Source organism: Ursus arctos, unplaced genomic scaffold (genome assembly GCF_023065955.2).
Source record: "Ursus arctos isolate Adak ecotype North America unplaced genomic scaffold, UrsArc2.0 scaffold_13, whole genome shotgun sequence".
Lineage (NCBI taxonomy): Eukaryota > Metazoa > Chordata > Mammalia > Carnivora > Ursidae > Ursus > Ursus arctos.
The window spans coordinates 32217469-32361647 of record NW_026622797.1 but is presented as its reverse complement, the minus strand read 5'-3'; the positions used below and the strand labels follow the sequence as shown (position 1 = coordinate 32361647).

Sequence of the window (144179 nt, the reverse complement as noted above, 5' to 3'; positions counted from 1 at the left end):
GAAAGAATACGCATAAATAAGTAAACACATAGAAGAAGACATTTTGAATAACAGTGTTACCAAAAAAAAAAAAAAAAAAAAGAAAGGGATTCTGGCAGACAATGGCAGGGAAATGAGGACTCCGGCTTATCCACGTTTGTGAGGCAGGCAAGTAACAGGAAGCAATAACAGGAAGGAGCTGGCCCCCGGAAAGATCTGGAAAGCTCCAGGCTCCAGGCTGAGCTTCCGGGAAGGGCTTAGAGAGTAACGTCCAGGGCTGGCCCACCAAGAGAGAGCCTGTCGGCCCGGGGCAGGAAGCTGAGGTGTAAGGACACAGGAGACACTTTGTGAGGAGGCAAATACGGGGAAAATGCGGTTGGGACGGTGTTCCTTCCGCTGGGGGGCACGCTTAGCGCTGGCGGCTCAGGGGGCCTCTCTTTCATGGCTGGAGTCAGGCGCTGCGGGGGGAAGGGAGCCCCTCTCAGGGGCCACAGCACATTGTCAGGGAGCACTCGCTGGGGTAGTGCCTGGGGTACCTGAGGGATTCTGCCAGGGGGTACCGGGGCGCTGAGGCGTTTGTAGTCTCCTCTCAAGTCACAGAGGCGGGGAACAGCGGCCTGCTCCCCAGCCCTTCCTCCCCTGACATTCCGGGGAGCTCAGGGTTGCTTCCGGGCTCCTCTTCCCCCACGAGTGAAGGAGCACGTGCTCATGTCTCCGCTTGAACCTCCAACAACTTCGCTGTCCTGGTGAGTTGGGTTGGGATATGTGGAAAGACAGTTTAAAGCCCTCTTTTTTGCTCTCTTCCTTACAATTTCGAACCCGAGGCCTCTGCTCTCTGATTGCTCTTCTCTGAGCGCACCAAGCTTGGCCAGGCTTCTTCAGTGACAAAGGTTTCTCCGGAGTAGGAGCCACCGCTCCTTCCAAAGTGTACCCCCATGTCTACCACTCCTTTCCAAGAGATGAGAGAATACAAGACAGAGGGGAAGAGGACACGGGAACAGACCTTTGTCATGTTAGATGCTGTGTACTTTACATGTATTATCTCCCTTCATCTTCTTTTTTTTATGATTTTATTTATTTATTTGACAGAGAGAGAGCACAAGTAGGGGAAACAGCAGCAGAGGGAGAGGGAGAAGCAGGTTCCCCGCCGAGCAGGGAGCACCATGCAGGGCTCAGGGCTCAGTCCCAGGACCCTGGGATCATGACCTGAGCCGAAGGCAGTCGCTTAACCATCTGAGCCACCCAGGCGCCCCTATCTCCCTTAATCTTGACTACTTACAAGATAAGTAGTATCCCCATTTTTTTTCAGATGAAGAAACTGAGGCTCAGCAGGTTTTAATAACTAGCACAAAGTCATGAAACTACTGAGTACAGAACCAAGATTTGAACTGAGTTCTTACCAAATTCTGGGCTATTACAACCACAGAAAATACTATGTGCTTGACATTATATGATCCCACTAATTCTTTTTTTTTTTTTTAAGATTTTATTTATTTATTAGAGAGAGAGAGAGGCAGAGAGAGGGCATGAGCAGGGTGAAGGGGCAGAGCAAGAGGCAGAAGGAGAAACAGACTCCTCACTGAGCAGGGAGCCCCACCCAGGGCTTGATCCCAGGACCCCAAAATTATGACCTGAGTGGAAGGCAGACACTTAACCGACCAAACCACCGAGGCACCCCCCGCCCCACTAATTCTTTTAAGATTTTATTTATTTATTAGAGAGAGAGGCAGAGAGAGAGCATGAGCAGGGGGAAGGGGCAGAGGAAGAGGCAGAAGGAGAAGCAGACTCCTCACTGAGCAGGGAGCCCTGCTCGGGGCTCGATCCCAGGACCCCGAAATTATGACCTGAGTGGAAGGCAGACGCTTAACTGCCGAACCACCCAGGCACCCCCCGCCCCACTAATTCTTTTAAAAACCATGAGGCTTGATGAAGATTAGTAATTTCCCCTGAGGTCCAATAGTTGGGCAGAAAGTTGTCTCCTGCCTGTGTTACACACACACAAGTGCACACACACACGCACACACACTCACAAACATACCACACACTGTAATAATAATTTTAAAAATTCATCTGCTGCTACTTGTATTGTTGTTTTGCTAATAGTCTCACAAATATATATTGTCTGCAACTTGATTTTGGATTCTTTGTTTATGACCTTAGATAAAAAGAGTAGGTAACCATGAAATTCTCATTAGATAAATGACTAACAAAATTTTAATCGGTTTGCAAATACTAAATAGAAGATAGACTTCAAATAATGGTTCTTTTCCTATATAAATAAGGCTGTTAAATTTGCACGTAATAAGTTGTAAGTATATTTTAATTTGGTTGTGAATTTAGTTTTATTGGATGATTTGATTTAGAGGAAAATATTTCATGCCTTTGACAGAGAATAAACCTTCTACACAATAGACAATTTGAAGCCTCACTAACCTTATGAGATGCGTCATAAAAGCATAGAAATGATTGAGATGCTTCCCTGGTAGCATTTTTCGTTTGAAGGCAGCAAGTGTAGCAGTTAAGAATGGCCTCAAAAGTCATAACGTCTAGGTTTGATTCTTGGCTCCTTCATTTATGATATAATGTACATTTGGTTCTGTACCATGAAGTAAATTATTTAATATCTCTGTGCCCCAGTTTTTCATCTGTAAAATTGTACCAATTTGATAGGATTGTTGTGATTAACCAAGATGATGGTGTAGAAAAAAGCCACAGGACTGTGCTTGGCACTATGTGAGACCTCAGTAAGTAGTTGCTGTTTTTACTCCCATACCGTTTTCTAGGGGAAGGTGGATATGAAGAATGTTAGCATATACGCTTGGAAGGCAGCGTTATGACTGAAATGCTCTGACATGCTCAAGGGCTATGTGAATTCCCATTCAGGGTAAGTGTCTGTGGAAGTTCCCAAATCCATTTGAATTTGGAATGGTTCGGGTGCGTGCCTTTGAATGCCTCTAGGAAAATGTTCCACAGAATACCAGGAATTCCAGCCTAAAACATAGTCATTTTCCATAGAAACTAAGATTGTGTGGAAGGTGCTAGATTAACTTGAAGAGTAGTTAAAAAGGGTTTCTGTTGCCAAAGAATGAGTAGAAAATACACACCACGATCAGAAATGTCTAGAAATTTTTAGGACTCTTAGCATGGAAAGAGACAGTAATGCTATTTTGATAATAACATCTCTATATTTCACCATCAGATCCAATTCATAGTGTTCAAACCTCCCACTTTTTTTCAGTGTACCATGTGTTCTAAGTATAGATGAGAGAATGTGTGCTCTCTCACAACTTCTCTGTGATAACATCTTAGTTCAGACTTATGCTGGACTTGAAGAGAGGAACTCGTGTTCTATTTAGATCAGAGGTCACTGTCACCTGCCAGGAGGAAGGGCACCACTACACCATCGGTGGCCACAACACAGGAGGTGGAGGCTCTTGATGAATATAAGCTTCTCAGCCTTCTTTCGGAGCAGAGCCATGACTAGGCCTCAGGGAATATAATGAACCTCTTGAAATGTGTGTAAAACTGTACATAACTGAGTAAGGCAGGAATTATATAAGGTGACAAATGAAGTGAATGCCTCAAATTTAGGCCAGCTTCTCCCATGTCTAGAGTCTAGAGGTGGAGTTCAAAGTTGTCCCGAAACAGTTTTTTCTATTTGGTGGCAAATCCCTTGAGTGGGATCCCTTAGTGACTTGAATCCAGGACAAGGCAGGAGGGTGGTAAAGGTGTAATAGGCACATTAAGAACTCTCAGATCTGACACTTACTGAGATTTTGTTCATACAAAGCTAGTCTCAGGGAAGCATGGGTTGATCCACAGATGGAGCTCATCACTCACCAACAGCTATTTCCCAAGTATCAGGAAAGGTTCTCAGTTGCAAGCAACTGAAGCCAATTTGAGTAGACTAAGCAGAAAAAGAAGTTAATAAAAAAACATTCGGTAGCTCATAGAACCACTGAGAATCTTGGAGAACCATGATCAAGTCTAAGCTTCTAGAAAATGCATAAGAAATCATGACACACATACACACACACACACACACTATATATATATATGGTTTTATTTATTTAGTTATTTGAGAGAGAGAGAGAGAGAGAGAGCATGAGTGGGGGAGGGACAGAAGGAGAGGGAGAGAGAATCTCAAGCAGACTCCCCTGACCCTAACATGAGTTTGGATCCCAGGACCCTGGGATCATGACCTGAGCCAAAGACAGACACTTAACAGACTGAGCTGCCCAGGCACCCCAAAAATATTTTTTAAGTATATATATACATATATATATATACACACTATATTTTATAGATTTAACTTTGAAACCATGTGAATATGTTATATAATTATAAAACAAAATAAGAAAATTTAAAATCCATCCTTAAGAACTGAAAATAAAATGAAACAAAGGAACAAAACAGTATGTCAAGTTGGTTGTATAACCACACAGAAGTGGAATTATTTCAGATGGCTTTAATACACCTTAATTTGACTATACAGTACATCACTGGGGGGTATACTCTAAGAACAAAAACAGTCAAACCATGCATAAACTGTTTTCAGTAATTATATCTTTGGTGGTAGTGTTGGTATTTTCTTTAAAAGACTGTTAGGTGTATATTAAACGGGTAATTATACTGATGTTGGAAAATAGGATTTCAGATGTGGGGATAAAAGATAAAAACACAAGATTGGAAAGGTTAAGTAAAATCCCTCTACTTATAAATTTGAATGTGAAATTCCATGATGAGCTCACAATTTATTCTATTCATACATAATTTTGACCACTGAAAAGGCCTAGAAACATTGGGCACTCCTAGAGCCCAGAGTATTACCTCTAAAAACTATTTCCAAAGGAACGTGTTCTCCTTGAGGAAATGGCTGACTTCCAGCCTAGGGCACGAAGGGAATAAAATGAGCCCGAGTCATCCTGTCATATCAGAAACTGAAGAGCTATTAAAAATGATTGTTGTCATATCAAAAGGACTCAGGAGTCAACCTGGAAATGCTCCCGGTGAACAAAGATGAGACAATTTGGGCATTAGTATGAATAATACTTAGAGTGGATTGGAACACATCAAGTATGTTGAAAACCAAACGTTCTTAATGACAAAAGAACCCCTGTGGGGCCAGTCACCTTTGGAAGACGCTCAGGGAACAGCCCATTATTTTGAAAACTGGTAGATAAGAGGACAGCCACAACAAAGTCAGGTATGTATCCTATCTTTCTTGTGTGACATGCACCTCAGGATGAGTTTCTTTTTATAGAAGTATTTGGTAGTACATGAAGAATAACTTCTGGCTCTTGAGCAGTTCTATGTCTCTACCCATGTGTGGGCCATTGTATCCAACCCAGTATGAGCGGGTACATCACAGTTGTCCATCTCTGCATGCATCTGTACAGTTCTGCTTGTATCTTGTTTCTTTTATGTTTGTTCTTGCTATAGCATTTGACTCACCAATATCTTCATAATATTCATAATATCTTTGGCGTGAAGTACGTCCTGCAGTATTATCAACTGCCCTTCATTGTGTCGTGTAGTATTTTTGGCAATATTTCGACCTTGCTGATGTTAAGAGTCCTAGATAGGCTTTCATTTTATTAGCATTCATTTGGTATACGTTTGATTACCCTGTTATTTTGAACTTCTGTGAATCTTCTATGAATTTTATTTTAGCTGTCTTTTGTGATGCAATGTGCAGATTTTGATTTGTTTGCTTTTTTGCCTTTTTTAGCAAAAAGTCACAGTATTTTAGACATTTATTCAAACACTGTAGCAATGGTCCCTGCAAGTGACCACCTAATGTCCAGATCAAAGTTGTACTGCAGAGAGCTCTGTCCCCTCCAGTTCTTCCCTTCAGCATCCTAATCTCGTCTTTTGTAATATCTCACTCATAGCTCTGGTAGTTACAAAATGCGTGGAAACAAAGTCAACGTAGAGTGGTTGGCGTCCACTTTGTTAACAAGGAAAAATGTCTGGTGTCCAAGGAACACACAGGAAGAGCACTGCTTGTCACCAGGGGATGCCAGTCTGCTCACTGCTTCTTTCTGTCCCACCCTCAGCCTTCCATCACCTGGGGCCTGGTAGAGACTTGGTAGAGAGAAAAAGGCCAGGAAGAGACTCCAGGCACAGCAGTGTCCGGCAGTGAAGACTAAGGCTGACCCAACCAATGGACAGAACTCTGCAGTAACAAGCCAGCCTCTCCTTGGGGACGACAGGTAAGGGAGAGAAGGGTTTAGAGAAAGGACCTGGGCTCCATTAAAAGCAGTCCAGCTAAGATGCCTTCTAGAAGCCTTAGCAATGAATCCTGCTCTTAGTCCTGGAGCAACAGGAAATTTTAAATGATTAGGTGGCTATCAGTATAAATTTTGATTAAAACCAGCCCTCAAGGGCAAAAATATCATCTATGTCTGGCTCACAGAGCATCTGACATAGGGTTCAATACCAAAGTTTAAAAACAAGATTGTATTGGGGACTTCTGAAAAGATAAACAAAATAAACATCATTTGGGAGCTAATTGTTCAGATATCTGTCCTTCCGGACCTCCTTTCCTTTCCTGGAAAACTTGGTAATGCAACTTGGACTGGGACCAGATGCGTGCCCTACAGCCATAAGTGTGGGCCATGCTTGTTATCAGAGGCCCCAGGAAAGGAAATAAAAGGGCGAGGGCCTAATCAGTGTGATTTGGACCCGAGGCCCTGAATTTAGCTCCTCCTTGCCTTCACGATGCTAATATAGCTTACTCTAATTGCCCAAAGAATCTCTCTTCCAAAGCCATTTGTCTTCCTCTGATAAAAGCAGATTTTTAAAAATAATTTCGTTTTAATTTTTTCTCGAATACATCTGAACCTCATATTTGAGAAGGAATGGTGTCTGCGGACCTTGAGGAGAGAGGCAATGGTGTGTTCACTCTAATTTATCTACATTTGGCAGCTATGAGCATCCTGAGCGAGGGCTGGAGTCTTGCCACCCCAGCATCTGTACTTTTAGTGACTTGTATACATGTACGCACAGCACACACTTGGACTCTAAGGTATATGTTTTTATCCAGTTATACAGAGTGAAAGAACAAAAGTGAGAAACCAGCAGAAGAGACATGCTGACCAGGCACAGTAATATGATAAGTTCAAAAGATACTTGACATAGTCTATATTAGTTTCAAAAAATTTATCGGTCTGGACCCATCTTATAAGCACATGGGCTGTGGGACATGGAGAACCATTGATTTAAAGGTGCCCAGGAGGACCAGTTTCAGGAAGTCCTTTATCAAAGAAGCAATCCCAGAGAAGTTATGCTTCTGAGTAGAACTTTATTTTTTATTTATTTTATTGTAGAAAGACAGCCAGCGAGAGAGGGAACACAAGCAGGGGGAGTGGGAGAAGAAGAAGCAGGCTCCCAGCAGAGAAGCCTGATGTGGGGTTCGATCCCAGAATGCTGGAATCATACCCTGAGCCGAAGGCAGACACTTAATGACTGCGCCACCCAGGCGCCCCTATTTTATTGTATTTTAAGTAGGCTCCATGCCATACGTGGGACTTGAACTCACGACCCTGAGATCAAGAGTCAGATGCTCTACTGACTAAGCCAGCCAGGTGCCCCTGAGTAGACCTTTATATACTGCTGAAGGTTATCAGGTAGGGGGAACCGTCTTTGGTCACCCCATGTTCAAAATAGTTTCACTGAGACCCATAAACTCTGAAAAGAAGTCCAGATACAAGCTCTGTGGTCACAGTGTAAAGGAGGGCTTCTTTTTTTTTTTTTTTAAGGGACTTAGCAGATGTCATTAAGGTTACTCATCATCTGCCTTAATTTTTATTTTTTATTTTTTAATTTATTTGACAGAGTGAGATAACGAGAGAGGGAACACAAGCAAGGGGAGTGTGAGAGGGAGAAGCAGGCTTCCTGCTGAGCAGGGAGCCCGATACGGGGCTTGATCTCAGAACCCTGGGATCATGACCTGAGCTGAAGGCAGGCGCTTACTGGCTGAGCCACCCAGGCGCCCCAAGGAGGGCTTCTGACTTACATTACTCAACCTTGGCCAAACATGGGGCTCGATACTAAACAACATGGCGGTCCCAGGAATGAAGTAATGGGCAATAGGTGGGGATGGAGAGACACCTGAGCCTTCAGACTGCTCTACCACATGTATGTACAACTAGGTGTGCGGATTAGAATCACCAGCACCACAGTGAGACAGGTTTAGCTAAGATTTGAAACCAAAGCGGTATAAGCTTAGCATATTTAATAAAAGTATTTACAGAGACTGCTTTTGGATATAGCAACATAACCCATTTGACATCTTTCAAAGCTTTCCCCCTCCTGCTCTAAGCTCTCAACAGAGTCTACCAAGTGCTTTTACCCTTGGTCCAGTGCAGAACGACTGGGAGGAGAGGGGGTGAGGAAAGGCTGTAGAAGCAGTTATACCCACAAAATAAAAGCCTCCCCCCTTTCACGTCTTTACTGAGACTGAGTTCATGTAACATGAAATTCACCCATTTAAGTGTATAGTACAGTGGTTTGGGGTATACTCACAGAGTTGTGCTACCATAACCACAATTAAATTTTAGATTTATATCACCCCCAAAACAAACTGCACACATATTAGCAGTCACTCCCCATTGCCCAGCCCCAGACAACCACTAATCTACCTTCTATCACTGGATTGGCCTCTTCTGGACATTTTGTATAAATGGAATCATACATAGTGTGGTCTTCCGTGTTTTACTTCTTTCACTTAGAATGTTACCATGGTTCATCCATATTGTAGCATGGATCCGTACTTCATTCTTTCCCATGATTGCATAATACTCCAGTGTATTAATATACCTTATTTTGTTTCTCCCCACTTATCACACTGGCATAAGTTATATTGCCTGTTTTCCTCAGACAATGGAGAGAGTCCCATTAATCCCTCTTTCCTCCACTGTCTCCAGAGACAGATTCCTTCCAGAAAATATGGCTGCCTGTGTGAATTTGCCGTTTCCCTCTGCCTCCTCTGCTCCTCACAACTAAAAACAGTTCAGGGGTCTCCTGTCAACAGCTATTGCACGTTATTGAGTGTCTTTCATATTCGGGAGTATTCCTCTCTGGCCCTTCCTACCGGAAGCTACTGAGTTTCCTTGCCCCGAGGTTATCTTTTTGTGATACCTTCTCTCCACTTCTTTCCTTGTGATTCTTGATCTCCCTGTCCAGTCTCAGCTATTTTCAGTAGCTCTCGCCTCTACTTTAAAGCCTGGAAAATTTAGGTTCGCCCGGTTTCATTAAAAAAAATTATTAAATAAAATTAAAAAAACAGGCCAATGTGGATTGAAGCTCTACAGTGATTTCTAGGAGCCAAAGGGTAGAATTGTGAATTCATGCCACCACGTGCACCCTACCCTGTTAGTAATAGTCATGGGCTAATAAAGCTGTTTATTTTTATTTATTTATTTATAATTTTTGTTATTCAAAATTTTTTTAAATAATAATTTTTTATTATATTATGTTAGTCACCATACAGTACATCCCTAGTTTTTGATGTAATGTTCCATGATTCATTACTTGCGTATAACACCCAGTGCACCATGCAGTACGTGCCCTCCTTAATACCCATCACCGACCTATCCCATTCCTCCACCCCCCTCCCCTCTGAAGCCCTCAGTTTGTTTCCCAGAGTCCATAGTCTCTCATGGTTCATTCCCCCTTCTGTTTACCCCCCTTCATTCTTCCCTTTCTTCTACCAATCTTCCTATTTCTTATGTTCCATAAATGAGTGAACCCATATGATAATTGTCTTTCTCTGCTTGACTTATTTCACTTAGCATAATCTCCTCCAGTCCCGTCCATGTTGCTGCAAATGTTGTGAAATCATTCTTTTTGATGGCTGTTTAATGTAATAAATAGTGTTATTTATTGAGTGTGTTCTATGAATCAAGCACCACACAAGACTCGTAGATCTTTTATTACTAAAAAGGCTGTGATTTATACATCATTTATTCTTTTTACGTATGAGCAAACTAAGGACCAGAATGGCTAGCCTCAGCTTACAGAGCTAGTATATGGCCCAGAGCCAGGATTCTAACAAATTCTGTGAGATACCATAGCTGTGCTCACCAATTCTGCTATGTTCTCTCTCACCCCCTCCTCAAATCTGTACAGTGAGATTGAGCAGACATCACCAGTCATCCACCCAACTGTTACTTAACCTCCTCAACTCTGTTCTTTGATACCCTGCGTTTTCCTCTGACTAGGAAGGCTGACGATATCAGATACATGCGGACTTGCTCATCCTCCTCTCATAAAGGCTGTGCACGTAACTCTAGTCAAGGGGACTGAGTAGGAATCCGCCGGGGATTGTCTGGGAAAGGTTTTCTTCTTCAACAACCAAAACCATGCAGAGTAGGAAGTACTTCCATTTTCTCAGCCACATTCGTGTCTCCATGTTCGGGACCGTAGCAGCCGCGTGGCAACCACGAGGGGAAGCGTAAGCATGAAGCAGATAAGCTGCCGATGGCATCCAGGAAAGATGCGGAGGGTTTGGACCCTTGATTCGGCTGATGAGCTGCTTGATTAACCGTGGCGCTGCAGGCTGCTTGCTCTTCAGCGCAATCAGGAATGCGATCCTTGCACCAGCTTCTCTTCTATAGCTAGGAGTTATAACATTGTAACATAGAAGAATTTATTTAAATTGTTAGATGTCCTGTGTATCAGATTCCAAGGCAATCATTTTTAATTGCACTTCAGAAAACTGTTAAGACCAGTGATGACTCTGCACTAAATCTTCGCTATTCGCTGTCGTGTAAAACTGAAAGACCGTTTTTGCTTATGCATATCGTTATCATTTTTTACACCACTTTTTGGAGGCATGACTGACATACAAAAAGCTGTGCATATTTCATTTGTGCAGCTTGATGAGTTTGGAGAGAACTGTCCGTCTGTGAGACCATCGCCACAACCAAGCCCATAGACTTACCCATCACCTCCAAAAGTTTCCTTCTGTCCTATGTATGTATGTATGTGTGTATGTATGTATGTGTGTATGTATGTGTGTATGTGTGTATGTATGTATGTGTGTATGTATGTGTGTATGTATGTATGTGTATGTGTGTATGTATGTATGTGTGTATGTGTGTATGTATGTGTGTGTGTATGTGTGTATGTATGTGTGTGTGTATGTGTGTATGTATGTATGTGTGTATTGACAGTATTGTTTTTTCTTTTGCTGTAAGGGCACTTAATGTAAGATCTCCTCTCTTAGTGAATTTTAAGTATCCAATATGGTATTGTTAACTATAGTCTCACTGCATAATCCCAAGTATATGAGGAATTTAAAAGAGTCAAACTGAGGGACACTTGGCTGGCTTAGTCAGTAGAGCATATGACTGGATCTTGGGATCACAAGTTCAAACCCCATGTTGGGGTCACAAGTTCAAACCCCATGTTGGGGGCGCAGCTTACTTTAAGAAAATAAAAAATAAAAGAGTCAAACTAACCAAAACAGGGACTGGAATAATAGTTCCCAGAGCTGGAAGGATAGGAAAATGGGGAGCCATCAGCCAAAGGAGGCAGAGTTTCAGTTATGCAAGATGAATCCGTTCCAGAGATCTGCACACCATTATTTTTTGTAGAATCTTTTTTTTTTTTTTTTTTTTTGGCTGTTATAATTCTCCTTAAAATCTTACTCAGTGATCCCTCTGGTTTTTACTGCTTCGTGCCATTCCATTTGTAAACTAGGAGAGTCTTTGTCTCCTGACTGGTCTGTTGATGACTGCATGTTTGGTCTATATGCACTCCTCTTCCAGTGTTCCTGGAAACAGATGTTGTTGCCTATGCTTTCCGAGATGTAATCAATGAAACAGGATTGGAATAAAAAATAAAACATTTCTGGTTTCAAATTTATTTTAAACATCCAACCCAGATGTTCCAGCTGATCCAAATGTCATTAAATGGACGAGTTCACTTTTCTATCATTCAGTAAGATGCTTAGCTTAGCTTTATGAAATGGTGTAAAACAAAGGTATTTTACAAGTACTCAAATCATTATTTGGCTAGCTCACTTTTTTTTTTTTTTTTTGAGATAGCTGCTCTGTAAATAATTCTCTAAAACTTTTTTCTTTGTCCTAGTGTACAAAGTCCCATGGCTGCCCTGGCCTGATCTAAAGTACTTTGAGAATAATAGAGAAATTGGGTTAATATAAATAGTTGACATTCGTTTCATCTATTTTACAAATAAATTAAAAGAATATTTTAACTGCTGACAGATTAAGAAAAACTGTAAAATAGGTGTTAATTCTTCAGTCTACCTCTAGTTGGATCAAACTTTCTAGTAACCATTCAAACCTAGTTTACTCAAAATGTTACAGGATTATTGAGCTTTTAATTTATAAAATCCTACTTTTACTGTATTCTTATTGAAGTTATACACAGGGCAAAATGTATACATTTTAAGTGTACAGCTTGATGGATTTTAAGATAAATATACACACCCAGCAACCCAGCATTCACATCAAGATGTAGAACAAGTCCTGCTGTCCAGGACATTGCCTCGTGCCCCTTACCGCTGCTACCTCCGAGCGCACCGTTATTCGGACACGTGTATCACAGAGTAAGTAGTTTTACTTCTTCCTGAACCTCACGGAAATGGAATCATACAATCTACACACTTATTTCTGTGAGGTTCACCTCTGTTGCTTGTAGAAATGCACGTTATTGCATGTTCATGTTCATACGTGTTACTGCACTGTAGTACTTTGTTTTTATTCTTGTTAGGCATTGAATATATACACAGCCATTTATTGTTTTCATTGGGCTTTTTTCATGGACATGTGGGGATTCTAGTTTTTGCCCATTACGAATAAAGCTGTTTGGAACATTCTTGTATATGTCTTTTGATCTCCTTTGATATAAATATAGTCATCCCAGCTCCCTTATTTTTGTTATTTTCATGGTATATTCTTTTCTACCCTTTTACTTTTCATCTCTTTCTCCCTAAATATTTAAAGTTCCCCTCCATTCCCAACTCTCAGAGTTTTTCTTACGAATGTGTGTTTCATGTTGTCAAACACTTTTTGGTGTCAATTGATATAATCCTGTGATTTTTCTTCTCTGGCCTTTTGATGTGGTAAGTTACATTGATTGACTTTCAAATGTTGAACCCAGGCTTGCATATCTGGAGTAACTTCTGCTTGGTCATGGCATATAATTCTTTTTATATATTGTTGGATTCAATAGGTTAATATTTTGTTGGCGAACTTTACATCTAAGTTTATAAGAGATATTGGCCTATAGATTTCTTTTATTATACTGTCTTTGTCTGGTTTTGGTATCAGAAATACTGGCCTCATAAAATGAGTTTGGAAGTTTTCCTCTTCTATTTTCTGGAAGACATTGTGTAAAATAGGTGTTAATTCTTCAAATGTTCGCTGGAATTCTCTAGTGAAACCCTCTGGGGCTGAAGATTCCTTTCCTGAGAGCTTTTAAAAAATATTACTTCATTTTTTATGATTCTAGGACTTTTCAGGTTATATATTTCATGTTGGTTGAGTTTTAGACTTTGTGTTTTTTAGAACTTTGTCCATTTCTCTTTGAGATGTTGAATTTGTGAGCATTTGTTTGTGGTATTGCCTTGGCACGTTTTAATGGCTGAGGATCGGTGGTAATATCCTTGGTTTCAATCCTGATATTGGTGACTTGTGTCTTCTTTCGTTTTAGATTGTCATCTTGATAAAAGTTTATCAATTTATTGACTTTTTTTTTTTAAAGAACCAGCGTTTTGTTTATTTTCTTTATTGCTGTCCTGTTTTCAATGTAAATAATGTCTGCGCTTAACTTTATTACATCCTTCCTTTTCTTTGCTTTGGATTTATTTTGCTCTTTTTCTTCTTTACTGAGGTGGGAACTCTTACTGTTTGAGACCTTCCCTCCATTCTTTTAGAAGCAACTAGTGCTATAAGCTTTCCTTTTGGTGGTGTTTGAGCTGCACCTCATGTATTTCCGAATTTCCATTGTGATTGCTTCTTTCACTAATGGGCTGTTTACTACTGTGTTGCTTAATTATCAAGATTTGGACACTTTCTAGTTATCTTTCTGTCCTCAAGTTTCATTTTAATTTCATCATCGTCCAGAAATATACTCTGCATGATTCCAACCTATTGAAATCATAATTGTAGAATTTTTAAGGTTGTGAAAAATACTTTAAAATAATTTTGTGCAACCCGTCATCTTAAAATTGAGGGACCCCACTTTTGTAATTAAAACAACAGAGATAATAACATAGAGGCTAGAATAGAGGTTAAGTCAGTTTTTGAAAGGCTCACTGAATGGATCAAGTTGGAATCAGATCCAGAAAGCAAATTTCCTGAATCTTTGGCTAAAACACTTTCCATAACCCCATGCTTCATCTTCTCACTGGTTGAACTCACTCATTGGCTCCTTTGCTAATTCTAGTCTCTTGACCAAGCTGTATGTGATTAATTCAGCCTTTTCTACCATACCTTTTCTTTCATATCCTATTGTAGATTTTGTAATTACCATGCAGGTTAACTCTTAGTTATTATTATTTTTTTTATTTTTAAACTTAATCATATGTATCCTGTGTTTTTTTTGAGAAGGACTGGCCTCAGGTGTTTTAAGTCTTTTGTTTCTCCTTTAGTATTGAGTTTAGTGCTGGGCAGATAGCACTCCATATGTATGTATGTATTAATTAAATCCTCATGCTATTTTTTTCATTTTTCAAATCAAACAACTTTTAAGTTTAATTCACAGCTAAGAATTTACAGGTAAGATTTTTGTTAAAATTTTGGATCAGAAGTAACTCTTAAAAGTTCTTAAGTTGAGGGGCACCTGGGTGGCTCAGTCGGTTAAGCATCTGACTCTTGATTTCGGCTCAGGTCATGATCTCAGGGTCACGAGACTGAGCATCCCCATGGGGCTCTGTGCTCAGTGGGGAATCTGCTTGAGATTCTCTCCCTCTCTCTCTCTCCCTGCTCCTTCCCCACCCTACCCACACATGCTCCCTCTAACAACAACAACAAAAATTTCTTAACTTGAATGTAGATGAACATAATTTGCTTATTTTCCCAGTTATTCTGTAAGTTATCAGTAGGAAGGGATGCAGTAAAAGAAAGTAAATATAGTAATATAAATACTAATGTATCAAAAGAAATTTATTCTGAACATAAGACACTAAGTAACATCTTAAATTGATCATACAAATATAATAAAAAGTATTATATACTACTACTATTAGTACTACTAGCTAACATTTATTGACTGTTTTCAATGTGTCAGTAATTATTTTAAAATTCGAACAACCCTAGTAAGAATATCATAAGATATTACAACAGTTTTATAATTTGGGTATCGCTATATGTATTCTGTGTTTAATGAGGATTTCACTTTGAGCACAGGCTGTCTATAATCCTATCTGGAATATACGACAAACTGGTTATATGGGCCAACACAATTCTATTTTAACAGAGGTTGAAATGTATTCTGAGAGAAAGAATTTTCTTTTTTTTTTTTTTGTCAGAGAGAGAGAGAGAGAGCACAAGCAGGGGGAGCAGCAGGCAGAGGGAGAAGCAGGCTCCCCGCTGAGCAAAGATACCTATGCTATGCGGGACTCAATCCCAGGACCCTGGGATCATGACCTGAGCTGAAGGCTGACGCTTAACCAACTGAGACACCCCCGCGTCCCTGAGAAGAATTGTCTAAGGGAAGGAGAAGCCAGGCATACAGAGATGAACCTGTAGTAGATACAGTTGACCTTTAAACAACATAGGTTTGAACCGAGCAGGTTCACTTATAACAGATTTTTTTTTTTTAGTAAAAATAGGTACAGTCCTACAAATGTATTTCCTCTTCCTTATGATTTCCTAATGATATTTTCTTTTCTGTAGCCTACTTTATTATAAGAACACAGTATATACTACATAAAATATACAAAATATGTATTAATTGAAGCTTCTGGTCAACAGTAGGCTATTAGTAGTTAAGTTTTTAGGGAGTCAAAAATTATATGTGGATTTTTTGACCACACGGGGTTAGCACCATAACTCTATCCTCCGTATTCTTCAAGGGTCAACTATAGTTAGTTAGAAGAGGAAAAGGAATTCTGAATATAATATGAGATTCATCACTTAACACTAACTTCTAATACAGCCTCTGTTGAAGCCTTAGTCTTACAGAGAGCAGGGGTCTGTAAATTAGAAAGAGAACGGGGGGAGAGGGGAACAAGGAAGGAAAAGGGAGAAAGGAAAGAAAGAGAGAAAGAAAGAGCTCTGTTACTGGCACACAAAAGCACCATGTTTGGAGGAACTCTCAGAGTACTGCCCCAGAGGATACATCACCACAGATCACCAAGCAACTTTGAGCCCCTGAGTACGGTTGTCTGGGATGGCACCTTGGGGGAGCAGCGGAGGTATCTGCTGGGACCAGAGATTGAGTGGTAGCAGGGACAGTAAGCACGAGGGACTTACTAACCCGGGTAGGTTCACAATGTGGCTGAGGTGCCCAGTGTAGACAGAAGCAAGACTGGCACCCAGAGGAGCAGTAGGGCACCTTGGAGAGCCTCAGTGTCCATGGAGCAAGGCAGTATCCAGAAGGAGCAACTTGGTATGTGAATCCCTTAAGGATTTCTGGAAACACTTAGAGAGAGGTGTATAGGATACTGAGGTTATAAAATTTGCAGGTAGGGAAAAAGCCAGTGAAATTTGAGTGATTCTTAATGAAATTTCATTTGTGCCCAAAATGGCATAGAAAAAAAAGTTGGTGAAGCCGACTTCTATCCATAGAAGAGAAAACTGACTTGCTCTAAATCATCACAGTCAGTGAGTAGAAGAGCCAGAATTGGGATCCAGTCTGTCTCACTCTGAAGACCAGGCTCCTTCCACTTGGTCCAGTCTCCTCAAACAATTAATTTAGTGTTTATTGAGCACCTGTTAAGAGCAGAATAACATATTAAACTCTGTAAGAAAAGTCCTAGTCTTTGAGAAACGAATGATCTGCCCTGTGGTTTTGAAGATTTATTTGCGGTCCTAAATGGGAACACATGGACAGAGTAGAATGGGTTACTTCTAATAGTGCCTTCAGAGCATAGGTTTCTATATTTACAGATATCTTGGTGATCCAGAGATTCAACTTTATCACTGCGATTCATAGAAAAAAATTTTTTTAATAGCCATAGCAATCTGGACAGTATGCAAAAAACAGTTGTTATTTTGTTCAGAATAACCTGTAATTGTGATCAACAAGTCTCTGTTTATTAAAACAACTCTTCTTCAAAGTGTTAATATCATTTCATAGCAAAATGCAAATCATTCCATGACTTATAAATGTGGTACTGCCTTTAAAGTTAAATTAAAACTAAAGTTTAAATTTAACTAAAGTTAAATTAAATATATAGCCTTTAAGATATGTTAACTCTCTATTTAATATGCAAATGAGCACCAAATATTACTGATTCCATAAATTTTTCTTGGACCTCCAATTCTACATCTGTAAAGCCTGGATGTGGAGTTGGATATTTTAATGGTTCCCATGAAACTATGAGTCAAACATACAGATTAGTTCCAGATTTCATGATGTTTTCTGGGACTTTTTCTGGCCTGAAGCAATCTCCTCTTTCTGTTTCAACCTCAGCATTTCTTCCAAGGATTTTAAGTAAGAGGCTTAAATAAGCAAGAATTTGCCTTTGTAGTTACACCTAAACCAAGATGTGATCACTTGCAAAATGTAAACCATGGATAGTCTAAAAATCATTTTTTTCAGAAAGTCCCTCCCCCAAATATTTTCCTGTGGCCCTCATTTGATCTTGTAAATACATTAATATGCAGACTTATCTTATTCACTTTAATAGCTACATATCATTCCATTGTATGAATAAATAATAATTTATTTAACTAGCCTTTTACTAATGGATTTTAAGACATTCTCAGTGTTGTTGGTGTTTTTTTAATAAATAATACTGCAAGAAATATGCATGTACATATTCCTTAAAACATCTGTATGAATATATCTGTTGAAAATTCCTAGAAGTGGATTTGCTGGGTCAATGATCATGAGCATGTTAAGTATGGCTAGATACTACCAAATTTTGTTCCTGTCAGTAGTAGACAAGAATTCCTGTTCCTGGGGCGCCTGGGTGGCACAGCGGTTAAGCGTCTGCCTTCCGCTCAGGGCGTGATCCCGGTGTTGTGGGATCGAGCCCCATGTCAGGCTCCTCCGCTGTGAGCCTGCTTCTTCCTCTCCCACTCCCCCTGCTTGTGTTCCCTCTCTCGCTGGCTGTCTCTAACTCTGTCAAATAAATAAATAAAATCTTAAAAAAAAAAAAAAAAGAATTCCTGTTCCCCCTCAACCTCACTAATGCTGTAAACTATCTATTTGATGCTTACAAATTTGATTGGGTTAAAATGGTTTCTCATTTTAATGACCATTTTTAAGATTATGAATGAGCATCTTTTCTTATGTTTTAAGACTTTTTTTTATGTTCTTTCTTCCAGTTTGTATTGAATTCTTTTATGACTTGGTTTGTTAAAGATTTTCATATATTTAGAAAATAAACTTTAGTCTGTCATATATTGCAAATGTTCTTTCAGTTTCTGTCATTTGTGTTTGATTTTGTTTATGTTTTTTTTCCCCCTGAGCAGAATTTAAAAATTTTACATGGACACACTCATCTATCCTTTTCTTCATGGTTTATTGAGTTTTGTATTTGTCCTTTAAAAGTCCTATTTTTTCCCAAAATTATAAATAATTCTCTTGTTATGCTTAAAGCTTTGATCCCCCTGTAATTTATTTTTGTGAAAAGAGTGAGGGAAAGGCACAGTTATATTTATTTTCCAGATGGCTGACCATTATCCCATTTTTGTTCATTAAATCATCTATCTTTTCTCTATTTTGAAATGCCATTTTTATCATATACTTATACTCAGGTCTATTTATCAGTATTTTATTTAATGGATTAAATTTGGGGGTATCTAAAATCAACTACTTTTCTGAGATTCTCTTCGAATCAGGGATCAGAGTGAAATAGCCACTCCCTAAAATGATACACTTATTTATCCACTTATTATTTTAAATTATTTCACATCTAAGTCGTAATTTTACAGTGTCCCGGAGCAGCCGAAAGAAAAAGAAAGAAAGAAAAAGAAAAGAAACTCTAATACTTCTGATTTTTATAAATAATAAGGAAGAACTAGAGAGCCAGGAATATGTTCCCTTAAACTACCAGGATGATTAACTGGCTGGCCAGTGAAGAGATAGTAAATCTTCAGCTGATAATTAAATATTGTGCTTTGTGAAGAAGTAAACTAATTCATCCAAGGGGGCTTTAGTTTTTATTGTTTTTGTTGGTAGTACAGCATTGGATCTCAACTTTTAACTATGGCTCATTCATTTATAGTAGATTTAGAGCACCAGGTAGAATTCGTAGGAAAAATGTAATAGACTGGTAGCATATTAGCATCCTCGTGCTCAGCTACCGTACCTACTTGGAATTTTTTTTCTTAAAATTATTTCAATTCTTTCTACATACAGGTAGGAAGAAAAACAGAGTAAACCCCCATTCACCCATCACCCAAATTTAACAATTATCAATTTTCTTTACGTTTTTTTCTTTTTACTGAAGTATTTTAGAGCATTTGACTCCTACATACTTCAACATGCATTTCTAAAATAATGGGTATTAGCTAGCATAACCAGTAAGCCATTATCCCACCTAACGAAATGAATGAGAATTCTCAAACCCATTTCAGAATCAAAGAATCCAATTGTCTCAGAAAAGTTTTGTGCTTTTTTTTTACAATTCATTTGTTCTAATCAGGAGCCACACAAGTACCACTCACTGCATTTGATTGCAGGGTCTCTTGAGATTCTCAAGTTCAGTTTCTCACCGCTCCCACCCAGTTTTGTTTTTTTTTTTCCCTTCATACCATTAACTTGTTGGATAAATCAAGTTAGTGTCTGTTTGGACTCTTGCTTCTCAAAATATAGTCTACTGATCAGTATCCTGGCATCACCTATGAGCTTATCTGAAATGTAGAATTTGAGGTCCCACCCCAGACCTGCTGAATCAGAAGCTGTATTTTAACAAGCTCCCCAGGTGAGCTGTAGACCTACTAAAGGTGAGAAGCACTGCCCAAGAATGGCTTTCGTTCTGTATTTGTCCTTTTCATCCTTGTGGAGGTCATTTACTGTTTCTCTGTTCCCATACTTCCGGTAACTGGAAGATATCTCTGTACCACTCTTATCTCTATTATCAGTGCTTTGGCTGGATGCTTGGTTCCTGGACCTGTTCGGAACTATAGTTGTATTAGTTGCATTATTACCTCCATGTTCTGTTTTGTTCCTTACCCAATTATGTTTTATGCGTCTCTTAACATCATGCTTGCTCAATCATTAAGTTTGTCTTCTTTACCCCTTCTCCCTGTTTACCCACTGATTGTAGAAACCTAATGGGGACCGGAGGGTAATATCTATCTCAACATATCGAATCTGATGGTACCAGGACCCAAATAGTGCCTGCTTGTCCAGAAGAATGCTTACATTGTTTCAAGGTTTCAAGAAACCGCTTACCCTCCTGTGAGGTATATAAGCTTCCCCTAGACTCAACAGGGCCAGACAGCTTTGGGAATGATCCTTTGCCTTCTCGTTGGGCTGCCCTTCTGATAATAAGGCTTCAAAACCGGTGTCTTGGACGTTGGCTTACTGTGCGTCAGGTGCACGGACAAGTTTGAGTTTGGTCACAGCAGTTCTCACCATTGACTGCAAAGGCTCGCTTGCTGGTTTCCTGTGTTTCTTCCATAGGCCCGGGCCCCATCATCTGCATGTTATATTGTGCTGATATAATGTTAAGCCAGGTTTAAAAGGCAATACAAAGATATTATACCTTCTTACCCTGTCAGCTCTGGGTTTTAAAATCTTGACGAAAATACTCAGATAAAACCCTGAGAGTTCAGAAATCCGTCTGTCTCAATACATGGTAAGGTTGTATCACACTGGACCTTAGAAAAACAACAATAAAACGTATTTGGTTTATAAGAACAATCCCTCATTATATAATTTAACTACAGTACACAGAGTGTAATTATATATAGCAATGTATTCATGTAAATTTGAGCTTATTTATTACTTTAGTAATCCCTCTCCTCACCGATATGATGGGGAAAATCATTAGTTAGCTTGTATGAGCAGGAAATTGTCTATTTGGTCCTGATATAGATTTTTTCTTTTACTGATCTTCAAATGTTGCCCTTTCTCTTCTCTGCTTATCTTTTTTTTAAAAATTCTTTTATTTTAGGTTCCACTCCAATATGGTTGCATTCTTATTTTAGAGCTTTTTCTCTCCCTCACTCTCTGCTTACAACCTTGCTCAAAATTCCTTTAAGTATTGTAGTAGGCTGACTACTAACCTCCCAAAGATGTCTACATCTTAGTTCCCAGAGCCTGAAACTATGTGACCTGACGTGGTACAAGGGATTTTGAGATGCGATTTAGAATTTTAAGATGGGAAGATTATCCTGGATTATCTGGGTGGGATCAATATAATCACAAGGGTCCTTAGAAGAACAAAGCAGAAGGATCAGAATCAGAGAGAGGACAGAAGCAGAGGTTGTGCTATGTGATTTGAAGGTGGACTAAGGGGCCACAGACCAAGGAATATAGGTGGCCTCTAGAAGTTGGAAAAGGTGAGAAAACAGACTCCCCCTAGAGCTTCCAGAAGGAATTCAGGCCTGCTGACACCTTGATTTTAGCCCACTGAAACTGTTTGCAGAATTCTGACCTTCAGAATACTAAAATAACAAATTCATGTTAGTTTAAGCCACTGACTTGATAGCAAGAGTGAGAAACTAATACAAGTATAAAGCTTTCATCGGTTTACTAGTTTAAGCTCCTAAGGTTTCTCTCAAAAAATAAATAAAAAGTATAGTTAAATAGTAAGTAAAATAGTGAGAAGGAATGTCTCATAACAGATATTAAATGTTTCATAAAGATATAATAATGAAAAAATTATGTTGTTTAAACAAGTCTGGACAGATGTAAATGAAATAGCATAGAATAAGAAACTGTGTGTATACATATTAACTTTATGATAAAGACAATGTCCGTTAACCCTAAATGACCCGCCATGTTCTTCTCTGAATAGGCCATCTTGTTCCTTGGTCTGTGGTATACCCTCTACTTGTTCTTCTTGTTCTATTTATTCTACTTGTTGCCTGTCTAACCTCTGTTCATCGTTAGGAATAACTTGGTTATTACCCCTTTCAAAAACCTTTTAATGAATGTCCCCGATACAGATTGGGTCTTCCTTCTTAATTCTGCTGTGGCATAAGTTTGTTTTGTAACATGGTAACAAGCAATCCCTAAATATTAGCAGGTTAACACAATACAAGAATGTTTCTGTTCACACAAAATTCACTGCAGCGCCTGGCCAACTCTTCAAAGCTGTTGCCCTCCGTACTGTGAATGAGTGATGTACTCAGCTTCAGTCTCTTGGCCCTGCCACCTCAGTTCAAGATCTTCCTCCATAAGTGGCACAAGGAGGGTGAAATAGGACAATCACGCTTTTCACTGCTTCAGCCCAAAAGCGCTGGGTTACTTTCATTCACATTTCATCTGCTTGAACTCTTCACATAGCCCCACCCAGCAACAAGGGACTGATGTGTACACTTCTCTGTGTGCCCAGAAAGGAAGGAGGGCTGGATGTTGGTGCACCACAGTGATGCCCACTACACATACTGAGCTTAGCATCACTGATTAGAGAGAAGGTGGGAAAATACCGACATGATTACATTTTTTTTGCAATTCTGTTGAATATTCTGCCTTGTTAGGATCAACCTAGCACAGGAGTTGGAGAATGAGCCTAGGAGTCCAGTTAGATCTGATTTCATTCCGAGCCCCACCACTTAACTTGCTGTATGACCATGAAAAGTTACCTCATGATTCTGAGTCTCGGTCCTGCATCACTCAATGAGCTTAACAATACCTCTCTAACAGTATTGTTGTAAAGATTACATTACTTAATGTATGTAAAGTTTCTAGCATTCTACTTGGCATACGGTAAGCAGTAAATAAAAAATACCCTTTATTATTATGTGAGTCTTTGAACCAACATCCCTCAAGAACCCTATTTTATTCTCCCGTTCCTTCCTAAATTTAAATCTCTTTCTCCTTTTTTGACTCATCTTTAATTGGGAATCAAAATTATCTCCCCTAAGTTAAAAATAAAACCAAACCAATCAAAGCAAACTAGAACGTCTGACCCTCAAGCTCATTGGCCCTTTAAACTATTTTTGCATTTCTCTCTTTCTTGTCACCAGACTCCACAAATGTTCTGTTTTTTGAGGTAGTGTTTTTCTTCCATGGCTTCTACTTTCCAATTTCCCATTTACTACTCAACCCCCCACCATCTTCCTTTTCTCTTCCTATTTCCTGAAGCCATTCTCTTGCAGATGATAGGCAGCCTCATCAGGACCAAGTTATGAAACTTCACCAGCATTTTGCATTGCAGGTCTTCCCTCTGGCTTGGCATTCGCATTTCCTTGGCCTCTTGATGACAGTGCACAACCTCACACCTCTTTCCCTTCTCATCATTCCCAAACCTCCCTTCCCGACGCTCCTCTTTCTGTCCCTTGTAGGGGCATCTTCCAGAAGGTTCACATCTTGATTCTCTTCTGCTCTTTCACATGCTTCTCCTTGGCACCCATACTTCATCTCAAAGCTTCAAAATATCACTTCTAGATGGGCAACTTCCAAATCTAGCCTTGAACTCCAACCTCTCTTCTGACTCTGTTCCAGCTTCCCAGTTGCCTAATCACATTTTCACATGAATTTTTTTCCTGCACCTCAAATTTACTGTGTCCTAACTTGGATTCTGTACCCATTTGGCAATTGTTCATGCCCCTATTTTGACGCATACCACACAGTGTTCTATACTGTAGGTATCTGGAACATGAGATTGCAGATTGCAAACTCCTTGGGACAGTAATTGTAATCGTATCGCCTTTATCTTCTTGCCTCATCTTTGACTTCTTTCCTTATTATTCTATAAAGATTCCATAATCATTAAAGAGCTACATTAAAGAGTTATTTCTCCCTAGTCAAAGCAGTGTAATGCATTATTGACATATCATTCTGTTTTCTCACGCTTTTTATTGTGGATTATATTTAAGAATGAATTTTTAGTGATGCTGATGAATCCAAGAGACTCCATAAGAAAGTAACATTAAGTAGGAAGCATGTCTGCCTGTTCTATGAACCAGCGAAAATGGACATCTCTGAAAGTTTCACCGTGACTAACCACAACATCCCATAACTGACAATATCAAACTTTCATCCTTGTTCTCACCATTTCTCTAATTATGTCTGCATCTTCCTGGCCTAGATTTCTTTGCACCATAACCAAACTTGGATACTGGCCTCTAAGCCAGTTTCGGCCACCCTCATGAATCTGACTCTCTTGAACTTCAGACCCTCTGCCCAGATCCCCTGATTGTTCCTTCGGCTTTTGGGTCATGGTATCAATTATCACTGCCTGGCACCCTTTCTCTGCGTTTCCCCGCTCTCCCAACACCCTGACATCCCTGGCCCCAGGGGCCCCCTCTGTAGCACAGAGTCAGACATACGGATTAGTGAAAGGATCTGCTGCCTCCCTGCACTGTTCTTCATACTGACATTCTATAGAGGAAATCGCGCCATGTCACTCTTCTGCCAGGAACCTTCAAAAGCTTTCAGTTGTCTTTAGGACAAAATCTAAGCCTCTTGGCATGGAATTAAAGTGGACTTCTGTCATCCAATCCTACGCGTTGACCATTTGTCCGTGTTCCGTTTATGCTCCTGTTGAATGGATCTTCTGAAAGATCTCCAAATGATTTATGTTACCTTATGCCTGGAACAGGCTTACTGTGCCTCGCTAGCAGACTCCCCTTCTTCCTTCAAGACACAGTTCCTCAGCAAAGTCTTCCCTGACTGAGGCCATATTTACACACTTAACACATTCACACAAACCATACTTGTACACACACACACACACACACACACACACACACACACACACACAGGCTTGACCTTCATTTTTGCCTTCAAGGTGGCTTCTATAACCAGGGAAATGGCCTTGTTTTCTAGCCTTACTGAGATTATAGCAGTCTTAAAGAGATATAACAAGTGAAGAACAGAGGGAAGCAGAAATTCTACTACTACCAACGCTTAGTAAGTGGCTATATGTTACTAAAAAACTTTGTTGAATGCGTAGTTGAGCATATAAGGAAGAGCAGTCTGCCCTGGTGGCAGAGGGACATCCAATTTATGCCCTGAAAAGCTCATTCTCTTTATGTTTTTTTAATTTAAAATCAATTAATTAACATATAGTGTATTATTAGTTTTAGAGGTAGAGTTTAGTGATTCATCAGTGGCATATAACTCTCAGAGCTCATTACATCATGTGTCCTCCTTCATACCCATCACCCAGTTACCCCATCTCCCCCATCCACTTCCCCTACTCTCTTTAAAAATCTCCATCTTCCCCCACCTTTTGCCTACTTCCAGAATTATTTGTGGTTGCCTCACTTCACATCTATCTTTGTAGTTGACTCTAATTTTTTCCTTCCATCCCGCAAATGAGCTCTTGGAGTATGTCTTTCACTGCAATGATCTTGATCTAAGTTTTATCCCCTCCTAGAAATCTTCTGAAGAATCCCTACCCTTTTGATGCTTTGTCTCCATACCTCCTTGCTTATAACTATCATGTGATTATATTATATTATATTATATTATATTATATTATATACCTTGTTTAAGGAGTAGTTTTCATATTTTTATATTTTTGATAGTCCCCAAGTGCCTAGAATTTTTGCATCCAGAAGACTCTCCAGTCATCTACTTCTTCATTCATTGAACAAATATATGAATGACAAGCACAAAAAGGAGAAAAACAGAATAAACAACTATCAAAAGTATGAAGCAGAAAAGAGAATAAGGTGGTAATTTGAGGATGCTGTGGAAATTCATATTCTATTATTTTGACCTGGTACATAGTGCTTATTTAAAAGTAAACAAAATATAGAATGTGTAAGGGAGAGAAGTAGAAGATACATTGTGGAAGATAATCTGTTTTTACTCAAAGTCTACTGATTTAAATGCTAATCACTTCTAAAAAAATCACATTCACAGCAACATAAAGACTGGTATTTGACCCCATACTGGGTGCCATAAAGTAGCCAAGCCTACCTATAAAATTCACCATCACAGGATGGAAGCCAAAGAACCAAGTAAAAGTTTGTCTCTGGAAGAAAGAAGCGTCAGCTCCTCCATTTTAGATGGGAAATGATGATGGGTAACCGTGTGGGTGGTCAGAGAATTCCTTTTTTTTTTTTTAAAGATTTTATTTATTTATGTGACACAAAGACAGCCAGCGAGAGAGGGAACACAAGCAAGGGGAGTGGGAGAGGAAGAAGCAGGCTCCTAGCGGAGGAGCCTGATGTGGGGCTGGATCCCAGAACACCAGGATCACGCCCTGAGCTGAAGGCAGATGCTTAACGACTGCGCTACCCAGGTGCCTCAGGGAATTCCTATCAGATGGTTTCTATTTCTCTGTGAAGTAGAATGAGATCTTCTGGGATGGAAGGAAAGGACTGAAGGTTGGAAGAGAGTAGATAAGGTTTGCAAAAGTCACTGAAGTGAGTGGGAGGGTGAGTTGCCAAGGGAAGTAGAATCAAATTACTAGGGTGCTTGGGTGGCTCAGTGGGTTAAACGTTTGCCTTCAGTTCAGGTCATGATCTCAGAATCCTGGGATTGAGCCCCACATGGGGCTCACTGCTCAGTGGGGTGTCTGTTTCTCCCTCTTCCTCTACGCCTCCCCCTTGTTCGTGCTGTCTCGCACTCTCTCTCAAATAAATAAAATTTTTAAAAAAAGAATCAAATTGCTGAGCAGAGCTAATCACAATCTTATGAGTAGTACAATCTCTTCAATAAACACTCATTGCATAGCCATTTCACTTTGCTTCAAATGACATCTTTATAAGTGTTTACACAGTACGGCTCTTTACTTTCTGCTGGAAAACAGCACTCTTCAGTTAAGCACTATGTACTCTACTTATTCCATCTATTAGATCCAACTAGTGTCAACTGTGGTCCGCTTGTTTGACTATCTTACTATTGTTTGCCTTTCACTGTACGCATATAATAAATACTAAAATTTGGAGTGGTGCATAGGTGACATGGTGTAGCAGCTTAAAGAGGAGGGTACAACTGCTGGGACTAATTTAAATGTTAGAAACACTTTTTGGCTTTTAGCATAGACCCCCTGCTCTGTGACTCAATATTAATACATTCCTTTTGCCATCTTCCAAAGGATCTTATATACTGGGCACTAGGCACTCTATATGTATTTGAGTAAGTGAATGAAGACGTTGGTTTTCTTGATTCTATTTTCTACATTTTTGCCTATTTTGCATACCATGCCCCAGAAAGTGGCTAAGGGCAGAATTTATCTAAAGTTTTTGATTCAGTGTTCTCTTCTTCCTTCTTGTTAGAATTATCTGATAAATGTACTTGTGCATTTGAGAGGTGGTGTGAGGTGGAGGAAATATTTTTAGACCATGGAGTCAGAAGACCTAGGTAGGTGGTGGCAAAGTCAAATCCCTACAGAAATATAACACATCTGCTAGAGCCAAACATAACACATCTGTTGGCAGATCTTGTCATCTTTGGCTCACATTTTAGTTCAGGCTTTATTCTTTACTGGTGCTATGATTTAGATAAATAATCTGCTCTCCATTGGCTTATTTTCTTTATCTCTAACATGTTAATAATAACTTGTTTCACCTAGGACATAAGGTTATAGTGAAAATTAGATTAATAAATGCTATATAAGGCAACCTTCAGATTATAGTAATCTACATGAATTTATTAGGATTCGCCATAGAAACAGAAATATATAGAGAGAAATTTCTATAAGAGAAATTGAGAGAAAGAGATTTATTTTAAGGAATTGGTTCATGCAAGTATGAAGGCTGTCAAGTCTAAAATCTGTGGAGCAGGCTAGCAGTCTGGAAATTCAAGGAAGGGTTGATGCTGGTTTTGAGTCCCATACCTACAGGCTGGAAACTCATGCAGGGTTTTTATGTTGTAGTCTTGAGGTAGACTTCCTTTTTCTTGGGGAAACGTTCAGTCTTTGCTCTTGGGGAAACCTCAGTCTTTGCCTTCAATGGATTGGATAAGGTCCACCCATAATCCACATTACAGGGAAGAGTTTGCTTTACTTGAAGTCTACTGATTTCAGTGTTAGGTCGCATGTAAAAATTACCTTCACAGCAACATCTACACTGGTGTTTTAACTAGTAACTGGGCACAACAGCGTGGCCAAAGGGGCACATGAAATTAACTATCACAATACAGCATTCTGATTAATACATGACTCTTGAGTCAGGCTGCCTAGATTCACTTCTAGCTCTGCCTTTTGGGATCTCCCTTGAGCCTCTCTGTATCCTATGTATCTGTCCTGTGATTCAGTCTCCTCAGCTAGTAAGACAACTTACGGAGTTGTTCTGAGATTGGATGATACATGTAATGTGTTCAGAATAGAGTAGGACTTCCTGCAGAAAGTTATGGCAATTAATATTAAATGTACATTATGATTATCACTGTAACATTAAAGAATGTAAAATCTGAAAATGTAACAATATACAAGTTTTAAATGGAAAATAAATTTTTATGTTTATTAGTCCTGTTGTTTTCCTTCCCCTCAGGGTTCAGGCAGTCACCAATCACCCTGGATTTTCTACGACAGTCACATTTCAACGTTCTGCCCTAACATCTCCTTTAGCACACTCTGTTTTTCAGAACGTTCCTTCTGATATTTGATTTACACAATATTCATGCCATTAGTATGGAAAGCAATGGGCCTTGTTAAGATGGTTGTTAAGCCTTACGACCCAGGCTCGTGGTTTATTCCACAGTTTAATAGAGAACCAGCAAATTCATTAGCTGTCTGTCCACTGAGAAGTTTCACTGCTTTGTAGGCAGTGTCTTGGTCACGGATCCTTAATCTCATGCAAAGTTATTCATTAATTTGGTGCCATGATCTCAGAGGGTTATAGTTCACTTCCCTGCATCTGTACATACCAGCACCATCTAAAACAATTTGTTGACATGTGATTTTATCTGTTAATATCCATGTAATTTCCCATTTCCAGCCCTTATTGGTTTTCCAGAATTATTTTATTACTGTGGGCTTTCCTTTAGTCACATAAGTGTATATTTAATGTGTTCTCAATCCCATTAAAATAAATATATGTGCGCAGATCTATGGGTTCTTAATGTGTCTCTGTAACAGTTCTGTTTAGATGAAAAGTAATTTAGTTTAGGAAAAGAAAATAGAAATTAAGAAAAGAATTAAAAATTTTAAAAGGTCGTTAGGTGACCTTTATTATTAAAGGTTTATAATTAAAACACGTTAAGTTTTTGAGACGAAACTTTAAAATGAATTTACTAAATTATGAATAGGATGTTATTTTTTGCTGCATTTACAGAGATGAGATGAAGGACTGGCCAGCAAGGGGGGATCTCACAGGTTGGTGGTGTGTTGGTAGGGCCGCTCTGACTCAGGGCCTATGTCTTGGCTTTTACCGTTTCAGACCTCATTTTCAGGGTGCCTGGGTGGCTCCGTCTGTTAAGTGTCTGCCTTCAGCTCAGGTCATGATCCCAGGGTCCTGCGATTGAGTCCCACATTGGGTTCTTGGTTTCTTGGTTTCTCCCTCTGCCTGCTGCTCCCCCTGCTTGTGCTCCCTCAATCTTTCTCCCTCTCTCTGACAAATCAATAAATAAAATCTTTAAAAATAATAAATAAAACCTCATTTTCATCAGGTCCTGATTCAACTCCATTCTCAGAAATGACTCTTAAGAATCAAACTCATAAATGATGGCTGAGTAATTCAGAATGTCTGTTTATTCATTTACACTGCAGACTGTTTCTACCCAAGGATTCATCTAGAGTACTGCCCTCTCCTGGTATCGAATTCTGGGAAAACCTGAGTTAGTATTTAAAATTATGTGTAGAGTCCACAGTTAGGGCAAAAGGACGGGGACTGTTGCATCTATGCTAGAGGAACCGTTTGGTGTTGTGTTATGTCCCCACTCTATTCGCCTGACGTGCCAGGTTGAAGAGTATTTTGAGACGACATTTGAGGCCAGTGAGAAGGAATGCTCTGTGATTGAATACGGCATCTTACATCCTCCCAAGATTTCTGCTGTGAGCTCAGCATCTCGTGTTTCTGTCATTTTTGGTCGAAGCTATTGAGAAAAAGCTCACGATTATCCTTGGCCCAGAACACATTGCAGCACTCTAGTCATTAGGGTACAGATGTCTCTCAGACACATTCCCATTCCCTTAGACAAAGACTGAAAAAAATCTTATCCAAACAATCATTCTCTTTCACAGATATGGCCATGTTTTCCTGGCAGGTGACAATATTCCTAAGTGGGATATAGTTTTCTTAGTCATGTTATGGACTTAAGAACGAACTCAGAATTGTGGTGTCTTCATAAACATTTTTAAAAAGATCATTCTCTAAGGATAAAGGATTAATATGTGATATTGACATACTATTAATTCAGTGAGGACTATTTTATCGTCAGAAGTGAGTTTGCTGTATCGTCAAGTTCAGGAGCACTCTCTGTCAACTTCCAATGAAAATTTGTTCTCAGTGCTTCATGCTACAGAAGATTTCAGAATTTGTCTCTTAAGCCTCTGAACTTTTCCAGGTAAAAACTGACTTTGATTTTCATAAGTCTTAGGCTAGATGGGCAAGGAGAGAAACTCACAGCCTGGGCTCTGCATGAAAGTTTATAGCCCTGGGAGCCAACCTTGATTTAACTTCAAGATCTACCAGAAGAGGGCAGACAACCTTTTGCGTAACCTTAATTTAGGCGATCCTTCATGTTCTGTAAGGAACACAGATTTTACTCCCAAGACATTTCTTTTTTCCCCTTCCTTCCTTCCTTCCTTCCTTCCTTCCTTCCTTCCTTCCTTCCTTCCTTCTTTTCTCTTTCCCTCCCTCCCTCCTTCCCTCCCTTCCTTCCTTCCTTTTAGATTTATTTATTTGGGAGGGAGAGAGAGAGGGGAAGAAAGAGAGAGGGAACACAGTGCGGGGAGGGGCAGAGGGAGAGAGAGACTCTTAAGCCGACTCCCTTCCAAGCGTGAAGCCAGAAGCAGGGCTGGACCTTGCCATCTCTCCATCTCGTGACCCTGAGATCATGACCTGAGCTGAAATCAAGTCTGACGCTCAACTGCCCGAGCCACACAGGCGCCCCCTCCCAAGACATTTCTTTGGGAGTGTCAGCAGACGTTGATGGATATGGATGTGCAGAGCTGGTAAGCAGGTGTAAGCAATTCATTTTTAAATTGTAGTTTTATATATATATTTTAAGGAAACTGATTACTTAATTAGCCTAAGGATGTCATATAATATACATATTAGACTCCAAAAGGCTTTAAGCATTCTACACAACTCTGAAAATCACTTCAGAGAGTTTTGAATAAGCTTTTCTTTAGGGTATTTCAGACTAATCTAAGAAAATCTTTGCCTGAACAGTTACTGTGTGTACTTTTTTAGAAAGAATTTTACTCCGTCTCCAGCTATTAACATTTATCTTATTTGTGAAGCTCTTTGAGCACTTCAGAAAGAAGGATTAATGATTAAGTACCAAGGTAAAATGTTACTATTCCTTTTTCATTCTTTCATTGCGTTCAACGGAAGAACATATTAATCATTATTACTACATATTTATTAAGATTTCTAATTCCAAGCATTTATTTTTAGTTTTCCAATGGTTTATTTTTCAATATGACTGTTAGCATGGTCTCAAAATTATATAACTCCCTGACTTTTGGTTCTGCAGAAATCTACACAGCGTTGAGTACACTGAATGTCCCAAATGTCCCCAAGTCCTTTATCTAGAATCAATTTTTTCTTCAATATCCAATTAGACTACAGTCTAATCATTCATCTTAAATTTCTGTAGGTAGTTCATCTCATTCTTAGATTTCTTCCCTTTCATATTTTTGAGCTCCAGGAATGTTTAATTTTCCCATAAATCCTTCTGATGATTGTGTACCAACATTTGTATCAGTTAAAATGTTTTCAGCTTCAACTAGCAAATCTGACCCAAAAAGAGCTTTTAAAAAAAGGAATGTATTGACTCAATAAGGAATGTAGCTCCGAGGGTAGGGTATGGTTCAGAGTTGGTTGTTGATGAGAAGGACTGGGTTCTTTCCCTCTTTTTCCACTCCATCCACTGGATCAGCTTTATCTCACATTTCCCTTATGGCCACAAGATGGTGGTTCCATAGCAACTGGAACTACAGCGTTCCATTTTCAAGTCTAGGGAGAAGGAGGTTGACTTGTTATAGCTTTCTCTTAAGAGTCAAGACTCCAGCAAAACTCTCGTCACTTCTCATTGGCACAAACTGGCTTAGGTATGTACACCAACAACAAGCAAGGGAGGTGGCACTAATGAACTGGCTCATATTAACCGGTGATTCTTGCCCTTTCCTCCTAGCCGCTGCCTCAGCATAGAAAAGGGATATTGGCTAGTTAATTATTTCATAGTAAGCTGCTATGAAATGATGTTCTGTGCTCTTCTGTGGGTTACCCCTTATTGCATTATACCTAATTCTCCAGGCTGCAGCTAAATTTGTTCCCCCACTTGGTGGTCACTGTGAACATAACAGCAAGCTTAACTCCCTCTCCCTGCCCTGGCACAGGCAAGTCGGTGAAGACATTAGAAGACTACAACCTGGGAAAAATAACTTAATACTGACTATCATATATCACTGCTCCTGGAGCTGATCAACTGAGTACTTTGCCTGGGACACTGTACTTGACATTGCTATTTTCCGTACTTTCCCTGCCTCCCGCATCTGGGATAGCATGTCTTCTCCAAGTAGGGGTCCTTTTTGTCTTTATTCCCCAAAGGCAAAGGTCACAACCTTTTCTGTTTCAGGTGACAGCCCAAATGAGTACCCTCCTACCATATATGGCCAATGACCTCCAAATTCATCTTTTAACCTTGACATCTCTATTGAGATCTGAGCTAAAGCAGACAATGTCTATTTTAATGGAGCCAGTATTTCCATGTAAATATCTAATAGGCACCTCAAACTTAACATGGCCCAAAGGGAGCTCTTGGTTTCTCAACGCTAAACTTTTCCTCCCTCAGGCATCTTCATAAATAGAAATAGATGTATATATTTATAGAACCCTGTGGATCCAGTTGATTGAGATCAAAATTAAATTAGAATTAAATTTGGAATCTAATTAGAATTTTTTTTCTTTTTCTTTGAAACACAATTTGTCAGCAAGTTCTATTGACCATACATGGAAAAATCCACCCTGAATCTGTCTATATCTCTTTTCTCCACTGCTACTACCCCAGTCCAAATTTCCATTATTCACACCTAACTGGCCTCTTAACTGCTCCCCCACTTTCCACTTTTGCTCCTATACAGTTTATTGAACAAACAATGGCCTGGTGAGCTTTTAAAACCATAAGTAAAATCATGTCACTTGTCTCCTGAATACATTCTATATTTTAATTCTTATTATTTATATGTGCTGCAAGTATATTCTCCCAGTCTGGTTTTTCATCTTTTAAAAATGTTTTGATTAACTTAAGGCTTTAAATCTAAAGCAGTTGACTATACCGATCTTTTTCTTTAAAGTGTGTCATCTGTTTTCCTTTAATAAATTCTAACAAGTGTCTAAATGCATTTTCCCAGAATATTTTAATGTTTTTTTCTTTAAAAACTTGATTTTTTTAAACCTGGGATTGATTTTTGTGTATCATGTGAGGTACATGTCAATTTTCTTTTTTTCCCATGTGGTTAAATAATTGTTCGTCAGCATTCTTGAATACTCCCTCATTTCCCCTCTTATCTGAAATGCCAAATCTGTTCATAAATCAAGTTTCTGAAAATGTGTGGGTTAGCTGTGGGGGCTCTATCTTTAGTTCCCTGACCAAATTCTCCATCTCTATGCCAATATCACATTTATATCTTAATTAGTAGAGCTTTATAACTGTTTACTAAGGTTGAAGCAAATCTCCCCAATTTATTATTTTGCTTTAGAAGAATTTTCGCCCTTCTCCTGACTTTTTGATCTGTGGTATATAAAATCACCTTGCCAAGTTCCGCACAAAAAAATCACGAACTTCTAATTAGAATTCTATTGAAACTTTAAGCTAATGAGATTAAACTTGATATATATTTTTGATTATATTGAATCTTTCCAAAAATATGGATATGGATCTGTTTGCTTAGCTATTTAAAAATATCTTTCAATAACATTTTATAATTTATCTACAAAGTACTTGTACATTTTATGATTTTTTTGGTTGCTACCATGAATAATAAAACTGCCTTTTCTGTTTGTTGCCATTGTAAAGAAATGAAATTGATTTATTCACATTGGTTTTGTTTCCAGCAACTCTGCTAACCTCTTTAATCCTAATACATTCTTGATAGATTCTTTGGGTTTTCTGTCTAGATCATCTGTGTCATCTAAGCAATTACAGTATTAATTCTTAATTTTCAATATTCTATCCTCTCACTTATTTTTTTCTTGCCTTATTTCCCTGGCTATAATCTCCAAAAAAAATGTTAAATAGATGTTGCGATAGTGAAATCATTGGGTTTTTTCATGATTCTAAAGAGAATGTTTATAGCATTTTGACATTAAGAAAAGTGATATCTAGAAGTCATTGTAGATTTTCTTTATCAGGTTATAGAATCCCCTTCAGTTCCTAGTTATGTAAGAATTTTAATCATAAATGGATACTAAATTCTGTTAAATGTTTCCCCTGTGTCTATAAAGAATATCATATGGCTTTTCACCTGTCAAATATTATTGGTGGGAAATGTGTTGATTGATCTGCCAAGATTCAAATAACCTTGAAATCTTGGAATAAACACAACTTGGCAATCGCATAGTATCTCTTTTAATACATTGCTAAACTAATATTTTGTTCAGGATTTTGCACTTAGGCAAATATATTCAATTCTTTCTCAAAGTATTCTCAGATGGTTTAAGTACTGCATTAAGTCAGTATCCAAGCAGGAAAAAAATAAGACCATTCTAGATATTGCAAGAAGAGGACACTTAATATAGAGAATGAAATTAATTACAAAGTTATTGGATGAGTTGGAGGGGCACACAAGGAATAGTTACTTGATGAAGGTAATGAGGGCTAGAGAAACAAAAAGTTATCTGGTCCTTATGACTGCCATGACTCTGAGGCCACTTGCCGTTGGAGGAGCTGACCAAGCAGTTAACCTGATAGCCAGCTGCTGCAGCCCAGCTAAAGCTGCCGTCCCGGAAGGAGCTGCCAGAAGTGAGAAACAAATCATTTCAACGTTAGTCTCATTTTCCAGACTCTCGTCAGTGCCTCACGTTAGCAGAAACTAACAGGAAGCCAGATGGCAAAAAGGCTACAAGATACAGTTTGCAGGCTTCTAAGCCCAGAGGTATAGAAAAATGTATAGAGGACAAATGCAGAGTAGAGGGAAAATGTTATTCATCACAGGTATCAAGATTCATGCTAACCTCAAAAAAGTGAGCCAGGGAATGTTCTTTCTTTTTCTATTCTCTGGAAGATTTCATGAACGTGAAACTGTTTGCTTAATTGAATATTTGGTAGACACAGCTGATAAACCATCTGGGCCTGGTGTTTTCTGGTAAAGATTCTGAGTTACTGATTAAAGTTTTAACTGTTGAGCTTCCATTTCTACTGTGTAACGAAGGGTATGATTGAGCTATGTTTCTGACTATTTCATTCTTTGTTGAATTATATTAATCCTTTTTCCCTTATATTTTCTGTGTTTCTGAGCATACTTTCATGGATCTCAAATATTCTGTAATATTTATTAATTCAGAAAGCTTAACCTTTATGTACGCTATGTGCATAGCGTGGGAAAGGAAGAATTTGCCCGATGCGAGACCATGTAGAAGCCGGATGCAGCTGTGAGCAGGGCTGCCTTCACGCACATGAGACTTACACTTAGCTAGTTGCTCGGGGCTTCCGCACTGAGAAGGACTTGATCTTGTTTTATTGCTCGGCTTTCACTGTCTAGAAATTCTCCATAGTTTTTGAAAAGGGGACCCCACCTTTTCTTTTTGCATTGGGCCCTTCAAAGTACGTAGCTAGCTAGCTCTGTTGTGAGTATTGGATTGGCTTGGAGTTAAGCTTTCTTTTTCTTTTTTTCTCCTTCTTTTTTTGGTAATTGCTAAAAAGTATTCATTAACTCTGAAAATGAGTATTTTTCTAAGGTCTTATTAAAACTATAATTCAAATATTCTTTATGGGAGGAATTACAGCTTTGATTTAGGAAACCCAGGTTCGCAATGTAACAAAGGAGAAATGGGTTTAATATTGAGTTAGATTGTTCCACAAACTGTGGGAGAAACAGAGAATTTGCTGTGGAAAATTGAGTAACAGTGATACTCAGTGCACTTTTATAGGATTTTACTACGGAATTAACTTAAGTCAATTGGCTGTTAGTGATTATGTCCACAAGTGAGAGTAAGTTTTTAAACAGCTTTGCTTACAAAAAATAGCATGCCAATTACTATTTAATTTGATCATTCTAATCATTTCTTTATATGAGTAGATAGATGCTAGCCTGAAAAAGCTTAGCATCTGTCAAATATGAGATAATTGTTTTAAAACTAAACATTTACGTAAAGTCAGTTTCTACATTGCCAGTGAAGACCTTGTACTTTTATAATGTCTTTGACATTGATCTAAGGAGCTGAGCGTGAAGCAGAAGAAAGGTTCCATCTCAGATGTAGCCCAAGGGCATCCCATCCAGTATTTAAATTTAAGTTTTTAGAGAACATATACAATTTGATGGGATTATATAGGATACATTCCTGGGAGTCTTTTCTCATAGTCTGTTCTCTATTTGGCCTCTCTGATCAAACAGGGTTGTGTTTTGCTTTTACTTTATTTGTTTGGGTATGCTTGGTTTAGCTCACTGCTAATCTTGATCAAACCTAGAATGGAGTACACGACCAAGGCCTCTCTCAGAAGGTTAAAATGAAGTCCCAGGAGATACTTAGATGTTTATAAATCCCGGAGAGGTCAAGAGGCCCTCGTTCCATCTCAACCTCCTTGATTTGGCAAGTTCAAACATCCCTGCTACTTTCTTTCTTTGTTTGTAGGAAAGGTCCAGGAGAGAAACCTCAGACCAACCCCAGGGGCTTTGACCAACCTGGAGAGATTCCCAAACCCTAATTTGGATGGCGTCTCATCAGACCTTATGAAAGCTATCAGTGGAATAAATTCTGGGACTCGTGGGTAGGTCCTAGAATACAAGATTAAGCCTCTGGAACAAGGGAATGATAAAAATCTACCCCAAATCAAAGCAAAAATTCCTTTTCTGAGACACGAAGTTACTCTGACATAGAAGCAAACCAAGGTGTTAAAAATGCTTCCTAGACGCTGAGTCACAACTGCCTCTTGACCGAGCTCCAAGTGCAGATGCCCCGAGATGCTCAGGAGGGGACTTCAGAGGCCACTTTCCAGGTGAAAAATAACAAATATTAATATTAGGACAGCCAACATTTACTGAGAGACTATGAGTACACACCGTTCTTTATATAATTCTTAATAACTCCTGAAGCATACAATTATTATCTTTATTTCAGTGGTAAAGAATCCTAGGCTCAGAAAATTTAAATAACTTCACAAAGTTAGTGAGTAGCAAAATGAAGACTTGTACTCTTATCTTTGGTGTTAACACTTGGCTTCCTTAGCAGCCTGACCATGTAATTTTGACCTCTGTGGGAAGAGAGCCTTCTCCAAGGTCACGAAGGAGATCCAGAGTATTTCGAGCGTTGTGTTCCAAATGGGAAAATGTATGTAGCATACTTGATTTCATGTTGTAAACTGTCAGAAAATAGGATTTTTTATGACACTGAAAACTAGACGGTAAGGGACAAGAGCCTGGCTGTTAGATTCTAAATTCCAGTTTGTAACCCAGCTCTAGCTTGTTGTGTGATTTTTAGAAAGTTTCCTTTTCCCTGCTTGAAAGATGGGGATCCTCTTCTTCCCCACTTTGTAGAGTTGTTGGGGTCATCAGATAAGATGATGCTATACTTAGCTCTCTGCCTGGCATGCAGAAAGTGCTCAAGAAATGGTAGCCATTGGTTTTGAACGTATTCGTGTCATGGTCGTCACGTGTCATGTGGAGCCACAAAGTCGATGTTGGTGCTTTGAAAATCCTTGACGTCAGAGGCCACGGTGTCAATGAATCAGATGGAGAGGTACAGGTATGGTCCTCTGGCCTAGCAGAGCCCAAGTGTGCACGACCACCAAGCACTGGAGATGAAAAAGAGCAGGAAGAAGCAGAAAAGTCACTGAGAAGTGAGAAGTGTGAGCCTCCTGGCATCCTGCCGGAAGAAGGAAGGAGACCCGAGAGACTCTGGGCACCATTATTGTGCTGAGCGTGGGGAGTCAGAATCCAGATCATTCACTGCCATCCACTGGATTAACCAAACTCCTTGACTGTCCTCCTCCAAGCTCCTGGGCTGCTGGGAAGTCAAAGCTCCATCCCTTACTCCTCTTAATTGTATTCTTCAGCCTTCCCAGTGTTCTCCTGTCAGCTCAGAAAGCAATCACCTAATAATATCATATGAAGGGAAAAAAAATCTTTCTCCAATTTACAAAATTGCAGGTAATTCTGTTATTCAATTAAGATAATACTCTTTTCTGAGCATAACCTCCTGTCCTAAACTGAAACCCTAAATGGGCCACAGACACTTAAAAAAATGACAGAAGAATAGGGTACCCATGATTTCTCTATTCTTATATGAGAGAATGATATTCTCCCAGAATTTTCTGGCACACCTATCCATTTGAGTCACAGAATCCGGTTCAGTGTATTTCAGTTGCTTCAAAGAACGTAAAACATCATTACCATAATGGCCTCCATATCTTTATAAATACTGCAATATTGGTAGGGTAAACGTAATCTTAGTAAAACCTAGATTGTCTTTTGAGAAGATTTCATTTCATATCTAGAGCTTTAGAATGCTTCGTGGGTAGAATTTGTATTAATAGAAATACTTCATATATTTTATTTCTTCATTGACCAAAGAAATGAGTTGTTTTCCAAGGTTAATTATCTCTGTCTTCTAAAAATAATTTTTTGTTGGGCATCTGGGTGGCTCAGTCGGTTAAGTGTCTGACTTTTGATTTTGGCTTAGGTCAAGATCTCAGGGTCCTGAGATCGAGTTCCATATCAGGCTCCCTACTCACTGGGGAGTCTGCTTGTCTCTCTCTCCCTCTGCCCCTACCCTTGTGCTCATGCATGCACTCTCTCTCTCTCTCAAATAAATAAATAAATCTTTTAAAGAAATAAAAATACTTTTTGGTTAACAAAAATATTTAAATTATTTTTCTTTAAAAAGCAAGACACAACATACCACGTTATAATAAAATTTCAATACACTGTGCATATATACAGTTCTGGTTATGAGCTAGGGAACACAGTTTCCCTGAATGTTATAGTTTTTCTATTCTATTTTAGTGCTCTTATTTTTCCTGGCAATAAATAATGTACTTCTATTGAATTCAAAATTACAGTAAATGTGCTCCGTGCAGATAATTTAACACCTGTAAATTCCCTAGCCCTACGATTATAGATTGCATATTTTAGAGACTTAAGGATCTGAATTATATTGCAAAAATAATGAGTTGAAGACTGATTGCAAATGTGTATCTATTAACATAGCCATGAATTTTTTCTACTGCACTGAATAGATAGATCGGAGTGTGAGGCAGTCAATAATCCTAGCAAAATGTTGGGTTGAGCAGGTTTAGATCTTTAAAAAATAACTACAATCATAGCTAATATTCTTCCCCTGGGGATTGAGAAGGGCAAGTCCATCAGCGGTAAATGCAATGCTGGGTATTAGCAAAGCGGACCTTTGGATAGATGATCCCACACTGAGCAGTTCTGGAGGAGTAAACATGACTGAAATAGATCCAGGGGGCCCTGAGAAAGAGTCACAGTGCTGCGCACCATCTCACTTCCCCCACCAAATCATGGAGCTACAGAGAGGAGGAACTATATTTAAAAAGGAAACTGATAAAGTGAGCAAACAGCATCGACCTCCTACCCACTCTTGCACTTTCCATACTTTCAGAAGTGGTGTTAGAATTATTGGAATTGAACCTTTTATTAGTATGGAGTTTTCTCTACTGTGAATGTCAATTTTAGTCATCCCGCTCCCAAAATAATGTTCTATTTATGTGGCCAGATTTACAACATGGTAGTGCTGGAAGATTATTTAGATATCATTGAAACTGTATTAAAGATGCATTTTTGAGAGGTGAGGGCACGGGGGCCTAGTGAAACTATGTGCCCAGCTGGAGGCCGAGGCCAGAGAAGGCCCCAGCCCACTATCCTGCCCTGGACACGGCTACAGCCACTCGCCGGGTATGACGTGCCCACAGAGCAGTAGCTGAGCCTTCCTAAAAAACCCAAAAAACTGATGGGGAGAGTCTTTCAGGGGCTGCTGATGCTACATTTTTTTTTTAATTGGCTGATATTTACAACAAGGGGGACACCTGAAGGGTTAAAAACAAAATTTGTAAAGATGTCCACGGATCGACTGCTTTCTCTTAGTCTCTTTTTTCTGATTCATCTTTTTAGGTTCTGGTCTGGAAACATCCTATTGAAAGGGATCAAATCTTCATCAAAGAAAATGCTCTGCTGAATACAATTTTCTTATCCTAAATTCTGGGTTTGGTCATGGATTGGCTGGACTAACTCAGTTTTATGGGGCATCCAACCTTAGGTCCTTCCCCCGCCCCCCAATCATGACTGAGTTTTTATGAGTGAACTACTGCCTCTTTAGCCAAGGAAAATGGGGGGAGTTATGACTCAGAGTTGGAGGTGGGGATTGTTTCATTTAGTTGGGGAGGGGCTGGCTTACCATATACATCCTTGCTTGAACTTCCCACCTTCCTCTGTATGTGTCATGGTACAAGTAGGATTTATCCTGTGTTCATTTTCAACCGAGACATTGATATGATAGATGTCAGACGGGGAAATCCTGACGTGTGGAATTAGCCAAGGAAGTGCTTGAGACCGATTCCACATTTTTAAACTTCTTTGCCAACTTCAAATGTAAAAGAATTGAGAGCCTGAAGAAAGACAGGCATCTATGAGAAGTTTCTAAAGAGAGAGCTATTATACTGTGAGTCCCCCAGTCTTACCCAAACACACAGGGACACACAGAGGGGAAGTTGGCCTCCAACCCCACCCTTAGTGAGCAAGGAGACTCCTCAGAGAGCTTGGTCTGGTGCCTGAGTCAACCTGAGAAAGTTTACGAGGTCTGTGAGTGGAATGGACCTGAATACTTTGAGACGGTCCAGCACACTCGGGTTTATCAGGTCAAAGGATATGTAAGGGTTTTCTGTGGCCAGATGACAGCCATGTTGGAGAAGGACATGGCAGAAGAGCCCAAGTGAGCCAGAGAAGTTTAAAGTCCTCTCCTAGAGGAACTTCCAAAGGATAGGACCTCTCTTTGGACAACTGGAAAACCAGGAACCAAGAGTAGTGTGGTAACTGCAGAAACAGATTTCACCCCCATTAGGAGAGGGTCTTCTGATGGACACGGGAAAGTGCCCAAGGAGGAAGGAGCCCACTTAAAACCTCCATCGAGCCCAGGGAGTGTTCCTTCCCCTCATTTCTCCTCACTTCCCAGACCTGAAGGGCCACAACCGCTGTGAGCAAGGGTGGCAGCAGCAGAGCCAGAGAGAGAGATCACAGCCGAACAACCTCTCTTTCTAATGAGTGTCTGGGGCGGATCCAGTCCTTAGAAGACAATGAAGTAATTTTACTTTGTATGCTCCGGGTTCTAAGGTCAAGTTATTCTTGATGCAATTTGGGTCGTAATTTTGAGCACTTAGTTTTGATTCTGTGCCTTGTTTTTAAAACCCACCTTATTTTGTCAGCGATATTAATTACAGGACTTCAGGGTGTGTATAGGGCTTCATATGTATCATGTTTGTTTTGATCCCTAATTTTCTTAATAATCTGGTGGTTTCTTTGGTTGTTGGTTTTTAAAAAAAGATTTATTTGTTTAGAGTGAGCCAGAAAGTGTAAGAGCAAGCAAGCAGGGGTGGGGAAGGGGAGGGAGAGGGAGAGAGGGTCTCAAGCAGATTCCATGCTAAGTACAGAGTGCAACGGGGGACTCGATCCCATGACCCTGAGATCACGACCTAAGCGAAAACAAGAGTCAAACGCCCAACCTACTGTGCCAACCAAGGGCCCCGGTTGGTTCTTTATTAAGGGTAAGACACGAAGAAGCTGATGGCAATCCCATGGGGCAGGAGCTGGGCTTGCATGTGATGAGAAAATTGAGGCTCTGACAAACTTTTCACCTTGGAGAGTCACCAGCACTCAACTCCTCTAGGACTTTTCCCTCGGGTTGCAGTTTTCTTAGAATGGCTCAGCAGTAGTTCTCACATTATAGCTGTGTCAGAATCATTTGGAAGGCCTGCTAAAACAGAGGGCTGAGCCTCATCGCCCACCCAAGTTCGTGATTCAATAGGTCGGGAGAGAGACTGAGGAGCATTTGTGTTTTTATCAAGTTCTCAGGTGTTGCAGGTGCTGTTGGTCTGGGGACCACACCGAAAATCACCACCCAAAGGGCAGAGTTTCTCAGCCCCGGCACTCTTGACATTTTGTGCCAGATGCTTCTCTGTGGCGCAAGGCTGTTCTGCGTATTTGTAGGATCCCTGGCTTCTACCCCCCAGATGCCAGCATCAGACATGTCTCAAAACATTGCCAAACCACTGATGACCCTAAGGAGTCCTTCTGTCTCCTGCCTGAAAAATCAAAGCCTCGCTGTAAGCAATCTGGGAGGCCATGGGGCTCTTGGGAGCAATGGGGCCCTCGAGAGTCTGACCATTCCGTGGGGAGAGTCTATTTAACGCCCTTATTTTCAGCATTGCCTCTCACCAGTCTGACCCCACTCCACATCTGCACCTGTAAATCTCTCTAAAGATCGATCTCTTCAACAGGGAAGAAGCGGGCCAGGGTCCTGGGGACGGAACCTGGGGGTCTGACCGACCTTCGCATGAACTTCCGACCTACCGTCCAGGGTGCAGCTTTGCGCTGAAGTTCTGCCTTCAGAAATGGCCTCTGTCCCTAGAATTGGAGGCTTTCTGAGGTTTGGCAGAGCTAAGCAGCTTCCTCTCCTTCAAGCCCATGGGTCCATTTTCTCGGGTCTGCTGAATAGGTTGCTATTCACCCGTCTGCTTTCCCGAGGCCAAGGTTTTGTTGACATCCCGAGGCCAAGGTTTCGTTGACGTCTTTCATCTGCTGTTATCTCTTCTCCCGTTCTCTTTGTTCTCCTGGCTCTGTGCCCTTTCATACATTTATTTCCAATCTGGAGTATTACAGAGCCGCCACGACAGCATGTGTGTTTAATTTGCTGTGTATCGCCAGAATTCCCAGCGGTGTTTTGGAAGTTAGGTTTCGGTAAATGGGAGAATAGAAAGGGCATAAGAGTAAGTGAGTTGGGGAGGTGTTATTAATGATTTTGGCTAAAAATGAAGAAAAGAAATGTGAAGGTGTAAGATACATTCTATTCATATTTCAATTTTTTTTTGCCTAAAACCCTGATTGTTACACTTTGTTATCACCCATCCAATGAAAACAACATTAGTAGTAGAAAATATGGCCCTTAAGAGACTCTGAAATATTAAGCAAGAAAATATTTATTAAAACCTTTTATAAATGTCACATATGTACCTATGTTAGGTTATGACTCTTCACTTAAAAATACAAAGATTATAGGCCTTCATTTTACCCATAAAATCAAAGCAATATATTCTTAAGTAGACTGGATCTCCATTTTGAAATAACACTGGCACTAAACCAAATAGCTTAGAAGTGAGAATTAAACCCCTTGAAGCATTTAGAGGTGGGTTTTGTTGTTATTGTTTATTGTTGTTATTAATATTCTAGTCAGTGGAACCACTTGGCTGCTTCCCCACGTACTATCAATCTGAAATCGGAACGCAATCCGAAGGTGTGATTTAGGTATTAGGGAGACTTGCTCATGTGTAACTTTTCTTATTCTTGAGAGGGAGCCCAGTTCGTGCCTTTTGGGGATCAGGTGGGATTTAGCCATAAGTAACCAAAGGGGATATTGAATTTAAATTCAGTAATTAACAAAATGACAAGTGAAAATTCTTCACAAATAAATATCTGGCTCTGGGAAAATTCCCAGATCCCTCAGGAGTAAAGCTCTCTCAGTAGGGGAATTGTAAAAATATCACAGTTGAAATGGACTGCATGTCCTACGAATCAAACTTTTACTTGGCATTTGACTTCTTTTTGAGCTTTCTATGGGTATCGCCATATGTGACAAAACGCCCTCCAGCTGCTTCTAGAAATGATCAGTGTTTTTTGAATACTAGCACTTTGAAAAATTTGGGTTAGCACATGTTCATTAAATATAAACTCATATTTCCATTGCATTATGACTGACTTGAATCCCAGTATATAGACAGACCACAAGATTTCTGCTAAAATTGTGTGGTATCTGATGTTTCAAGCTAACAAGCTCTGAGAAACAATACGGTGTTGTTGCCCTTGATTTTCACACCTGTTGACTTACAATGGCGTATTGTGCAACCTGAACGCGCTAAGATGGAAGTCAATGGGAAATGTGGGAGGAGGAAGAAGAGCTCATAGACATACTGAAGTATGTCAAAAGTATATATCCAGGTCTAGATCTTGATATATTAGGCTATATAGAATCTATATTCTCCATAAATATAAATATAAATACAATATATGTAAGAATAATACATGCATATATATATCAAAAAGGAATCAAAACAAATATGGTTTAGAGTGTCCATGAAAACTTGGAAACGAAGAAGGTATACATGAGAATAATTTGTCATAAGAGCCAGTGAAGTATGGTGGCCTGATCACTAGATTAGACATTTGGAGATGCAGTTATGTGACCTCAAATGTAAATCATCTGGCTTCTCTAAAATTACATTTTTTTCATCTGTAAAGTGAAGATAACATCTGTCTTAGCTCTCAAGAGGTTTATGAGAATTGATTGAGATAATATACGTGAAATCACTTAGAAGTTAGATGTATTATGAGTGTAAGTTGCTAACAAAAACAGAATCATAGAAAAATAGACCTAACGATGTGCACAGGGGTTGTTTGGTTTGTTTGCCTGCTACGCCTCTCGGGAGGGTAACTTACCTGCATGTGCCTTTGACATATTTTATGGTATTTCAATTTTCCCCAAACGTTTAAAAATTAAATCTATTAAAATAAGGCATAGCATTTTTTTAGTATGAAATAATTTTGAAAATAATTTAAAATTATTTCCAAGTAACCATCTATCACATAAATGGGATTCTTTTTACACAGATGATATTACTTAATTCCGTAGAGATGAACTCCCCGAAGTAGGGTCCCCTGATAGACTTTGGGGGGACTTCGTGGCTTCGCTGAAAGTACACGTGAAAGTGTGTGTCTATGTGCTAAGGGGCGATTTTCCAGGAGGAATATACATCCCGGAAGAGTGTGCTGTAGGTAGTCTGTGCCCCTCCACAAGGAAGGAGGAGATGTCTTGTTTTGGGGGGGCGGCGGGGAAGAAGTTAAAATTTGGAAATTATAATTTACGTTCACTGAGGGCTCAGTACATCCAGGCACGGTGATAACAGTTTTGGTTCATGCCCACGACCACCTCGTGAGAGAGGAGAAGATGCATGGCACCTTTCAGGAAATGCTTGAGTCCAAGTATATGTCATATTAAGGTGCGTACGTTGGGGCCAGAGTTTTTACGTTTTTAGGAAGGTAAGTTGATGCCTTTACCATACATTAAACAACACATCCAAGTGGTTCTGAGAGATTGCCTCATAATCGTAGAGGCATAAATAAAAGTGTTAAAAAGATTCCCATTAGTTTATTCCATACAAGTCAGATTTTGATGCCAAACAAGCTATGAAAAAGCATTTTCTTTTCCTGGCTTTTAGCATTTGGGAATCGCAGATAAAGGATTGTAAACCTGTAGTATTAGCATCCTCATTTCATAAATGAGAGAATGGCTTCAGGATGTTAGCAATAGCCGCGGTTTGCCCAGCCAGCAGGTGACCAACCTGACTGAAATGCCAGTCTTCTGAGTCCTGGTCTATGATATTTTAAGAATTCCAGGCAGATGGACGATGAGAAATCCTAAGAGACACAATTTGGTCTTGGTTCACAGCTACTACCAACCATCCTCCTTATTGTTCTTACTGTTTCTGTGAGTTGTCATTTTCCCTAGCAACCGTAAGCAACTAGGTGACAAGAGAGTGGGAGAAGGAAGAGAGTGGCAGAGTCCAACCCATTCCTAGAATCCTGAGATGCTGTTGGGAAAGCTGACTGTCCAGATTTAGATGAGTTGGCGGCCAGTCCATGAGATCTTCCCAAGAAGAATTAGAAGTTCACAGAACATTCATAAAAGTATTTCTTGAAGACCTACTATGTGTTAGGTACTATTCCAGGCACTGGTGATGCAATGACGTGTATGAAAGTCTCTGCTATGATAATATACAAGTAACCACATACCTACAGTACACTTGACACCTTCACATAGAATTTGGAAAGAAGTCCAGACTGCAAAATGGGGTCTCCTTAGCAAATAATAGTCTCATAGATGTGTGGATCTCAATTCAAGGAGAGGGGCTTTCACAGGAAAACAGAAGGATGAGAAATTCCTTAAGCTACTGTGTTCCATTTTTCCTATGATCAGGCAATCAAGGTATTAATTCGTCATGCTCTCAAAATATTTGGAAAGGAGAAATAAGGAGGGAAGAGTACTTCTTTGGTCAAGAGGGGCCACAAGGGCACAATGAGGCCCACTGACAAGAACTCATCAGTGAGGATTCCACTGAATCATCAGCAAGGCAAAGCCGGGGGGGGGGGGGGGGGAGTCCAAGTGGGCCAGGCAAGGGTAGAAGTGGAGGAGATACACAGCTGGGGACAGGGGACAGAGGCCGGGCCCTTCTGAAGCTTGAGTCACAGCATCGGCAATCAAGAGCAGACTGAGAGAAAGAGACTGACCCCCAATGGGGTTCCTTTCCTGCCCAAGGCCAGACTACAGGTTGAGACAGCATGGCTGGAGTGGAAGACTGGGAGCCAGGCATTTGCTCATGGACTTTCAGAACAGTAAAAGCGGAAAGAACATATAACATGATACAAGAAGATTCCACAAAACCGTGAGGACAGATGGGTCAGCTGAACTGGAAAGTGTCCAGAGTACATTATGGGATAAATGATTTTGTGAACGAGCTGAAAACTTAACAACTACTCATAATATCATTTCTATATTAAAATGAGTTGTGCATTCCGAGCCACCAATGTAAAAACAGAAATTTTAAAGAATTCTGGGCTGGAGACACTTGAATTACAATTTCGGTCCGTCGTGGAGGCTGCTGCCGAGACCCACTAGGTGGCAGTGTGGTAGTGATTTGCTGGTAAACACAGACCAGAATAGAGCTGAATAGCAAGCTCTTAGTTTTTTCTGACACTTAGAAGTTCACAATAGAACATATTCGTGGAATAAAGGATGGGAAGTCAAACAATGACTACCATGTGAGCAGCCATTCACATATAAAATAGAACTGTTTTACGAGTAGTTAACAATGGAGCATTTTATAAAAAGTCAAAATAGCAGTGTCGTCTGCTATGTTCTTAAATGATTCTTCTGATAAGTGAATGTTAGACATACATAAAATACAGAAAGGTGATAGAAGAAGACAATGGATGCCTCTCTCCCAGCCGTTACAAAAGCCAGGCTCCCTAGCCGGACCTAGCAAGCTTCAAGGGTTTTCTGTCCCAGACTTTACTTCCTCTTTACCAATCCAAGCTCCCTGCTGCCTTTGGAGATGCCGTTGGAGACCAATCCCTGACAAGTCACCTCATATGACCATCTTACTTCATTCTTTTCATTCGTATTTCCCCCAAATTATGTACAAAGCACACTAACATTTTGCATTGTAAAATTTTCCCGTTCTTTCTTGTTTCTTGGATCATCACTTAATAGCTGTGTGATGTATGACACATCACGTAACCCCTCTGGGCTTCATTTTCTTTATCGGTAAAAGGGAATGATGATAGTATTCACCTCTTAAAGTTATTGCAGGACTGACATGAGTTAATATAAGAAGTGCTTAGACTGATGGGTCACACAGAAGAAGTTTGCTCCCAACCAGAAAGTAAGGTGAGAAGGAAAAAAAAACTGCATTCTGGTTCCCTATTATTGGTGCCTTTTAAGTGCTGGATATATAGCATATAAGCTCAATAAATATTTAAATCAATGAATAAATATTTAAATCAACGAATACATAAATGAATGGCTAAAATACGACTGTGCACCGAGATGCACAGGCATGACTTAATAAATACAATCCAGCCCTTAACATTTAGAATATTACTTTTCTTAAAGATTTCATTTTTAAGTCATCTCTACATCCAGCCTGGGGCTCAAACTCACAACCCAGAGATCAAGAGTCGTCACACGCTCCACCCACTGAGCCAGCCCAGCGCCCCTGGAACATTTAAAGAACATATTTGTGCCTGACTAAAGATAGAACACTTCATAAATAAGCCTTTAAACTAGTTCTTTACATTTTAGATCAAATGTTATTAAATCTCAGGATAATAGTTAAGAAAGATTAGGCAAATCCCAAACTATTGATTTTTTGAAAGAGTTTATTAATTTGAGAAAGAGAGTGAGCACACAAGCAGGGGGAGTGGCAGGCAGAGGGAGAAGCGGGCTCCCCACTAAGCAAGACACCTGAAGTGGGACTTGATCCCACCCGGGATCATGACCTGAGCCGACGGCAGACACTTAACTGACTGAGCCACCCAGGTGTACCCCCCTCCACATATTGATTTAAAATAGTAGACATTTTCAGTTAAAAGTTACCTTTGAGATAAATAGGTTAACCCTCTTATTTTTGGTCTCGAAACCAGGCCTTTAAATTCAGTGCTTTTTTTTTTTTTTTAATATTTTGCTTCCCCAGTTTGGCAAAAGCCATTAGTATGAGCACATTAAGTGTGGTTGATTTTGCTGTTAAAAATGTATGTGAGGAATATTCTTGACAGTCTATGTTTTTGTATGGTTGTATCCATTTATATAATACTGAAACATAAATTTTGGAACTGGCTTCTTTACCATCAAAATATTAAAAAGTGTTCTTAGATCTGTACTTAGCCTTTTTTGAATTATGAAGCACTTACTTAGCTGTTTGCACCAATTTGCTGCGTGCTTTCTTCCCCTTTGACACTGTTTCTCTTTCCTTGAAAAAGTAGATTAAAACTCTACTTATCAGAAGAATTAGGCTTAGAGTAGAACAAGTCATCTCTTAAATATATCAAGTAAAATTTTAAACTCAAAAGATCTGAACATTATTCTTGAAAATAGCTGCAACGAAAATAACATATATTACATTTTGGAGAAAATTCTTTGGAACAGGAAAATGTTAATTCATGCACAAAACTCGCCCAGACGCAATCACCTAGTAGGGTCTACGTGCAGCCTGCCCACAAAAACGAATCTGGGAACTTCCCATGCAAGCTTGCCAAGGAGTCAGGGGGTCCTGTTGGTTTGTTCTTGTTTTAAATGATAATCTTGCCATTTTAAAATTAAATATATCTTTATTGCCATAAATACCAGTGTAACCTTAAGCGAGATCGCAGGTACCATTCAGCCACAGAGAACTGTATGCATTCAAAAACAAGCCTTGTGCAAGGCTTTTGTTTGGCAGAAATCGCATTGCTGTTCAAGTTAGTGCAAGTGTTCTTTGCACTTTTGGCGCAGTCCAGTACTGAGATTATTCTTTAAATATCACGGTTTGAGTGGGTTTGACAACATGAGGGACATTTGTGATCTTGGCATGAGTAGATTGAGTGAAGATTTGGAGCCAAGTGTGCTGCAAAGAAACTGGGGGATAAGAAAACGTAGGCTGGGAGGACGGACGTGTTTTTATAAAGAAGTTTTGCTGGGAAAGGGAAGGAGAATTAGCTGAGGGGCGCCTGAGGTCATGGGAGGCTGTCCATGGTTGTTGTAGGTGGAGAGAGGTACTACAGCAAGGTTGCAAACTGGTACAAGGGAAACATCTTGGTGTCTCCCGGGGAGAGGCTGCAGACACAGAGGGACTGCTACAATTTTCCCACCGTAACAAGAGAGAGAAGAAAGTCAAGGTCAGATACAAGCAGCTGGTGGATTTAGTGATTGGTATATAATCATCGTGTTTATTTCCTTGATAAAGTCCAAGACAGCCGCAGTTGATGTATTAGGTTTATAACCTGGATCTTGCTAGAGGTTTTCAGCATTTAAACGTATTTTAATGTATCTTTGATACATGCAAAAGCGTGTTTGTCACGCACGTGTAAGTGATGAAGTATACATAATAAAGGAAAGTCTTGGGCTCCTCCCACCCACTTAAAAGCTACACTTTAGAACTTGACCATCACAACCACTCGCATGCCTCGGTACTCCTTCCTGATCCTGTTGCTCCCTTTCATTCCCAGAAGTAACCAAGATTTTGAAATGTGGGTCTTAACGTGAGTAGCAACTTGCCATCTAGTGCATGCTAGTGCCTTCCTGCATGACTGTCTCGTGAGTGACAACTAGCAGTTATATTGTTAAATAGACTTGGATCAATTAGCAATTCTAATGGATGCTGCATCTGATTTAATACAGAATTTTGAGTAGCTCATATTTAATTCCTTTAAAATTACACCATGAAAAAGGGGCTTACAAGAGATGATAAACAAAAGGAAGATGGGTTTGAATAAAGCTTCCATACGCACTTGACTCGTGTTTGAGTCACATCCATGCTTTAGAGCAGGTGTGACTCAGTCTATAAACGCTGCTGGCAGGAAATACCACATTTATTTATTATTTTAAATCCATATAAAATCTGCTTGAAGCTCCCATGCTGTCAGACAGGTGAGAAATTCAGTCTTAGTCATTAAGGCTGCAGAAGAATCGAGAAAGTGCTGCTGAAATTGGGGGAAGACTGTTGCATCTGTGGTTCATCATGGTCATCTCATCCCCATGCTTTACACCCGTGCCCTCTGCTGCGATGCCACATGGAGGCTGGGCGCCTATGCTCGAGACCCAGCTTTGGTGGGGCTAGAGGACAGCCAGACCCCTGTGCAGAATTGCCGTTTTTCTGGGGCTCTGCCCTGGAGCCATGCTCAGAATCCTGCACATAGAACTCCATTCTTTTCCTTCTCGGGTGCCATCTTTCCATCTCCCTCTGTTGACCTCAAAGGCACTACCTCTTCTCGCCTCTACCCCTGCTGCACTTATCCAAGTAACATCAAGGAGTTAGGCTTTCACAAAAAAAAACAGGAAAATTCTGTTATTTCACGTGGCTTCTGCTTTTCATTCTGCCACGATTATCCTCTGAGTTGAAGGAGCACTGCCCTGAGCCCCGCTTGAAATTGGCAATGGGAAGAGAGGGGAGAGGGGAAGAGGGAAACACAGTTAAACAAATTACTATCTCAGCGAATAATCCTGTAGCATTTCTATATAATGCATGGGCTTTTTATTAAAGAAATTAAAAAGAAAACAGAAAAAAAGGAAAAACTGTGGCCTACGTGGTATTGAATTTTGACCTTGTGTGACTATTGAGAAAATGGGGATACCCTAGCTATCTCCCTCATTTTATGGCTAAGGCGACTGAGTTCCAGAGACAACACGGTACAGTAGAGACATAAAGGCTTTGCAATTAGCAGAATGAATTAGCTCCCCAATTCTGTGCCTTATTAATTCAGTGATCTTGGGCAAGTTCTATAGTCTCTCTGAGAGTCAGCGTCTTCATGACACCTACCTTACAGGGTTGTCAGGAGATTGAAAGCGCTGACGTGCATACGTGGGATCTTACACAGAACTGGTCCATCGAAGGCCTTCAACACCACTAGTCTCATCACCCTGGCTCAGAGCCATTTGTGCGGGATGCGCAGATCCAGGAGGAAATCCCTGGTTCTCCTACTTCCCGTGCACTCCCTTTCATCTTGCGCTCTCTGTGGTCCTCTGAGAAAGGCAGTGAGACCTGGAGAACCAGGCCCTATTAACAGGAGACCAACCTGTCACCAGCAGACGGGTGGTGTGCACGCTCAGTGGGAAAAGGACACGGCATTTATCAATCACTCCTTTTCATTTAAAAGGTTCATAATATTTGCAAAAACACTTGGCAGCACCAATCGCCTTTGTCTCTGAGCTGCAGGGGACGGGCCAAGGCCTGAAAGTAGCAAAGAGTGAGGCGCCCAGCTGCTCGTTTTCTCAAGCTGACCTTCCCATTCCCAAAGCCAAGCCAAGCGGTCAGCAGGCAGTCAATTAGCCGCATTTGTCATGCTCCAGGGTAAATGGAAGCGAGGCCAAGGTTGCGAATTCTCTCCCCTTATGAGTGGGTGCGCTCCAGAAAGGGAAAACAATGTGCCAAGACTGAGGAGTCCAGCCCTGACCCGGACCAAGCAACTCTCTGCCATGTATGACCTGTCACGGGGACGAGGACATCGGGGAACGTGACGGCTCAGCTTAAGCTGGTCACCACCGAGGAGATAATCCCATTAGTGAATCTTCCTGTCCGAGGACCACCTGTCTCCTGCTAAGTGAAGAACAATGTACTAACTTACTATGTGTTTTAGACTTAAGCAAATTGGATCTGTAATTATTAATTCATTTATTCACTCAACCAACCTTATCAAACCTGAGGTTTTCTTTTTTTTTCTCCTAATATTTTATTTATTTATTTTAGAGAGAGAGAGTGTGAGTGGGGGGAAGGGTAGAGGGAGAGACTCTCAAGGAGACTCCATGCTGAGCACGGAGCCTGACGCAGGACTCGATCCCACGATCCTGAGATCTAAACCAAGAGTTGGACCCTTAAACGACTGAGCCACTCAGGCGCCCCAAACCTGAGGTTTTCTAAATCAACATTCTCAAACACGTACTCTGTGTCAGTGGATTCCTATGCATTAGCTATTCAAATGAAAGTTAACATTTATTAAAACAATGCATTAAGCACTTTACATGAGCTATCTTTTTCATTATCAAAAAACACTTATGAGATCTGTTCTGGCATCCTGCTTTACAAACAAGGAAAATGAGGTTCAGGGTGCTAGGCACATACAGTGGTAGAGCTGGGATTTGAATCCTGATTTGCTTGTGTTTAATCATTGTATGACAGTGCATTCTAGGGTCCAACCTAGTGCATGCCACTATCTCTGGGAAATTTTCCTTCCAAGAAAGGAAGAAGGAATACTAATGACGATTATAGAGGATAGACCTGGTAAGTGGAAGCAACATGTGTGATAACGGATTCTGTTTGTGTGTTTACCACAAGTAAAATGGGCGTCTCATAGTGATTTCTATTCAGAAATATTCAGAGAAAAACTCACCATATTTTCACATTATGAGGTAGCAGTCTTAAGCGAGCACTTTCTATAATAGAGTCATTCCCTGCCTGGAAATGAAGGAATCAATCTTGCTATAGTAGGTAGTGTTCTGTAAGTGCTCTAAAATGCAGGTGTATGGACTCCTAAGCTGGAAATCTCATTATCTAAAATGCTGGTCATAGCACCTAAAACTCCAGCTATTCACATTAATATCGGGGGAGCACCTGCCATCACTCTTCACATCTGTAGATGGGCCCCAAACGCCTGACAAAGTCTTTGACGATTCTCTGGTTCCCTGTGCCAAGAGGAAAAGTTAACTGCTGTAAGTTGTGACCCTTTGAGGGGGAGTAGCACTTCCTTGTACGTGTCAGAATCTGGATATGTAATATGCCCTTTCCCAAATCTCCATCCCTCCACGCAAGATGTGTAATTGGCACCCTACTACCCAATCTGGTGATGAACTTTGCACAGGACTGGTTTCTAGCCACTTCGTAAGTGCCCCCCAGGCAGTGTTTGTACTCACGAGGGTTTATATAAAGTGTTATGACTCAGCTATGAAGCACTGAATGTGTTAGCATCAGACCTTCACTAGACCATCAGATGCTCACCCGGCGGAGAGGGTAAGTCCAGCCTGAAGCAGACACAAGTTGGGGAGTGTTAGTTTTCAGTGTTACCAGCATTCACCATCTGCTGCTTGCACTGAAGACACTTAGGCTCCTTAATCCACAATCACACTTTCTCCTTTCCAAACTCTTCTTTCAAAAAGTAGGACTTCTAAGAATTAATTTCCACTGTTACTTCTGTAACAGGTGGTTGGGTGTAGAAGAAAGAACATCGGTAGTCCGGACATGAGTTCTGAGTCAACGTAAGATGTTGGTCTTTCCAATTCAATTATCTTATATAAATTTCTAAGTCGATTTCTCTCAGTTTATATGATCAAGTTTGTCCTCCTCATGTAGACCCTCAAAAGTCAGAGGATTCTTAAGATTGTGAAAATTTGCCCATAGGGCTCAATACATGATATGCAGAGGAGATATTTCATACATATAGTCTTATCCTCCACTACACTCTCTAGGGACCATGACTTCTACTTCAATATATACCCAATCTATAATGTAGAGGCGGCTACATGATATTTGTTTTCTATTGCTGCTATATTGGTGGTTTAAACAATACAAATTTATTCTTAAAATTCTGGAGTTCAGGGGGCATTTGGGTGGCTCAGTCAGTTGAGTGTCTGACTCTTGATTTCAGCTCAGGTCTTGATCTCAGGGCTGTGAGTTTGAACCCTGTGTTGGGCTCCATGCTGAGCTGAGCGTGGAGTCCACTTAAAAAAAAAAGGAAGTCGGAAGTCCAAAGTGTGTCCCCCTGGACTGAAGTCAAGGTGTTGTCAGGGCTGGTTCCTTCTGGAGGCTCTAAAGGAAAATCACTATCCTTGCTTTTTCCGACATATCTTGGCTTTGTTGCCCCTTTCCTCCATCTTCAAAACCAGCAGCATAGCATCTTCAAATTTCTCCCTGACTCTGACTCTCCTGCCTTTCTCTTTCACTTATAAGGACTCTGGTGACCATATTATGCCCACCTGGATGGTCCAGGGTAATCGCCCCACATCAAAGTCAGCCGATTAGCAACCTTAATTCCTCGTTGTTAAGTAATACAATATATTCACCTTCCTTGATGTTTGGGCATGGACATCTTTGGGGGGCTATTACTCTGCCTTCCACAAACACTAATCAATTAAATAAACGCAAAAAGGGTTAAAGTAAAATCAGAATGGATTCTCAAAAATCTTGTCTTTTAATTCCACAAAACTTTTCTGGATTCTAAAGGAAGAAAATACTGGATCTAATCCAAGATCCAATTTGATATTCTGATCATTCTTATATTTATATCATTTTGAGATTTATTTTTATTTTTATTTTTGCAAACGCCTTAGGGTAAGGTTTTCTGCTATTGTAGTCAGCCATCTGGCATGCTTTATGATAAAGTTCAAGGTTAACACTTCTTCAAATTGTGTCTCTTCTTGAACCTTTTTTCCCCCTGATGATGTTTAATTTCCCTGATGCAGTCAGACCGCCAGACAAGGTGTGTCATCTTTGAGTGAAATCTGTCTGGAAGCAAAATATGATGTTAGAAGCATTAAAATGTTTCCTATACATTTGGGCCATATAAGGTTTTTAGGTGCCTCTAATAGTTGAGCCTTATTGATGTTAGATTCCACAAACTCTCAGCATTAATGTTCGTTTATTGTTTGACAATTTGCTGTCAAGAAAGCAAGCAAGCAAGGAAGCTACATAATAATAACCAATATGGACTATCATTTTATCTTCCTTTAACACAGCACATGACATCAGAATTTTTCAGCTAATTGACAAGTGAGACCATTCTATGGACAATATAAAATGGTCAAACATTAATGAATTTTAAGTAAGTAAAGATACAGTAGGAAGACCTAGTTTTACTTTTTTTTTTTAAGAGATAGTGGGGGAGGGGCGGAGGGAGGAGAGAGAATCTCAAGCAGACTCCCCCACTGAACACGGAGCCTGACACAGGGCTCTATCTCACAACCCTGAGACCATGACCTGAGTGGAAACCAAGAGTTGGACGCTCAACTGACGGAGCCACCCACGTGCCCCTACTTTTTGTTTTTAAATCAGGTTTCAGTGGTTTGTTTGTTGTTTTCTCTCGCTTGAGAACATGCAGAGATTTGTTGAATGAGAAATGGAATAGAATCAGGCTTAACTTCTCTCCAAATTAAATGAAGCCCACACTGGTTGGGGGAAGCCCACTCTGACTAAACACTCCAATAACATTTCAGTTACACACAGGTGGATGAGGATATGTCAGGGCGACAAATTCCATGGCACACATGCTAGAGGTGTATTATAGTGACAACCTGGTGTCCATGCAGACGGACTTTTAACTGTTCGTGAGCAAAGCCCTGGAGGGCATTTTGGGATGGGCGCACTACAAGTGGTGTTCATGGCAGCCCTTGTGAGTGGGACGTTTGTTATGGTAGCCGGTTGTTAGACACATGGAAACATGCTCTTTGAAAGCCTTCTGGGAAATAAATGGCCAAAGAATGACATTTCACTCTATCTTCTCTACTTTCTCTAACCCTGATAACTGGATGACCCAAACACATTCGCAAATTCAGTTCAATAAATTTCAGATATTCATAAACAATTCCTGTTAACCTACCAATAGACTAAACTTGGCAGGGAAATTAAGAGTTCCTACAAACCCAAACCACAGACATGTCTCTTGACTTAACGTGAAACATTGACCTGGTCTTTGGACAGGGATTGTTAACCTCAGGCTTATGAATAATTGGAGGGTCCAAAAGGATATCAGGCCAATAATGAATTCTCTACAAGCATAGGGAAATTTTGTGGATATGATGGCATTAGGCTTTTTCTGGGATGAGGAACCATAGCTTTCACCAGATTCTCAAATGACCTTGTATCTAAAATATAATAATAAAGAAAACAAAATGGCTCAGGACCAGAAATTTAGAATCTTCCCCTCTCCAGATGTTGCTTACAAACCTCAGAAAAAAAATGTTTCAAGTTCATGATGAGATGTTTTTTGGCTACCATGAATAAACTGAGCAGCGGCTTTGGAAAATTAATGTGAAAACATAAAAATATAATTGCTAAGCAACCTGTGCATTAAGCATCATTTTCAATTAATTTTAGCCAAGAATTGGGCTATTAATTTTAATATCTTACAATCACATTTATAATTAAAGTTAATCACTTTAGAACTCACTTTAGAGGCTCTCCAAACCATGGCATGTTTTTGTTTATTCAAGGATTTCTCTCCTTTTAAAATTATGAGACACCATATTGTCTTGACAGACTTCCAGAATACTGGAAATGTACAAATCCTTTTCTTTAATGATAGCTTAAAAGGTGAGACCCTTTTGTTAAAAGAAACAAAAAAAAAAAAAGAAAATTATTTAACCCCATATTCAATATATAGTAAGTTTCATATGAAATGCAACATTTTAATTCATTTTACCTATTTTGGATCTCTGGTAAGAAGCTAAATCGCTTCCTTGAAAGATAGCAGTAACAAATATCCTTAAAATTTCATAAAATTATCAAAGGCTTTATCTATAGTGTATAAAAGAAAATGTTGACCATGTTTTGATATGTAAGCACGTGGCTGGTGAACCTAGAAAATTCAGACCATTCTGGGGGGCCTTGATTCAAAACTATTAGGAACAAAACTTGACTTTTCTAGAATGGAGTTAAGTCAGTAATTTTGGGAAACTTCTGGAAAAAAACTTAACTTTTTGGAGATGATGATGAAATTTGATTACTTCTGTGATTATTGTTATTGATTTTTTAATGTACTTTGGGTTTTGGGGGTAATTTTATATTGAATCTGGTATAGAATGCAATTTCAGGGATGCATTATCAATAGCTCTCAGAATTCTTTTTCAAATAGCCTTTTTAACTTAGAAAAGATTTCATTTCACTGAAAGCTCAGGCCTTATCCCTGAGGTCCCTTAGGTCAGCCCGACATCTCCGCAACTTGGGATCCAAAGTGAACTACTGATATGGTAAGTCATCACCAAGAGAATGGAAAGGATGTTTTATAGTCACACAGAACTTTGTCTGAAACTTCTGGTCAGCACAAAAATAACATTCCGATGGATGGGTAAAGAAACAATTAAATAATAAAAAGCATGTCTCTATGGTACTGCGGCAAAATGAAATGTATCCCACAGCTCCAATTCTTACATTGCTCGCCTTTTCCTCTCCTCAGGGTCAGACAATGAGTACTTAGTCCCAAGAGCAGAGGACAGGGGGTGCAGTGTAAGCTGGGCAGGTTAGAGGCTAGGAGTACTGAGAAGTGGCTGTAAACTGGAAATGACAGGACAGAACGTGCTGGTGGAGGAGGAATCACTGGCGCAGAGACAAGGGCAGCTCTTCTACCCCAGTGGATGCCCTGAGAGAGCAGGGATGGCCATGGACCCCCAAGGCAGCAGGCAGCCCTCAGGGAGGAAAATCTTTCTGGGTTTGTTTTCTTCCTCTTATTAACAATTTATTTTTCTTATTGTAGAATACCAAATACTGTAGAAAATTTGGTAGTACCTAAAAAAGAAAATTCACCCCGAACCAGCCCAACCAGTAAGGACAACTGCTGACATTTGGTTATTTTCTTCCTAGTACTTCTCCTACACGTGCATCTCTAGCCACCTGTTTGTTTGCACACCATCCAAATCCTGGAATCTAATTCGTAATCCAACCTTATCCTCTTTATGTTTTATACTCTAACACTTTTTCCAGAGACGCTGGTTTCTCACCTTCCTGGGCCTTGATGGGCAATCCCTCCCTCCTGATGCCAACCCGTCCCTATTATACATATTCTCCAAAGACGGGAGGAGGGAAGGAAGAAGGAAGAAAAGAAAGATTTACTTGGGCCTGGGACATTTTCCTCTGCTATTTCAGGACACTGGCCCCCACTACACCTAACTCACCCCCTCCAACTCCCCTATCAAAAGTTCTGCATGATTTGTTTATACCCAGATCACAGAATAGTATACAAATGGAGGAAGAAAAGATGCTGCATTGATCTACACCTGGGTGGTGAATAATTTTCCATCAAATTAATCCGTCAGTTTGCTCTAAAATTCCTTAAGAGGGGAGGAGATGATCAAGTGGCCCAATAGTTAACAAGTACTTAATAAATAAACGCCTGAGTTGAATTTTATGGGTTTTTTTGTGTGGGGTAGGGGAAAGAAGCCTGAAGAGAACAGGAAGGCATCAGAGGCCTGCATGGAGCTGGAGGCAGTGGGCCAGGGGGCCCCACTCGAGGGAGAGAAGTGTTGGGATAGAGGCCTAGGCATGAAAAAGGCAAATCTCAAAATCTCACAATCTGTTTTTTCTTCAATCCAACAGAAACGAGCAGACACCTCCATCCAGTGAGACATTTCCTGTGAGACAGCTGTGGAAACAACTCCTCACCTTCTCCTGCCTGGGAAGATGCTCCTCACGCTGAAAGGACTGTTTTGGATAAAACAGGTAAAGCTGGGTTAGTCTAGATAGAACTGTATTTGTGTGGGCGGATAAGAATTCCCTAGGCCAGGACAGCCATATACCAAACTATGAATGAGATTGGTTTGGGGGAGGTGGGGATAGGGAGAGCATGTCCGTGTCCTGAAAGCCCCTCAGAGATGGGGCCATTCGGGATGCTCGTGCATCCTCTGTGTCTTGGCACGTGTTCACTGAAGGAGTAAACAGAAACTGACCTTCTAAGTCCCTCCTTACAGGGAGGAAATAAGAATTTGCCAGCTGTCCTCGTAGTACAAAAGAGGGCAGCCTGCCTGATTTTCACATATGCACATAGGCAGCATAAGAAGGAAAGACAGGGAACAGATTCTCCTAACGGGAACTCAAAAATTCTCAGTATCTATCATGAGTCATGGATTTTGTCCTATTCCCAAGTTGAATGTTAGGACATTCAGATAAAGCAGTTCTATTAGTGCTATAAGAGGGGTTATCCATAAGTCTAGAAGGGTCAAAACCAAACTAGGTTGTTAGGACAAGCTGAATATTTTTCATTTATCTTGCTGCGATAAGCAGCCATTGAAGTTTTTAGGCAAGAAAATGACTTCATTAAAAATTAATATGATGGTTTTATGAAAAAAAGAGGGGGATCAGTTCCTGTCAAGGAGCTATTTTTTTTAAGGAGCTATATTAATGAATAAAGATATTAAGGCTTTATGAATAAAAGCCCATTAAAATTATTTTGGCAGATGGTTTTACGTATCGTATCTTAAAACTCAAGTGTGACTCACAGCTTAAGGGGTTTTGAATTGAAACCTCTTCACTTTATGACTTTTCTTACTATAAATAAAACCACCTCTGCCAATAGTAACCACCAATTCTCGTGTTTAGGACGGCAAATTCTCTCCAGTCAAAGGGCCCTAAAGACCCATTCTATCAACACCAATGTTAATGCCAAGTGAATAGGACGATCTAGCTAACTTAGGCTGAAAGTCCTTGAAGACTATGAAATTTTCTCTTTCTCAAAACTTATCATTCCAGTGGGGTCTTCATGCTCGCCAAGCTAGAAATTAAACATTTTGAGAAGTCGATCCTTATTTTGAATGGAATTCACGGTTGCTGTAAGCAGCAAAGAAAGCCTATGCTACTGGAGGGAGATTTACTTGTAACAGACATGTCTTCATTCTGAGAGTTTTAGAAGCTTTTTTTTTTTTTTTTTTTTTTTTAATTAATGAGCCTCAGCAAAGAGGATTAGGATGCTATAGCTTATCCTAGTTTTGGTTTATAATTCCTTAAAAACTACAAAGTTAGAGGAAGTTGGAACATTTTTCATTTTCTCGTGTTTCTTTTTTGTTTGCTTTTATCAAGATATAATTGACATAGAACATTATATCAGTTTCAGGTGGACAACGTAATGATTCGATATTTGTATATATCACAGAATGATCACCACAGTAAGTTAACACCCACCACCACACATAGTTACAAGTTTGTTTTTTCTTGTGATGAGAACTTTTAAGATCTACTCTTTTGGTAACTTTGAAATATGTGATACAGTATTACGAACTACTGTTGCCATGCTGTACATTACATCCCATGACTTATTTACTCTATAACTGGAAGTTTGTATCTTTTGACCCCCTGTACCCATTTCTTCCAACTGCCCTCCCCCACCTCTGCAACCACCAGTCTGTTCTCTGTATCCATGCACTTGTTTCTCTGTTTTTCCTAGCTTCTACCTACAAGTGAGCTCAAGCGTATTCCCATTTCCTACTGTTTCTGTGGGCAAAGAGCAAACAGGAAAGTGTTAGAGTACATACTTCTTGCTTCTCTCCTAACTCCCTTTGGGATCTCTGTGTTAAAGTTTCCTCTGGTCCACATCCCTTCATCTTTGAAATTTTCGACTCCTGCTCAGTTAAAAAGGCCAATGCTGTGCTCTAGCTTAACAGCCTGATACAGAGGGCCCAGTGATGAAGAGAGCAGGAATAGAAGGATTTGGACCATAGCAGTGTTTCCAAATCAGCTTTAAATTGACAGCTCTTCATTTCGGAGTTTTTAAATGTATTTGCATAGCCATTGTTAAGCTGTTAGTCTGTTCTCTTCTCGGCTACCCATTTTTTCTGTGTAGGTACAATTGCTCAAACCCAGAGTGGAGGACAAAAGCCTTCTAGAACCTAAGCACCTACACATATGTTTTTGTTTTAATAGGCTATGAATTTTGGCATTTTAATAGTTTGAAATGGGCGTCCAGAAATAAAATCTCAATTTCTTTTCTTTTAACATTTATTTTTTTATATTTTTTAAAGATTTCATTTATTTATTTGACAGAGAGAGAGACAGCCAGTGAGAGAGGGAACACAAGCAGGGGGAGTGGGAGAGGAAGACGCAGGCTCATAGCAGAGGAGCCTGATGTGGGGCTCGATCCCATAACACGGGGATCATGCCCTGCACCAAAGGCAGATGCTTAACGACTGAGCCATCCAGGCGCCCCTTTAACTTTTATTTTTTTTAATTTATTTTTTAGTAGGCTTCACACCCAACGTGGAGCTTGAACTCATGACTCCGAGATCAAGAGTCACATGTTCCACCAACTGAGCCAGCCAAGTGCCCCTAAAAAAATCTCACATTCTATCATTGCACTTGTTAGAGTAAATAAAGGTACAATTTAAAATAATGTGATTTGCTGTTGAAGCTGGAGTCCTACAAGGCCCTGGATGCTTGGCCCAAGACGCCTCTCTCTCATCTCTCACCATTCACCCGCTCCTTCATCTTCCTGGCCATCCTGGCCTTCTAGTTTGTCCCCAAACATGCCCAGAACATTCCACCTCAGAGTTTTGTTTTGTTTTGTTTGCATTTGCTGTTCCCTCAACCTGGTCTGTCCCTGCTGCAGATGTTTTTGAAGCTGTGTCTTATCCCATTTAGATATTCCCTTCAAACATCCAGCCCTAGAGAAGACTTCACTGATGCCTGTATGTAAAACTAGTCACTCCTGCTCCAGGATCACTCTCTAGAATCTTCCCCTGTTTTATGTCTTCATAGCACTCATCACTTCCTTTTGCTATACTTTGTATGTAATGATTTTCTGCCCCTCTGGGATCCGAGTCATTAATAGTAGAGACGGTCAGGCCAGAACAAGGCGTGGTACACAGTAGTGGGAGCTTATGAGAAATATGTTGAATAAAAAACCAAACCTTTGTTATCACAAGATTATACTTTCTGACCTTGTCATAGATGGCACCAGAGACCCTAACAGCCTTCTTTTTCTTTTTTCCTGAGGGTTGAGTTCATCAAAATGTGCTCTGCTGTCAGTCCTTCGCCCTCTCTGGATCTAGTAGGTTCCCTTCCCTGTAGAGCTGTAGGGAAGAAATAAGAGGACCCTCAAATACTTAACTGGTTTGCAGTAATTAATTATATTTCGTATGCTCTCAAACCTGAGCGGCTCATCTTAATGTTGCTTTGCTTCTAATTTTGCAAGGGACTCACAAACAATTTCACCAAAATACTCCTTTTGCCGAGGAAAGTGGATTTTTACCTTTATATCTACTGCGCCATGAACTAGGAGCATATGTCAAATCATTAGATGGGAATTCAGAACTAGCTTGTTATATTGTGTTTTGCCTTTAAAAGTCCCTGTGATTTTAAAAATTTTCTCGTAATAAGTCATCTTTATATTTCAATAAAAAATCTTTCCTCCATCATCCAGCAAAACTGTGGATCCAGTAAGCGGGCCCTCATTAATCTCTTGATTTGCAAAAGCCCCTGGCAAACCACCTGCATTCTCACCGTAACCATTTACCAGAAGATAGTATTTTCACATAGGAAGGTACTGAGCAACAAGACAGGAGACCTGTATCCTTGTCCTAGCCCTGATATTTGTTAGTTGTCAGGTTCTGGGCAAGTTAAACTCTTTGAGCTCCAACATTCCAATGTGTACCTTTTCTTTCAAGGTTAAAAAAGTAATTTCAAATCCTCTATTGGGTAATTGATCAATCTGTGAAGGAAAATCTACTGGCACACTATACACTTCACAAGACATTGTAAGAGAGCATCGTTCATGAGTATATTTGGGTAAACATTGTAAAAGCATCGCTCTCGGATTTTTTTGGTTGGCACATATTAACTTTTGTTTAACTCATTAATGAGGAAGCTGACAAGAAAATAAAAGAGCTGATTTGACATGCATTTGAGGAATGAGGATTTATTTTGTCAGGAGGAAAAGGAACGCTATGTGAGACATCAGGCTAGTTAATAGGGTTAATTTCTCTAATAGCAATAATGTGTCACTTTGTTTTTTAAATCATTTAAAAGTTGCTAATCAAATACACTATGGCAAAAAGTTGCGTTCTGTTATAAGGCAGAAGAGTATAATTAGATAATATTCTTGCTAGCAAGATGTCAAAAAATCAAGCAACCATTACCTTGCCTTTTGGAGTACATTATTCTTTGATACATTGAAAAGATGGAAATGCAATGAAGCTGCAGATTGATTGCATTTGGCTGAAGGTCCCATAGAAGTTCCTTTCAGGAAGGTTTTAATTCAGATTGCACTTCTCCAGTAAGGAGTCCAAAAATTCTGTATTTTAGTTGATGAATTATAAGGTGAAATCTGGTATTTAAATTTGTTGTTGTGTGTGTATATGCCAGGTTTGAAGAGAAGTCTGAAAATATGAACACGAACTTCCTGAATCTGTCATTTATCAGTAAGATCCATCTGTTGTTAGGTCCACAGTTATAGAGAACAGAAAAGTCTTAATGATTGCTATTTTAAAAATATTATTATGAAATTAATACAAAGTCATTATAAAAAATTAAAGGAACAGAATTGTATAAAATAAAAATTAGAATGAATTTAGTTTCATTCTCCACTGGTAGTCTCTGTTAATATTCTGGTATGTATCCTTCCATGCCTTACACTTTTATACACACACACACACACACGCACACACACACACACACACTCACACACACACACACTTTAACAAAGATGGGATCCCACCATAAAAGGTGTTCTACAACTTCTTCTCTCACTTAACAGTATCTCTTTGACATCTACCCATGTCAGTGGATATGGATCTTTTCTGTTTAGGGCTACAGGTATTCCATTGTGTCAACATATCATAACTTGACTAGTTTCCTCCTGATGAGCACCGACGTGCTTCTCCGTTTTCCCTGAAAGACAGTCAACAGTCCTTGAGAACCCAACTGCATGGCTCATAAGCCCAGTTCCTCTAGGTACTTGTGGAAGTCACTTAACCTCTGTAGTTCTCAGTTATTTCAGCTGTAAAATGGGGCAAAAATTAGTACTTACTCTAGAAGATTTTTGTGAAGAGTGAATAGATGTAAAATGCTTAGAATTGTGCCTATCTCATAGTAAGTACGATATGAAGGTTTGCTATGATATTTTTGCTACGATGGACAATACTGCAATCCATTGCTTTTATATATATCTGAATTTTAACTCTTGAATAAATTGGATGTTTTTGAGGACACAGAATTTAGACCATGGTGAAAACAGCCAATGAACTCTTCATCTTCATTTCTTATTTAGCAGAAGAATGAATGGAAGAGGCAGTGCATGGCTCTGCTCATTGAACACCAGTGCTGGACAGTGTAAATAAAATATGTACTTTCTGAATTTCTCCAACTCATCATTATTCCCAGTGTCCTGGTTCAGTCCATCATCTTCCCTTACCTGGGCTATTATAAAAATCTCTAACATTTTTGCCAGCCTGCTTCTGAGTTTCTCACCCTTCCACAAAACTTCTACCACTTCTGTCAAAAGGACATGCTAATGTTCCCTGATGTCTCCAGGATAAAACCTGAACTCTTTAACCTGGAGTGCAAAGCCCTCTGTGAACTGGTCCTGGTCTATCTCTCCAGATTCCTTTTATAGCTCTGGCTTCCTTGCACACTCCTGCCATACTGGCTTTATCTACACTCTCCTGAATGTACCACACTGTTTTCTCCTCCGGAAATCGCACACAGTTCTGTCTCTTTTAATTCTGTCCCCCCCGTTCACCCTTTGAAGCTTCTTCATCTTTAAGACCAAGATCTTACATCCCCATGTCTTTGAAACCTCCTTTGAACTATAACTCCCCAAAGGATTTCTGAGAACCCCTACTTTATATCATCATTTTGTACCCCTATCAAGGCACTTTTTGTATTGCGATTGTATGCTTATAAAAGTGCCAAAACACACCAGACCACAATAAATATGAGGAAAAGGATTCTGGCTCACTCATTTTTATATGGCCCTAACTGAATACAATGTCCAATACGTTACAGGAATGCTTTCTGAATTAATGAATGAACAATCTAAAACTTAATTTCTACACATATTTTATTTTAAGCCTCTTCCCTTAGGTGGGAGGTGTCGTAAGCCTGGGGAAATGTATCTACTTCCAGGGTTAGACTAAAATCTCTCAGATAATCACCTGGGGATTTTAAAGCAGCCTAACATGAATCATGTAAGTGAATGTTGAATAAGCCCTGAACTTATGAATACAAAGACCCAGGTTCTAGTTATGTCCCTGCTTAAAAGAAGATGTGGCCTGCTTAAGTTCATTATGGCTCATTCCCTTATAGAAACAGGTGTTTCCAGATCAGCAGTGCCATAGTGGCCAATGATCCCAAGTGTCAAAACTCATTGAATGACTATTGTAATAGAACAGATGATCAGGTTTGACATTTCTTTTGAAAAATGAATGTGTCAACATTTCCTCATGTTTTGAAATAAGTGTGTGAAAGGGTGTTCCCAGGGCTCTTAAATAGCACAATTTAAACTGCATTCTATTTTGCCAACACTGTGGCTTCCTTAGAGACTATACGTAAGTGTAAATGGTTACTATTTACAAAGTCAGCTGTACATTGTACAGATTTTTGTTGGTAGTAGAATTAAGGCATCTAGATATTTATAAACATTTTAGAATTCAAAATACCAAGTCATCTTGCTCTCATTTAATAAAAACAGATCTCATATAATTGTCAAAAAAGAACTTATCCTTCTTTACTCTAGATCATAATTATGGGTGGAGAAACAATACTGAAAGAAGATTTGGTGGGTATTAAAATCTTATTTTATTAACTAATTTAATGTGCATGTACTGTGATTTGATTGAACAGAATTTATTTATTTATTTATTTATTTATTTATTAGAGAGAGGGGGAAGGGACAGAGGGAGAGAGAGAGAGAGAGAATCTTAAGCAGATGCATGACCAGTGTGGAGCCTGATGCGGGGCTCGAACTCATGACCCTGAGATCATGACCTGAGCTGAAATCAAGAGTTCGATGCTTAACTGACTGAGCCATCCAGGCACCCCAACTGAGCATAAATTAAAGACTAAATTGTTTTACAGTTAATTTTCACCATGCCCAAGAGTGTGATGCCGAGAGGGCACCCCTCTTTGGTAAAAGGTGTAGCACTCACAAGAAGATTGAGACACTTGTTGAACATCTGCTATATGTCAGACTAAGTGCTTTACAAATAGTATTCTATTATCATTGAATCCTTGACACTTTATGGATGAGGACAATGGAGTTCAAAGTGGTCAGTACAAGTTGAGATTTTAACCCAGTTGTTTAATTCAAAAGCTATGCTCTCTGTATAACACCACTGCCATCACAAAATAAGTCAAGCAGAGAAAGACAATTATCATATGGTTTCTCTCATCTATGGAACATAAGAACTAGGAAGATCGGTAGGAGAAGAAAGGGATAAAGAAAGGGGGGGTAAACAGAAGGGGGAATGAAGCATGAGAGACTATGGACTATGAGAAACAAACTGAGGACTTCAGAGGGGAGGGGGGTGGGGGAATGGGATAGGCCGGTGATGGGTGGTGGGGAGGGCACGTATTGCGTGGTGCACTGGGTGTTATACGCAACTAATGAATCATCGAACTTTACATCAAAAACCAGGGATGTACTGTATGGTGACTAACATAATATAATAAAAAATATTTTAAAAATAATAATTAAATTAAAAAAAAACACAGCTAAAAATGCAGCATTTGGGCTGTGCCTCGAGAAAGGATTGAAATGAGGGGTGATATAAGCAAAGCCCCAGGATAGTCACAAGGTAATGTAAACTGGGTCCTAGTGCAGCACTGCTCAAATTTTAACAAGCTGATGAATCACGGGAGGATGTTGTTAATTGTGGAGTATGATCCAGTCGGTTTGGGCTGAAGCCTGAGATCCTGCTATTCTAACAACTGCCAGTGATGCCCACATTTCCGATCCTCAGACCACACTTTGAGTGGCCAGGCGCTGATGCACAACTGGTTCAGTACTATGGACAGTGGAACAGGTGGGTTACCACCTTCCCACTATTTCAGTCAAATCTCTAATATCTTCTGTAGGTAGATTCTTGTAACGAAACACACAGTCAGAAACTTTCTGAGAAAGTAAATCCTGGATTGCCAGCAGCCATGAAGTGATCCTTCCTCACACATAGGTACAAATCTGTTCAGAGGAAAGAATTGGGGCTTTTGGAGAAAGACAGGGTACCCCCTCACTTTGTATATTTAAAAGGTATACTGCTAGTGCTTCTCAGGTAATAGTAAGCTCATCAGGTTTATTATCAAATAAGGAGGTTAATACGGAATTTATAAAATATATAAGTAATAATATCAGCTGCAAAGTTATAAAGTACTCTCACTTGCATGTTTAATGAAGAGAAATTAGCAACATCTTTCTGCTGCTAAATATACTGAACTATTAATCAATTATACAGAATGAGAAAGAAAAATTAAAGATGTGGCAGAGTGCTATTCAAAATCACAGTGAAATAAAATGACCTTAAAAATGTCTTTGTAAATGCATTTCTATTACCTTCCCCCCCCCGTATTCCTTCTACCTAGTTCCAAATTTTAAAGGTAAAATCAGATAGATCATTTTCTTTAATTGACTTTGTCCTTTTTTTATCCCTTATTTTGAAGCATCAGCTAAGGCTTCCAGCAGAGATAACTTGGGGGCCTTAAAACTATCATCTATTTCACAGCTGGAGCAAAACAATTCAGATAAGAATCTAGCAAACAATTGCACTTGTTTTCCATTGAAGATATTTTTTATTTTTTGGTTGAAGACCTCTTCTCAGGTCTGGAGATGCTATGGGCTACATTTATGGCGGCAAAAAATGGGTATAATCACACATAAACTTTCTGACAGGCCTTCCCTTAGCCTTGTTACATGATCTACTTAATGATACTTCTTCTTTTTATTACAATGCGTATTTTCAAAATGAATTTACTAAACATATGTTGCCACCCATTGGGCTTACATTTATAGTATACCAAGAGTGAAAATTTCAGTCTTCATATTTCAAAATTTTTCTCAATTTAATTCTTGATTCCAAAGGAAGAGTTTTCTTTTTAACATTAGAACAAGTTTGGGGTACGTGTGTGTATGTGTATGTTTCACTATGTATTGACAATCTATGTCACAGGTAGGAAGAGTCTTGTATGTGTTGTTTCATTCAATTTGCACAGAAATACTTTGAAATAGGTACTTTATTCCTGCTTGAGGAATGGGAGAAATGAGGTTCAAAGTCCCTCTGTCAGTGGTGTTTGTAGGTAGTTGAGCTTGAATTACAGAGATGAGTGCTCTCTTCCCACTATGCACTCTTATAAGCTGGGCTTGTTCTAGTGGAAATTTACAAATCTCATAAGGACAGGGGAAAAAATATTATGTGTGAAGTGCAGTACAGCCTGATGGTGAGAGGTCCCATCCATTACTTCAAGAGCAGATATGGAGCTAAATTCAAAATCCATTACCTGTGGTGTTATCTTCACTGGGCTTTTTTTCAGATGGGCAGATCCTGGCCATTAGCAAAGGTTAAATAATTTACCTGGGCTTGCCTTGAGCACTCAATGCCAGGAAAGAATTTGTAACGAATATCTTGGGAACTGCTTGGTCTACAGAATTATAGATAATCCCCTACTTATAAAACATCTTACCTTAGTCACTTCTGAGACAAATAGTAATTATTTTTAAAAGAAATGTAAATAATTCCCTTTTGGTGCTCATTTTAGTCCATCTCTGCTGCTGCTGCTTTTTTGGTTGAATCACTGAACTCTAACTTCAGAAATAGGGGATCATCAACATCTGTGGCCCTAAGAATGGGATTATTTTTTCTTTCATAGCCCTCATCACTTCCTCTTTGAGGAAGGCTCAGTTATTCAATGTGTAAGAGGGTTAGATGGCCATTTTAAATGTTTCACCACTTGTATTAGAGGCAATGTCATGTTTGATGATCTCTAGGGACCCTATGAACCTGTTATTCATTCTCTGGGAACCTAATAAACATGACCAGGCAATGTCTACTCTCAAGAGTTTTATAGAAAAATGTGGCTTTACATTTACAAAACTGTGGCCCAGTGGTTACTCCTTTGGTGGGATGCCTTGACAAGTGCGTAAGAAAACCAAGAGAGTTAAGCAAGTGGCCATGGGCTAAAGAGTACTAGGTGCAGGTGGGGTAAAATAAAACTACAGATGGTTTATTGGAATGACTTATTTCGTCACCTCCCTCCCTACTCCTTTATTTTTTTTTTAACATTTTGATTGTGAAATTTTTACTAACAATGCCAAATCTTCAAATTCTTCTAGTCAAGACAGGAAGACTGGACCACGAAAAACCCATTTCCACAGTCTCTTCTCATTGCCATATCTGAATTCCAAAATGTGGGGTTTTGCATGGATTCCCTCCCCCCCACCCCCAGTCCCCCCTTCCCTGTCTTAAATACACTAATACACTTCACCGGAATGATACTTGCTTTCTAGTCCATCACCTAAAATATATTCAGGAGACACACAGGGGTACCCCACTCCCAAGTGGTGGCACTGATGTGCTCCGCACACGCCAGTATCATGGCTGGAATAGTAATCCAGAGTTTTACATGAAACCTTATCTACTGAATTGACCTGCATATAATAAAATCACCACTCTGTCTCTGCCGAATTGAAGGTAATTATCATATCGTTTTGCGCTTTGAATAGGGCAGTCTCCACTCAGCGGATGTTTGGGAGCAAGGAGGAGTAACCTATACCCCTCATTGACTTTGATATTTGAAGTTCAACGGCAGCACCGTTCATCGAAGCTCTCAGCGGTCCTGTTCGCCCTTATTCCTCCTGCCCATAACCCTCACCCCAAGCCATCTCTCGCAGCTCTTCCCGGGGCGACCCGCGACTAATCGGTTGGGCACTTCTAGGGCGGTGTAGACAGAGGGGGCGTTCGCAGTGTCGGCTCGGAGCCGACTTAGGCTCCCCTCGCGCAGCGCCCGAGCAGCCCGCCAGGGGGACCTCGACCCGCCCAGGCGGAGTCTGATAAGAAAGAGTCTGAGGGGCGTGGGGCCGAGGCGCCTGCTCCAGGAAAACCGGGAATCCGCGGGGGCTCCCCTATTGCTCCAGAGGACTGGCGGGGCTCAGACTTCGGCTCTGGGACCTGGGTTCCACCAAGAGAGAGGCGCGCCCCACGGGTGGGTGTGTCCGTTTCCACCCGCTGGCCTTCCAGCCCGGAGAAGAGCTCCTGATAGCGGGTATTTTGTCCCCAAAGATAGGTTTTGTCCGCGGTAATCCCGGATCCAGAAGTGCAACTTTGCGGCCGGGTCACCCGTAGGGGAATTGGGGGGCCCGGGAAGGGGAGGAGCGGATCCTGTCGGCATCCTCCAGGAGGAGACGGGCTGCGAGGGCCGGGCGAGTTCCCACGGGTGGTGGGCGGCGGCGAGATTGGCTCGGACCCGGGTCCCGACCATGCGGTGACGCTCCTGGAAGCCCGCCCCCTGCCCCCAGCCCCCAGCCCGCCTCTTCCGTGCTTAGGGCGTGAGGTTTGGTTGGGATCTGTCTGGAGCACAGCAGAAAACTTTTCCCCTCCCGGCCCCTGGGTCTCTTTTGTCTTTCTTGGAGGCGGCGACGACTCCCGAGCTGCGAGTCCCTGTCTCCCGGCCGGCGCGCCGCGCCCGCTGACCTCCGAGGGCAGGAGCGCTCGGGCTCCGTGCGCTCGATGGCGGCGGCCGGCGGCCCCGCTACCCCCGGCGGGCACAGGCAGCAGCGCGTCCCCCGCCCCGAGGCCGCCGCCGCCCCTCCGGCGCGGGGTTAGGGGCGCCCCCCACCCTCCTCAGCGCGTCCTCCGCCCTCACCGCCCGCCCCCTCGCCTGACTCATCCGCCCGCGGTGGACGCGCCGCGTCCGCCGCCCGAGCCCCGCCGGGATGGGGAGGGAGCCCGCGGCTGCCAGAGGCTGCCGAGATTCCCTCTGACGCCCCCGAGCCCGCCGCCCCCTTCGCTCGTCTGCGGAGGCGCCCGACGTCCCAACTGCTCCTGCAGTGAGAGTCCGGAGAGGCCACTGGACCCCTGAGGCCCCGCGCTCAGGACAGGTGAGGGGGAAGGGAAGGGTGCTGCTGGGGGCGGGGAGGTGGGTGGGCAGCCGCGGCAGCCACAGTGGGGCGCTTCTTCATCCCCACTCCCCCCTTCCGCCACCAGAGTTAGGGTAAACGCTGTCTCCCGAAGTTTGGGAAATAAACCAAGTCCGCCATCAGTTTCGGACTCCCCAGTCCTCGGAGCTCAAGAGAAGCTTTGCGGGGCAGCCTCCGGGAGCCCGGAGCCTTGGAGCGCCTGGCGAGGCTTCTCCGAGCTACACCCTCCTTTGTCTCGGTTCCAGAGAGTCAGCATTCTCTGTAAAGACGTCCACAGCGTGAATTTATAGTAGTCCTTAGCAGGAGCAAAGTGTAGTCAGGGTTTTCTACAGCAGTATCTGGTAGTATCTACATGGGCAAAATGGAGAGGCGAAGCAATTATTTGCCAAATTCAGCATTACTTTTCTCCCTATATAGTCATATAGTCTGTCCTTCATAAAAAGAGCTGAGGGTTTGCAAGGTTTGCTTCATTAATCATTCTTTTGCTATAATTAATTGTCCACGCCAGCATTTCACATTGTGTAGGTGTAAGCTCTTTGTATCTATTTACTGCCTTTAGATTTAGATGGAGAAGTGTATGTGTGTGATATATGTAATCAAAATAATTCATTATTCAGTATGAGGCATGGGTAATGCCGGAAAGTCAGATGCCTCAAGTATATGTAATTTACTAATTGGAGTCAATCCCAGGACACCTGAGTCTGGTGTATTTCAGAGCCACATATGTTGCCTTAAAGTGTCTCTTAACCTTGTTTTTTTTCTTCTGAAGACCTTCAGAAGTAGTTGTGGACAACTGCATGCATAGAAAACATTTAAAGAATTGACAACTATTGTTATTTGTCAGTAAGAATTTTGAACTCTTTGGTTTTGCAGTCAAACCAAGTTGTGAGGTGCACTTTCTGAAGTGCTTTATGCATAAATATTACCAGCTCCTGTAAAAGCTATTCACTTTGATGGTTTGTCATGTCTTGCATTATAGAAATACTCATTATCAAATGACCTTCAGTTTGTTATTTGGCTGCTGATATGGGGGTATATTACCATTTTGTGAAAAACAGGCTAAATTTTGGAACTTTTTAAACCCTTGTTTTTCTGCTACTGTTTATCCATAGAGAAGCATCTGCTTATAGTTTCATGCTTTTCAAACAGCTTAAGTGAAGAATAGGAGTCCCTCTAAACAGAAAATAATGTTTTCATTAAGTGGAAACTATAGTTAGATGTCTTAGTAATTTAATGTTATGAGATTTTTTTTTTTTTTTTTTTTTTACTCTTAAAAATATATACTGAGGTGTCAGGAATGATTTTTGCTAACCAAGTCCTACTAGAGTACTCGTAATTATGGGATGATTTAGTTATAATTTGTAACCCTGGTTATAATTAGTTTTGTATCCTAGGCTGGGAAAGCCTTCTGTGAAAGAGGGAGTTGTTGCGTGGGAAGGCTCTGTGTGTGGTTTCCAGGCGGTCGGCACTGAAAGGCTTTACCTGTTGCTTCTGAGTTGGGTCTAGGTAAATGCCATGTGGTATCCCAAAGGCACCCATCATCAGAAGGAATTCTTCAGGAAGGATCATCATAGGGAAGGATGGCTGCACTTGTTAGTTTAACTTGGAAGAATTTTTAGGGAAGCTTTTGAATGCTCCAAGAGCTGGATTGCTATAGTCAGACTTGTGTGGTTTCCGAATTTTGACAACAGCTCTCTGGGCAGAGGAAGATAACCACTGACACATGGGGGAGTGAATCTGAACTCGTCGCTTAAATTTGTTCATTCCCTTGAAGATTCTCAGCATAAGGGAAAAGAAATTCATAGTTAGCTCAGGAAAATAGATAAGAACAAGGATAAAGCAGATGTCACCTGTTCCATTTCTTAAGCAAAATTAGTAGGAGATAAGCTAATAAGTCCTCATAATAATGCACTTATTAAACAGAATGTGGAGTCTAAAGGAAAGGCAGTTTTAAAATAAATTTCATTTATTATTACTCTCTCTAAATAGGGGACAGCATGGGAAGTCTTCCTCAAGCAAAATGCATTTTGAAAAAAACACAAAAACAAAAACAAAACTCGTGTAGAGACCAAAAAACAAGTCTGCAGTGAGATGGACCCTTCATTTTATTAAGGGATAGATGATTTGCAGTTTTGGTAAGTGTACCTGTTTCAGGACTTAAGATAGGTTTGTCTGCTCACGTCTGATATGTGCCCAAGCACTCAGAGAACACAGATGAACACATGTTGGGGTGCCTGCTAGCCAATGGACTGCAAGGTAGCCTGTCCTATGGGAACTTAAAGGCTGGTGGGGAGAGGGCTGGAAAGTGTGGACAGATCACTGAGCACCTGGGATGGTCCTTGAGCGTCAGGGGACTGGTACACAACGGGGAGCAGAGGACTCTGGATGGGGGCTTAGAAAACCCAAGCTGTCATCCTGACCATTCCACTGAATGAGTGTCCCTGGATGTGTTCCTTGGCCTTAATGGGCTTCTGTGCCCCCATCCCTTCATCCCCTCATTGACAGGTTGAGGGCTTTGGACCATGATCTTTCTGTCCTCCTTTTAAAGTGCTGTATGATGAGTTCTGATGGAATCAAGAGGGAGAAGTCAGAGTGTAGTTTGGGAAGGATGCAGTTAATAGAGTTTGGGTCAAGGGAAGACAGGCTGGAGGCCACCCTGGGCACAGGGAAAGGGTAATAATGATACTAATATGAGGTAAGGGAGATCCGGCCCATCATTGATTATCTGAGCTTAAAATCCATAGTAAAATAATAAATACCAACTTTCACTTAGTCCTGGATGGTTTTTGATGAATTTTCACAAATGATGGCAATTGATTTTTCACAACATCCCAAGAGGTGATGAGAGTGGTAAGGAGACGAAGTCGGAACTGGCACTACGAATTGCACGCGCACCAGAATGCCCTGTTGTCTTTCTGCAGACTTGTAGAGCTAGAAGCTAGAACGTGCTTTGGAAACCCTGTGCTCATGGGACAGAGAGGTCAGGTGGGTGTCTGATTTTAGTGGAGGTTCAAATTTCTGAGTAAAAATTTAGGTTACATTCTGGAAGATAAGTCTCCAATTATGAGATCGAGACTCCCTGAAATGTCTTGATTCTTATCGCTGATGTTTGGTCTGATTATTTCTGTGTGCTTCCTCCCCACCTCACCTCCCTCCCCTTCCCCAGTGGGAATTCTGGGGATTTGACTATTTACAGAGTCATTGATAAGACTCTTCTAAGAGCTTTGAGTGCAGCTGGGAAAAGGAAACTCTCATGTAAAGGTGGGGATTTGGGGACCATTTTACTACTAATGGGATATGTTCTAGGAGCAAGTTGTGCTTTGGAAACTTTTGTCACTGGGGGTAGAATCACACAGGAGTCATAGGAATGTGAACAAGGTGTGAAGATGCAGATCTCTACATTCCCTCCTACTGCGCCTTCACCGCTGCCCAAAGCATTAACGGTCTATCAAGGGTGGACAGTGCCCCTCCCCCTCATCCTGTGTCCCTGGCCAAGAGAGTTGGAACCTCTATTTAACTATGTTATGCAAAAGAGGACTTATTGGCTCACGTGACTGGAAAATCCAAAGATGGACCTTGCTTCAGTCATGGCGAGAACCCAGAGACTCACGTGGGCTTTGTCAGGGTTCTTTCTCTCTCTCCCTATTTTTCAGCTCCTTTCTCTCTGGGTCAGCTGCATTCTGAGGCCCCTCTCTATGTGCCGAGAAAGCTGACTATCAAGTAGTTCCCAGCCTGCATTCTGGGGCCTTTGAGCCATAGAAAAGAGAGATCTTGTCTCTTCCAGGTCCCATTCATAGAAATTTCCTGCAGGGGCTCTGACTGGCCCTGCATTGGTGGTCATGGACTCAGTGCACAGCCATCAGAGACTGCAGTATGATGAGTGCAGTCTTGAACCAGATTGTGTACCCCACGCTGTGCCCACGGTGCTGGGGTGGGGTGAGGAGGTGGAGGCTGGTAGGGACACCATGATGGACAGTTGTGTCAAGATCACACAGAGGTGTGTTTCTCTGAAGTTACTGATGCTGCCAGTCAAAAACAACATGTCTGTTATCGAGGGGAGTTGTCCCCTCCTTTTTCAGGACAGACCCCCGAAACAATGAGGTAGAGTTTGCACATGGAGGCGCTCAGGTGCCCAAGACTGTGCAAATTCCGAAAGTGGGACCCTCCTCCCAACCAAGGCCAAGCCCACTGATGAAGTGACACCCTTCATGTCTAGACTTTGCTGAAAGAGGTGTGGTCGCCAGCGTATTTCTGACTAGGAGCCCACCATTTATCTATACCCACGCACTTGTAGTAAGTATCCCTGTGCTTTATTTCCAGCCTAGTGATTTCATGATCAGAAGCCCTGGTCATCTAAAGACCATGAGTTTGGAGACCCCCAACGTTAGGCACTCCCGATCTAGCGAACGATTGACCAGGAATGTGAAGCGATGAACACAGCAGGAAGCTCCCTGAGTTTGTGGGAGATGGGCAAAGGGGAGGCAGCAGGCATAGATCAGTCATCACTTAGGACATGAGGTGCCAAAATAGAATATTGGCACGTGTAAGTGACATTATGGTTCTGGTAAGGGCGTACGTCAGGATGAAGGAGCATCTGTGTTGACATGCGAGGGATGAAATGGATCCGGAGGATCCAGGAAGATGAGCGGGGACTAGTAGGTGACATGGCTGTGTGCTGTGGGTAAGTACATCGCAACTGGCTGTGTAGAAAGGAGGCCAGTGGTCACTGTGAGTCCCAAAGGCACAACTTTAATGCATGTAGCAGTGACATTTATTGAGGACCTACCTAGTATGCGAGGTCCTGTGTTCCCTGCTTTAAATTCAACATATTATTTAAATCTCATAATAGCCCTCTGTGCTGAGAACACTGGAAGTTGGGGAGGTCATAACTTGCTCAAGGTTGTGGGGTCATGAAGTGGCAGTGCTGGGATTCAAACCCTGGTAGTCCAGAACAAATACCCCTGCTTTAATACACTGTGCAGCACTATCTCTCAAGGCCACGGTCGGAATCCTATAGATAAGCTAAAACTGAAGATCGGGCCTTCTAATAGGCAACCAAAGTGACAGAAGAAGGGACGGAATAGAGGTTATCTGGGCAAAGGTGCCGAGCACCCATGCTGTGGGGCAGACGGACAGCGCTGCCAAAGCAAGAGTAGGGCAGACACGGATTCTTGGTTTGGGGTTTGGGGTGTAGCGAGGGAGGTGAAGGGACTGGTATCAGGAAGCTGAACAGGTGGGCAGATCAGTGTAACGACTGGGGCTTGATTGTTGATCTGAGAACAGGAACTCGACCATCTGCCCTGCTTTAAATACCCTTCCTGGGGTAAGGCAGGAAGAACATGTATCGGGCAGCTCCTCGAGGGAAAAGGATCCTGTTAGTTGTCGGGCACCACTAGGAAAGAAAGAGCTAACATTTGTAGAGCATCTGGCATGTGCTTCAGATACATAACCTCCACCAAATCTTTATTACAGTCCTGGGAGGGTAAATATTATGGCTTGCCTTTTTTTTTTTTTTTTTTTTTTTTTTTTTTTTCTTTTGAGCCAGGAACTAGAGGCTTAGAAAGGTTAAATGATCCGCCTGGGCTCCCGGAGCCAGCCTGGAAATGAAGGCGCTGCCATGGAAACCTGGTTCTGTCTGACTCTAGACTTGATTCTGGATCTTCAGGGAGTCATCCCGGCCCTGGCAGGCAAGGTCAATGTCAAGTCTGGGGAATAGAAATGGGGAAGTCAGCAGGGCACATGGCTGTGCAGGGAGACTGGGAACCACCTTGTAGTGCTCAGAATGTGAGAGGGGAGCAGGTCATCTGGAGGGAGTTGTCCAGCAGGATCACATCCGGCTTTGGCAGAGAACTTACGAATCCAGTGGGTTTTTCCCCCCCGTGCAGGATCTCTGTCACTGTGCAGGACAGGTATGTCAGCAAGTCAGATGTTTGGAAGGCCTGATTTTAGTTGCTGATTTCTGTTGAAGAGAAGGGACCTCTGCCAGCTGCCATGGCCTGAATTTACCTTTCTATGGACAGGTACTTTGCCCTGAAATATGGTAAATAGATATATATACAGAGAGAGAGAGGGAGGGAGTCAGGAAGGGAGGGCACGAGCAGATACTGAATGTAGTGGGTACGTGGAACACACCCCAGCTATAAAGGTCTACACTTGAAGATGCTGTGAATGAAACTGCTGACTAATAGAATAGGCGTGACGTCCTGTCGTTCCCCAACAAACACAAGATCAAACTTTTATCTGCTCGGGCATGTGACTGTAGATTTCATTACGTGCAGCGGGCTGTGTGTAGATATATATATGTACATAGACACGGTAAGTGGAAAGGGAATGTGAAGGCATATAAAAATATATGTTTTAGGCATATTTGTGAGAACTCAGAGCCTATTTAGGGAGGTAAAAATAACCATGCATAAAACTTTAAGAGCAACACAATAAAACAATATGATTTTAGAGTTAGAAGGATTTTTCAGAGTCATCAAGATCGCAGTGCTACCTAGTGTTATGAAATACAAACTTAACATTAGCAGTTAAACTAAATGTTATGGAGACTAAAAAGAATGGAACCATCTAAAGCCTGGAAGGCCAGTCCGGGGAGGGTTCCAGGTGGAAGTGAGTTCTGATGACTGTATGAGCAGACAGAGGAGAGGAGAGCATGGCAGGTAGGATTAAGAACTTGTTAATGTTCTCCGACCGGAGAGGCTGGGGTTCTGCTTGTTTCAGCAAGAGAGAATGTACACCATAGGGAAACACGGGGTGCCTTTACTAAGAGGGTGTTAGAAATTAGTTGTTATAAGATTTTAAGATGTGAGCTTGTGTTGTATGATTTGGGGAAGGTTTAAAGAAGCAGGGCTTTGCTCTGGATTGAAGCAGGAATAATCCTGTGATTTTCTATCTTAATAAGTCTTATCTGAAGGAGACAAGATGAGAGAGGCTACCACTGTAATTGGCAAAGAAGCAGCAGTCCCTTCTGAGCCGATCAGGGGGATATTGCTCATGGTCGGGGTTGGACCATGTCCGCGTTTGTGTTTGTGTTCAGGTGTGATGACAGAGTGGTCTTGTGTCTGTCCTGAGCCGTCACGGCCAGAGAGTGGCCTAGCCTGGTGTCGATGGTCTGTGAAATCATTTCCATCCGACAGGAGAACCTCAGGGCCCGGTTGTGAGCACCAAGCCAGGCCTGGATACCAGGGATGGCTCTGCTCCTTCCTAACCTGGAAATGATATCTCCAGCTGTCTCTGATTCCAGACACCAAACCAAGATTTCCATCGCAAGAGGGTCCCGTTCGTCAGTGTTTCTCTTGGAGGTTATTGAGGTGACCTTCTCCCTAGATCGTAAAGATGTATTTAACAATATTTATTAAATGCCATTATTTACTAGGTACTCAGCTAGATTCTGCAGACGTTGGGATGACAAGGATCTCAAGAATTTCGTAAGCTCAAGGGAGAGCCAGAGCTAAACCAATGATTTCTGTACACTGAATCCAAGCTGGTAGAGATATTAGAATAGGTAAGGCGTATTAGCGGCTCCTCGGGTAAAAGGAACAAGGACTAGGAGCCGGCTTTTTGGCAAATAGAGAGCCAATCACAGAGGTGCTGATAGGCTGGCAGCTGCTGAGAATATGTTCCTTTTTGAGAATCAGCGTCTTGGGGCTGCCATGCGGGGCAAATCCGAGGAATCTCAGTATTCTGTCTGTGCTGATTTAGGCCTAGGAGAGGCACTCATTTGGGCTCACTTGGCAAACCACAGATCAGCTCCATGAATGTCCGTGTGCGAGTATCTGTAATACAGTACAGTTACTTAGCATTTCGGAAGAGATGTTCTTACTTCTTTTTTTTTTTTTTTAAAAGATTTTATTTATTTATTTGATAGAGAGGCAGCCAGCGAGAGAGGGAGCACAAGCAGGGGGAGTGGGAGAGGAAGAAGCAGGCTTATAGCGGAGGAGCCTGATGTGGGACTCGATCCCAGGACTCTGGGATCATGCCCTGGGCTGAAGGCAGACGCTTAACGACTGAGCCACCCAGGCGCCCCGAGATGTTCTTACTTCTAATCATAAAAGCAATACATGCTCCGAGTAAAAACTTTGGAAAATACATTAAGGGTAACAAATCAGGGAGAAAATTTGCCTATAATCCCCTGACCCCAAAGCACCCATCAGATTTTGACATTTTCTTCCTCATATTTAATGAATGTTTTCCATAGTTAATAACATGCTCCAGCCCGCTCTGTTTGTTTAACCTTATGTCCTAACTATTTTCCGACTCCTAGGCAAGCTTTATTAATGTCTGTATAATATTTGATCGTGCAGATACACCGCAATTTATTAACTGTTCTCTTAAAATTGGACCTTTCGGTGGTTTCCAAATATCTGGCATTATAAATGGCATTTTGATGAAATCTTTGTTCAAATTTCAGATTACCTCTCTAAGCAAGATCCGTGGAAGAGGCTAATCCTGGGTCAAAGGGTAGGGATGTCTTAAGACTCTTGATACTTAATGCAAAACTGATTTTCAGAACAGGTGAATTCCTGATTGACAATGCATGGAAATACCCCTTCGTCATGCCTGTACTAGGGTTTTATGTATTTATTTTTAGATAAGGAAAGCTACCATTTCAAAATGAATGACAGTTTTTTGTTAACTGCGTACTTTGTTTCTTTGTTATTAAAAAAAAACCCTCTTTTAGAATGTAGACTGTTAAAATATTGTGATAAACCATTCAATTTTAAATATGTATTTACACACGTTCCTGATTCTGCATCTAGATAGAGGCGCAAGACAGCTTGTGACAGGTTGTGAGTAAATTTTTTGAATCATAAAATGTACGTCTTGTGAGGGTGAAGGCTGTTCAGGCCATGCTGTGGAGAACCTTCCAAACCAGAGCCCCACAATGCAGAGTAAACCCCGGCCTCCTCTACGTCTGTAGCTTGGTGGGACGTTGTAACTCTCGTGCTCACGGTCCCTACACCATTCAGAGGGACTGTAAGCCAAGGGAGGGCAAGCCTGTGCCTGCTTTGCCGATGGCTGTGTTCCGAGCAGGGGACTCTGGACCAGTTTGAGCTAGTAGGGCAGAATGTGAAGTCCCAGATAGAATGTGAAAATGCTTGAGGTTTCCCGCCCCCCCCCCCCGAGAACATCTCTCTTAAACTGCTGATTCCCCTCAAATAAGCCAAAGATCCTGAATTGTGAACCTTCTGATTCTGCTCCCTTTTCCAGAAAAAAAGCCAGCCACATCATAGTATCTAGCTTTCATACTGAGGAATTTGGACTGATTCCATAAAAAGGCAGAACTTGCATCTTAGTTAAACCTTTGCACAGTTTTTTCTTGTCCAAAAACATTGCCTGAGACTACAAGGGAACGATTCAGCTTACTACAGCAGTCCATTTGACGTGGGTTTTGAGTGCCATTTTCAATCTTTTCACAACTGCTGTTTTTCTATTTCAAAAATAATACACAACTAAAAAGTACTTTTAGTTTTCTTCTAAAAGTTAAGGGAGAACTTTCTAGCATTATAACTCCATTTTCTTTTATGGCTCCCCTTCCAGTAACTTTGAACATCATGGTTTTCATTCACGTATTCACGAAATCATGACTTAGCTTCGTTCAGGAGTTGCTGCTAGATTACACTTCTGACCCATTCGGTCAGATGTGAGGTGCATCACACGCAGTGGGCGTGCAGAAACCGCGTGGGAAAGCATGGCCTGTGCGTTTGTGATTCCCTTACTGATGGGACACGCGTAGGATAGTCAACTCAAGCTCGGTAGGAAGTTCATTCATTCATAATTGATTCAATCCATGTGTGTTGGCAGCTGGGAATAGTGTAGGGCTCAAAACCACGGTTGTGGTGAGGGCACATTCTAGATGGGGGAGACAAACAAGGTGGGTTCCGACATGGAAAGGGCTGTGAGGAAGGAAAGGAATCTGATTTGTAACAGAGTGCCTGGGGTTTTGGAGATCAGATAGTGAAGGCAGACCTCTCTGTGTTTGAGGCGTTTGGGGTCAGGCCTGCAAGGTAATAAGAGCCAGCCTTGCATCCTGGGGGGAGGAAGTCTTCACCCTCAACGTGCTTAGAAGCTATGAGAAGGTTTTCCTTTTGGAGCAGGATGATTGAGGCCATTTATTAAAAGTAGGGGGTTGGGAGCCAAAGCAGAATTCACGTTTGAAACTCAAGGTATGCCATACATCATTACATGGCTGAAGATATATAGTATATCCACCTTCAAAGAATGTTTAATATTAAAATAAAACATTAAATGCTAATATAAATATAGTCCTCTCAGTAGAATGTAAACAGCTCAGACCCTGCACACTTTTTTGTTATGTGAAGCGTTTATTTTTTTAGCTCTAGTATAGTGACTTGTATATTGTATGCATTCAGTAAATGTTCGCTGAATTAATTATATTTGATCTTCTATGATGTCAGGGGAAGAAAGTCACTGTAAGATATAAAACACAGACTTTTTAGAAAGAGACGAAATCATTTCTCTGAAAATATTTAAAGTGTTAACTTTATTCTGAATATTAATAATATACATTTTTAAGGATTTATTTATTTGGGGGGGAGGGGCAGAGGGAGAAGGAGAGACAGAATCTCAAGCCGACTCAGGGCTCGATCCTATGACCCTGAGATCATGACCTGAGCTGAAATCAAGAGTCAGACGCTTAACTGACTGAGCTACCCAGGCATCTCTGAATATGAATAATATTTAAAAATGATATTCAAGGTGTTAAAAATGAAATATTAAAAATAAAAATATAATTACAGATATAATTATCTTCTTTATATACTACCCCGCCCCCCGCACCTGTGCCAGATAGGTAGAAATCTCTGGGAAGTCGACATGATGGCCTTTTCACACCTTACTTGACACATGTGGAAATTCCTTATTTTGTGAGTCTTCCAATCCCTGAACTATTGTCTATCCAGAGCTAACTCTACCCAACACCTGCATATTTGAACAGAAGACAGTAAGAGCATGTAATTAGTGATGTTTGTTAGTGAATGTTTAGCTCAGTGTCTTTGGGGAGCTCTCGTTCAAAATATACTTATTGACTTATCTGGTGTTTATCAAGAGCATGCGCAGTGCCGGTCACTGTGGTCAGTGTTGGGAGCACACCGGCTCCTTCTCTGGAGGAACTCACAGTCTAGAAGGCTCTAGTAAGGCTAAGTAAGTACTTCCAGCGAGGATAACAGCTTTGGAAGATGATATACAGGTCTCCCTGAGTCAAGCTTGGGGAAAGGGGGCGGTAGTGAGTAACACTGGACTAATTCACAGAAGCCTTAAATGCAGAATTTGGTTAAGTGATTTTTAAAAGACAAATTACAAAAAGAAGACAAAGATGAAACGATGGCATATGCCATCCGTCTCCAGGTAACAAGGCCACCTGCATCCTGATTCTCATTTCTACGGACATTACCTGGGGAATTTCTGTTCTCCCGCCCCAGCTGTCAGAAGCTCATTGCTCATTTGGCAGGAGACCCACCGCCACCCCATGAACAGAGCCCTCTCTTCACCTGCCTGTGTGGTGGCAGTGGAGGGAGGGTAGGTAGGGTGGGTGTACAAATGGGGGGGGTGTTTCTGGCTCTCTCCCTCGGGGTCCAGCAGCCTAAGCTCTTCCTCCTAACCCTCCTGAGCGCCACTCCTCCCTGACCTTCACAGACTCCTGCAGCTCTAGATCGGAGGACCCTCAGCCCCGCCGCCTTCTCGATTTCTAGCAGAGCCTCACTCGTGCATTCTTTTGTTCATTCATTTGATACGTACTTTCTGAGTGCCGACAGCGTTTCAGGCCCTGGATATCTAACAGGAAACAAAGCTCCGCTCCTTATGACTCCTACGTTCCAGTTGGAGGAGACAGACGATAACCTATAATTTATTGTGACAGATAATAAGAGATATTAACAGGATGCACGGACAGAGAACAGTTGGGATGGGGAGTAGTGTAGCATAGTCATGAAAAAGCCCTCAGACATCTGAGCAGGGACCTGAAGGGAGGGAAGGAAGCATTAGACTCTCTGGGGGAGGAGAGTGCCTGGCAGGGGAGCAGGAAACCCTAGGGGGTGGCGAGGCAGCCTCTGAGAAGTGGGGGTTGGCTTGGAGTGTTTGTAGCAGAGAGGCCAGTGCAGTAGGACAAAGCAGAGGCTCCTACGGGGCCACAAAGAAACTTCAGACTTTGATCGGAGTAACGTCGGAAGCATCTGCCCATCCACCCCTGCAGGGGGCGCTTTGCTGGGCCCAGGCCTCACCATCATGACGAGCCTCAGAAGGAAATAAGCAGTAAGCAGAGGCCTAGGTGTCCGCATTCACCATCTGCAGGCCCTGCCTGACAGGTCTGAACTGTATTTCAAGGTTCTCAGAAATCATGGGATCAAAAGAAAGTGACATTGATGAAGACCTTGAAGCAAGAATAACCCAGGGAATTCTAAAGCCAATAGGAGATGTTTTATTTTGGACGTGTACAAAATTTTGTTGTGGATTGAAAACACTGTGTATTCACAGACTCAGAGTATGAGAGCCGCGAAGAGCCTTCTTCATACAACAGTGAGAAATAGGAGGTCTGGAAAAGCAGTTCACTTTTTTTTAAAGCCTGGTTAAGCACAGGCGCAGATATGGGATTAAAACCCAGGCCTTTCTCCTCCTAATCTTGGCCCCTGGGTGATGCACACATGTTAAGCAAAAGAAAAGCTATGCAATTTGGACTGAAATTAGCCACCTAATATGAACTAAGGCGGTCATTGTCAAAGACTTGGGGCATACCCGAAAAACCTTCTTTTAAATATCAGCATTATTCGCTCAACAGATACTCATGGAGCGCCTCCTGTGTCCTGGCACTGACTGTGTCTCATGCTGGAGAAGATCTGAGTGGGGTGGACAAGGAGCTTATCATCTGGTAGTGGGCACAAAAAATTACGTCATCAGTGATGATGTGGTGATAAGTGTGATTAGTGCCACGAAAACAGATGTTGCTAGGAGAGAGGGTCGTGAGTCAGAGGATTAGTGGAATGTTTCCCAGGAACTGTTTTGTAAGACGTGGCCAAAGGCCAGGGGAACTTGTGTGGAAAAGCTATGCCAGAGAGAACAACCATGCAGGCACGTCGAGGAAACAAAGGGGTCAGTGTTTTTGAGAACAGAGAGAAAGCCCTGTCACTGGATCACAGCAGGGGAGAGAAGGTGGGAGGAAAGGTTATACGCTGGGCAAAGGTCATGGTGAAATGCCCTGTGGGAGGTGATAAGGGTTGGATACTTGTTCCAAAGAGCGAGCTTTGGAAGAGGAAATATATGAACTAATTTACCACCGCTGGGCAGTTTTGTGGTAAAGGGGTCAGAGGAGGCAAGAATGCATGAAGGAAGAAACAACAGAGCTTAGACAGGATGGCTGAGATTTGTGGACAGGGCGAAGACAGGTTTTGAAGGCAGCATCAGCCAACATTGGTAACTGATAGCACGTAGGAAATTGTGGTCCAGGATACGCCCAGATTTTAGCATGACCGAACAGATGGATGGTGGTGTCGTTTGAATGGATGAGGAAGACTTGATTCCTGAGTTCAGTTTTGGACTCATTACAGTTGAGATGCCCATGAGGCATCCCAGGGAAAAGAGCAAGTGGACATTTGGACAGATGGGTCTGGAGCTCAGATCTGAAATTTGGAAGGGAGACAGAAATTTGAGAGTTATGAGCATGTAGTTGGTAGTAAGTCATGGAGGGAACAGAGACGGGACAAAGAAGGTGACTTAGGACCATGCTTTGGGGACGTCCACACTTAGGGGTGGTGAGAGAACATACCAAGACGTAGCAGCCCTGAAGGGAGAAGAAAAGCCAGAGGTGTGATGTCAGTGACGAGAGGCACGTGATATTAGCAGTAAAGCTTTGTTGGCATGTGTCACTTTCTGAACACTTTCTGAAGATCTGGGCTCAGTTTCTTTCTCCAGTTTAATCTCTCAGCCCAACACTGATGTAGTATTGCCTTCAAACTTCTGGGCGAAATGGGATTAGAAATTACCGGAAGTCTTTTTTTGAATTTCATGTCATAGTTGTTGGTACCAGATTAGAGCAGAATAGAGGCCGGAGTTATTTCTTCACAATAACACACTGATAGAGTCGCAGGTGTGAAGGTCAGTTTCATTATCATGCCGATTACCAGTCTGTTCTCTTATCAGCTCCTCTGCTGTCTTCTGTTTGACTCGGTCTTTATACTTTTAAAGCATTTGCATATACTTCTTAAAGCATTACTAGGTCATGTATTATCTTTGCGATAGCAGTTTTTAAAACCACAAATAGAGGCTTAAGCTATTTTATGTTCCAGGACATTATAAGAAAAGCATATAATTTAAGAGAGTTGCTTGAACATCCACCAGGAAACTCAGGATTACGCTGGCTCTTATTACTAATGCATTTTTAGCTCATTAAAATGGAAGAGAAAAGACACCTGTTATTAGAGGTTACTTTTAGCCTCTCCATTTGGGAGCTGAGCTTACGCCATTCAGTATGCGATAGTGGCCCTGAGGGAGCCTCACATCCTGGTCTTATTTTCCTACTGGGAACACACAGTGGAGAGTCACGGGCAGTACATGAAACGAATGTGCAAAAATTGAAAATCATCTTTGTCAAATTTGAGGTGATAAACTACATTTACCTCACTGTTCCTCAAGTCTTCTAATACAGTCTTTCCATTTTTTATATATTTCTCATCATAATCAAATGTTATTTAAGATTCAGGAATAAACCTTATTTGTAAGATGAAGCTATCAGAGCGCTCAGGAATGCTTGTTGTGTCCCTAGTACTTTCTCAAGCTATGACCGAAGAGCCTAAAGCGAAAGCTCTCCTGGCCTTGGAGTTCTTTAGAAGTTAGCACCGAGCTGCTCCGCATCTCCCGTGACAGCGAGAGCCTCCGGTGCCTTCGTGAAAGCCTTTCCCTTCTTCTCTGAACACTTAGAAGGCGAATTTGGCTGTGGTTTTACGGGGCCTGGCTTAAGCATCCATCAGCTCCGTAAGCCCTGCGTTAGCAGGGTGGGCTCAGGAGCCCTGCCACCTGCTGCGTGCCGGAGGCGATGCTTGCCCCCAGCCACAGCGGAAAAAAAGAAAAGAATTGAAAAAAAATTGTTGTGCCTTTTGGTGAACCATCCCTGAAGCTAACCCTGGAGGAAAGGAGCTGGGCTGTCTTCCATTTTCAGAGAGGACTTTTTTATAAGTGTCAGGGGAGGTCGACTTGACCTTGGGTCAGTATGGCTGGTACTGAGGCAGCGTGAAGAACAGCTACGGGGCCTGGGGTCCCGCCCTGGGGACTCCATTCACTTTTCTCCAAGGACAGTGCTCTCGGGACGTCAGCCGTCTTCCCGTGGCAAGTGTGCTCAGTGAGTGCTGGTCACACGGCCGCCAGACAGACATCGTCTGTGATGTTCTGCCCAGATAATGGGCGGCGCCTTTTCCTCTGCTGGGGCGCACATGTGAAAAGCAGCTTGTGGAGAGTCAGAGTGTCATTTTAAAATGTGATTGTCGGGGCCACGAAGGGTTATTTGGTTTTGATCCTTCAGTTTTCTATGGTTGATCTAATAGGATTTGGGGATTGCTAACCAAAGGTTAAGGTTTGAAAGGCTGGCTGACCCACCTGCCTGGAGCCTCTCTGAGTGGGATCCCATCTCTGATCTGTGCTCTCTCTTACTTTCATTCTGGAAACCACTGCCATCTGGCTGCCTGGCCCAAGTGGCTCTCCTTCAGAGATATTTTTAAAATAGAGAGTCAACTTTTGATTCTCTGAGCTCTTTATGATTTAAGTGAGATTTTATTTGGAAAAAGAGTTCCATTGCCAGGGATTATTTGAAAATCACTGGAGAGTTCCAGCTTTACCACTCAAGAGCTAGGTGACCTTGGTCAAGTTATGTAACCTTGCTGAACCCCAGGTCGCTCATCTGTAACATGGCACGTGACCTCCTTAGAAGGGTTACTTGGGTTGTAAAAGGTCATAAAAATAAACGATCCGGCTAAGTGTGTGACACCAATGACACTGCCCGGTGTGGTCCTTTCTCTCCTGTCACTCCCACCAGGACGACCTTGCTTTGCACATGTGCTCTGAATGAGGCAGCTGCTAGCTCTGCCTGGATTGGGGGGCGGGGGGAATAGTGTGTGTGGGGGGTGAGGGATCTTCTGTGGACTCTTTCTTGCCTCTCTTGGGAGAGCTGGATGCATCTTCCAGCACTTTCAAGGTGCCTTGCTCATGCCAGCAGGCCAGCTTGATGCACTGAGAATGGCTAGTCCCCCTTCTGTCTCTCCCCAACCCAGGGGTGTCAGTAGTAAAAATGGACCCAACGCTCAGGACAACAGAAAGAATCGACTGGAGAATGGAAGGGGAATGTTCTTTTCTGTTAGTGGTGTTACCACGGGCAGTGCCACCAAAAAATAGAGCCCACTTTAGCTCTATTGATGGGGAGCTGTGCCCTCACCTTTTGGAGGCCAGTGTATTGAAGGAAGGCTGCAGCCCCACAGGAAGTCCCCCCCCCCCCCCCGCCGTGTCCCGGCAACGTCCCCCTCCACTTGCGTGGGCAGGGGCCAGGAAGATGCACGTAGAAAAAGGAACGTTGCTGCTGTTCAGTCTGCTGAGTTTGTGCTATTCAGCTTCTGTGAAGTTGGCCACGCACCTCAAGGCACCTGCTGTGGCCCCCTCGTGACCTCAGACGGGAAGCGACCCTGTCACCTGATGAGCTGTGTGAGCTCCTTAAGGCCGGCTGTGATGTCCTATGGTGTGTAGGATTCCTCTCAGAGGCCATGGAATCGTCGAACTAAGTTGAATGAGGACAGCAGCTCCGGGTGGGGGGGCTCATTAGCTGCCTGTAGCATCGAGAGGGGTAGTATCACTTGATGGACGGGAGGGTCTTATCAAGCCAGAGATCTTAACTGATTCAGAGAAGGAGCCACTGTCTACTTAGACATTTTCTTCTTCCTGGGTGCTAAGAAGTCCGCAGTGCCGTGCCCAAGACAGGGAGACACTGAGGCGGCAAGCCCGGGCAGGCTGGCAGCTTCCACGTAGCCGGATGGGAGCATTGCCCGGCAGTAGAGATCCAGCCTCTTCCTGGCCTTCTTCATTCTGATGTTTTGAAACATCCATGAAGCCATCTTAATGAAATTGAAAGTTGGACAGTTGAACGCCTGGCAGGGGCAAATAGTCTGGTCCCCGCAGCCCTCAGGACTCAGCCATCGGAACTCGTCATAACCAGACCGTGCTTTCTGGTCTCTCTGAGGGTATTAATCAATCAATTATGAGCTGTCGTGCTCGAAACCCAGTAAGTGACCTCAGTTCTAATTTTTAGTGATTTAGTAAATCGCATTTGGTTGGGATAGAGATAAAAATGAACTTCAGAAAGTCGTGAATACTGTCTTTACTACGAGTACCAATGATTATTTTCCCCTTTTTAAAATTTTCTGAACAGTTCTGTTAAATATTAAAACTTTGAGGGCCCATGGACCCAAGGTAGTGTAGAGGAATCATTTATTCATATAATCTGAAAAAAAAGAAGAAATCACTTTTTAAGTACTTTCTGACTGTTATTAGTTGTTTTTATCAGTTTTATATAAAATAAGTGGACCCTTTCAGAATGTATTTCTTTTAGTTAATATTGGTCATGTTACTGAAGTTTTGGTAAGTATTTCTAAAAGCTGCACGATGTTCTGTTACCTATGTTTTTATCTATATATATATTTATTGTTTTTCAAGGTGTTATTTTTTTTTAAGTAATCTCTACGCCCCATGTGGGGCTTGAACTTACAACCCCGAGATCAAGAGTCGCCCGTTCCACTGACTGAGCCAGCCAGGCGCCCCTGTTACCTGCGTTTTTAAATTATAGTTTTTAATTAATAAACAAGGCAGTATTAATTCTTGTGACATTTAGAGCTTTCCTTTGCAATTTCCTTGATTCAGGAAAGAAAAGCACGTTTCCCAGATGTCTCATTGGATATTTTGGCATTTTTCTCAAGCTTCACTCTTGAAGTGATGACCAGATCACACCGAAGTGGACTTGTCAGGGGGCAGATGACTCTCCCCTGAATTTTTCTGATGGCGTCTTTTTCTGTTGCTCTTGTTAGAAGCTTTAGAGCGTCAGACAGTTTACGATTATTTTTGCTTTTTCTCTCATATCACAAATGTGTACATTTGGAGTACATTTACTTATTGTCTTTTTGCAAAAGGACTTCTATCACAGCCTCTCATCCAGTGTTAGAAACATGAGAAAACCAGTCATTTTTAATATAATCTTTTGAATATAAATATAGAAGAAAGCAGAAGAAAAACAGTCTTCATCTAGGAAGGGGGTTTGCATTGTGAACATGGCGCTCCATGCATGTGCTTTTGGGGCATTCTAAGCTACGGAGATCACAATAATAAATCTTTAACGTCTTGGCTCCTAGAGCCCCCGCAAGGAAGGAGGAGGGCCAGGGCTCCCTGCCAGGTGCCTTGCGCTGGAGGTGAGTGGAGAAACAGCCCGGGGCCCTGGGAGGGCTCATCAGCTTTTTACAGCCATTTTTATCATCTGTTTGTTCTTCCAGTGATCTCACAGCATTTGTTTACATTCTAAACAGAGTTTATTGTTGGGGATTTGTCAGACTATTTCTCCTGTTAACCTTATAACAGCAAACAGTTGTCTTACTTTGCCAAATCACAGCTCCTCCAATAAATAATTTTAATGGAAAGTAAAGATAGGTCGCTACCCTGGTTAAACACTCACCATAAAAATCAGTTTATAGATCATTTTGTGGAGGAAGCTGTTTAACAGGATTGCTTCTGATTCCTCCTGTTCTTTCAGCGCCACCGAAATCCCCCAAAGACGACGCCAATGAGAAGCTCATTGGCTAAAAAGAAAATTAATTTCTTTGCACTTCTTTAAAGTGACATGATGTTCCAGTTGGAGGAAAAGAAGGTTTATAACCTTGCAACCTGTGATGTCACATGCCATTTTGCTTTTAGAAAACACTTTTCCAGGAGTCCAAGCCATCAACCAACCCATAGCTATGTAATCTCCCATGACTGGAAATGAACTATGATAAGAATTTTCGGGTAAGTTTTTAGGGGCCACCTTTGGCCCTCCGGCCATGCTTTGAAATGCAAAATGCACCTTGAGAAAATTATCCTTTCATGGAAGAAGAGACTCCCCCCTTTTTTTCCTGAAATTTTACTGATATTCTGGGGGAAAATTGTGTATTTGCGAGGCGAGAGCTCTTAAACTTGAATTATCTGGCGTTTTCCGGTATTCTTTATTTCACTTAGGTGTCTGTGTCTGGGTTTATACAACTGATGTGCCGTCGTCGGGAAAAGTATCTGAAGTACTGGAAGAGCTTTCTGGTTTCCATTCTCTCGGCTCCTCCCAGCCCCATCCCAGAAAGGGAGATGATCTCTAACAAAGTAAAACAGGAGCCCGGGCCGGGACTGGTCCCGTGCAGTGAAGCTCTGGGGAAGGCTTAGCAGGACAGGGGAGAGACCTCGTGTCGCAGCTCTTGCGGGCTGTGAAGTCTCTGTGGGAAGGAGTAGCAGCTCCGTTTGCTGGGACAGAGCTGAACACTGAGCTCCTGATTGTCAGAGTGACTGTAATTGCCTACTGGTGCCCCTTCCACGGTTTCCTTTTAGAGTTACTGAAGGCAACTGTGTGATGTCAGCCAGAAATACTGGCACATGGGAATGGATTGGCTTTTCAGAGCAGTAGAGAGGATTGGGGGGGGTGATTAGGATGGTTTCTGAATTCTTCACCTCATGTGCCCCCCCCCCCCCCCCCCCCCGCCCCGGGATCTCCCATGGGCAGCATCACCTGGTCTTCGTCCCTTCCCTACACCAGCCTTCCGGTGCAGAAAGCAAACCTTGGGTCTTTAAAAGCTCTTCTAGGTGATTAGCACTGAAATATTTTTTCACCAAAAAAAAAAAAAAAAGAAAGAAAAAGAAAAAAAAGAAAGAAAAAAGAAAAGAAACCAGTAAAAAATGTAATCCCAACAGATAACGTTAGAATATCCTCTGATAAAACAGAGTTGCTTTGCATGACAATGCTGTTATTTTAAAACTGTGTCAAAGGCAATATTCCTATTTCCTCACCCCCAGCCTTGGAAAGCCAGGTCCTTTTCTAGATAACCCTGCCATATTCCCAGGCACTCCCCCTCGGAGAACGTATTTCTAAGCCTGATCCCTTTCCGTGTGGTGAGGCGGTCACACAGCACAGCTCATTCGTCAGTAATCCCTTAATGCTATTAAAGTGAGTGGGTGGCAGAGGGCCCTTCCTTAATTATCAATTCTAAGAGGATTTGGCCCCTAAGAGCCTCTGGAGCGTATCATTTTGTGACAGTGTGCCTGTCTTACTTGAAGGTGGTAGGTAGACGCTGAGATGCTTGAAGAGAAACACGAGGGATGACCTGTCTGTGACGGTCCCCCAGGCCTCTTGTGTTTATAATAAAAGTAATATAGTGATATTAAAGGACTTTGGGGAAGCTCCCATAATTCCTCTGTAGCAGAACGAATGTTTTTGTCTGGATAGTTTTTGGAAGGGTGGGAAAACCGTATCTTTTGAGTGCAGTCATGTGGACTTGACCACATGGCTTCTCAGGTTTGTTTGCAACTGATTGAGTCAAGGGGACTTAAATCTGTAGAAGGAATTCTAGACTGAAATCATGACACAGTCTCCTTACCCATCACTATCTTTCCCTGAAATTATCATACATGTGACAACTGGACTTTAGGTTTAAACTGACTAGGCTAGTTTAGAGCCCTGTCCCATTTCTGGGTTTTTTTTTTTGGTTTTTTTTTTTTTTTTTTTTTGTTTTGTTTTTTTCTCTTTGGGAAGTCCTTTTCTAAGTCCTTTTGTGAAGATAGGAAAGAACACAAAAATGGGAGGTAATCCAATGTCTTAGAGCACTGAGAGTTTACAGTCAGTTTCTGCTTCATGGGCAGAAGATTTCATAATGGCTAGTATGGGAGTGGAAGGGAGAATGGCAAGGAACACTCTGGAAAGAGGAGAGTAAAATTCTAAAATTCAGTAATAAGTTGATTACACTATCCAGTAGTGGAGACCCTTTGGCGATTATGTCCACTTCAGCCGTCTACGTATCAAGAAGGAAGTGAAGACGTTGAAGTTTTAGATGAGCAACAAGGCTTGATTCAGAAGTTGGAAAGTGTGAAAGGATTCTGGAGGCTAGAAGGCTTACATTAACGGTTTTCGAATGTGTAAGAATCAGGTATCTTCCTCCTTTGGAAGAAGACAATTTAAAAGGAAATGTGCTTAAACGACAACATTAGGAGATTATCTAAATATAGATGCTTTCCAAACTAAGTTGATAACCCCCAGAATGAATTCTCAAGAGAGGTAATATACCCGTCCTTGGAGAAAATGGGACCTCTCCTAGGGGTGGAATAACTCAATGCTTAGGCAAGTTCTGTTTCTGCTAATGTGATTGATATGTGTATTCTTGCTTACGTACGTTTTCATTCTTGTGTAGTATTTTATAGTCAGAATTCATGTATCTTTATTGCTTCTATTTCTGAGAAGATGATTGATTCTTTTAGTGAGTGTCATGATTCGGTGATCATGCTTTCTCAATCTTGTCACCAGAAACAATGACTATTAATTTTTATGTCTGTAAGTAGATACCTGATTTTTAAAATAATTCTAATACTTAAAAAACACATGCATCCCTCAATTATAAACACTACAATTACCAAGACTGAAAAAAGAAAGCATTTGCATGTCCTTACTGGAAACATGTTTATTGCGGTTTATGTGAACTACGCCAGCCACTGCAGGTAAAGGCGCTTATAAAACCATTTAACTCATGGCACTCAGCATATCACTACATGGCAATAATTTTTTTAAGTTATGTTATTTTAAGTCATCTCCACAGCCAATGTGGGGCTCAGACCCACAACTCTGAGATCAAGAGTCACATGTTCCATCGACTGAGCTAGCCAGGCTCCCCTAGATGGCAGTAATTTTAACAGTAATCATTATGCTTAAGGAAAAGACAGGCAAACTTATTTTTTTAAAAAAATCCATGATTCATCTGATAAAGATGTATTCGTATAAATATAAAATGTGAAACATTTTATATAAAAATAAAATAGATATAATATGAAAATACTACTATATTCCAGTTAGATAATTAGGTAAATCAATGATACTTCCACTGCCTCTCAACAAATTAGGAACTTAGAATAAATTGTAGGTTAGATTGTAGATTGTTGGATTTGGAGAGTCCTTTGATTTGTACAAATGAAGAAACAAAGATTTACAGTTGCCACTCAGTCATGCAGCAAGACTTGGAGAAGCCGGAACAAGGTGGGGGCCGTCTCCTGGTTCTCAGCCCAGGGCATGTTCCACTGTCCAGATGCCACGTGTAGATTTTGAGAAGGGCAGTGAAGGCACCTGCTGGGAATAATGATGAGAAGGAAAGATATTTCAGTGTTTGCACCATTAGGGGAAGAGAGGCATGAGCCTGTAGAAAATATTTAGGAAGATCTAGGACCAGGAACTCTACATCACCAAGCCAACACCCCTGTCCGGGACTCCCGTGAAAGGTAGCCATTTCCAGTGTAAAGGACTGTGTGACATAAATACTACTTTAGAACTTGAATTTTGTCTTTCTTTGTAGGAAACGTCTAACATTTGCTAGTGTGTACTCTGTGTACTTTGCTAGGTACTTTGTTCATGCCTTCTCATTTGATTCTCACTGTAGCCTGAGAGGTAATAATTCTCCATCTAAGAATATTCTAGAAAAATGAAGGAACTTACCCTTGGTTGCTTACCAGGTAAGGGAGTTGTCACTAGAGCTTTTGCTTTTTGACATTCATGTTGCTTCCCTCAATCCACAACTCTATCAACATATAAGAAAAAAAAATGAGAAAAAAAGGTATTATAAACTTGAAAGTGATACACAGGGTTCATATAGATCCCAGGGCCCTCCGAATCAAAGATGTTTAACATGATAGGGGAAAGCAATGATAAAAATCTTTACAGTTTTAAGAAACCATTAATTTTAGATACAGAAGCTCACAAGCCAGGGGCGCCTGGGTGGCTCAGTCGTTAAGCGTCTGCCTTCAGCCCAGGGCTCAGTGATCCCGCCATTCTGGGATCGAGCCCCGCATCAGGCTCCTCCGCTGGGAGCCTGCTTCTTCCTCCCACTACCCCTGCTTGTGTTCCCTCTCTCGCTGGCTGTCTCTCCCTCTGTCAAATGAATAAATAAAATCTTAAAAAAAAAAAAAAAGCAGCTCACAAGCCAGATTTTAATACCATCAGTTGATTCTGATGATTCACTGATTTTCAGATCTCAAAAATTTAAACAGTTCTGAGTAAAATTTCCAGGTCGGTTGTACTTAGGAAAGGATGTAAGTTCAGTATTCCATGGGCTGATTTCATTACATGGGCTCCCATTGTTACAATGAAGCTACAGGGTCTCCCCCCAATTCTTCATTAATACCTATTACTTAAGAACTATAAAGATTGCCTTATGAAAACGGCTCGTCCTGACACTTAAGGGTTACTAATAAACATCATTCTGCTTCCAAGGGCATTAAGCACTTGTCAAGAACGGCCAGAAATACGTATTTTGGATTTTTGGATGTTCTAGTCAACTCCGAGTTGCTCTAAATGCTTTATCACTTTTCAGAAAGTACAACAAATGAAATGTGTGACAAGCCCCTGAACTATTTTTGAGTATAATCTTTCTTTGATTAAAAAATCTCATGTCTTGATAGACGTGAGTATAAATCTTATGGTTTTATTTATTTTATCTCTGTTGTTTGGATCCTGGAGAAATGATATATTATTGAACCTCCCAGTCATGTAATTTTAACCAAGAAGCATTCTGAAGTTCTTAACTGTAGCTGCAGAGCAAATTGGAATGTGTCACATTTTGGTGAAATGACCAGCCCCGATGACCATGTCATGCAAAGGTGGCCCACGTTATGTAGGGTGCTGTCATGCAGAGGGCAGGGGGAGCGCAAGTGAGCCATTCAGAGCATCTCTGCCACTTTCTCCGTGGTCTGAAGTAACGTCTTGAATCTCTGTAAGCTGTGTCTGAATTTACAGAGCAAGATGACTATTAACTAGTTCATAGGATCGCTGTGAGGTTTAAATAGCGAAGTATATGAGAAAGCTTGACAAGAATTAGTATTCTTCATACACTTAGAGGGACAAACTCTATCTTTCTTATGCATATCTCTCCCACACATAGCAAGGAGAATGCATTGCATGCAGTAGATGCTTAATGAATGCTGATAATAGATTGGGGACTATGAAAAACAGTACTGCCCAGTAAGGAGCAGATGTCCACTAACATCAGATGTTGCCTCACTGCCGGCATATTCCTTCTTCTGGAGTCGGCTCCGGTGTTGGCGGGGCTGCTCTGCTCTTCCAGGGCAGCCTTGAGTGTTTGAGCTCCTCTGCCCTGGTCTTTCGGGCTCTCCTTCATTACAGCAGGATTTCTCAACATCCACACTAGCGACAACGAGGCCCAGATAATTCTTTGTTGTGGGAGATCACCTGTGCGGGGTTTTTGTGTTTTTTTTAAAGCTTTTATTTATTTATTTGAGAGAGAAAGCGAGAGGCAGAGCACGAGCAGAGGAGGATGGGCAGAGGGAGAGAGAGCAGGGAGCCCCACACAGGGCTCAGTCCCAGAACCCCGGGATCATGACCTGAGCCGAAGATATGCTTAAGCGACTGAGCCAACCAGGCGCCCCCATCCCGTGCATTTTAAGATGTTTAGCCTCTACTTACTAGATGCCAGTAAACATCCCTCTCCAATTTTTGTTACAAATTTATCGTAACAATAAAAATGTCTCCAGACATTGCCTCTTGTCCTCCGGGCACGGGGCTGCCCCAGGTCGAACACTACTGTCTACAGCAGACATACGGCATTCCGTGCTTTGTCACCTGATAATCGGTTTGCCTGTGCCCTTCCCCCCTAGCCGGCCACCCCTATGGCAGCACTGTGCCTTTCTCTGAGCCACCATCCCCACACTGGTAGAAGAGCAACAAATATAGAAGGAGGAAAAAGAAAAGATACCTAGAGAAGGAGAAACGGTTATAATAATTGTGTTGCCCCATTATGTGTAGTGGATTTTTGTTTTTTGGGGGGACGAAAAGGGCAAGGACTCACCATCACCTGAAGTCTCTTTTCCTGAAACCATTAATGTCACCACCTTCTTTTCAGATCTTACTCTCCTCTATGCCCTGATCATTGACAGAATTGGGTAGTGTGTCTACTCAGAGTAGATGTTAATCTGGGATTGGATACTTGAAATTTTAGGCTTCAAAGTCCAGGCAGAGATTAAAGACACCTCTCTCTCTCCCTTAAACCCTGGAACACCTTCCACAGCTGAACTCCAACCACCCCTTCCCTGAAGACCCCCAAATGTGTCTCTAGCTTAGAACCTCTCTATTAATCCCAGAATCACACTTTCTAGCCCCTGGAGAGCTCCTCTTGTGTATTTCACAAGCTCCGAGACCAGAAACCTGGTGTGACTAGGACTAAACTCCTCATGTTCCTTCCTTGCTCCTTTTCAGCTTCCTTCAGGATTCTTCCTCCCGGGGAGCAAAGCCGCCCCAGCCCTAGTGCAGGGAGCTGGAGTCAGAACCTTCCTCTGCCACTTGATGACTCAGTGACCTTCTGCAGGTGATTTCTCATCTTGTTGCCTCATTTTCTTCATCTGTCAGATGGATATTGATCTCCCAGAGCTGTTGGGAAGATTACATTAGATAATGTATGCAAATTGCTTAAATGAAATAATGCATGTAAATCAGCGAGGGAAAAAAAAATGCCTGTTCTGCTTAACAAATGGTAGATGCTGTTATTGTTGAAAAAGATGCTTTAAGCAGGCTTTTGACCCCAGTTTCACCTTCAGTCCATCTGTCTGTTGCCTGGTCCCTGGACACACAGATTCCTGTGTTTGCCATTACTTTCATAATGAGGGTTAGCCTTCAGCCTGATGTAGATGGCCCTTTGTGACCTGCCTCCTGCTTACCTGTCCGTCTCACCATGGATAGCATCCTGACATGTTGAACAGCCCAGATCCCAACATGCCAGCCCCTCATACTTCCATGCCTCTATGCCGTCTGTTCCCTCTTCCTTGTTTTCTTTTCTCTTCTTCATTGAACTAACATCTCCTCTTTAAGACAAAGCACCATCATCTCTTCATCTTAGAAGCAGTCCTTGGTCACCCTCCACTGAGATCATTGTTGCACCGTGTTCCTGTTACCACGCTAACACTCTGTGCTTGCGTATCTTCTGGCACTTACCATGTGTAACTTACGTTTCTTGATTGTGTCCCTCACTAAGCTGTGAATTTTTGACATCACATTCATTTTGGTTTCCTGGTCATTTTGGTTTTCTATGATGAGTAACCCATTTCTTGACATGTAGTAGATGTGTAATAACTATTCATGATCAAATAAGGGTAGGATTCCATAAGATTGAATCAGGCAGCATAGACAGAAAAATGTAGAACAGTTGAGTCAGAATGAGTTGATGGAATTAACCAGCAAAAATTAGGAACAAAGAAACCATGCAGGTATCTTTATTGGATAGAAACAGGAGATCCACAGATACAGACTCTAAAACAGAATCTTAAAGCTGGGACCGAGTAAGAAGTCCTAGCTGAGTAAGTTAATCTGTAATGGCAGAAGGAGAAATACCAAGGGGTCCGGTATTAAGGCCTGCTACCTCCTTTTATTGCCCCTGACTTCAAGGAACTAGATCTCATGACAGAGAAACAACAAAAGAAAAAAATAAATCAATTCTTCTAAGAGAGTGCTATTTGAAAAGGTACGTACCTCGTGTTAGGGCCATAGAGACAAAATAATTTTTCAACAGATGGAGTCATGTCATTGCCTGGGGACCAGCAATGGCCAACTAAAACATCAGAGGCAGACGTGTGGTGGGTAGATATTTTACATCAGTTTCAAGCTTCCAGTGTCAATAACAGCTTCATGGAAAGAGCCTGATCAAAGATCACATTCAACAGGCCGGGCTGCCTCGGGATCACGTGCCTCAGCTTGCAAAAGGTGCCAGTATTTTGTCATTTTCTACCAAAGCAGTTTTAAACAAGTTTGCTGCTAAAACCAACAGTCTCAAGAGCCCTTTTTTTCAGGAAGATTATTTTCCACGCCCATAATGTTAAGCAGGGAAACATGGCGCCCAGTTTTCTCAGCACTAAGAAGATGACCAGAACATCACTTAGTAACATTACTAACCATTTAACTGACGATTTCTTGGAAGGAATCATATTATTCTGATTAGACAAGGAACATGTTTGTACATTGACCAAATATCGGCTTTTATAAATTACATTTGAAAAATCTCTGACCATGTTTTATCTTTTGAAATCTCATCTCACCTTCTGAAAAAGGCTTTTGCTTTCTTTTCTGATCTTACTGATGGAGAACCACACATAGCTCTCCAATTAGAATAATGAACGAAATTTCCGTTCCCATGATTTGCACAGTGTTTTGTTGTTGAGGCGAAATAGCAATGAATCACAGTCCTGGTTGTGTTTAATGATTCAATAAACCGTACTTGTGAGTCAGTTGTCAGGGTTTGAAGTCAATATTTGTCCATTTCTCAAAACCTTATACCAGCCCCGGAAGATTTGGCTCTTGACTATGCTGTGTCAAAGGAGCCAGCATCTTCCTACACCCAGCCTAGAGTCTGGCAGATTCAAGACCACCTAAAGGGACACACTGAACCGATAGACAAGAAGGAAGCTTTACCAAGGCTCAAGATGATTTTTCCATTTCACAACTCTCCTGTTGAAATCCCCTTCCGTTCCTGCGGAACCGCATAGTTACTTCTGGCAGCAGGTTCCTGCCAGGACCTGGAATGAATCCCCGTAAATACTCAGAGTAGCAGGGGTGGAAGAGGGTTCTTCTCCCCCCACGCTGCTGCTGCTTCTGGCAAAGGTTGGGGTGTTGGCAGGGGCGCCCCACCTCTGCACAGTCTGCTCCGGGAGGCGGGGGATTCCTCTTACTTCCAATTACCAGTTTCTTTACATGTGGGAGGACATTTTTTGGCACATTATCCTCATTTCTTCATGTCTGGCTGACAGTGCCGTTGCTAATTTATTTTTTGGCATCCTGTATGCATTTGTTAAGATGTCAGAAGGTATGTACAAAGTATTGGAGTGAAGGCTGAATTTACATTCTGGAGCTTCTAGTGGGTATGAGATGTTAGAAACTGTCTCTTTGCAACAGAGGTTATAGTGCTGGGTAAATAGAGGACAGTGAGCGTGGTTTACTTGCCTACTTGCAAAAGTCGGAGGACCCTTTAGTGAACATTGAATCGCGAAATCCTAAACTTGTGAGCAGGTAAGGATCTGGAAGTTAGTGTGTGATCTATTCCCAGCTGAGGAAATTGAGGCAAGGCATATTTAAGTGATTAGCCCAAGATCACCCAGCTGGCTTATGCTAGATACTATACTCGAATTCTGGTCTCCTCTCTTCGTTCTGTATTATTTTCACTATATTGTAATGTTTTGCAAGTAGTAGGCACTCAGTGATGTATTAGATACATCAAGGTATCTATCTTCATAGTTCATTCTGCATATGGGAGGGAACAAAATAAGATCTTCTCCCCTTTTCCCCTCCAAAACAATTCTGACTATGGATTGGCTATAATTCTTGCAGCTAGATTGAGCTGCCTGGAAAAGGGGTCACTTCAGTAGATTTCCCCTCTTCCAAGTGGTTGGAACCTTAGTTGAAATGCCAGCCAGCTGAAACATGTCAAAATCAATCTGTAATTTTGGAGGCTTGGAAAAGCAGTTCCAATCGCCAGCCCTGGACAGTCTGTTCTATTCTACTATCTGAAACATTAATAGCAGATTTGTGAAGGCACACTCAGGAAGAACAGATCTCCCAAATTGTTTCTTCAGAGGGAATGATTATGTAAACAACTAATTTGAGTAAAAGTAGCTCAGAGAATATTTTAGGTTCCGGTTGAGAATCTTAAATGCTCAATTAAGTAATTTTTAAAAAAGCTCTTGTTAAACCTGATATCGGGAAGTAATATACCTTTTAAATAAAAGGTAAATGAAACTACATTTCTGTTCATAACAATTCTAATCCATTGGTTGGATGGAGAAGATTTTGCTGGCAATGATGGTAGAACAGGCTCGCCGCACACCTTGACTGGATGGTGTTATGTATTCAAGAAGGTAACTCGTGCTGGATCCAACTTTGGATTTAAAGCAAATGCTACACGTAATGGCAGTTAAAATATGGAGAGTGTGGTTATCTAAGACAATAATCCTTTTTTGATGGCATTTCTGAAAAGGGCGGGGATACCAAGCTTGTAATGTTCCATCTTCCTCCCTGGAGTAAATTCCAAAATAGTGAGAAGGGACAGTTGATGTCAGAATAATTTTCAAAGAAAAGTATCAAACAGACTTTAGTTATGAACCTGTGTGCATTCTTGATTTCAGCTCAGGTCATTATCTCAGGGTCCTGGGATCTAGCCCTGTGTTGGGTTCTGTGCTCAGCAGGGAGTCTGCTTGGGATTCTGTCTCTCCCTCCCCTTCTCCCCCCTCCCCCCAGCTGGCTTGCACTCTCTCTCTCAAATAAATAAGTAAATCTTTAAAAAAAAGTTATTTAAAAAAAGAAAAAGCTTCGGATACCATTGGAAACCCCCTCCTACCACATCCCAAACTCCACCCTCTTTCTTTGGAAGTAACTGATACCTCGTAAAGCCTTCACGTACCTCGTTTGTACTTTTGCTGTCTATGTTTGTATCTGATTATTTAGATCATTGGATTCTGTATTTTGAAATTTGCATCAATGTTTTCATGTCCCACGTTCCCAACTTTATGGAATAAATGCCTAGAAAGGAAACATTGGGTCTAAGGGTGTACACATTTTTAAATTGGATACGTGTTATGACATTGTTACCCTTCCAGTTATCTTCGCAGGTCCAGTGCTTACTCCACACTTCTCCATCACTACATCTTTTCAATTGTTTTAACTGTGTAAATTTGATAGGTATAAAATGATATGTCATTGCTTTACTTGGCATTTCTTTATTAATAAGGTTGGGCATTTTTCTTTGTGTGTTAATAACCCTTTTCAATTTTTTGTAAATTGCGTGTTCATGTCCTATTTTTCCAATGGGGTACTGTTGGGTTTTTTTAACCATTGATTTCTTTCTTTTTCTTTTCTTTTCCCCCTTCTCCTTCCTCCCTTCCTCCCTTCCTTCCTTCCTTCCTTCCTTCCTTCCTTCCTTCCTTCCTTCCTTTTTAAAGTAGGCTCTGTGCCCAACCTGGGGTTTGAACTCATGACCCTGAGATTGAGAGTCACTTGATTTACTGACTGAGCCAGCCAGGCACCCCTAACCATTGATTTCTAAGAACTCTTTATATAGTAGGGACAGTATTCCTTTGCCTGTTGTATATGTTGCAACTTTTCTTTGTTTGCAGTTTCTCTTCTAAACTTGACTACAGTGGCTTTGCCATATAAGAATTTTAAATTTTATATATTCATAGCTTCTCTTAAAAAAAACTTAATGGCTTTTGGCTTTCTTACTATGACTAAAATACTCAAAAGAAGGAATTTGTGAAGTGCTTTTATCAGAAAAAAATTCTAACTTGCCATGAGTAATTCATGTAATAAGCAAATGGAACATTATATAAAAATAACATTTCTCAGAATAAATAGGGGGGAAAGTTATACACTTAAAACAATAAAAATAATGAAACTTTAAAGTGAAACACAACAAGCAATTCTCAAGGAATAAAAATTCAGACACTGTGCGCCCAGTGGAGATACTATGACACTGTACATGGAAAATAAGACACAGTTGAGTAAAAAAATGGTAAAAACATGAAGAGACTAAGTAAATCTAAATGAAAGGAATATAAAATCCATAGTCAACTGTTCTATTTACTTATTACTTGAGATTTATGATTAACTGGATAAGATCTGCAAAGGAATGTTTTATTACAGTTAATGAGAGTCGTTTGGGCATCTGTTCAACTTCAACAAAACTTAATTTTTGTGTTTGTTATTCAGTCAACATGTATTGATTACCTGCTGTGTTCTAGAAAATAATTATGGGTGATAATCTTGGCTTACGGGATCGATCCCTATGAAATCATGTATGCCCAACCTATTTTTTTCCTGCAGTATCAACACTGGCCTCTGGTTCAACCTAATACCAGCTTGGCTCATCCTTCTCTCCTCCTGCCTCCTTTCCACCCCACCTCCAGCTGCTGGGTGGAGTCAGGGCCCATTTAACCACCTCAGGATTCCATAGTTCCTTTTTCTCTTCCATAATGTGACCCCATGGAATTAAGCCTCTCTTTTTCTATTTTCAATATTTCCTCTTTCCCTTTGGTTCTTGTTTCTTTAGCATATCACATAACCAAGATTTTTCAAAATATATAGATTTTATTGTGAACTACACTGCAAAAGCAAAAGAGAAATCTATGCCGTGTGCAGTTCAAACATCTCATCACAACCTTGAGGAATTCTATAAATCCTGGGTTTATAATTTGCTTAACTTTACAAGGATTTGATATACAAGATTTATTAAGATGTGTTACATGAAGTGAAGCACCCTCTCTTCTATTAGAAATTGTATTTTTATTTATTTATTTATTTATTTATTTATTTAATTTTTTTTTTTAAAGATTTTATTTATTTATTCGACAGAGATAGAGACAGCCAGCAGAGAGGGAACACAAGCAGGGGGAGTGGGAGAGGAAGAAGCAGGCTCATAGCAGAGGAGCCTGATGTGGGGCTCGATCCCATAATGCCGGGATCACGCCCTGAGCCGAAGGCAGACGCTTAACCGCTGTGCCACCCAGGCGCCCCAGAAACTGTATTTTTATAATCACTTTTTAAGTTATTGTGAAAATACTGCCGATTCAGCTTCCCTAGTTGTAAGCAAGAGCGCTTTTCATGTCACTTATCTATCCTCTCATGGCACTTCTTCCATTAAGTTTTGCATCTTAATCCTATCGACCACCCCCCATCCTTCACATCTGCAGTGTCTTCATTTCGTATTATTTCAGTCATGGGCAACACTACTTCTCCTTCTATATCTCAGTGCAGCCACGCCAGGTAAAAACACTTGGGAGAAGCACATTAGTGGAAAGTTCTGTCTTGGGCTCCTCACATTAATGGTCCCGTCAGTTCTGAGGGATAAATGACATATGGCTGCCTTAGTGATCACTAATTATTAATTCAAACTCTGTTGATAAATGTGACAGAAATTCACAAGAATGTTATATAACTACTTTTCGACGACAGCAGCTCACAGATTTCCTTTCCAGTTGTTCAGACAGAATGAATGACCAGTGAAGATGCCACTTTCATAGCAGGGAAACTCTAGATACTGTAATGATGAATTCTTCCTGATTATTGTGATTATTTCATAACCTGTGTCCAGAAATAGTCCTCTCTTTTTAACACCAAGGAAATTTTTCCTGCTGATTTACATTAGTGATCGTTTATATAATCAGAACATTATTGGAAGAAGCAAATTACATGTTTAAAATTGCAGAATTTTTTTAAAAGATTTTATTTATTTGAGAGAGAGAGTGCCTGCGAGCAGTGGGGAACAGCAGAGGGAGAGGGACAAGCAGACTCCATGCCAAGGGTGGAGCCCGATGTGGGGCTCAACCTCATGACCTGAGCAGAAATCAAGACTTGGATGCTTAACCTAGATGGAGCCAACAGGTGCCCCTAAAATTACAGAATTTTGAATGAGAAATATATCATCTTTGCTAACTTGTATTTTTAAGTGAGAGGACATGGTTGATTCATCTTATGGTTTTTGCGTGAAATCCTTCTTATTTCAGAAACTTTTCAGAGATGCTTTTACTGCTGAAATGCACTCCCACCATAGTTTTTTTGATTTCTTCTTACAGTTCATTTTCCATTAGTTGACTTTATATCATGGTAGAAGAGTCCTTCTAACTGAAGTGAGAAATGATGTGCATTCATGTCCTTGTGCCCAGCCCCTCACCTCTGACCGCCGGATTGCTCACCGCTACCAGGGAAGATGCCAGGGCTTTGCAGGCTGGTGCCATTAACACGTTGTGATTTCCAGCCCGGGTGCACTCTCCGGGCTCCGCAGCCGCCCTCCTGTGCACCGCGGGCCCTCTCCCTGTGCCTGTGCCCACCGCCCACCGCACGTCTCCTCACCCACTGCTTCTAGTCCAGCTGACAGACCTGCGATGGTTAAGCCCTCCATGGACCATCACCCCTCCACTGCTTGGATGGACCCGTGTGAAGTTGCCATTGTTCACCAGGTTTTGACTCAAAATCAGCAGTTGCATCTACTTCAAGCTAAGACGTGCTTGTGTTCATCCTTTTATCGTTCTCTGGCTTCTCAGAAGAGATGGCCCTCCTCTCCAAGGTGAATTCATCCACTTCAGGAACCCATAAATTCGTTCTCTCCTGGGATCTGCCTCTGTCAGTTACGCGTGTCTTTTCATAGCTTTCATTTCTTACTTTTCACCTTGGCTCCTTTTATTAACATATAATGTAGCCCACCCAGTCTTTTCTGTCTTCATATTTGATTTTTAAAACTATACACAACGTGCCACACCTATAAAGGAGAAATACAAAATATATGCGCAGTGTAAAGGAAAATAGTATAATAAACATCATCTTAAAACTAGGCACTTTCCAATATATTTGAAGCTCTTGCACACTCTTCTCCCTTCTTCCCCCAAGCAGTATCCTGAATTTTGTATTATTTTATTCTTTGCTTCTCTTTGTAGTTTAATCACGTTTGTATCTCTTAAGAATCTTCTATTTAGGGGCACCTGGGTGGCTCAATCGATTAGGCATCCGGCTCTTGATTTCAGCTCAGGTCATGATCTCAGGGTCATGAGATCAAGCCCTGCATTGGGCTCCACGCTCAGTGCAGTCTGCTTCTCCCTCTCCCTCTGCTCCTTCCCCCACTCGTGCTCTCTCTTGCTCTCAAATAAATACGTAAATAACATCTTTTTTTATGTAAATTTAATTAGCTAACTTATAGTACCATAAATAATACCTTTAAAAAATTTAAAAAATCTTTTGTTTAGTCTCACATGTTTTTAAACCTAAATAGAATAAAAATGCACATAGTCTCCCGGAGCCACTTTCTTGCCCACTGTTACATTTGTGAGGTGACTATATGTTAACATGTCGTCTTCTCTCATCTGCTTCCCAGTTTCCAGGGCGCACTGCTGTAGACTGTTTTATTATGCACCTGATGCCTAATATCCCAGATTCCAAACAAAATAACTTTACTTCCCAGTTTTTATTCCCTGGAAATAGCTTATTTTGTTTCACTTTGTCAGCCTTGTTGCCAGAAACAAAACTCTTCTGTCTTAAACAGAAAACCAGTGCCCTCTCCTTAATTCTGTGTCCATCTCCAACTACTTCTCTGCCTTTCTCCTTTCCTTCAAGACTGAAAATCTTAGAGTGAGTAGTTCATACGTATGTCTTAGCCTCCCATCCAGGCTGCATTTGACCTCTTGATGGTTGACCTTCGTGTTTTTAAACCTCTCCTTTGGTTTTCTTGATAAAGCTCCTAAGACTGTATATCAGACATGATCTCTGAACTCTCTATCCTCTGTCCTTCTAATTTTTACCTAACAACTGTATTGATGCATTATTAACATGCCGTCTGTAGTCTGCCATTTGTGATAAATGCAGTTTATTCCTTCTACTTGTGGTGGGTATGTAATATGCTCTGCTACCGAGTGTGGACGTACAAAGACTCGTCAGATGTGGTCGGGAAGTTCAGAGCCGTGAGGGGGCAGGCACGGACACCGTATTCCCAGTTCGGTACAAGTGCCCCATTGTATGCAATACTGCAGTGGCCCAAAGGAGGGGGGTGTGAACTCTGATCGCATGGGTCTTAGGACCCCGGGGGGCTCTTTGAAGGATGAATAAAAAGTTACCAGAGGGACACAAGAGGAGCGCATTCCAGGTTGCTACCCAGGGGGGCACCTTTCAAGGGTTTTTCTTCCACTACTGCCGGGGCTGGAGAAGGTCTATGACAAACCTCTTCCCTGTGATTAGTTCTGTCACTGCTTCTGTCTCCACTCTGCTTCCCCTGAGTCTTCTGTTTCTTACCTGCTTTCCATGATTCCTGTCTCTAGGCTCGGGTTGGCGCCAGAACCCAGATTGGATTTGGCAGGTCCTGCAGCTTAGACGGGGCTGGGCAATCAGACACAGAAGGGAAGAGGGGAGCATGAGGAAAGTCAGGGATGCACAAAGGGCATAGGGCACGTGGGGGGGCATGAGCACGTGGGGGGGCATGAGCACGGGTCGGGTGCTAATGGAGAAGAGATGGGAAATAGAATTGACCAGAAAAGCAGTATCCAGATCATGAAAGAACATCTGGGCTTTGCAGCGGGGTTTGGACATTATGTGGGCATGGGGGAAGCTTGAAGGGCTTTCAAGGAGCGGAGTACATGAAAAGATGTGTGTCGGGTAATCTATGCATAATGTTTAGCTGGTTTTCTTGTTTCTCCATGGAAGCTGTGGATGAGGACACCACTCCCATCTCCCTTCAAAGAGAAGCTGTGGGTGGGAGTGGTCGGCCTGCAGGTGTCATAACATTCCCACAGGGCCTCCCCTCCCTGGGCTGCTCCCCGGTGATGACTGAGTGTGGCAGGGTGCTGCCGGACCCATTCTCCCCAACGCGGGACTCGTCTAGTGGGCAGCCTTTGCTCGAGGCTGTGCTGGCAGAGACATTCTCAGAGCCACATTTGATGCTTCTTTCCCTCTTTCCTTTCATGGGGGCCCAGGGTTTATGGTGGTCTGAAGCTCCCTCCGCCTGTTCTGAGCCCTCCCCACTCTCTCTGTCCCAGGGGTTCCCCCCAGTAAGCGCTTAGATTTCTAATTACATCTTGACCTCTGCTTCCCGTAGGACATGAGCCGACACTTGAGGCTTCAAAGTCTATTTTTAAGTTTCAGTATATGTCTTTAGGTGGTTATTTATGTTTTACCCCCTGAGCTAGCATGCTTCCCTTTATTTGAAATACACTGTGGTATGAAGTGAGAAGTAATCTTTACGTTCTCTCAGGAGAGGCTGGACTCCCCAGAGAGCCGGGCTTCTCTGCCTGGCCTCTGACGGGCTTCCGGAGGACCGGGCCAAAGCTGCGGCCTTGCTTGGCGCTGCCTGGTCAGGGTTTCCCACATCCCATCATGGCTGCCCTGGCTCACGTTCAGAGAGTTCACGGACAGGAAATGCTTCAGACAGATAGGATTTTTTCCCTGCCTGTCGTTCTTATAGAGTATTTTGATATCTCATGACGAGCAGGTGGTTAGATCAAAGAGGAAGATAATTCAGCATCTTAAAAAGCCTGTGACCTAGCATTTGGGGGGACAGGATTAATTAGAGCAAACTACCGGGTGGATTTTGAGGCAATGTGTCCTCTGTGACGTGTTGTGCCTTATGTATGAAAGGCACTTCTTCACTCTCTCTTTTTAATACATGTTTAAATGAATCTTGCGTAAGTGTTTCAGTGAATCATGTTCTTGAAGTAAGCTATCAGAAAAGTTTGGAAGTTAATTTTTAGTTTTTAGAAGGTCTGTCGTATTTATTGTAGTTTTTATAATAGGGCTAACAGCAAAATTCTATGCTCCATTTATTTAAAATAAAATGCTAGGTTGATTGTGATGATTTTTGAAACCAAAATGGGTGTGTTTGAGTTAAGTTGTGGAGTTGAGCCTTATCTAATCTCCTGGGCCAACTTTCAGGTGTTCCTGTGGTTGAACTCCTTTGTAAGTTCTCTGTGAGTGGGAGTTCCGTTGTGGTCCAGGATTTAGAGAACGACGGAGGACAACCTTCTGGTTTGGGCTGCCCTGCGTTGTTCTCATGTTACACGTTAGAGTCTCTTCAGTAGGAGACAGCTAAAAGGCCAACAGAGATTCAAATGGATTCAGAATCTGTGGAGTGATAAGATGTTAAATGCCTTTAACATGAACTTTTCCATTAAAAAAAAAACCACATTTTTTTAAGTCCAAATGATCTAATTATAATTGTGGACATTTTCTAGTAAATTTTCATTAAAAGAGAATACATAGTATGTTGCCGAGACGTGAAAAGAACCATGTAAAGACAAATCTCCTATTGCTGTGATATTGTCTAACGGTGCTAGGAAGTCTATTTGGTGAAAGGATTTCATGCGATATCGTGATTTTGCGGTATTTAGAACTCGCGCACAAATGTGACCTTGCTCCCGTTCAGGGCGCCAGATGATTATCAGCGAACATGACAAGAATGAGTACTTCAAAAGCCCAAGTGAAATGTTAATGAACTTATGTCTTCATTCTGATGAGATTGAATTTGGGGGGTGCATGACCGTCTTATTTAATTAATACTAAGTTATCAGCATTGTCAGAGTTGTGGGGAAAGCACAGTGGCATGTAGAGTGGCTACTGCAGGGAGGCTGTCTGTGTCCAATAGAAGTTTGGGGACATCAATATGGCATCTCACGTTGCCATTAGAGATTTGTTTCAAACCAGTAATTGATCGTGTTTGATGGGAATGAGTAGATGGGGTGTGAAGGCAAATCAATGCCATTTTTTAAAGTGTTTATTTTTCTTAAACCTCATGCCTACAGAAATTTCGCAAATATAGGACAAAGAACTTTAAACCACTTGAAAATAACTTGTTGGCACGAGTTAGTGTGTGGGTACGTTAGCGTGCGTGTCTTACAAAGACATTCTCTACGTAACTACAATACAACCACCAAACCCAAAACTTTAATATCGCTACATTACTACCGTCTAATCCTCAGACCCCATTCAAGTTTTGCCAGGTGTCCCAATAATGTCTTTTATAACGAAAGGATCCAGTCCAGAATCACGTGTCGAATTCAGTGGTCATACCCCTTTTTCTTCTTCAATCTGGAATGTTTCTTGTCTGTCCTAGACTTTCATAATCTTGAAAGTCCAGTTTTGTAGAATGTCCTTCAGTGCGGGTTCGACTGATGATGCTTCCTTGTTCTTAGATTCAGGTTGGGCAGGAGTATCACAGAAGTGGTTGTTGGGGAGGAAAACAACTTTTCCTCGAACCTCTTCGGTTCAGTATATGGAGGCCTGCAAATTAAACTGACAAAGACACGTTAGTAAGAGGAAAGAAAAACAGATTTAATTAACTGCATATGCAGAGGAGTTCACAAATGTAACTAAAGTAGTAAGATTTGAGACTCATGTGCCATCTTAATAAGGAACAGGGAGGGCCAGACGGGTACTTCTGGGAGAACAAATGACTTTTTAGAAGGAAAGTGCAGAGAAAGGACACTTATGGAAAAACAAATGACTCTTTGAAACGGTAAATGGGCCCTTAGGAAACTAGATGGGAGATAGGATGGTTTTGCGACAGTATCAGTCCGGGTGTGGTGCCAGCTTCTCTCTCTGAAAGAGAAGATTGGAGTTGTTCCCAGAGATGGGATTTATGACAATTGAATTTTTTTTTAAGCTCTTTTGGGAGCCTCTGCTTTTAGGCAGATAAGGGATTTCAGGAACTCAAAATGCCTGTATCTTTAAATAATTTTTATGCTACAGTGGCTTATTCTGGATTCTTTCATGGTGCTTTTTTCTTATTGTGTCATTTAGTGCACGATTCCAGTTCATCTCATGATATCGATGTTCACTCTGATCTGGTGTCTGCCACTCCTTAACCAATCAGAGTTTCACAGTATTTTCCATTTATAATTAATAAGTATTTTGTGAGGAGGTACTTTGAATTTAGGCAAATATCTTGTTCCTTCTTAAACTTTCAATTTATGCATTTGCTAGTTTATATTATTATGGTCTCATGGTTTAATAGGGTATAATCTGTGCCTGCCATTATTTAAGTTGTTCCATATTTGGCCAATGGGGCCTCATTCAGGCTGGCTTCTATGTCTTTTTGACATATCACCATCATTGTTTGAGCATTTCCTCGCTTTTGGGGGCACATGTTACTGAGATCATTTTACACTTTCCCTACCCTAGTTCTGAAATTGGCCATTTTTCCCAGACGCTCTTCTTCCTTTTAGTGGAGAAAGGTATTTAGAAACCAAAATCTGGGTGATAGGTGTGTTTGCTGCGATCAGGGTGTTGCTGCTGCTCACAGGCCCTCTCAGTGGACAGTCATCACTGCTGTCCCCACCACACCCTCCTCATTGTTCACACTCTGATACCCTGTGCTGGGCCACTATGCAGTAGTGCTGCTCCTTTGTGTTATTCTGGTCTCAACCCCCACATCAGTCCACCTTGCCCACTCCTGCAGGGACTCCCTCTCACCTTGCTCAGGCACTGACACCCTGGGCTGGGCCACAACCCCATGTGGAAATGCTTCTTGCTCTGCTTGGCTCTGAAAATCTGTGCTTGGATACCCCCCCCCCCCCCCCCCCGTGGGTATGACTTCTTTGCTCAGAGTTTGACACCAGGTTTGATGAACATCTTCCTCATTCTAGCCAGTTTCTGACCCCCCCCCCCCGTCACCATGGCTTCCCTACTCGCATATGGATTTCTGCCTTATTCAGCCCCACCAAATGGCTTTAGGAATGAATTGTTTGTGAAAGGGAATAGGGCTCAATGCCATTTTTAAACGTTGATGTAGAAGTAACCTAGTAATTTGCTGAACTCAGAAGATCTGTGGTCATATTTTTAAACCAAGATTCTGGAACATACCATTAAAAAAAATGATTTCTTAAGTATCCTCATGTCTATTTTTTTTAAGATTTATTTTTTAATGTGAAGATACATATTTTAATATAGAGGAGCTTTGATATTTAATTTATTCTGTGTTCAATGAGAAATGAACACACGTTTACAGCATATCTTCTCCAAAATAGACATGTGCATTAATTACTTAGGAGTAAGTTATCTTCAGGGGATTTTGTGTCCAAAGTAATCCATGATGAGAACTTCCGAATCAAGTGCCAGCGGTGCCTCATTGGCATGCCATCAGATCTGTGCTCTTTGAAATCAGACAAACAGTGTAAGGTACTGCCCACTCTGCACATGGGATGTATACTGGTGACCCCAAATTTCTATTTCCAGCCCCGATCTTGGCCCCGGAGCTGCCTCTGATCTCTCTCCTTTAGACTGGTCTTTCATCTCAATTGTGCTAGAACTTTGGCATTGACATGCCTGTGTGATACTGAAATGGAGATGTCAAGTAGCATTCCTTGGGTTTTGTGCCCCTTTGCTATTTCCCTGGCATCTCAAACTCAGCACGTCCATACCTGAACTCTTGATTACTAACACCACCCTCCCCAGCACAGATCTTCTTCCCAGTCTTCCCTATCCCAACAAATGGCACAATTGTGCCCCCAACGAGAGATCTGGAAATGTTCTTGATTCTTCTTTGTCCCTATTGGTCAATGCATTCTGTGGTCTGTGGTCTGTTCTTTTCAGTACCTCCTGTCTCAACTCTAGTTGGGACGGGAATGGGATAAAGCTGGGAATGAGATGTCTAACTTCATTTTACCTTGACCTTGAAGTGAGGACAGCTCCCTCCCAATACCTTTGACCCTGCCTACACACAAACACATCCCACCGGGCACCATCAAATGCCCTAGGCCTCCCCTTGTCAACATAGTTCCCAAAGGCAAATTATGAGGGGCCCTGTGGCTCAACTTATGACAGAATCACAAGATTTCTGCCAGATTCCCCAGTTTAAAGCATGGGATATTGCTCTGAGACACTGGCTCTGAATGGCTCCCAGGGAGGACCAACTTTGGAAAAAAGAGCAAAAAGATAGAAATGGATATATGGAGGGCCAAAGTTCTTCACCTATGAATGAAAATGGGATAGAGCTGAGAATGAAGAGCCTAGCACAATCTCCTGGCAAGTCGGCTGTCTTGGGAGTGAGAAACACCTGTGGGCTGGAGAAAAGGAGACTCCCATTGGCTGTACATGGGAGCCCGATGGACAAGAGGTCTGCATTCTTCCTTCAAAAAGAGAGGGAAGGAAAAAACCAAACCAAAACAAAATGGTATCTCTCACCTCATCTACTTCTCATCCTCATTCATTATCCTCACAGCTGCCAAAGCCATGTGTGCATATCAGATCAAGTCACTGGCCTGCTTATTAGCACACTTAACAAACCCATGATTCTTATGTACAGCGGCACGACCTGCCCCGTCCCTCTCTCCACTCTTATCTTGTGCTGTTCACCCCTCTACTTTCTAAGCCCTGAGAACCTGGCCTTCTTTCTGTTCTTGGAACATCAAATTTTTTGCTGTCTTAGAGCTTTTGAATATCCTCTGCCTAGAGGATCATTATCTTCCCTATTCCAAATAGAACCTTTGAATCTTTACACTGAAGCCAAATGCTTACTGATAAGTGTGATTTGGGGACTAGTTTCTATTCTCCTTCAATATTATTTATTTTGTACTTGGAAGGAGAATCTCAATGGCAATGAGTATGCAATAATAATTTAATTTACTATTAAGAAAACAACAAGAAAAAGTCTGCTTCCAACGGCTTCCAAAATAAAGGTCTTAATAAAAATCAATGTAATTATGACATTGAAAATATAAAAAGGAAAATAAACTACAATGCCTATAAAATATTCAGCATATGAAACACTTTGAAATCCTGGGAAAAAAAGGGAATTCAAAGTATTATTGTTACCAAATTATGTCTAGTTCAATTTTCACATAACTCGCTTCAGTAAAGATAATGAATTTTTATTAATGGCGTTTGCAAATCCTGTAATAATTTTTTGCATGTACATGGCACAGCCCACAGTACAATAGTGTGTGCATGCATTGTCTCTCTTGAATTTCCAGTCTCACGAGATCAGAGAAGTGACTTGTACGGCATCACTCAGCTGAGCCCAGTGCCCTGGACGCCCACCTTCATCAGTAAGCCCTGGCATCGGCTCTGTGCTGGGAACTTACGAACAAAGCGCGCTCGTGATCTAGTGGAGGAGAAACAATAAACAAGTAAACCAGCAAATGCATTTACGGGCTTGGAAGGGTCGTTTTTCTTGCTCATACACACTGTATTTCTGGAGCCAGGGACATACTGAACTTCAAACATACTGAACTACAAGCCAACCTTTAGATATGAAATACAGAGGAAAGGAAGAGTCAGAGACTCTTTTTTCATATTAACTCATAGGAGATAAATTATTTGAGGCGATATAAAATTGTATTGTTTTCTAGGTAATGTATCCATGAGAAGTGAAAGCTCACTCCACCACCCCATCCAGAATAGAATTCAGTGGAATGCAAGCATTTGCAGATCTGGTCTCTGAGGAAGCAAGAAGAAAGGGAGGAGAACCAGGGAGTTAGAGACCACACAGGACAGAGAGAACAGAGCTTTGACCCAAAGGGAAGGGTTTTCTTCTACTGAGTGCCTGATAAGGTGCCAAGTCACGGAAATGAGCAAAAGGGTAAGGAAACCTCTTTCACCCCCGAATCCCCACGCACCCTGTGGAGACTAACAGATAAAAATGGACCGTGAGCAGAGGAACGATCTAGTATGTTCTCCTCAATTCTGTGTGCTTGGCTTGCCAACAGCAAGCTTCATTATAAATGAATTACATCCTTCCTTGGTGAAGAAATCAGCTCTTTATAATTTCAAGAGAACTACATGTCAGGAAAAAGAGAAACAAAGACTCCATAAGATGATAGATCCTTAAGTGTTGAAAGGACATTGGGACTCCCTTGAGCCCCACTTCCATAGTTTACTAAATTGGTGGTGGGGGCGCCTGGGTGGCTCAGTTGGTTGAGCGTCTGCCTTTGGCTCAGGTCGTGGTCCCAGGGTCCTGGGATAGAGCCCTGCATCAGGCTCCTTGTTCAGCAGGGAGCCTGCTTCTGCCTCTGCCGCTCCCCCTGCTTGTGCTCTCTCTCTCTCTGACAAATAAATAAATAAAATCTTAAAAAAGTAAAGAAATAGATGGTAAATCTGCCCAGCGCTCCTCTGCTCTAGAGATCCCTTTCCTCCCTTTAGTGCCTTCGGGGCTTCCCACGAGATCATTCTCGGAGGGTGTCTGAGGTTGTACCTTTATCTACAAGAAAATTGTGATCGGATATGCAAATGAGTTACTGTGCTATGTATGTGTAAGGAATTATTACAGTATTTGTAAGCATCATTAGCAAAGATTCATCATCTTCACTGAAACAAGTCATTTAGAAATTAAACTAGAGATGATTTGGTAACAATAATACTTTGAATTTCCATCTCTTCCAAGGTTTCAGAGTGTTTCACATATTGAATATTTTATAGACATTCCTGGTTTTTTTTTCCTTTTTACATTTTAAATGTCATAATTACAGTGATTTTTATTAACACTTTTATTTTGGGAGCAAGCTTTTTAGTGGTTGGTTTTTTTTTTTTTTTAATGGTAAATTAAGTTTGACAATTACTCCATACTAATCGCTGCTGGCATTCTTCTCCAGGTTACAAAATAAATAATATTGTAGGAGAAAAGAAATTTGTTCCAAAATCACATTCATTATTTAGTATTTGACTCCAGTGTGAAGATTCAGAGGTTCTGTTCCACTAAGAAAAAAATGTTATGATTCATGGTCATTAAGCCTCATGCCTCTTTTATCAGTGGATTACATTTTCAACTTTTGCTTACAGGATCGCTCTGTGTGTGTGTACAGATAGCCAATTAGCAGTAAGTATCTGTAGGAATATAAGAACCAATAACATATTCAAAACTAAACTTTTCCCTCAGAGTTTCCCTTCATTTGTTCCTTGTTTCATCCATCCAGTTGCTCAAGCCAGCAACTGGGTGTCATCTTGACAGCTTCCTCTCCCTTACCTCCCACATCGGCTCTAACACCAAGATCTCGTTATTCTGCCTCCTCAGTCTGTCCACTCTGTTCACCCCGTAGCCATCACCCTGGTTCAAGCTACTGTCGTCTTTACCTGGATTGCTGTGGGGCTTCATAACTGGTCTTCCTAGAGCCATTTTTGCCTCCTTTCCCTCTGGCACCAGGAGTCTTGTAATCATACAGATCTGACCCTGTTCTTTCTCTGCTTAAAGCCCATTCATTGTGTCTCCCAAGATAAAGTGTAAGGCCCTTAATGTGATCTATGAAATCTCATGTGATCTTGCCCCTACTACGTCTTCCCTCACCCCCTTGCCTGAGCCATGTTGCTTTTTGCTCGTTTCTTGGACACGTGGCACTCTACCATTTCAGCCTTGGTACATGCTGTTCTTCCCTCCTGTCTTTACTTTAGTTTAAAGTAGCTTCCTCAAACCTCTTAAGACTAAGGTGGGTTACCGTGATATTCACCTCCATGCCACCCTGCCTTTGGCCTTTTTACCGCGTGCAACACTCGCAGTTATTTGTTCAATGCCTGTCTTCCCCACTCAACAAGTAGATCCAAGGAGGGGAATGCAGAGTCTGAGTTGTGTATCGTTTTATCCCCAGCTGCCCTCAGAGTACTTGGCGTATAATGAATGCTCAGTAAATATTTGTTGGATGAATGAAAATGAATAAATGAAATGAGTGAGTGAATGAATAACAGACCGATGTAACTGTCCCTCAAATACTTACTTTGGTGTTGAATTATGACAATTCAAATTAGAAAAAAAACAAATAATGAAAATTTGAGCACAAATGGGTGGTACTTTTAAAAATTTGTTTGAAGGTATTAGCAACAGTCTTGTATACTCAGGTTCAAATTGCCTCGGCAGTGTGTGGAAACAGAGAGAATCTTTCAGGTGAAGAAATTTAAATATATTGGTGAGCCCTGAACAACTGAAAAGGATTCTTTATGAGAATGTACATAGAATGCAACATCCAGAAAATATCTGTCTTCTCGCACTCATGCTACAACATATCTACATAACTCTCTGGCATGTAAAGGCTGATCTAACCCAAGAACTTCACATTCACCGGAAACTGGCAGACTTATTAAGAACACCAGGAAGTAACCACACATCCAAACTCAAAAATACAAGTTAAATCGATGTCGTAAAGCGCAATGCGTATGTATACCCAAAGTCTCACTCCAACTTTGCTTGCTTTTAATTTGCACATAGCATCGGTAAACTTACTTACTTGGCTCTCTCATTTCCAAGGACCAGGCCCCACGCAGAACTGGGTAGTGCAGAGTGGTTGTAGTAACCGTGTTCCCAGTGGCAGTGTCAGCCAACAGCAAGCTGACCTCACCCTCCTCCGGACTTCCGGGGACCGTCACTTGTGTGACAGCGCTAATCACATCCACCTAGTGACACAGTGATGCTTGTAAAAAGTTATTTCCCATTCTCGATCATAAACATTTTAGGGAAAGACCTTGGCTTTTCACCAGGCTTTCAGAGTATCACACAAAAGCATGTCATAGTTGATAATCCTATTCAAAACAGAGCAAAACAACTCTGAGACATCAAGAGAAAATTAAATTATGTTTAATACTGTTTGAGGAACCTGGAATGAAGTGTTACTTTTTTTTTGAAGTGTTATGTTTTAGAAATATTTTTATCCCTAATAATGAACGTTTAAAAAGTTTCAGTATTTACCAGTTCTGATTTTATTGATGTGTAGTTTGCAAACCCTGTTAACTCAACCTAGCTCTTAGCAACCTATTAAGAATGGTAGGGTAAGCATTCTAATTTTACAAATAAAAACTTGAAGTGGTAACTTAAATTTTTATCTTAGGATTACGGTTTATTGGGGTGCCTGGGTGGCTCAGTCGGTTAAGCATCTGCCTTTAGCGCAGGTCATGCTCTCAGGGTCCTGGGATCGAGCCCACAGGCAGGCTCCCAGCTCAGCAGGGGGTGTGCTTCTCTCTCTCTCTCTCTCTCTCTCTCTCTCTCTCTCTGTGTGTGTGTTTCTCTCTCTCTCTCAAATAAATAAAATCTTTAAAAAAATAAAAAGCTTACAGTTTATTAAGGACCAGAACTTTTAGCCTTTTCAAGATACCTTTAGCCATAAAAGCAATGTAGCGATGTGACAAAATCATAGGTTTTAGTGTCAGAAAGATGTAGGTTTGCATCCTTCCTTTGGTCTCATACTACCTGAGTCACAGTGGGAAATATGTTTAACCTCTGTAGGTGAGGGCAATCTCTGAGCGATTATTAGTCACGTGATAGAATCGTCTATCAGTTTGGTGAAAAATGAACTGGAACCACAAGAGGGAATCTTTGAGAAATCAGCTAATGAATTGCCTTTGGCTCCTGAAGCTAGAGGGTCAGGCATTTGAAAAAAAATTTTTTTTTTACCATAACAATACCCCTCTGCATTTAAGTCATGTTTTAGCCTCTTCGGCTCCCTGTTTCTTTATGAAACACTGGAATACTAGCAGAACCTAGCCGTATTAGGTAGGTTATGTGCAGTAAGAAACCCCCCACATCTCAGTGATTTAAAATAACAAAGATGTATTTCTTATTCATGTCCATTGTGGGTTGACCCGCAGCTCTTCCACAGCATCCTTACACGAGAACCTGAGATGACTAACTTTTTACCATCCGGTGCGTTATCAGCCATCATGGCTAGGGGAAGGGATCATAGCAAATGACACACTGGCTTTTAAAAGGTTTTGCAGGAAGGGACACATGTCTCTTCACTCACATTTCAGTCACCAAGGCAAACCACTTCTCTTGCCTAGATTCACAGGGGTGAGAAAATGTAATCCATTCTTGGGTCTGCGGGCCTGGAAGGAGAATTGGAATGTTGATGACCAGCCCTAATGACCACCCCTTGGCCCTAGGAGCGCTGTCAGGGGGATTAAGTCAGTGAACGTACAACTAAGCACAATGCTTGGTACCTTAACAAGAACCGAATAAATGTTAGGGATTGTTATGACTGACATTGGTTATAAACTTCATTAGTAACGATGACTTGAAGCTTATTTCCACTTATTGCCCTTAGTGTCCCCCTCCTTTTTTTTTTTAAACATATTTCATTTATTTATTTGAGGGAGAGAGAGAAAGAGCTCAAGCAGGGGGAGCAGCAGGCAGAGGGAGAGGGAGAAGCAGGCTCTCTGCTGAGCAGGGAAACCGATGCAGGGCTTGATCCCAGGACCCTGGGATCATGACCTGAGCCAAAGGCAGGGGCTTAACAGACTGAGCCACCCAGGCGCCCCACCCGTAGTGTCCCTTAAGAAAAGGAAACTTCTGAAATAAAGCCTGTGTAGAGAAAAAAAATAGGGCTGCCTAACTGCCTAAGCACGCAGGGTGGAAACGCTTCAGTGTCCTCCACGGACAAAGTGTAATGACTCAGATGACTTACGTTCACAGTTCTTAGTTATTCTTTTCTCTCCAGATGGAAAATCTGTGGCTTATAGAAGCTGCTAAAGAACAGAGGATTGGAATGACACATTTCGTTCTACGGAGCCGAGTGCATTATTTTCGAGCACGCAGCCCCGGGTCTGCACCTTTCCTTGCGCTCTGTGAAGCGGCCACCACACGGCCACCCTGGTTCCAGGTTGAGAGTAAGCAGGTCAGGTTGTAGTCAGAGCGAGCGGTGTAGACAAAAATAAGTCCTCTCGGTTTTCAGAGTCCTCTTTCTTCTCCTTTAGTCTTGGGTCCTCAACGCCCCGGCAGCATCTGGAACGTAGCCGTCCCCGAGTGAATGAAGAACAGAATGAATATGCAACAATCGTCCCCATTTGAAGGAATTTCAGGCTCGGAGAGAGCAGAAGGGGGCATTTTCTTAGCGCCTGGGATCCTGAAATCCTGTGCTGATTGCCTTTCCCTTCCCACTCATGTCTTCCATCCTTCGCGGCCAGGCCGTGACCACTCTGGGGGCAAGGGGAGACCCTTGATCCCGCAGCACTGCTGGACACGGCTGCCTGGAGCCTATTTCTCTAGTAAGAGCAGTCCCTTCCCCACCTCCTTCCCGCCCCCGAAAAACAGCCCTGTTTTTAGAAGACACAGTCCCCTCCCCGATGTTGTATCTGAGTAGAGGCTGGGTCTCTTGAGGAAATTCTTGCCTCTCCGTGGCTCCAACTTCAACAGGCATGGCAATCCGCCTGTTCAGACTGACGGCGGGACCCATCCCCGGGATTTCTGATTCAGGAGGTGGCAGGGGGCCCATGAACTCGCATTTCCAACCAGCTCGCCAGTTACACCCACGGGGCGGTAGCATGAACAGCGCTGCTCTGAGCTCCGTCCCTGCCCCTTCCTCCCGGTGCCTCCAGTGCTCCTGGACCTCCTTGCTTTTCAGGTACTGAGTTTGCTTCATTTTTTTATGCTGCTTTTGAGCTGTTGGGATGATCCTAATTATTTCTCTTCTGATATTATAATACTTGTGTTCTCTTTTATGTGTCTGCCCAAATGTTGTTTTGATTGTTACGGATTATGAATTGCTAAGCACTGGAACCGTCTGCTCCCAGAAGACCTTCTGGAGGGAGGGGAAGCCGAGGGTGTTGCCTGCCCCGCACTTCTGAAGGCTGTCTATGGTCAGAATAGTAAAGGGACGGCTTCCTTGTAGCAAAGACATTCGGACCCTTTGATCAGCTATTCCAGAAATTTATGAGTGTTTTTATTATACTCCTGGTATCTAGCTCGTTAGCCAGTTGGCCTTTTTGAAATCATTGAAAGAAGTGAAGAAGTTCCTTCAGCTATAGGGATGGAATATAAAATTAACGCGTCTGCAATTTTGCACAAGGAGTTTTCTCCTTTAGTTGACTGAGTCAAGTTGCACATTCATAGCTGTAGCTCTTACACTGATCTTGATGTAACAACAAAGTAATTTACTTTGGAGAATAAAGACACACATGAGCCTGAAGAAATGGAAGTCTAGATTTTAAACGATCTTCTATTTGGGACATGTATTATTAGATGAGGAAACTAAGAATTGTATTTAGTGAGACAGTAGAGTGACTCTTTTCCAAATGGCTTATCTGGGCATTTTCTCTCTATATATTTATTTTTTCGGTGTGCCTCTAGTTACACAGAGGCGTTTGTGTGGCTCGACCGGCTGTAGAGTGTAGACGGCTGTGTCCACGTTGGTGCCTGCTGTCCGGCTGTGTATGTGTGTTAGTATGTGAAATCTATTTCTAAAATCAATGGGATTGCTTATCACATAGAGCTTTTGATATTCAGGTAATATATTTGTTGAACATTTCTTCCTGTCATTAAATGTTTTTCTACATTTTGAAATGACTACTAGTATTCCTTTGTTTGAGTTACCATAATTGGTTGGTCAAATCATTGTGTTAATATAATTGAGGGGGAAAAAATACATGCTGCCAGTTTACCCTCTAAAGAGAGACAAAGCTTTTGCTGATATTTCCTTAGTTTGTACATATGACACTGTAGGGGAAAAATAAAATCTAAACCGATTGGGTTTAAAATATGCTCAAATCAGCTCAGGGTGCGAGGGTCATTTTTAAGTACCCTTCCCTTAGTTCTGGTCACATCTGTAGCAGCGTTCCGATGAGTGTGCCTCAAAATGAAATGAAATAGATTGAGGGTTGCCACCATTACTTACTTTTTGGAATATTTGACTTACGTATGCATGGAGCGATATAGTTTTGGGTGGTTTTTTGTTTTTTGTGTTTTGTGGTTTTTTGAGGAATTTATTTCTCACCTACAGCTTTGATAATTTTCATAGAAGTGGGTTCTTACAGAGGTTGGAAATGGAACTCATTCTGTCATCACCCACGGTTGCAAGTTGTTGAGGACGTGGTGCTCTGCTGTGCAAGTCAGAGATGCTTATGATTTCCTTCTTGAAATAACATTTTTTCTTTAAATGACATACTTTGTTGTTTCTTTAAATAACATATTTTTCCTCCCTGCATTCTAAACTCATAAGCATAAATTCTTCCTTCTTCCCCTCAACTTTGTTTTCTCTCAACATTTGCAATCATGCCTCATCCTTCCGCTATCCTCATTCTGTTAATGTGCAGTATGATTGAAGGAGAAATCACATGTTCTTGGAGCTAAACAGATCTGGATTTGAAACCGTGCTCTTCTATTTCCTGGCCGTGTGACATGAAGCAAATTACTTACCCTCTCTGAGTCTCAGTGAAATGGTACAGTTTTTCCTCCCTCACAGAATTTTTCTGAAGATTAAATACAATAGTGTATATTAAGTTCCTAACAAAATATCACAGCTCAATAAACACTAGTTCCTTTCCCATTTCTAATTTTTCATTCTTCCTTCGCAATTTTCATACTTTCCCCTAAAGTCTCCAGATGAATATAATTTGAACCTCTTGGCTGTTGTCTTGGAAAAGATTCAGCGTAAAACTTTTTTCTTTCTTTCTGGAATTCATCATTTTTAAAAAGTCACCGTTTAACTAATATTTACTTTGATCTCAGTAAGGTTGTAGAGCTTAGGTTAGTCAGCTTGACTCCTTTTAAATCTGAACGAATCCTAAAATGACCTTTCAGGCGATACACAGTCCTCAACTAGTTTATGAGAGCAAGTGGGGCTGGACGGGGGAGCTGTGAGGACAATGACCGGTGTCTCCATCAAGTGAAACTCGGAGATTTTACCGCTGAATTCTCTCTTCTGCTTGGAGGCTGCAGATAGAAAGTTAGGCTTCTTAAGTCTAAACCCCCAACCAGCCCGAATTTCTGCAAGTCCATTCGTGCTGTACTAATGGCTCTCCTCCCTCTGTTTTCTCTACTGGGAGTCTCTCCCTGCCTCTCTTCTTTTCTTCCTCCCTTCTTTGATGACAGAGTGAAGGTCACCTACTTTATGAAACCTCTCCTGCTTATTCCCTCCCCTGGCCCCCACCCTCTAAGGTCACTGGCTCCTTTTGGCTTTCTCTGTATCCCATAAGTACTTGCGTCACTGTGCCTAGAGTGCGTCTTAGTCTGTGCTTGGCGGTCTGCTTCTAGGCTGGGAGCCCGACCAAGGCACAGAGGGTGTCAGATCCACTGCGGAGCTCTGGCGCGTAGTTGGTGTTCAACAAATACTTAGTGCAGAAGTGAACGTTCAGCGTCACAAGCGTGGATCCTCGGATAAAGGAGCATTGAAGGTTGAAATTACTGCAAGTGGCTTTCTGAATTAAAAGCAGCCCAAGCAGTGCTAACTAGAGATGAGTGGGATTTTCTGCTTTCCAAAGCGAATGAGAAATTTGAATAAATTATCAACATTGTTCTGGAAGAATTAGGAATATGATTTGATTTATTTAATTACTTGACTTCATTATCTTCTATGGATTTAGGAAGAAAGAAGAGTCTTCTTCATCGTGTCAAAAGTAATAAAAAAAGAACCCAGATGCCCTATAAATAAATGGTGTAAAGCAAAGAATACTGAAGTCTGAACAAGCTCAACAATTACTTCAATCCCCTCCCTGACTTTCCTTTTGAAGATCAGCCGGTTCAGAAGTAATGAGGCGGCTGCAGGGGTTGTGTGCAGAACTCACTCTGGCCAACCTGGGGAATAGTTACTGCTCCCTAACTCAGGCATCTCCTTGGACTCTGAGCGCATCCGCTCTCAGGGGGTGTTAGGCACCTGTACGTCATGAGTACGAAGCTACAGCCTGCATTTCGGAGTTGTGAGGATTTAATGAGCCAATGTATGAAGAAGCCAACAAATGTTTGATTCATCTCCAAAAGGCTACCGATAAAATCTGTGGTTCAGCCTGTAACTTTAGCAAATCTAGGAAACACTAGACTATTAAAGCAAGTTATGTTTGTCGGTGGGCTGGATATCACTGAGGATCAAAAGTATAAACTATTGCAAAGTATTCATTTAAACACATACATGTCAAAAACTCATCATTCTAACCCTATCAGTCTTTGGTTTTGATGAATATCATCACGATGGAGGCATTTTTAAAACTCAGATTGAAGTCACGTGAATTTAGAGGATGGCTCAACCTTGGCATAAACTCATGTTCGATAAGCCCCAGGGATGTCCATGCTTGAAGAAAAGTCCCACGTAAATATACTCTGTCTGTGTTCAGATTAAGCAGGGACAGGGCAGACACGGGGTAACCCTTGAGTACAAGGGACCTTCTCCTTACCACCACCACACTGACTCCGGCCACGAGGTCCTGCCAAAACAGATCCTCGCCCTCTAGGATGACTCTTGGGTCTTTGTAGACGGCAGAGCCGTGCCGCACACAAAGGATGAAACAGGGTCAATGGAGGGGGCAGAACAGAGATCTAATTTCAGGGCATGAAAATTAAATAAAATCCAGCCTTGCTTCTTCATCTCTTTGAGGAGATGAATGCAAATCAGGTTAAGTGGAGGCACCCTTTCCGGAGCCCCAGACCCGGTTTCCCTCATAATGAAGCCTGAAGACCTCTGTCCAGCCTCTGGCCGCATGCTTGATGAGAATAATAATTCTGAAGTCGCAGGCTGATCTCCAACAGAAGCCTGTTTCCATGAGTGAATCAGAGTTGTCAGGTTAGATAACTGAAGCTCATCAGCGAGGACTGAGCTTTAGGGAAAGAGAGGAAAGTCCCAGCCCCTCTGAAGGCCAGAAGGGAGCCGTGTGAGTAATTCAGGATGACCCAGGCACAGAGGAGTCAGTGAGCCCTGAGAAAGGATTTGCTTTACAATGCACAGCATTATCCGTGAGCATACCCCAGGTTACAGATTTCTTGAAGATAGAAGCCCGTTCCAAATTCATCCTTTATGTCACCCTGCACCCAGGAAATGCAGGTGTTGACCTTTGCTTTCTGTCCTTCACTGTTAGGATGTATTGTAAGTGAATCTTTCATTCCTGAATTTCTGATTTAGTCTGGTTAGTCATTTTAGCCATTTTCTATTTTCTCTAGTTTTGTGTTTTTGCTTCAAAGGCAAAATTACACCTGTTTTTAAATCAGCAAGCCCACCAAATTATCCAAATGTGTACCAGGTTACTCTGCCTTTTACTCTTATTTCGTAAGCTTAAGCATCCTTTTTTTTTTTTTTCCTTTGGTTCTGTACTTCATTAGAGTTCCAGAGTGGAAATGAAATAAAAGCAGTGTGTTCTCCTTGCAAAAAGATGAATAATTTGCACGTAGAGCGAGCGTTCCTCTTTTCGACACATAAGTACTGTTCGCATTGGTGTGGCCCTCCACGTCCCTTCAGTGCGTATCCGAACACATGTTCTGTATGGGCGACATAAACAGGATCTCACTCTATATTTCTGTTCTAAAAATCTCAAAAATATGATGTAAATAGGGCGCCCGGGTGGCTGGGTTGGTTGGGCATCAGACTCTTGGTTTTGGCCCAGGTCGTGATCTCAGGGTCGTGAGATCGAGCCCTGCGTCAGGCTCCATGCACAGTGTGGAGTCTGCTTGAGATTCTCTCTCTCCCTCGGCCCCTCCCCGACCTGTAAAGTAAATAAATAAATCTTTAAAAAATATGATGTAAATATTTTTCCTCATTGGTACACACTCACTGTTTTAAATATCAGTGTAATATTCTGTTGTAAAGATGCAGCATGATTGCCCTAGCCAGTCTTCTCGTGATGAACCCGTAAGTGATTCCAAGCTTTGGCCATTGCCGTAGCATTGAACGCACACTTCGTGGACCCTTCCGCACGTCTTTCTAAAGGATGTAGTCATGGAGGTGAAATGGTGGGGGGGAGGCGGGGACAAAGGGAATGGACACTTAACCTTTTGAAAGTCACTCCCAAACTAACTGCAGGGAAGTACCAATGTGTCCTCTCACTGACAGCTTTACACCCCACCAGTAATGGACAGAATCAATCCCTCTTTTTCTTTTTTATCAATTAGTAAGTGAAGGTCTATCTTTACTTTTGAAATTGCTTTAGTCGGCATTTCTTTCTTTCCTGTTGGGTTGCTCTTTTCCTTTGCTACCTGGACATTTGTACTTTTTCCTTCTGTGACTGGACTATGAATGTCTTTTGTCCATTTTTCTCTTGGATTGCCCTCTCTCACAGGAAATTACCAGTGAAGCAAACCATTATAAAGTGTAACAGATATTTGAAGCTAAAAATATCTCAGGCATGACCCCCACATACCCTACCCTTGTAGAAAGCGGAGATATGCACATATGGTGTTTTTAGAAACATGGTTCCATCCTTTGCTGCTGTTAGGTTAAACCTCCCTTGAAAGCATTTTCTGCTACACACTCTTTCCAGTTTTTTTTTTTTTTTCTATTCCTGACATCATATGCAGTTTATCATTCTTCTCGATTTTCCCCTCTCAGCTAGTAAAATCAGTCAGATCAGTCAGGATTTATAGATGATCTGGAAACGCTAGCATCCCCAGCAGGACAATTCCTACCTTATGTAATAGTTTTTTAAAAGATGATATGGAAAGAAGTAAGGATTTTAAAGAAAATATATAGAACTGATTCATGGTTTCAGGTAGTTAACATTGCATTAATAATCCATAATCCCTCCCCCCAGAACATGGTTCTCCTTCTCTTCCTCCACGGTACCCACCTTTCTTTCTTCCCTCTTTTCTATCCTTTGCCCTTCCCCTCCTCTTTCCTTCTCCTTCCTCTGTGTCCCTATCCAGCAGCAGCTCTGACATAATGCATTTTGTCTCCTAGAATCTAAGTAAAAACCCTACATAAAATAGTCATTGACTAGTACTTCTTCGGTGGTGAAACCATAGGCACTCCCATTAAATCCAGGAGCCAGGCAAGGATGGCCACGCCTCCTTATTGTTTACTCGTTTACCTTAGCTGTCCAGGTCCTAGGTGGTACAGTTAGAAAATACCAATTGTAGGGGCACCTGGGTGGCTCAGTCAGTTAAGCATCTCCCTTTGGCTCAGGTTATGATCTCCAGGTCCTGGGATTGAGTCCCACATCAGGCTCCTTACTCAGCAAGGAATCTGCTTCTCTCTCTCTCTCTCTCTCCCTCTGCCCCTCCCCACTACTCATTATCTCTCTCTCTCAAATAAATAAAATCTTTAAAAAAAAAGAAAATGCCAATTGTAGGTTTAAAATTGGGAAAGAGGAGGCAAAAATATATCTGGGTGATGTAATTGTCCTTCTAGGACACCTAAGAGAATGAACTAAAAACTTTTTTTAACAGTCAGCAAGTTCAGTAGGCAGCTTATAAATGCACACAAATCATAGCCTTCCTACTTCCAAATGGCAGCCACTTGAAGACAGAGATGACAGTGACAGAAAACGTGCTGCCATGCAGTGGAGACTCAGTGACAAAATACCCGAGAAGCATAAAGTAACAGGAATGAGAAAGATCTGTGTTTAAAATACAAAACAAAACGACGACATAAAAGAAAACTTTGTGGTACAATGCTGCTGTGGCATAGCAGTGTCAGTTCTCCCTGTATCTGTGTGGAGATCCAGCAGGGTCTCAGTAAAATGCCAGATTTTTAAAAATCAAATTCTGAAGTTCATAGGCAGCATAAATTATGTAAGAATAGACAAGAAACTTTTGATGCAGGAGAATGAGAATAAACTAATCTTATCAGGTATCGAAATATACATTTTAACATGAATAGTAATCAAATCAGTTTGGCTCAGGCAAATTAATAGATTAATGGAACAGAATGGTCAACCTTAATATTGACCAAAATGCATATGAGATTTGGTACATAGTACAACTATAAGAAATTAATATGCAGTGAAAGTAGCATTTGGAAGCAAGGGAGGAGAAATTTATTTCTTGTAAGCAAGTTAGATCCCTACCTGTATTCTTATACACACACACAAATCCAGATACATGAGAAAATTAAAATGTAAGAGAACTAGAACATTACTGGAAGAGAACATGGGAGAATTTTTTTTAAGATTTATTTATTTACCTGAGAGAGAGAGCGTGCATGTGCACATGACCACACAAGTGTGCAGGGGGGAGGGGCAGAGCAGACTCTGCATTGAGCGTGAAGCCCACTGCAGGGCCCAATCCCACGACCCCAAGACCATGACCTGAGCCAAAATCAACAGTCAGGTGCCCAACCAACTGTGCCCCCCAGGTGCCCCAACATGGGAGAATTTTTAACATAACCTTCCATTGAAGAAGATCTTTCTAATGATTCTATGAAGCCATTAATCAACATACTGATAAGGCTGACCATATATAATTGAAATTTTCTGTTTGATAAAGGACACAATAAAAAAAGAAGCAAAAACATAAATTAAATGTGTTTACCAGGCATATCCCTACGAGAGAGCTGATTTCTTCAATATGTAAAGAGTTCACATAAATCAATTTTAAGAAACCAAATGAGAAAACATTCTTCCCACATCTTAAAGAGCTACAAGAAATCCAACACTCTGCTGACCTCTAGGAGGGGGAAACTAGGGAAACCAGGGGTGGAGGTACTTACTCTTCACCTTGTATTGCTGGATTTTTACCTTGAGCACAAGTAGCTTCCACACAGAGGGGAGGGAAGATGGGAGAGGGGAAAGGAAGGGAGAAGGACAGACTGACTAACAAAACTTTCTTTAAATTGGAAGTCTAAAAATCTGTTTTCCTTGATTCACCTTGCTGCCACTAGCCTGTACAAGTAGGAGAAAAGATGAGGAAAACGAAAATAGAAATAGTCACATGCACCCCCCTGCCTCCTTTACTGGAGTTTCTCTAAAGAGTCTGTTCCTTAATGCTGAAGGACTTTTGTATTTCTGAGCCGAAGAGATTCATTTTTGTGACTGGCGAGGAGTTTGGTCTTGCCCTTTCTCATGAGGCCACCTCTCACACCTCTTCCTCCCTTGTCTGAAGGGCAATCCTACTCCAGTTGCACTTGGGGGGAAAAAGAAATTCTCTAGTGGGAATGATGAGGTTTGAATTATTTCCTAACATGTTCCTAGGGTTTTACAAATGCTTCATGGCAGCCTTGAGCTACCATGGTTTGGAAAGCCTTATAAGAAACTTGATGTACGGTATGTTACTGTGGATTAAAAGATGACACAGCTGATTGCTAATTTCGACGATGTTTTGCTCTGGTGAGAAATGGTTCCTCATTTGCAGTAGAGAAGAAAGGAAGATGTTTGGCATCCTTACCAGTATTGGCCCAGCTGCATTACCTGCAGAGCTGGTGGACATACAGAAGACATTGCCAGAACGTGGAGATGGTAGAACTGAAATTACTACCAAGCTTCAGTCTACCCCTTGTCCTATAGGAATGTCAACAGTGTGTTGGGGACTTTCTAGGCATTTAAAGTCACTGGAAAGGATATTAATACTGGAGTCTCCCTTACCAATGTTGTCTCTAAAAACGTTGCCACTGTACCCCTAAGCGAAGTAACTGCAGATATTCTTCTGGCAAAGAGAAATCCGTACACAAAGTGCAGCCTGGGGTTTTAAGTGTTTCAGCTCTTTATCCGGGAATATCTCAGCTAATCTCCTGCATTTTAGTAAATCTGTGACTTATTGAGCAATAGTTTCTGTGCATCCGTTTCAAGTCGACTTCCTGCCTGGCAACACCGTGAACGGGGAGTGTGGTAGTCATTGTAAGTGCTTGTCCAGATTTGAAGAATTGGGGTACAAGGCAGGAAGCATATTTTTACTTTGGGGGAAATAGACTTGTAATTTCTTCTGTTCTTGCGGAAAATGTCTCCCACTGGGTCTCAGCAGGGTTTTGTGTAACAGCTCATTATGGATCTGTTATTTGGCCTCCTGAAGACTTTTGTGTTCTGTGAGCTTCATGGCTTTTAGTCCTGGGAGAGCAGTTGTTCTGTGTCATTGTTACACAGTCTGTAATTGGTTTGGGCCCATATTTTACAGTTTGCCAGGCTGGCTTCAGTAACAAAGAACACGTATAGATTTCCAAGCCCATTCTGTGTTCTAGCATTTTCTGCATGCGTAGGATGTATTTAACCATAAAGTGGTATTTTATATGTAAGGACTTGAGTATCATTCTGCTAATTATAAAAAATTCTGTACCTCGCTTTGGTTCCAGCACTCATGCAGCTGTGGAATTATATTGAATATTAAGGTACCCTTCTCTCCAAGGCAGATCAGCAAAGGTCTTCCGGGGTACGCAAAATCATAGCTTAAACCTCTTGTCACAAAATTAACATTTTGCAATTTTCACTTTATATCACCCTTATGGCAAATTCTCTAGTCCCTCTATCCCCAAGCCCCATATTCCTCTTCATTTTCAGTCTGTTTTATGCCCAAGGGTCCCAACAGAAGCAGAACGGTGCTTGCAGAATTGATCAGATACTCGTGTGTTTGGTTCAACTGCATCATTAAGATAAGTAAAAACATCAGATGAACTGGCTTGGGTTTTCCTACTTAATTTTTATTATTGCTTTTATTTTTTTGTCTCAAGACAGGTCTCCAAATCCGAAGAAATAGAATGAAAAAGAAAGGCATGCTTTATATAATCCCTCACCTGCCTCTCTTTTACATTACCACGGCTCTTCTTCATAGCTACCAAATTATTAATGCTTCTGACACTAAAATACGCAGTCTCCATTCAGACAGTTTTTGACTCTAAGTTCCAGTTCAAACTTGCAATCATAGTTTCCTCTCCACGCACAGTGAGCCATCTTTAATTATTTCACTTAGTATATTAAAAGATATTTTGGTTTGCCTAGCAGAACAATGAAAGAGTTAATGGTACTGAGCAATGAAGAGTTAATAAAAATAGCTATTGTTTATGGAGAATTTACTACAATCCACACTACAGTAAACATTTCATAGATATTACTTCATTTTATCCTTACCATGACCTTACAATAGACACAGCTAACGTCACTAACGTAGACCTTAGTTCCCAGATACTGAGTTATGCTTCGTGTTCAATATTTCCTTTGCTCTACAACAACCTTACAGGTACGGTTTCTGTCCCCATTTTACAGATGAGGACACCGAGGCTCCAGGAAGTTGAGTCAATTTTTCAATTGTGGCTGTTAAGTGGTGTGGAGGAAATCAAGCCCTTCCCACCTGGTCTTCTGCCTCCAGTGCACTATATACTGTGTATTAAAGAAGGTTTTTGCCATTTTACAGATACAAGAACTGAGATAAGAATTTAAAAGAACTTGTCCAAGGGGTGCCTGGGTGGCTCAGTCAGTTAAGCATCTGACTCTTCATTTTGCCTCAGGACATGATCTCAGGGTCATGAGATCGAGCCTTGTGCCAGTCTCCGTGCTCGCTGTGGAGTGTGCTGGAGATTCTCTCCTTCTCCCTCTGCCCTTCCCCCTGCTTGCACACTCACGCACTCTCTCTCTAAAATAAATGAACAAATCTTAAACAAACAAACAAACAAAAAAACCCAAAAAACCACACTTGTCCAAGGTTGCCTGGCTATCAGGTTTCTGTGATTCCAGTGTCCATGTGCAAAACCGTTATGTTACACATTAAAAAATGATTTCTACTCTATTCTTATTTTTTAAACTTTAATACAATTGAACTATTAGTCACCCATCGGCATTTTCTCTTCCAACTCTGGTAAAGATATAGATTAAAAATCCCAGGCTGAAAGTTTAAAATGTCTCTACTGGGAAGAAAGTCCTAAAACTATTCTAGCTTGAACAGAAAATATTTCCATCTGTCACATTTGTGGATACCACATGGGGTTTTTTTATACAATGTTTTTGTTTGGTCCTGAAGGCGCAGATTAATTTTTACTTCCTTTTGGCAGATAGCCTCACATTCTGGTGAATTTTTAAAACCTGAGATAAGGATAAAAAACACAGAAGTAAGATAATATCAAATATATTTAGGACGAGAAGCATCCTTCAGCTGAGAAGATGCGGAAAAACCATAGTGCAAGGACCGTTGTAAAACAGCGAGGAACACAAGTGAATTCGAATCTGTTTGCATGGCAAACTCCTACGGATACGCCAAGCCTCCACTGCTGCTGCTTGGAGCCCCACCCCCACCCCGGTTCCTCCAGACAGTGTGGAAGAGCGTTCTCCGGTATAAGGCCATCATCACAGCAATTGGTTCATTTCATTTTAGATATGTACTTTAGTGCTCTCCGACTGGACTCCATACTCCTTGAAACCAAGGACCGGATGTTATTTATGCAGTGCCCTGGTCTCCAGCACATTTCAGTCATAGGCTGGCATTCCACAAGTCAATTTATGGTCAACAGAGAAACTTGCTGAGCATTTATCACATTCCTGGCATTCTGTGAGGCATGGGGATAGCCTGAAAAACAATAGGAAGAGGAATATTGAACCAAGAATGAACTGGGCCTGGGAGTCTGCAAACTTGAATTCCATTCCTGTTCTTTCTGCTGCTTCCCTGTTGAACCTTAGACAGCATTCCTGGCCCTTAGTTGGTTAAAGGAATGTCTGATTCAAAGACTTCTAACGTCTCTCAACTCTGCAAGTATACTTACTCATTATCTCAGATGGGAGTGTGTGGATGCATCTGGAACCACATCTGACGTGTGGGAGGCGCACACTGTGGTCAGAACAGTAGGTCAGTGTGGTCAGAAGAGGACATACGAATACAGGAATAAGCTTCCCTGAGGATGCGACTCCTAGGTGTGGATGAATGCCGCGAAGAGCCAATTCCACAATGTGCTTAAGCTTGTCATGTGGGTGAAGGACAACAACAGGCTCTTAAAATGATTAGCAGAGCAAGAGTAGGAGAGGTTAAGCCTCACGGTGAGACATGATGGTGTGGGGTTAATATATGATATGCAAAGCAGAGATCTGCTCAGTCAAGGAGAAAGAGCTTTTGGCAGAGAGGGTAGAGTAAGCATGGTCCAGAGGGAAGATGAGCTCCAGGTAGGCGAGTAGACAAGAACGGGGTGCGCGAGTGAGTGCAAGAGTCCACATCTGTAGGCAAAAGGTAGCCACCGAGGTTGCGTCCCTCCTGATGATTTCTGAGATCGACGATGAATGGGTAAGATGATGAAGGCCCAGAGACAGCCCACCAGGAAGCTGGTTTGCACAGCGAGGAAGAAGGGGCACGTGTAAATCGTAAGCTGGTCATCTCGATAGCTGTGACTAGCAATGTTGTGGCTGCTTTACGAGCACTGGGAATGGAAAATAGGCTGATGAATAAGTAGCTAAAAGTTAACCCAAACTAATTTTTTTTTTTTTTTTTGGTTGTCAACAGATGACGATTGTATTCATACCTGTCGTTTAGTTTGACCTCTGACAAAATCATGATACCTCTTTGGAGAATATGGAAAGTGAGTGTGGCTGACCCTCTAGTTAGGTTTATTTATAACTAGTCAAATGGCCTCCTCAAAAAGGTAGTTGCTGATCATTATATTCTTGAGGCCAGAAAACCTATTTTGAGTCTTGTGCTATCACTGCAATCTCACATTTCGGCATTTACTAATTATACGAGAGACTAGCTACACAAGCCAACAGCACCCACGTAGGAGGAGGTCTCTATTGGAGTACCACAGGGCTTCCTTCAAGTTCCAAAAGTTTAGGTGAAGCTTTGGATCTGGAGAGATTGGGAAGCGCAAAGTCTGTGCCCAAGTTAACAGAATGAAATTCAGTAACATTCTTCTCTTGGATCTTTAAGGAAATAAGTCCCAGCCCTGCCCTGGGATGTTGAGCGCACACACACACAGTAATACAAGTGTTAGATGGAGGGGATGTGGCTTTGCAGCATAAATTAAAAAAAAAAAAAAAGATTTAGGCTGCTTTTGCATAGACTGAACACCATAAACCAAGCTGACATTGTGGTTTGGGGGGGGCAGAGCCCTGTGCAAGTACCCCCTCCACCTTTTCATTTCCCCAGGCTTCTTATCGCAGAACTGCCATTAGCATCTTTCTGCTGTTCCCAGTGTCAGTCCCTCATCACTGCTTCAGTCTACAGGATGAGATTAATTTTCCTAAGATTATAACAAGAATACTTGTGTCCTACTCCAACCCCATCAAATATGAACAGAATATTCAGGCACTTGAGAGTGACACCTGCTACCTTCCAAGACCTGGCCTTCCCTTTCCTCTCGAGCCTTACCTGGTTTCCTCCCTCAGTGCTGAGCTGGGGGCTAGAGGCAGAGCAGGGCTCTGGGCTCCAGCCTTGCCTTCTCTTGACCTTACCTGAAATACTATTCATTCGACTTTTCGCTGTGATGAAAGTTGCTTTCACCTGCAGGAAGCTGCTGTAAAAGTCCTCCATAATAGCAACTTTCATCCTAGGGTATTAATTCTGTTTTACAGAGATAGACCAGCTCCTACACTGGGGTTCAAGTTCTTTGAAGCAGCGCCTGTGTTTAAGCACCTTTGCTTTCCCCTCCGCGTCACTTTGGGCCTAGTCAGAACAACAGATCACTAAAGAAGGACATTGGCACCTACCCTGAGCTTGCTGATCCTTGAGAGCCCTGGTGCCCCTGTCTGGGCCTGGCCAGGGCAGCCTGACTGAAGAAGTCATTTCCCCCTACCATGTTCTTTATTTCTAAACTCCACCCGGACTCTTTTCTCCTTCCATTTGCTGTAAGTTTTCACACAGACTGCCCTTGCTTTTCCTTCCTGTCTAGTCTAACTTGCTTGCTTGCACACAAAGCCCACTCATTGTCACTTTTTTTCTGCCTTCCTATCCTGCTCCATCTTTCTCAAATTTGATTTTTTCTTCCAGCCCCCTCTCCTCTGTCAGCCTCCGGAATGGAGAGTGGCAATGCTAGCAGAAATGTTTTAACAAATGGAGGTGGACTCGGATTCAATATGGAATGGTAGTTCACGGTGGTGGCTTTCAAACCAGATGGAAGCCTTTGCCTTATTTTCATTCTGTTCAGAAGGATCGCAAACTAAATCCTCATCCCACCACATGGAAATAACTGAGTTAGATGGCTTCTAGCTCATCAAATTGTTTTGTTCAAACATTTGAAACTGTTTTGGGATCAAGAAAACATAGGTTGACACTAAGCTCCGTGGTAGCCGAGGTTGAGGAGAAGTTCTGAACTGCAGAATGTGTGCTTTGATGACTTTCCTAGACTTAACGCTATGGGTTACAATATAGCTTGTTCTTCCAGCATTAAACTATTTTAATCTTAGTTATAATTCCAGTAAAGGCTGGATTTACTCAGCAGCTTGTTCAACTAGCTTAAAGCGTAGATACCATCCACAACCCTGGTTATTTAACCTCAATTCAGAAACCATAAATAGCGATTCAAAAGGAGAGCTCAATTTCACAAGATGAGATTTGATGCTGCGAAGAAACCCTCTCAAAAATTTGCCAGAGACCTTGTGAGTCCTAAAATATCCTCTGTTTCCTACCATCCAGATCTGGCAGCTTGAGAACTATTCTTACAAATAATGACAAATATTTTACCAACTCACAACATGTTGCTTTTTGTTTTGGTATTAATTTTGTTTGTTCATATTTTTCACTAGAAAAGTCAGTATAGTAATGTGGTGGTCATCCAGCAAACCTCAGGAAAAGAATTACTCTCTTATTGAACATTTTAGCATATGTTTCTCGAACACTGGCTGTGTGCAAGTGATTTTATTGAATGTTTTTGGTAATGAAAATATGAATTGAACTTGATGTTTGGCCACAAGAATTGAAAGAACTGAGACGTTATAATGAAACAAGTACCATAGAATACTTGCTAAAATGCACTGAGAAATGAGGGCTCGGGTGGAATTTGCTGAATGAGTCAAAGAAGGCTTTCTAAAGGAAGTGGGGTACGAGCTTTGATGACAAGCCAGATGTTAATATGTGCAATGTGGTGTGGAGGGTAAGGGGGACTCTAGATGAATGAAACGTTATTAACAAAGTCACAGAAATAGTATGGTATGAAGTACAGGGAACATTGTTAGGTTTTAGTTTTATGTAAATGAAAGGGGACAGTTAGAGATAAAGCTAAATCCCCTGGGTCTGAAATCCCAGATTTAACCCTGCTAGGTAATGGGGAATGCTTTATCCATGATTCCACTCTTTAAACAATTTCAGAGCTGTGTTTGAGGATAATTAATCAGATAATTAATCTGTCCTCAGCGTATAAGCTCGACTGGAGGAAGAGAAATTGGAGTTTGGAAGGCCGGCTGGGAGGTTATTATAATGGTCTAGGAAGAGGTACTGCTTGCTGCCCTGGGCTGGGCTGGGAGGGGTAGGATTGGAATGGAGGGTAGAGTTGAGAGACATCAGATAGTGAATGTTTCTAGGATTTAGAACCGGATGGGGAGATGAAAGAAAAAAGAATGGGAGGAGTTAAAGGTAATTATGAAGAGTCAAACCTAAGAAGTGACACATTAAGCAAGTCAGACAGTCAAACAGTACTGGAGGAGGTGAGCTCAGCTTTGCTAGCGGTGCACGATTGTACGTGTGCCCCCGGTGGCGAGGCGGAGAGGTGAAATGGGAGCTCGGGCTACATCATTAGCACAGATGTAATGGTGGCAGGGGTAGGAACGCATATGAATGCCAAGGAGGGTATAAAGAGAAGAAGGTCAAGGATAGGCCTCTCAGGGGAAGGTGGTCTACGTGTAGGTGAGCAACGATGAGCCAAAATCGAAGTAGTGAGGTCAGGGAAGAGCCAGACTTAGGATCATAAAAGACTGGAGAAGAGAGAGTTTCAAGGAAGGAGGGGTCAGCAGTGTTCATGGACACAGAGAAATAAGGAGGTGGAGAATGGAGTGGGAGAATGAAATGTGGGAGTTAAGAGTTCACTGGTGACTTTCACAAGAGTGGATTTTAAACTGTGAGTGGCTGGAATGTATTCTCTTTATAAGTCTAGGGTTTGATGGTGTGGGGCCTATTAAGTGTTCCAGATTTTCCCATTTCTTTAAAATAACACAGATAATGAAAGATGGCACGTGTGTGTGTGTGTGTGTGTGAGAGAGAGAGAGAGAGAGAGAGAGAACCTTGTGACCAGGGACTTTCTTATATAAGTGAAAAATTATTTAAGTAAAATATACCTTCAGCTCATGTTTCATTAATAATAGAGACATCAGTTCAGCCAATAAAGGAAATCTCCAGGATTTTACATTATTCAATAAACAAAACTTCTACCCAAACTATGTTAATTAAAAAGATATTCTTCTGCCCCTTTTCATTATATGAAACAACAAAAGCAAAACCATATAAATAATTGTTGAACTGATGAGCGTGTCCCGGGACCTATTAGATTATCATCTTTTTTCCTTCTTTTCAGAGCAAAAGACTGAGCTATGATAGCAACCGGTGGAGTGATAACCGGCCTGGCCGCCTTGAAAAGGCAAGACTCGGCCAGGTCACAGCATCATGTCAGCCTCAGCCCATCGCCTACTGCCCAAGAGAAGAAACCGGTCCGGCGGCGGCCTCAGGCCGATGTCGTGGTGGTTCGAGGCAAAATCCGGCTTTATTCCCCATCTGGTTTCTTCCTCATTTTAGGAGTGCTTATCTCCATTGTAGGAATTGCCATGGCGGTCCTTGGATATTGGCCCCAAAAAGAACATTTTATTGATGCTGAGACGACCCTGTCAACCAACGAGACTCAGGTCATTCGGAACCAAGGTGGCGTGGTGGTCCGCTTCTTTGAGCAACATTTGCATTCTGATAAAATGAAAATGCTTGGCCCTTTCACCATGGGGATTGGCATTTTCATTTTCATTTGTGCTAATGCCATTCTTCATGAGAACCGTGACAAAGAAACCAAAATCATACACATGAGGGATATCTATTCCACAGTCATCGACATCCACACGCTGCGGATCAAGGAGCAAAAGCATATGAATGGCATCTACACTGGTTTGATGGGAGACACAGAAGTAAAACAGAATGGGAGCTCCTGTGCCTCGAGGCTGGCCGCAAATACCATCGCCTCGTTCTCGGGTTTCAGGAGCAGTTTTCGGATGGACAGCTCTGTCGAGGAGGATGAGCTTGGGCTCAACGAAAATAAGAGTTTGGGCCATCTCATGCCACCATTGCTTTCGGACAGCTCCGTCTCCGTCTTTGGCCTCTACCCACCTCCCTCCAAGATGACTGATGATAAGACCAGTGGCCCTAAGAAATGTGAAACCAAATCCATTGTATCATCGTCCATCAGTGCTTTTACATTGCCTGTGATCAAACTTAATAACTGTGTTATCGATGAGCCCAGTATAGATAACATCACTGAAGACGCAGAGAACCTCAAAAGTAGGTCAAGGAATTTGTCAATGGATTCCCTCGTGGTCCCTTTGCCCAATGCCGGTGAGTCCTTCCAGCCAGTCAGCACGATGTTCCCAAGGAATAATTCCACTGGGGAGACGTGGTCGAGCCAGTACAAGTCCTCTGTGGCCCTCGGACCCGGGGCCGGACAACTCTTGTCTCCTGGGGCTGCTAGAAGACAGTTTGGGTCCAACACATCTTTACATTTGCTCTCGTCACATTCAAAATCCTTAGACTTAGACAGGGGTCCCTCCACCCTAACTGTTCAGGCAGAACAACGGAAACACCCAAGTTGGCCTCGGTTGGATCGAAGCAACAGCAAAGGATACATGAAACTAGAGAATAAAGAGGACCCCATGGAGAGGCTGCTTGTGCCCCAAGCTGCAATCAAAAAAGACTTTACCAATAAGGAGAAGCTTCTCATGATTTCAAGATCTCATAACAATTTGAGTTTTGAACATGATGAGTTTTTGAGTAACAACCTAAAGCGGGGAACTTCTGAAACGAGGTTTTAATGTTCAAAAATATATCATTTTACGAGGCTATATATTTTAAAACTATTTTCACCCTTGTTTCCTTGTTTAAGTATGGGTTATGAGCCTTTTTAATCAAATGGTTTGTAGTGGGTTAGACCTGGTTGCTTAATTCTGTGGTGGAGACGGCTGTACGTTTGGGTTACTTATGATTGCAGGACTTTCTATAATCACACGATTTTATAGTTTCCCTTCCTTTGAAAGTATTATCTCTTTTATCAATATGAACACAGAACTCTTCCATCTATACTAAAGCTCCCTTTCTTTATTTCAAGTTCTCTCATTGATGGTCATCTGCATAGAACGAAGTATCCAGTTCGAAAAAGGTAGGGCACCAAAGTGGGGACCTGAAGTACCAAATTTAGGCCCAAGACTCAATATAAGCGTATAAATGAGCATGAGTACAAATCTTAGGTGTGATTTTCTAAAAACCTTTTTTTTTTCAAAATCGGTTAAATTATTTAAAAGGAGAAAGATCTAGTTTCTGGGCGAGCTAAATAATGTGAATTGGTGCAATTGGTTTAGCTCTATATGAGCTCATTGATAGGAATTATTTAAGTTGGTTGTGACTAGTACCCTGAGCTCTGGGTAGGTATATCTTTTTTCATTATTAGTTCTATTTTAGTGATATTTTATCAAGAAACCATGTATTCAAGAGCCATGGCAGAGAATGCCAGGTATTCTTAGGGGTAAATATCAAAATGCTATTAGCTTGTAACTTTAGATATTCAGAATCAAAATTTCTTTGCAAGTAACTTGAAAAAGGAAGGAACCAATTTAGTTTGTAGGAATGCTATCTTGAAATAATTATATACACGAAGAAGATGTTGACTAGTCACAAAACTACACTATGGGTTAGTTAACGCTAACTAGTCTCAGTACCTTTCCTAGCCATCTCTTTTATCATCCAGCATCCATTCATTCCCACATCCTTCTTTCCCCTCGAGATTTTTTAGATCCTGTTCTTTGGAAAATAATCAGCCAACCTTGACATTTCTTTTTATCTTTGCGTATCACTAGCTTGGTGATTCTAGAAAATTTAGTCCTTGACAAATTGCCTTGAAATTTACCTTGTGCTGGAAAGCCTTATGAAGACCCCAAACACTTTCTTATGGTGTATACATTTTGGGGATTATAGCTCTCAATTATTGAAGATAACAAATACGAAAATGAATGTTTCCATCAGAAAATGTCATGTTTTCCATTAAGGTAACATTTAGTTGTAAGAACTGTTTAATGGAATACTCAGGAAATTTTACAGGTTCTTCCCAATGCCTAAATGTTTCTGAGCATCAGTATTCATCTGTTGTGGAAGAGGAGAAGGAAGATATATTTCTGTTTGTAGCTCCCCACAATTCCACCTTGTGTTGGCAGCACGAGCTTCCCTGAATTGAGTCAATGTTACTTGTTAGAACACCAAGCTTGTGTATTATAATAGAGTGGACTCAATATTTTACTATAAAGCATTTAATAAACTTCTGTTCTTAATAGAAATTTGTGTTCTGCCTACATTTGCTATTATTTTTTAAATAAAATATGCAATTCTGTTTAAAGTATTGTTTTTCAAACTTTCAACATCTATTCTACTGAAGGTGCTTGATACTCTAGCATATGTATTGGGTTCTCTGGCTTTCTTATTTTGCTTCTGTTAAGGAGCTAGGTCTATCCACCTATTGAATTAGGCTATTTTCATATTTGTTCTCCTTGTGTGATGATTAATTTTATGTGTCAACTTGACTATACTAAGGGATGCCCAGATTTCTAGGTGTGCTAGTAAAGAGATTCACATTTGACTCCATCAACTTATCCCCAGTGCAGGTCGGCATCGTCTGATCTGTTGAGGGGTTGAATAGAGCAAAAGACAGAGGAAAGGCCAATCTCTTCTTTGTGCTTGAGCTGGGACATCTGCCTTCCTGCCCTCAGACATTGTTACTCCTATTTCTTGGGCCTTTGGACTTGGACTGAGGTTTATTCCATTGGCTTCCCTGGTTTTTAGGCCTTCAGGTTGGGACTGGAACTACATCACTATCTTTTCTGGGCCTCTCTAGTTTGCAGATGGCAGATCATGGGATTTCTTGGCCTCCACAATTATGTGAGCCAATACTTCGTAATAAATCTCTCTACATCTATCTATCTATCTATCTATCTATCTATCTATCTATCTATCTATCTCTATCCTATTGGCTCAGTTTTTCTGGAGAGCCCTGACTAATACACTTGGGATCATTTTCACTTAAAATTTTATTGGCTTTCAGGTATATAGTGCCTAGCAAATGTCAGTGATACTCCCAAGTTTGAAAACAGTGACTCTGAAAACCCCTGATGTGACAGATGACTAAAGCCATGTAATTTGCTCAGTTCGCCCCCGAAAGAGCTGTAGCAATTTGAAATGGATTAAACAGCATGGGTCTTGGAGGATCCAAATAAAGGAATGGGGGCTCAAAACAGTGACTGCTGCTCACCCTTCTCTTCATCAAAAAGTCTGATGTTTTTATTTCCCAAACAAGTCAACTTTATGAAATGATTAACTTTAACTTGATCAGACACATGTTGCTAATTAAAGCTTCAGATGAATAGGAGACAGTGGATGTTACCATGTTGATTTGATGCAATTCTACCCCAAAACAATGAAACGTGGAATTTTAGTTAGAGTGCATTTTGTACATTTCCCTTAGGCTTTTATAAATATTGAAAATTACTTAGGAACTCCCATTTCTTCCTTTGGGAAACCTCAGGTATCTGAACTTGGGCTAGCTGCCTCTAGTCCAAAGAGTTTCTAAAACCTGTGATCTACCTGGGATGTATTAGTTTGCTGGGATTGCCATAACAGAATACCACAAACTGGATGACTTAAACAAGAGAAATTTATTTGCTCATAGATCTAGAGGCTAGAAGTCCAAGATCAAGGTGTTTGGTTTCTCCTGCGGCCTGTCTTCTTGGCTTACAGAAGGCCATCTTTTCCTTATGTCCTCAAGCAACCTTTCTTTGGCATGCACGTCTCTGGGTCTCCTTATGAGAACACCAGTCCTATTGGATTAGGGCTTTATCCTATGGGCCTCATTTCACTTTTGTCACATTTTTCAAGGTCCTACCTATTTCCAAATATGATGACATTCTGAAGTTAGGACTCCAACATATGAATTTGGAAGGGACACAAGTCTGCCTATACCACGAGGTGTGCCCCTGAGAAGTGGGAGAGCTGAGTGAATGTTCTTAGCCTAGAGCAGGTAAGAAAAACACAGGATGCCCCCCAGTGGCTTTACTACTCCAGCTATGTAGCCTGGAGTAAATCAATCTCTCAATTTCACTTAATTCAATTTTAATTAATTTCTTAATTTCAAGCCTTAGATTCCTCAACTGTTAAGTGAAATGAGTAAGAACACCAACAACAAAGCCCAAACTCTAAAGGCTCGGGGTTCTTGATGCCCTGGGATGAAGACCCATTGCCTGTCACTACCTCCGCAGCAGTTTGCTTCTCAAATAATCAGGGGCAGGGACCACAGTAGAGCAGTGTTTAGACTCATGGATGTTGGAGCCAAAGTACCGGGATCTGCACTTGGCTCTGCCACTTTCTGGCTTCTGCCACTGCTGAGAGTGTTGTGCCACCGGTAGATACCAACTGAGTGCCAGCCCCACTCCCTGGCTAGTATAGATTAAAATGGTTGATGCTCATAGAGGGTCCACGATGGCGCCTAGCTGAGCACATAGTGAGCATTCAACATTACTATTACTATCTGAAAGTGTCACCTGAGAGCTTTCCCTCCTTCTTCACCCAAACCACATCCCACCCTCAGATATATCCCCAGTGGCAGGATGAATAAAGGCCTCTTAGAAATGTTCACGTGCCATTCCCCAGAACCCGTGAATGTACCTTAGCTGGGAAGAAAAAAACAAAACAAACTTGTAACTCTAACTAAATGAAGGATCTTGAGATGGGGGAGATTATCCTGGCTTATTCATATGGGTCCAATGTGATCACAAGAGACCTCATGAGAAGGAGGCTGAGAAAGGTTTGACTACAGAGGAGCTGATGTGATCAAAGCAGAGAGAAAATAGAAAACACTAAGATCCTGGCTTTGAAGTTGGAGGGAGTAGCCACAAGCCAAGAAATGGGACAAACAAAGCTCTAGACACTGGAAAAGCGGGGAAATGGATTGTCCATTTCCACCAGTCCTGCTGACACCTTGACTTGAGCCCGGTGAAACTGACTATGGACTTCTGGCCTCCAGAACTGTAAGTGAATGCGTAAATGTTCTTTTTTTTTTTTTTTAAGATTTTATTTATTTATTCAACAGAGATAGAGACAGCCAGCGAGAGAGGGAACACAAGCAGGGGGAGTGGGAGAGGAAGAAGCAGGCTCACAGCGGAGGAGCCTGATGTGGGGCTCGATCCCATAACGCCGGGATCACGCCCTGAGCCGAAGGCAGGCGCTTAACCGCTGTGCCACCCAGGCGCCCCTATATGTTCTTTTAATCCACTAAATCTGTGTTTTGTTACAGCAGCCATAGGGAACTAATACATTCCCGAAAACCAAAGGAGCTTTTCCCTAGAACTGAGCCAGTTGTCAGCAGACTAATAGGCAGGGTGAAAGGCATCCATACTAGGTGATGGCAGGTGGCCCAAAGTTGATGTATGATCAACATTAAATTTACTTTAACATCGATCATGTAAGCATAATAATTTAGACAAAAGAGGTAGAGCTTCTTTGAAGCAGGGAATATTGACCTTGATAGATAAGAAAAATAAATAAATGGCCAACAGACACATGAAAAATGCTCAACATAACTAATTATCAGGGAATTGCAAATCAAAACCACAATGAGATAGCACCTTCCACCTGTCAGATTGGCTAGTATCAAAAAGACAAAAAATAACAAATGTTGGTGAGGATGTGGAGAAAAGAGAACTCTTGTGCACTGTTGGTGCAAAGGTAAATTGGTGCAGCCACTGTGGAAAACAGTATGGAACTTCCTCAAAAAGCTAAACATGGAAGTTCCATACAATCTAGTAATTCCACTTCTGGGTTTTTACCTGAGGAAAATGAAAGCACGAATTCAAAAAGATGTATGCACCCCTGTTTGTTGCAGCATTATTCATAAGAGCCAAGCTATGGAAACAACTTAAGTGTCCATCAACAGAGAAATGGATAGAGAAGATGTGGTGTGTATACACGATGGAGTATCACTCGGCCATAAAAGAAAATGAAATCTTGTCATTTGTGACAACATGGATGGACCTAAAGGTATCATTCAGGGTTAAATAAGTTGGACAGAAAAAGACAAATAATATGTGATTTCATTTATATGTAGAATCTAAAAAAACCAATGAACAAACAAGCAAGCAAGCAAGCAAGCAAAACCAGAAACAGACTCATAAATAAAGAGAACAGACTGGTGGTTGCCAGAGGAGAGGGGATGAAGGGATAGGCAAAATAGATGGAGGGTATTAAGAGGTACAAATTATATATATACATATATATATATATGTATATATATATATATATAAGTATATTCCCATGTTTGGATAAAAGCGTATCTTAAACTCTGGGCTTCAGAGTAGCTATCAATTGTAAAAGTTTCCAGAGTCAAATTAGTGTTTCTGTTTATGTAATTTTAGAAGAAACAGTGGTACTATCAGTAAAAAGGGAACTTTTTTAGCCCAGCTTTGTATCAAAATGGATATTGTACCAGCAATGAACAATTCACTAAAGATGAATTTTTAGTTACTTGCTTTAGCAATTCAAATTTAACCCTTTTTAATTTATGGAAACATACCATGACTTAAAAAAGTAAGATAAAAAAATTTTTAAAATCCATCAATTTACCAAAACTTTACCTACAGTATTTTAAATATGGAAGTCTTGGCCTGCCCGATGGTATACACCCAACCGCTGTGGTATTCAGATTGTTTGAAGATCTTAAGTGCTCTTCTCCAAGTAACAGCACCATACATGGATTATCCTGCCTGCTAATTCCAAAGAATTGCCCTGTTACCCTTCCCCCATGCTATATATAATCCCATCTCGGGCCTTCTATCAGT

At 41.5% G+C, this 144179-nt stretch overlaps 1 protein-coding gene and 2 long non-coding RNA genes across 9 annotated transcripts in view; all 3 read left to right on the top strand.

Annotated features, from left to right (window-relative positions):
• LOC113259441 (uncharacterized) overlaps positions 1-65693 on the top strand; it is a 71311-nt gene extending 5618 nt beyond the window's left edge. Inside the window, exons 2-6 of one of the 2 annotated variants that reach the window (XR_006410154.3) lie at positions 2763-2863; positions 6039-6194; positions 59359-59481; positions 60863-60920; positions 65015-65693. This is a non-coding gene — a long non-coding RNA (uncharacterized LOC113259441). Of the gene's footprint in view, positions 1-2762; positions 2864-6038; positions 6195-59358; positions 59482-60862; positions 60921-61990; positions 62669-65014 lie in introns of those variants that run through there. The other variant, XR_008958948.1, reaches the window with a different exon arrangement.
• LOC130543538 (uncharacterized) lies at positions 29425-39387 on the top strand. The gene is made up of 2 exons (XR_008958949.1): positions 29425-31318; positions 37164-39387. It is a non-coding gene; the product is annotated as an uncharacterized LOC130543538 (long non-coding RNA).
• A 5082-nt stretch (positions 65694-70775) lies between the features above and the next one.
• Positions 70776-139634, top strand: TMEM200A (transmembrane protein 200A). 6 transcript variants are annotated; one of them, XM_048226055.2, is made up of 4 exons: positions 70776-71830; positions 97386-97494; positions 119298-119944; positions 136631-139634. In XM_048226055.2, the coding sequence occupies exon 4, from the start codon at positions 136647-136649 to the stop codon at positions 138120-138122; it is 1476 nt and encodes a 491-aa protein (XP_048082012.1). In that variant the 5' UTR covers positions 70776-71830; positions 97386-97494; positions 119298-119944; positions 136631-136646; the 3' UTR covers positions 138123-139634. The 6 variants fall into 6 exon arrangements, with proteins under 6 accessions (XP_048082012.1, XP_044242252.2, XP_026360581.2 ...); XM_044386317.3 differs by lacking the exon at positions 97386-97494; XM_026504796.4 differs by lacking the exon at positions 119298-119944.
• Positions 139635-144179: the final 4545 nt, after the last annotated feature.

Coding starts and splice junctions, on each gene's coding strand:
- TMEM200A (XM_044386317.3), top strand. CDS start 136,647: ATGATAGCAACCGGTGGAGTGATAACCGGCCTGGCCGCCTTGAAAAGG.